This window comes from Spea bombifrons, chromosome 1 (assembly GCF_027358695.1).
Source record: "Spea bombifrons isolate aSpeBom1 chromosome 1, aSpeBom1.2.pri, whole genome shotgun sequence".
Classification (NCBI taxonomy): domain Eukaryota; kingdom Metazoa; phylum Chordata; class Amphibia; order Anura; family Pelobatidae; genus Spea; species Spea bombifrons.
Genome location: NC_071087.1, coordinates 55,737,511 through 55,841,186, shown reverse-complemented (window position 1 = coordinate 55,841,186; position 103,676 = coordinate 55,737,511). Strand labels below are relative to the sequence as shown.

The 103,676-nt window shown below is 38.7% G+C and overlaps 1 protein-coding gene across 1 annotated transcript; it reads right to left on the bottom strand.

Annotated features, from left to right (window-relative positions):
- Nucleotides 1–509: 509 nt before the first annotated feature.
- DNAH6 (dynein axonemal heavy chain 6) lies at nt 510–103,154 on the bottom strand. Its single transcript, XM_053461679.1, has 77 exons — nt 103,106–103,154; nt 95,809–96,051; nt 95,127–95,318; nt 94,581–94,840; nt 93,961–94,228; nt 91,815–91,949; nt 90,877–90,994; nt 90,396–90,537; nt 90,095–90,263; nt 89,616–89,750; nt 87,763–87,963; nt 86,377–86,497; nt 82,297–82,448; nt 81,968–82,120; nt 80,933–81,184; nt 80,188–80,316; nt 79,893–80,006; nt 79,667–79,810; nt 78,596–78,808; nt 74,850–74,942; nt 73,873–73,992; nt 72,776–72,956; nt 72,488–72,584; nt 70,837–71,032; nt 70,555–70,719; nt 67,570–67,683; nt 66,841–66,966; nt 65,893–66,048; nt 65,640–65,801; nt 64,514–64,651; nt 63,664–63,831; nt 61,582–61,730; nt 60,171–60,278; nt 59,219–59,774; nt 58,730–58,852; nt 57,648–57,830; nt 56,369–56,512; nt 55,020–55,241; nt 53,509–53,656; nt 51,537–51,694; nt 49,551–49,682; nt 47,929–48,100; nt 47,271–47,417; nt 46,685–46,758; nt 45,845–45,999; nt 45,335–45,566; nt 43,927–44,079; nt 42,403–42,543; nt 41,733–41,975; nt 39,258–39,425; nt 37,852–38,087; nt 36,773–37,034; nt 35,765–35,888; nt 34,996–35,192; nt 31,140–31,343; nt 30,246–30,371; nt 28,173–28,337; nt 26,949–27,016; nt 25,266–25,446; nt 23,962–24,141; nt 23,056–23,289; nt 22,300–22,435; nt 21,796–21,938; nt 20,857–21,047; nt 19,088–19,248; nt 16,414–16,502; nt 14,388–14,534; nt 13,953–14,091; nt 13,161–13,280; nt 7,654–7,775; nt 7,153–7,282; nt 6,096–6,223; nt 5,403–5,588; nt 4,765–4,837; nt 3,823–3,974; nt 2,326–2,548; nt 510–728 (listed from the first exon to the last, which is right to left on the bottom strand). The coding sequence occupies exons 2-77, from the start codon at nt 96,043–96,045 to the stop codon at nt 625–627; spliced, it is 12,480 nt and encodes a 4,159-aa protein (XP_053317654.1). The 5' UTR covers nt 96,046–96,051; nt 103,106–103,154; the 3' UTR covers nt 510–624.
- Nucleotides 103,155–103,676: the final 522 nt, after the last annotated feature.

Sequence of the window (103,676 nt, the reverse complement as noted above, 5' to 3'; positions counted from 1 at the left end):
TCGGTGGCATCTTCTCATAGCTTCTATGATATAGTCATATAGATTCATCCTCATAGGAAGTTGTTGCACCACCACAGAATACAGCTTAACTGTCACAAGGTTGTGGAGCCCTATATAGATCATATCTGATTTCATATATCATAGATACTTTATCTCTATTGAGTGACATTGTCTATACCTGTTTCCTCTGTGCATTTCTTAGCCTTAGTTTAAATTTTGCCATATGTAACATGAACACACACCCATCATGGTGAGCCCACATGACCATGCTATGAACAGTAGCCTCATATAAAGCTAAAGAGCCAATGTTATTCACCTACACACCCCACATCAATTGTACAATATCGTCTTTTGGGCAGTTCTTGAAGTTAAAATATGTAAATGTAAAGGTAGCGTCATCCCTTTTAACGGACAATTTTGTTCACCCCAGTGTCTACCCTTACAACATGGAAGGTCCAAAGGCAGATCTCCAGTTCTTCCTAGATGGCTTAAAATAATTTACCAAGAAATGACACAAAACAAAATAAGTTATTTAATTAAAATGTATACTTAAAAGTAAAACAAAACATATTTGTATTCACAGCAGATTTTTGGTTGGCCCTGTTGGTACATCATCTGGTGAGCTCATTCATTTAATTGGCAAAGAAGGGCTGACCCCTTGGATATCCAGTAATCGCTGGGTTTTTTTGATGGTAAAAGCACAGTGACGACAAAATTAGTAGAATGTCCTGGAAAGAAAAAAGAATAAAAAGTGAATTTAAAATATATCTTATGCAACGTGGCTCTAATGGAAAATATTCTTAGACGTTTCAGCTTTGACTCTGTATGTATATTATATATATATTATACACACATTGACCTAACATTTCCTATACATACTGACACAGCAGAACAGTGCACAGTAATGCACAAAAAATGCTAGTGCCCCCTGCAAGACATACGGTTGGGACCCCCAACCTCCTCCTACACACACAGTAAAACACACTAACATACTTACACACACAGTAAAAGTACTTAAACAATCATATTTACACACAAACTAACATATGACTAGATTGCAAACTCGCAAGAGCAGTGCCCTCTTTTCCTTTTGTGCCAGTTTGTGATTTAAAAGTATTCTACTGACTCTGCTGTTACATCGCTACGGAATCTGCTGGCGCTATATAAATATATGTAATATGTACATACATACTAACATACTAACACACACATACAGTAACATACACACACATGCTAAAGCACACATGAACTAACCTAATTACCAAAAATTTACATACTGACATACACAAACACATATGAACTGACATACTTACACACACATACTAACATACACATGCAGTAACATATACACACAAACAAAAAGTATCATACGTACATACACACACATACACACACACAGCTCTTATGCTCCTTCAAGGTCCTCGCACACTATGTCTGAGTGCCGGGAAATGATGGCCTGCAGCAGTGACCTAGCCCTATGACCGGGGGTTTGAGGATGCTGGTATTAGTGGCTTCCCTTCCAAGCAGGGTGGCCCGGCCTCTCTGCTCTCTTAGATGAGAGCGCACGTGCCAGGCCCCCCTGCACGACCAGGCCAGGTACAATAAGATAATTGGATAATTAAACATGTACTAATATTTGGAAAAGGCCACCGAATTGTCCTGGCATTAAAAAGTGGCTTAAAACCAAAATACAGAGACGTCTAAGCCCAGTATACTGTACTTTGGCCCAATTGTGACAGAGCTCAGAAGATAATTGGTTTGTCTGCCTGAATTCAGCAGCAAATTACTTTCTTAGTTCCTGGAGCTGTTCAGGGATTTATCAAACCTGTCATTCAGTAGTGAAATACTATCCAAAGACTAATCAAAGCTGTTATAGTATCAACCAGTATTTGACTTCAATTATTGAGCCTCGATATATGGAAGCTGACAGTAGATAAGAACCATTTGGTCCATCTAGTCTACAAAAACCTCAAATCCCATCTAGTTCTTGGTCTTGTCATATGTTCAAAACAAACATATACCCATCCCAAACATTTCTAAATCCCGTCACTTTATTAACCTCTACCACTTCTGGTTTACTTTACTGAGTAACAAAGTTGAATTTAACTCTTAATGTTCATACATTTTCTATTTACATATTACCAAATGCAGATTTGTATGCATCAAATAATCTTGTCCCAGTGGGACAATGCACGTATGTTCTACTTGGTTTTAAATGCATCTTGCATTCTCATCTTTTGATTCCACATAACATATAACTATTGAGGTTGCTATGTTCACTTCTACAAACAAAGTAGTAGTTATGGTGTATTTATTTTTTAATACCTGTTGTGGACAAAGTGCCAGCCCTAGCACCAGTCTTGTAGAGCGGTGCTTGATATAATGCGGGACTCGGGTGATAGTTCTGCCGTGGCTCAAAGTGCACAACTGGGAACATTGGATTCATTTGCCTCGGTAAAGCATCTTCTATAACCATCTCCTCATTGTCCCAGCGACTAGCGTCCATGTACATCCCATGCACCAGCACACCATCTTCCGGTGATGGTAACTGCAGAATCAGAAGTTACATTTATAAATACCTACCAGTTCCATATAAAACAGTAAAGCAAATAAACAAAGTCAAAGTCATAAACTTGGCAGTTACTGAAAGAGCTCTGGCTAAACTGAAAACACACATTACCAGCTGTATTGATTTTAGTTTTCAATATGGCTCTACTTTGACAATCTTGGTACAACAATTAGGCATAATTGCTTCACTTGACAATGGAATAGATGACACCTTAGAGGTAAGCAAAAAACATTTTTCCCCGACACTTTGCACAGTGATTTCCCCTGCCCCCCTTAATGGTACCCAAAGGGTGTCTGGATGGACCTAATCCCTCTACCTGGTGTATATAGAGGTTGAGGCATTTATTTTTATATTTTTAATGTCACTCAACCCAAAGGGCAGGGATGACAGAAGGAGGAGAGGCAGGGGTTAACATACTTGAACTGTAACTCACAAGCAACCTTAAGGGTTAATAAATCCATCAGTTGCTTTCTTTTTTCGACTAACATTTACTGGACTCTTCTGCAGTCAAGCGCGACTTTCTGCAAGCTTAAATGCTAGTTGACAAGAGTGAATTGCCTAGTCCTACTGGTGTGAGTTTTCTGCTGCAAACAGATATTTTCTGACAACTCACGTGTTTAGCTAACAGACCTCCTTGTCTACATCTTAGACCTGTCTAGAGCTTTGTGTGGCTAATATTTTCTTGAAGTTATTGGAAGCCAAACAAATCTGGTCCCACTGCAAAAAAAGTGAGATAAAATGCTTTTTGTACCAGTGAGTAAAAGCTACTTTCTAATTTCCCCGGCACTTGAGCTCCTACATTAAATTAGAAAATTCTCAGTTAGAAAGAAAAGCACAGCTTCAAACTGTTTTGGTTTTGCACCATGTATTCTTCTAGAGAGGTAAATCAATCTTCAGGTAGCAGGTGTTCTGAAGCTGTTTTATTGAGTGGGTCAATACACAGTTCCAGACATTGCTAGCCAAGAGACATTCACGAGCAGCAGCCCGTAGGTAATCCTCCTCAGTATTCGAGACAGGAAGAATGAAATGATACAGAATGTCATATGGTATTGTCTGTTACAATGACTCTAGAAAATAAGCTGTCTTTGCATCCCAGGTGTTCATTAGGATTGGGCTCCTCAGGCCACAATAAGTTTTGAGCAGCGCTTACATCCCTCCTGATTTAACCTTTACAATACTTTTGATCTATCCATTGGCAGCTAAGAATTTTCCAGCGCGAGGATGTGATTTTTAAAGGCAAAGTTAATTTGTACCTGTGAATCCATTGGTAATTCTTCTCCAAACTTCATAGTCTTCAAAGCTTCTATTACAGCTGCTTGATCTCTGTAGTATGGTAGAACGTTGTAGTGAAAGCTAAGCTCATCTATTGGCAAGTTATATTTCCGAGCATGGTTCTGTAGGGTTCCTAATAGGTATAATTAAGTAAACAGTATTAGCAAATATATATATATATATATAATTATTTTTATTATAATTATTACATAAATTAAGCATGTATCTTTTTAAATTATACTCAGTTATTTGCAAATGAAAAATATGAGGTTGATGGAAATTAGTATCACGATTTTTCTTGTCTATAGCTCTCTGATATATTTCTGGCAGTTTTATTAAAATCAATTAAACACAAAGTTTAAAAATCTATTAAAATTTGTAACTATTTATCAGTGGTAAATTTAACTGCTGCCAAAGTAAGACTATTACTGGCCCATTTCTAACATTAGCAAACAATCATTTAGGACTTTCAATTTCAATTTCACAATAAAATTAATTTAGAAATCAATTCATTCAAAAGTCTGGAGAAGTCAGAAGTAACCTTTATAGTGTAATCTTATTCAGTGTATAAAAAAGCCATTTAATTTAGAGACACAGTTTGTAGAGTTTGTAGAAATCATATGATGCCATTACTATTTTTGCTCTATTGTTGTGTTATGTCGCTTTTTGATTTATAAGACGGAGCAGATCCTTCAGACAGCATATGTTATTATGAATCGATGTAGATGTAATTGAATTTGACTTTGGAAGGGACAGATCTAAAACCGACGGCTCAGTGATGAGCATTGCAAGATGTCTGATTACATGTTTCACGTGTCCCTATCCTATAAAATTAAAAGTGTATCAAAATAATTGCTTTTTAAAAATTGAGATGGACGGGAAACTTTTTAAGAGAGATGGAGAAATCATTTTTAGATGTTTACCTGTCAGAAAACCTTGGGGGAAAAAGAAACCAGAGATCCAAAAAGATTTCGGTTGCCCTATTCGAATCCAAGCCTAAAACAGAGAACATATAAAAATAACCAAAAAAATACATCTAGCATTATAGTAACGCTTCATATTCCCAATCCTATATATATATATATATATATATATATATATATATATATATATATATATATATATATGTATATATATATATATATAAAGTTCACATTTTTTCCTAACACAGAACTATATATTCATGGTACCTGTGATAAACAATTCAATTCAGATTGCTTACATTCTAGATGACAGTAATGGGTCATCTTTCTCACTTCAATTGCACTGTTTTTTTGTTAAAATGTGCATTTATTAAACTGAACCTATGTATTTCTTGATTAAATTATTTCTTGTGCTTTTGATTTTTTAATTAAACTGTGACATTGTCATGCAGGATTTGATCACAATTTATATTTTTTTATGTATTCCTAATACCAAAGTAATTGAAAGTGAACATAAATAGCTTTATATTTTGACAAAAAAATTAAATCTTTGAAATATATACATGATAAAAAAATTCTCATGGGAGATAAAGTTATTATTTTTTGATAAGATAAGGACACACAGAGGAAACACTTACATCTACAAATGCTGTCCTCAGCACAAGATCTTTTACCCAGGATCCCAGGGGTTTCAAAGATGGATATGCAGCGTCAGCCCATAATGAAGGCACTTGATTATTGAGGAAGCTCTTGTAGATTTTCTCCATTTCCTCAGACATTACCACAAAACCCGCTATGGCTTTATTAAGCGTCTCTAGAGAGGTCTAAAGGAGAAAATGAACATGTAATATTTAGCATGTGGTGAGCCTCGCTGCCTGGATTACTCAAGTTCAATGTGGCATAGATAGAAAGATAGATAGCTGTGGAATCATAACTTTATAAATAACAAGTCCGCTTACGATGATTTATATGAACAGGTATAATCTTTACATAAAACATTTCAATATATTTATACAGTATTCTGAAATTCAATACTGGTCAAGGAAATTAAGTCCTGGTAAGAGGCTATTAATCTGAATGGCCAAATCCGACACATATGTGCAGACGCTCCTATTAATTTCAGTCGGTGTTCTGTCCTGCCCTGTGATTGGCATACATGAGAACTGCTTCTCAGGTCAGGCTATTCATAAATCTAATCATATATCAACTGGAAATTGTATGTTATACTATGAGAATCACACTTGTGAGATATTTCTTGGCCATTATTTTCTTTTCTTCCACAATGTTTCCATTGAAAAACAGAATCACACCACCGTGCCATGGTAACTTACTTTAAGAACTTTGAGGAGATTATTAAATCTGTCTACTTCCTGTCCAAGCACAGTGGTTAGAGAGTTAACACGTCCTTTGGAGTCCTTAGTAAACAACAATTCAGACGCAGCTTCCATATCCATCTTATCTATAAAATTAAGATCACAGAGAATGATTATTAACCTGATTGCCTGGATTTGTAATGTGGGAATAAAGGCGGGTGTGCAAAAGTAGAAGAGACCACAAAGTGTAAAGATGCCTCTGATTCATCATCGCTTGCGCAGCACTAGGGTATTACTAATGTGTGACAAAAAGTCACTGAAGCAGAAGCCAATCGCACGTATGCTATCAAACGTGATTGGTTACTGCTACGCCCATTGATTTCAACATGAGTTCTAATGAGCATGTGGAAGAAGCATACCATGGTATGCTTCCTGCTTCCGGGGACAGCAGATGGTGAGATAGAAGTCATAAACTCTAAGTAACTAAACATTCACTGGAGTCCATATTACACGGATCCTGGTATGCATTAAACATGAACATTTCTGGGATATCTGTATACAGAAATACAGGTATTAGTACTTAACTTTTATGCTTCTCCCTGAAACAATTGTTTCATTCATTCTATTGCCCTAGTACTTCCTAGTGCACATGCCCTAAACTTTCTATTTTGCGGCCATTTTGGATCACCCCCATTTCCCCACCCTGCACGTGCTGAGGCAGGGGTAATTTAATCAATCTGGGGTTGTATGGCACCCAAAATATACCTCTCCCTCATCACCATCCCCTGCTGAAAGGGTTGGGGGTTTAAAAATGCGCACAACACAACAGAGCTGATCACCTGACAATCTTCAGCATAGTGACCTGCTGCCCTTGTCCTATGCCTAGTTGGCCTAGGCCAAAATATGACACTGGATGGAATTGTTGTATTACATCACAACATGATAACAGTATAACAAATTAGAGAAATTCCCGTGAATAGTACATCCAATTGGTCAATTTTTCAATTAATATCCAAGTAGATTACATTCATTCGCAATAGACTTCTCATTGACATAACCATATGTGCTGAGTTACCTGGAAGCTTGGAAAGGATTGAGGTTGCCAGTTCGCTCACAATTTCGTCATTACTTTTTCCTGCTCCCCGGGCAGCTGACCTTGGTTGGACATCCAAGATAGTATTGATTAAAGTGCTGGTTTCCTTGCGCTGAAAAACACCACATACTTAGTTGGCACTTGAGTTAAATGCAGCATGGGACATGGAAGAATATTCTGTCATCCCTTTTATAGTGTCTTTAAAGCTAGTTGGAAATGCAGTGGTATTTTCTTGCCAAATGTCTGGAATAATGTAATAAGCTAGTTTGGATATTGCAGGAAACCAAGCAGCAGCAATAACATTCTTGACCTTGTTTTACATAAACAAACAATATCAGCTACTAATTAAGGTAAAAGCTGAAAACGCCACTTCTTGCTTATTATCCATGTTTAACCAACTATAATGATAAAATCATTATTTGGTCCCTGAATTGACGAACTTGATACAATTATAAGAGCGTAAGCATCCAAAAGCTGACAAACCTGGAAAGCTAAATTGGCATTTTCATGCATTCCGAAAATTTCTGGGTCATCAGTCAAGGGCAGATTTTCAATATATTCTTTGTAGTATTGCAGGCTGTCAGCATCTGGACTGAAATATATGCCTATAAAGGATCAAAAAAAAAACCTAGCTTGTTAGTTTGCAGCCTAAATCGTGAGCATAATACTAGTTGAGAGGTAGCCCGATTGAAAGATCATTGAGAGATGATTTTTCTTAAAGAAGAAAAAAACTGGCTCAATCCTGAATTACACGAACAACATAAGTGCACCCAGTATAACACAGGCGTTTATTTAAGATAGGATTGATGATATATCTGATGGTTTAATGACCTATTCTGTTTAAAGCCATTGCATATTTTATTATTTATAGAAAACATGTCTTTGTGTTAGTATTTTGCAGAAAACTATGGAAGCCTTGGATTAAATATATATCCCCAATTTAATTAAAGTGAAAACGTCTTCTTATGGGGGCAAAATCTCATCCAATTTATCAGACTTTGGTAAATGTCTCGTCTTGTGTCACACCAGGTGTCTTGTAGTGTTTCCTTTCATTCAGACAACGTATTAAAAATGGTTACTTTACATTGCAATGTCTTCAATTCACTTTATTGAATGAGATGAGTGAGACCGGGACAGATTGAGGAAATTACACCTCCTCTTGGTGTGTCTAATTCCCGACACATCTTACCTTTTAGTTATAGCTTAATAAATAAGTAGAAACTCATAGTCATTTCTATTAATACCTTAAAAGGGAAAATTGAATCTTTGGTTAAAGACGGGGTTATGAAGGGTCACTGAGTGCTATGAAGGGACAACCGCAGTGAGCTTCTCTTGCAACAGTAGCTGAGCTGACCCTTCATTATGCCTACTTAAATCACAGAGAAATCATAAATGTCACCTACCTACCCCAGGACTGGCCACTTGGCACTTGGTTTATACCCAAACTAGAGGCTAAGAAACATTTGGTTAATGACAGCGAGTGCTTCCAGGTCAGGGGGCCAACAGTGCAGATGTCTATGTGGCCCGACCGGTGGCCGCCTAACGCGAGCCTGCAGCTTACTGCTGTGGCACCCGCGCACTGTGGGAGAAAAACTCTTTTCCCACCCAGGGGGAGCAGGAATCCGTTACATGCGATCCGTTACATTGTTACTCAGGAATTCTTCACAGAAAATACATTTAATATAAAAACCCTGGGGCAATTGTTACATAGAATCTGCCTGCAGATCAGACCCATTTGGACCCGTCTAGTCTGCCTGTCTTTCCTGCTGTAAATACTCAAACCCATGATACCAGCAACTTGTCCAAAGAGTTATACAAGGGGTTAACCAAGAAACTGAACTGATAGCAGACAGAAAGTGTGATTTCTAAAATGTAACTTTTAAACAATAATCGCATGCAGTAGCCGAGAATAACAGGTCCTCCAGAAAGCTTCCCACCCCAGGCTCTGTGTACAAAGAGAATCGGGAAGCAATAACACTGTCTTAAAGCTAAATGCTAAAGCATCTGCTGATCCCTATATGAAGTATATTTGTGCTTTTCGCCAGTATAGGTGCCGGCTTTATCAGGTGCAAATACCTGATGACTCTTCCCCGAAGAATTCAAACTCTTTGTGTTGCCAGCGTCTTTATTAGGTGTCACTCATTCATTGGCACCAAACTGAATGATCTTCTTCATTAACCACTGCTGTGCTACATTGTAACCACTTCCCTGTAACAAGTATCCTGCCCATTCATCACTTGTGTTTATGAATGAAACCATATCATACTATGTATAATTTACATTGATAATATATATATATATATATATATATATATACCGTATTTGCTCGATTATAAGACGACCCTGATTATAAGACGACCCCCCAAAATCTGAATATTAACTTAGGAAAAAAAGAAAAAGCCTGAATATAAGACGACCCTAAAGGAAAAAAGTTTTACCAGTAAATGTTAATTCATGTAAACTATTTTTTTTAATAAAAGCTATGATTGAGAAAAATATTTTTTTTTTGTTTTTATTTCTTGTATTTTCCAACCTGTCCCCCAGTTACGCACATCTGCCCCCAGGCTTGCCACACCAATATGGCACTGTGGCCCATGATATGCCTTTTAACCCTCTATATGCCACTGTGCCCCATGGTATGCCTTTTGACCCCCTATGTGCCACTCTGCCTCCAGAAATGCCTTATACCCCTATATCCCATTCTGGCATTTAGGGGGTTAAAATGCATATTATGGGGCAGAGTGGCATATAGGGAGGTATAAGGCATTCCAGGAGGCAGAGTGGCATTAAGGGAGTTAAAAGGCATTATATAGAGCACTCTGCCTCCAGAAATGCCTTATACCCCTATATGCCACTCTGGCATTTAGGGGGTTAAAAGGCATATTATGGGGCAGAGTGGCATATAGGGAGGTATAAGGCATTTCAGGAGGCAGAGTGCACTATTAAATGCCCCCTTAACGCCACTCTGCCTCCTGAAATGCCTTATACCTCCCTATATGCCACTCTGGCATTTAGGGGGTTAAAAGGCATATTATGGGGCAGAGTGGCATATAGGGAGGTATAAGGCATTTCAGGAGGCAGAGTGCACTATTAAATGCCCCCTTAACGCCACTCTGCCTCCTGAAATGCCTTATACCTCCCTATATGCCACTCTGTCCCATAATATGCCTTTTAACCCCCTAAGTGCCAGAGTGGCATATAGGGGTGTAAGGCATTCCAGAAATGCCCTACACACACACACACACACACACACACATACATACACACACACACACACACATACATACATACATACATACATACATACATACACACACACACACACACACACACACACACACTTACTTACTTACTTACCGGTGCTTCCAATTTCCTGCTGTATTGCCGGGGCAGCGGGTTGACGTCTCATTCCGCGGCAGCCGGAAGGAGGTGGAGTTGGCAGCGGGGGTTTGTATGCGTCCGTCGCAAATACCTTCCCCGGCTGTCAGGGATCAGGAACTCTGGAACTCTGATCTCTGACAGTCGGGGAAGGTATTTGCGACGGACGCATACAAACCCCCGCTGCCAACTTCACCTCCGGAAGCACCAGTAAGTGTGTGTGTGTGTGGGGGGGGGCGACGATAGGAGGATCCAGGTCCCCTGCAGCGGTGCGGGGGATCTGGATCTTAGTCTCCTAATCAGACCTCTATTTGAGGTCTGATTAGAAGACGACCCCGATTATAAGACGAGGGGTATTTTTCAGAGCATTTGCTCTGAAAAAAACCTCGTCTTATAATCGAGCAAATACGGTATATATATATATATATAATGATTACATGTGTATATATTGTATTGTTTAACTAAAAAGTATATATTACTGTAAATGTTGGAAGAATTCTAACTGAAATAATTATATTTACTTATTACTGGCTGTTTGTATTTATTTTTTTTACAAACTAGCAATATATATATGTAAGTGACGGTAATACATCATAGAAAGGATCTATCATTTAATTCTATATTTAACCCTTTTGGCAGGGCTGGATTAAGAGCATCTTGGGCCTGGTGCTGAGGATTTTGGTGGGCTTTTTCATGGAAATAAATAAAATGGACAGAATAGACAGAATCTGAACTCCTCGGCATCCATGTGTACTGGATAAAGAGAACATCAGTGCGAGGCAGATAGTATAGAATTTTATGGGATTGGGATTGATGGGATTTGGAGTACATCAGTACACTAAAAAAAGTCATCATACACGGGATGTCTGAAGCCACAATTTACTGCCACTAATCCTTTTAAATAAAATATGCAGATTGAAATAGGGTAAAAAACACAAAACCTTTACTTTTCCTCTTATTGCTTCCTGGGCCTAGAAAGTTTTGTCATCCTGTCACCCCCGGCCCAGCCTGCCTGTCACTAAGCCTATTTCTCGGAAAAATCAGAGTAGCTCATGTTAATTAATTAATTCATTACATATTGATTATGGCTGGCTGTATTACAAAATTTGTGTCAACTAATTCTAAGTTTCACACCATGTGAGTAAAACTATAAGTTTTACTGCTTGGTTCCATCCTCTAGGGAAAAGTGTAGTGCTACTTTAGCAGATAACAGTCTGGTAAACCTCAAGTTTGCTTCCATAAGTGGTAATAACACACATTAAATTGTATACTGAATTATTAAACTCCTGACGAGTTACAAACTCCAAATGACTTAGTGAGTAAGCCTAAAATGCCTTCTTGAGGCAAATGAACTCAAAATTCTTAGTCATTTATAATCCATTATTTATACTGATCGAGTAAATGCCCTACATTTATACAGCAGAGTTGTGAAATGCAAAACAAGAGATACATGTGGCATGGTAATGGCATTATTTGATCCAGTGGTCCATGTATTGGGAATAAAAAAAAATCGTGTGATGTTGCACACTCCATAGACCATAATAAAACATATTTTACATATGTTATATAGTTGTGATATAAGTAAATCATTTGTTAATGGATCTTAACAGGGAAACGTACATTTAAGTTAACGTATGGTAATTACGGCAAACTCCATATGCTGCGTTCTTTGCATTATTTGGGGAATGGACACATTAGTATTTATACAATGCCATTATGCCAGTATCACTTGAGATATATGATGTATTCAGCGATTTATTCTGGCCTAGGATAAAAACTCCGGGGGGTGCAAACCTGGAGGGCGGAATACACCAGCCAGAGTATTTATACTACGGAAGACTATGCATTATAAGGCACTGCGCCTCTTTAATGCTGCTTTATGTATTCATTTATCTTCCTTCTTCATTCTGTGTTTTAACCTGTTTTGTCTCTCTCTCCCCTTTTCAAACTCCACCTTTATTTACTTTTTAGTTTCTTTCTCCCTTTTTATCTTACCACTTTCTCATTTAACCCCTTCACGACTGATGCCAGTATATGCCTTAGCAGTGATGTGTTTTCACATAGGCCTGCAGGTCCGGGAAGGCCAGCAGTCTCCGCCACAGAAAGATCGCCAGGGGGGCTTGTTTGACAGATTAATGAAACAGGACCCCAATGTACTCCCAATTTGCACTATAGACTGCATTAAAAGGCCCTGCACAGTGAGGACAATGTGCGTTGAAGGGGCAGTTGGCGTTACATCTCAGCAATCTGGACCTTAATTGATATTTCAGCATCAAATATCCATCAGCGTATAGATATAAAAGCCTACGTGGTTATAACAGCAAACCACTATTGGACCTTAAGGTGTTAAAAACCTAGTAAACGCGTTCTGCTCATACAGAATAAATCCTATGGCACAGTAAGTCAAAAATAATTTTTATATAGTGATGTTGATAAAGCCATTAAAACAAAAATGTCTGGTTAATAAACTGGAACAAATCTTTTTCTTTTCTTGCGCAAAGCATATAACCCTATGATTCCCTAATACCTGAATCACAAGGTTTTAGTAGCTCTGCGATTGCTGTCTTTAATAACACAAATGCAGTGTTCTTTTATCGTAGGAATGCCATTACCTGAGCTTGAATAGCGATAATTCTCTTCAAGGGTCTCTGGAGAAAAGAACCTTCGAAGGATCGTTCTCAAACACCTCTGGTCCCAGGCATCCGTTACCCTTCCTCCATATGTTATTTCGCCTGCGAGACATCATTGTACATATGTAACATTTTCTATCACACAGCAGCACAAAGAAACACACTTTTCACTAATACTGAAAGGCTTGCTTTCTGCAGGGACATTAATACTACCTTTCTAGGGTAAGGAAACAACAAATGGTTAAAATCTTACTAACATTTGATGCAAAGCGTGCACATGACATCTGTAATTTTTTATGGTGATTGTTTTGTAGAATGCGGTGACAGTATTTAATATATAAAAATGATCTGACAACGCGTGGGTGTCCATGTTGGTTTAGGAGACATCCAATTCTCATACCAATGGCATGTGTGCTGTGATAAGCCGTCAGAAGAGGACAGGGCGGATAAGATGGGAACGGACAATGTATTAAATGATATGGCTTCATGCTCTGGATTTCTCAAAGCTCTTACAGTGATATCAGTTGCATTTACTAACCTAACACACATGGTTTAATGTTAGGCTTACGTTAAAAACTAAACTTTATTTGGTCCCCACATGGCTTAAAAAGGACCACCTTTATCAATAGCAATTCTCTGGCACAATAAAATGGCTCAGCCACCAACTGTATAATACTGCTGGATGCACCTCTTTTTGCAATTTTGGCCTAAATGTGCCTCTTATAAATATGACATACGTTTGTAAACCTAACCAATACGATATTAATACGATACCTGTAATGTAGGTAAGTGCATCCCATGGTATCTTCCCATCCTGACAATACAAGTTTAAATTGAGCAAGGCACACTCTCTGTCACTGTCACTAAATTCGTAGCAGATGTTCCACCCAAGGGGTCCAAACTTTTTCCTTTCCTAATAAAAAAACAACATAACAACAAGGGGTCAAAACACGTACCAATTAAAATCCTACAGTTTTGAGCAGTCATCAATGCAAAATAAGACTTTATAAGGGAGAACCTAAACAAAATTCTAGGCTACATTGTTTACCACTCAATAATGCAGCCTTACCTTCTGTTTAGGTTTCCATTTGTACAAAATATGTACCGGTAATCCTCTGATTCTTACTTAAATAACATACATCACACACATCTATGTCAGTATGTTAAAATTATATAGAATAAATCTAATGATAAATAAATTATTGTTACCTGAACGATGGCATGGAAAAAGCAAATCCCAAAAATTACTTTTCTCCACGTCCTTCCAAGAAGATGCTCTTCAAAGAATGTTGGAGTAATTTCAGTAAACGCACGTCGGATATTAGCACGGAGACCTTTTGGAGGTTCATTCGTAACCTGCGGTAGAAATTAATTTGTCATGCTGTAACGAAGTCTTTGTCGGACAAAGTTCTTGGCGCTGCAGTGTTCTCTTGTCTTTTCCTATTATGTGTGAAAAATGCCTTTTTTGATCGCCTCTAGGAAAAAATAATAAAATGTCCAATCTGCCTTAATATGTGTGCGTTCCCAACGTAATTGGATAATTGAGATTCAGGTTTCTTTGCACATCTTTAAAAGGTGTAAGGACAAGTTATTATAGGAAGAAATACCGTAGCAGAAAAAGGACTTGGGTTATGAAGAAATATATTTTGTTGAATGGAAACAGAATGCTATAAATCTACTTGGCGAGGAGTTCTTTTGACATGAAGCAGATATATGATGTGTTGAGAAAAGCATCAGTGCGTACTGGAAGTGGATCTCCTCGCAGCGCTCACCTTCAGAGCGTTGAGAGGAGGCCACGTGGGAGCTTTGATCAGTGGAGATCAGCCTATTTCCCCAACTCACCGCTATCCGGGACAGAGTGGCAGCGCCTGAAAACAGTGACTGTCCAGGGAAAAACTGGACTTTACCTGGCTTTAGAAAAACTGTTTTTCTGTTTGCAGCAACTCATTATCCACTGCTGGCCATGACCCTCAATATGTTTAGACTGGCTCACAGTAATTTGACAAGGGTTTGGAATACAAGCCCAATCCATTGGTTTCATAAATTACTAATCTTAAACTACGAACATACTCTATGTCATATACATATACAGTATATATAGAGGCAAAAGGTGATCATTGTTGACCTTATTTGCATGCGCAAATTGTGGCAGAATCATGAGATTTCTGAGGGAAAAACAAGCCTTCTGGCTTGTCTGGTGTCTGTAGATGATTGTTTAATAATGCTTATATATATATATATGTATATATATATATATATATATATATATATAAAACCATACATTTATAAGTGTGAGTTAGAAGTTGAATTCAGACTGGATAAAGGAAGATATGCAGCAGGACCAGGGCTCAGCTGTGATTCAGAAGTTCCATGCATGAAACCCTCTTAGACGTCTCTCTTAGCAACACTCAATGTAATCACACTGTGTGTTATAACAAATGACAAACCTTTAACAACGCCCTTCACAGAGATCACAATACTTTTCTGAAATCAACACACTTAAAAACCCTGAGGCAAAATAGCATGCTTTTAAACAATGTTTTGCTCCTTAGGATTCAGCGAAGTAAACTTAGTGATGCCTGAACAATATGATAGCGTGACATTGATAATAAAATTGAAACCTTTTGTAAAGAATATGCACTTACAAGTTAAAACACCTAAACTATATTTTCAAAAGGCAGCCTGATGTGAAAAACGCATGGCCTACAGGAACGTCCTAAGGGTAATCTAGCCACAACTTTTGTGGACGTACCTGTACGACATCGGGTCTTAAAGGCGCTTTATGTTAAAAAAAAATTGTAAATACAATTATTCTGTACTGATTTCCCACAGCTAAAGCTTTGTGCCAAGTAGAACGTCTGAGCTACAGATGTCTCTGGAATGGGATCTGGATCAACATTTGCAGGAAACACACAGTTATAATATTCCTAATGAAATGGTGATGGTGTAAAGCATTTTAAGCACAGTGGCATTCCAGTGACGATCCAGGGAAGGATACAGTTTACCCTGCTATTAAATAGCTCAAGTCATGTATTTTTAACCCTTTAAAAATTACCAAAATGTTGTTTTTATCTTCTACTGTTGTGAAAAATAGCAAATACATATAATTGCTGATTTTGTATTTTTTCCGGCATTAATGTTTCTATATATGTAGAATGTGTAAGAATGAATAGATTTTTTTTCTTTTCTCTTAATGACCTAATGTCTTTGTCACTACCATCAAGTAAATGCTCACCTTCACAGAGTTCTGAAGAACGGTAACGGGAAAGGTTCTGGATGGCATGGAGCTTAAAAACAGCCTGAAGTTTTCATTGATGGAAACATCTAGAATACAAATGCACATATTAACCTGTGAATTACCCTATGACCATAGAAAGAAAATACGAAGAACTGTTATTACATATAATAGCAATAAACCAGGATTAAAGGGGGGTACACATATGTGGAGAATTCCACCTACATGATGCTGGGGTTCTTAAGCATGTAGGCAATATTTGATTTTGGTGTATGCCATCAACAAAGATGATTTTTTTTAGGTATTTGCCTTAATTTGACATAGGTTCCCCAGCAACCTTGTGCTTCAGAGATCAAGCTTTTTCATCTCTTTGAAACTGAACGCTGTGTTAAAGAATAAGTTCTTAAAATTCCATGGCAAAGTTCTAAATGTGAAACAATCATGGAAACCAATAGAAGGACATTTAAGAACCTGCTTTGTTCTTGATAATAGGCCATATATTTTTGGAAGATAAGGCACAGGTCATTTTACTTCCACAGTCCTGTCTGCCTTCAGAAACTCTGTACTGGTCACTGTTCGTTGTTAAACAAGGGTCTCAAAACCAGTGCATTCAGTTATTTTATTAGTCATATATAAAACTAAAAACCCATCGAACCATGATGAAAGCGAACATTTTGTTTCATATTAATTGGTGTTTTAAAATGTAAATGGAATGGCTGGATCTCCTCTTGCAAGTTTCGGTGAAACTATAATGATAATGGCAGACATTGCCGACATTTCATTAGTTCTGGGGACCTGTGCCAAGGTTTTCTCACAACAAGAGGGAGTTTGAGGGCAAAATTACTTGGACTTTCCAAAATTGATTTTGTTATAAAAGCCAGACCAGGCCTGTGTGATTTCAGTATGCTTTTATGCGGACCTTTGTTCCGCAGGCAGTGATTTAAGTCAAAATCGGGACTTAACTTACAAATAATGACAGCCATACTGACTAAATAAATGTGGCTTTTGGGATCTAGGTTCTTAAGTCTTTGCCTTGTTGGAGTGATATACAGATAAGCAAGAATGGAATTACAACTACAATAAAGTACTTATTTATGCAAGCACGACGCCTGCAAGAGTTGGGTATATAGATATAACAAGTTATAAGTTAAAAAGTATGTCAAATTATCTTGCAAATAACTTGAAAGTATGAAAATGATGGAATCTCTAGTTTATGTAACCAATTCTGACTTTCCTGTTAGATAAAGCTGAGATTCATGATTAACAACAAATGTGGGGCAAATTTATTAACATTTGCATACTTATTCAGCAACAAACCTCACTCAAGTTACTTTTTTTAAAGAGACGCTATATTTTCTTTGTAGCACTACTCGCAATTATCACCATAGCAACTACTCGAATGGTTCTATAAGCAATGAATAAGCAAGAGATTTTGCAATGGTTGATAATATAAGGTAATAAGACCATGTTTTATACATAACCTCCAATGTTCTTGACAACTGCAAATTCTTGGATGGCTATTTATAATGCATATTATCTTTTTTCTCCTTAGTTTGTTAAATAAGAAAACATTTTCTCCACCTGTGACCCCCATAAGCAGATAACACTAGACGCAAGGGCAGTCTACTCCTTAACAAATGTATATAGGGCAGCTAATGCCTACTGTTTACTTTAATAATTAAATAAGAAAAAATGGAATAAATAAAGACATATAACTAAAAGGGGAGTGGTGTGCTTGTATTACAGACTTCCGATCTAGGCCTTGGAGTTATGTAGTTTGTAAATCAAGGCATGTATCTAATATGTGCAATGACCTTTTCTGCTTCACTCGGCCAGTGAGTCATTTTAAGAAATCCAATTTTAGTAACTTTAACTTCTGAGAGCTGATTTGGACATTATTGGAGACTGATGAAAGGTTTCATGTTTATGCTGATCTATGAGGCTACTGGATTGTGTCTGTAAGACAATAGGGTCTAGAACAGGCTCATTTCAGATCAAAGAATACACACACAACATTCTCTTCTGGAGTAGATTCTAACATCTGACGTTGAAGTAATAAATCTAGAAAAGAGCTTTGGATTCTTTACTCTGATTTAAAGAAAAATAATATAAGTATGTATGACTCCAGGGAGGCCACTTAGAGGTCTCCAGAAGGATATTGACACATTGGAGAGAATTCAGAGGATGGCTACTAAAATGGTAAATGGTTTGCAGAATAAAAACGATCAGAAATGACTCCAGGATCTTGATGTATAGCTTGGAGGAAGAAGAGAGAAGGGAGATGTGAGACATTTAAATACTTAAAGGGGTTCAACAAAGCATAGGAGGGACGTTTATTTCAGAGAAGAAATGTTAGAACAAAAGGACACAATCTAAGCCTGGAGGGTCAGGTTTAGACGTAATGCAAGGGGTTTTATTTTACTGAGAGAGTGGTAGATGAATGGTGCATAACAGCCTCCTATCAAAAGTGTTAGAGGCTAATACGGTGAGGGAATTTAAAAATGCATGGGATAAGCATAAAGCTATCTATGACAAGAACAAGGTCTGAATTTTTACATCAGGAAAAATGGGCAGACTAGAGGGGCGGAATCTGCTGTCAAATTCTAGAAGCTACTATTAATTGCCTTTATTTGCAATTATATACACTCTTGATATCGTTAAACTCTTTACATACTTGGTTCAGTAAAACTTTTTATAAGTTCTTCCATAGGTAACATCCATGATACAGCCAAATGGCAGTTCTGAAGGAATACCCAGTTTCCAGTCTTCATGGCTTCCTTTATCATCTTTTCAGCAATCGGTCCTTGTCCTTGTCCTAGTGAAATCGATTGTACCCTTAAAATGGTAAAACAGACACAAATATTAATTCAATATTTAGTCTGATCTGAAATGTAATCTGTAACAAGAGGTTAACTCACTGACATCTACATACTGTATAGTCCCATTACCCATCTTGGACCATGCTTCATTATGGGTGGGTTTACTGAGGCCAGCACACATCTCTTTCATTTATTTTTTCTGTTTCAGATATGGTATATATAATTCTAGTGAGAAGGGAACATGCAGCGAACCTGTGGTTCTGACTGCCCCTTAGGGCATAATGGTAATTTTTATAATTGTTACAATGTTGACTGTTTTTGAGACTGTATACAAACTCTGTTGTTGTGGGCCTATCTAAGCCATATTTTTCCCATTCTCCAGTGGGACATATGGCAAGTGGAAAATGAGAGCATAGACATATATATATAATCCATCTATCTTTCTATCTATCTATCTCACTAAAGATTCAGAGGCATCTATCCCAACTATAGAATAGATTTCCTTGCTTATATGGTATTCCAACCAATGACAGTGTGGCAGAAGAACATGCTATTTTTATAAATGAAGCTGGGCAGATATGCATCTACACTGGCTGGTATGTCTAACTGTCCAAAAATGTAACATTTTAATAATGATGGGACCTGCGGCTATGTTACTAGCTGAAATGTGCCCACCATGTCATTAATATTGTTCAGAAGAATCAGATTCTATGGCAATTTGACAGGTTTATGAAACCTTAAAAAAATTCCAACCTATTACAGCGGTCAGGAAAATGAGGAATAAATGTGGCTGGTAATTTAGTAAAATCACAGATATAATGCTTTTTTCCCCTTGTTTTAGAACACTTAGAGAAGGTTTACACATTATACATGAGTGTTACACGTGTAACTTTATCTTCTATCTTCTCTACTCTCTTCTATCTTCAATCTGCTATCATCGTCCCCATCTCCTCAGACACAACAGGACGGGGAGGATAGGGGGAGGATGTCACTGCAAACGCCACCAAATTGCCCTCAGTTCAAGTGAAGGTAAAATGACGATGCTTGCAGTGACGTCCTCTCCACCAATTGGAGGATCAGGGATGTTATTGCAAGCGTCATCATATTCCCCTCAGTAGGTGCTTTAGATGATGTCCTCTTCCCAGATTGGAGGACCGGGGAAAGGACGTCACTGCAAACTCCGCCATTTTGGCAGAAGTTCCCGTGAGTTTATGTCTGTGGAAATGCGGAAGATAGAAAATAACAGATTGAAGGTAGAGGATAGAAGAGAAGGGAGAAGATAGAAAATGAAGAAGAAGATCCCGAAGAAGATGCGGAAGCAGAAGTGGTCGGCGAAAGTAGTCAGCAGAGAAGGTAGTGAAACATTTGAAGGGTGTGAGAGAGTGAACGAGAAGAGAATGAGAACGTGAGAGAATAAGACTGAGTGAATTTTGTTCCTGAATGAAAAATGCCCCTTATTTTTGGGGGGCCAACAGAATGGGCAGGGACCAAAATTCATTGCAAGAAAATGAATGGACCAAAAACAATACAGACACATTTTTCATTCCATTCGCACATGTGTAACAAATACTCAAAACAAATAGGATAAATTACTGTAGGATATTTTAACATATAGAATGTGCACCTTTCAGAGTATCCTTTTTCTTTTGCAAATCTTTGGAAGGCTCCCATTGGGTCTGATCCAGTGCTCAGAATAAAAACCAGAGGGGTCGAAACCGACATATCTTGGTATAGAGTAGGCAGATCAACTGGAGGGTTCTCAATGAATTCTTTCCCAAGGTTCATAATCACAAACTCTGTCATAGCAAATACAACCTACAATTTAAAATGGAATTGTCAGCACATATAACATTTGACATAAGCCACAACATCACCCTATATTTTATGGACACTTTGCCTTTAAAACAAACCTCTCAAAGTGCCAATATAAATAAAGCAATAGTCCATAACTGGTTAGTTTAAGTGCTTTTCTGAGTTTTAGCAGCCTCAAATCCCAGGGAATTGTGAGCAACTTCAGAAAGCACTGTCGCTCTTACAAGTACAACAAACATACCATTGCTTTAATTTAATTATTGCAAATTGCTTTCTGCAAATAGCATTTTCTTTCTTTAATTTAGAGCAGATTAGCTCTGGAACTAGCAATGCATAATATAAAATACCTTCGAGCAAGTATGTGAAAAAATAATAAAATTAAACAAAACTCTTTATCTGGAAGTAAAGACACATAAAACCCAGGGGACAACTTCAGCTTTGACTTGAATGATAATTACATCCTACATCAAGATAACCCATTATGGTCTTGAACAAATTACATAAAAAGGATTATGTTAAGATTTTGGTAATGTTTCATTTTAGCTAAATCTGCTAGGGGAAAGTAAGTTCTTCACAGCTTACACAACAGTACCTATAAAAGTACATGTTTTCCCATGTAGGATCATCCCATACTACATACTAACACTTAAATGATCCCAGTAACTAAAAAATGCAATATTTAAGAAAAAAGGTGTTTCAATGTATTTTATCATTTTTAAAGATAACATTGGGGTGTAGCATACACACTTACCTTTTCTTCCATTGTGCTTTTAATAAGTATTAACTTTTGGAACAGGTTAAGCGTTTCATCCCAAAGGACACTCATTGCTTCATTTTCTGTGTGTTTCTTATAACCATCACCAGAACTGGGGTTAACTAGAATTTCAAGATTTCCTAAAAAGCAAAAAGCATTTTGAATCGGACTACAAATTCACAATTAAATAGATAATACATAACAATATAAAATATAAAAAAAAATGAATTTACAAAGATATGAACCCTATATAACTATAAAGTGTAAACTAAATCACAGTGTACAACAGTTAGATGCTTCTGGGCTTGGCCATGTATATGTGAGTTCACCTATGACTGCTTCTGAATGCTTCTGATTTCTCTTTTTGGGTAGGTTAGCCATTTTTATGACTTGCCTCCCTGTGATCGCTTGTATTAACAAATCCCTTCATATAAATCATTAAAGAATGCACTGTTTTCTCTCAAGATCGTAAATGAAAAATATGTCTGCATTTAGCCATACCTAGATGAATTACAATAGGTGTAGACAATACATCATTTCTGATGCCCTTGAAAGATGGGAGAATCTCCTCCAGGTCACAGCAGCTATGCCACAGGGCATCAGAGAGCCAGGATACTTCTGGTTTAGGTGGACGTTCCTAATAATAGGTTAAACAGCATATGGAAAGTATGAAGATTACGAATAATACCTTCAAGCAGAAGTGGTAGAATTTAATACAGCGAGGTGAGCATAAAGCCATCCTGAATACAGACCAAGGAACCAATATGGTCGTAAAAATAGGCAGGTGAGAAACATCAAATGTCAAATATCTGTCAACAAATAATATTTTCCCCAAATATGGTATTATGTATTATACTTACAGGGTCCTGAAATCTTGACAATTGTGGCACTTGTACAAAACAAGAAACTTTCCCACAAACGCACAAAACAGTAGTGTAGCACAGATCCTCTCCAACGGTGAAGGAATTGGATGATGCCAATTAAAGAGTATAACATACCCATTCAGCGATAGCCTCTATGTTTACCAAACACAAAGCCCCATGAAACATACTATTCCCATTTCCGTTATGTCAGACCAGTTGCAAACTGTGCTGTCTCACATTAACATGTCTGTGGCTCTTTGTGAGGATAAAGCATTACATTTACAAGGACAGAATTATCCCTTTCGGCTCCAGTTTTGGATACCATTTAGAATGGATTAAGATGTACACCATCTGGATTTATCTGTGTTGAGAGCATTGAGCATCGAAATCCCACCTTATCTAATCCTGCAGCACCTCGAAGGAAGAAGTTCCATTCCGATTCACTGATTTCTCCTTTTTGTCTCATGATCTCTATGCAGAGCATAAAACTATAGATGAGCTTGTGTTGTTCAAAAAGGCCCCGTGAAACATTGGTATAAGATGAAAAAAGAGTCTGCTTAAGAAGTGTTGCCAGACGAGAGTCGAGATCGTTACTTTTCTCGGCAGCCTCAATCGTCACGTTAAACAGCTGAAGAGAACAAAAAGGATATCTATTCAGACGGGCAATTATGGCGACGTTAGGTCAAAACAAACTTAATCAATCACTAGTAATTATTATCTGTTATACATTTGAATTCCAATAAAATAGTAAAGATAAAAAACTTGCATGCTTTTCTTGTAACATAATTTATTGTATGTGGGATTGCATAGACATCCATTATATTAAGGACAGAGATTAAGCCAAATGCTTCTATTAATATGTGCAGCGCTTTCTGGGAGTATAGTATATTCCACTTCATTAAATGCTTGGCAAGGACGCCAACTATACTTTTTATTTTCAAGCCACTGCCTCCTGTATACATACAAATTAAATCAGAACGGTCTTTGTAAAAGGAAAGATATCAGGTGGCCAGATTCTGGGCTGTCGCTCAGCACATCAAGAAAATAACGTTCTGGGGAAAGGACACTGATGTCCTTCAACTGCAGTCCTTGCCAACTTGCTAACAGGAAGCAGTGTGCTATCCTGGCATGAATAGCACCATTTAGTTGGACAAATTTTACCTATTCTTAATAAGATTTTTATTATACGGCTTGGCAGTTTGCATTTATTACCACATTCAGTACACTACATAGGTGATTCTATTTTGTTCAAGTTGGGGTCTTAATGAGACCCAGTGGCACTAAAAATGATTTTACTTACCTGCTTGAAATACTTTAATGAATACTGATACATTGGATCTATTTCTGACAGACTTGCGATGACGAAGTATATAACGGATCCCTGGGTTGCTACAGTTCTATATTTTTCCCTGGCAGCATTTATCTTCTCTTCGGTGGTTTCAGCTTCTTTCAGTCTATTTTTGATGGCACCTGAAGTAATCTGGAAATTGGTGAATAAAACAAATGAATGACAAACTGTCTTTATATTGTATAGCAAGAAAAAAAAAACACTTAATAAAGCTGCTTTTTCATACGAAACATGAATTTCAAGTATTTTGTCTCTGGCTTTTTTGTACAATGATAAGATATACAAATGGGCTTTATGTGAAGAAAAAGGGGCAAAACTGAATTTACAAAGTGGTACATGTTTCCAATTTTGTTGATAAGGTATAATAGTTATCTGCTCCTCACCCTTTGCTTTTCAGTGGTGTGTAGAACTACAAGAGGGGTAGACTTAGAGGTCCATTGCTTGGTCATGAGCCAAGGGCTCGCGGTTATGTGTGAGCACTGCCAAGTGGCAATATTTTTCAATATATATTAAATGTTGGGAGCAGGGCCTAGTGGGGTAGGGTCTAATGGAGGAGCATAACTATGTCTTGAGTCATTGGAGGGCATCAATCTGCCCCTGGTCTTATTGATTATAAACTATGACAGGGGAACTGAACTGGACAGCACCAGCTGTAAGGGGGACAAAGCGGACAGAGTCCTTATATTCTTTAGTTGCACACAGGTAATTTTAAAAGACTGTTGTTAGAAAAATGCTTATGTTATCATAAATATTATTGCTGACAAAGACAGTAGAAAATGTCTAGTCTATGATGTATCACGAGTTGCGCCAACATATCTACTAAGAGGCGTAACCTGCTTAAAAAGTAACCAATCAGAATGATGCATGCAATTAGAAGCAGATAAGAAATATAAGAAGTTATATAAACCATGTAATCCAAATACGTAATTAGACAACGCTTTGACTTTTGTGTGTTGTGTGCCTTGTCTCGATTATGCGCATAATCTATTAAAGGAAATAACTTTTTCTGAGGAGAATTCGACCATTAATTCAACCAACAACTGTGTTTATTTTAAATAAACAATGTTTATTTTACTTCCATAGAGAACGCTCCTTTAATACTTATCGTAAATCCATCAGAGTCTGGAAACAGTGACATCACTTAAAGGAGTATTTATATATATAACAATTTAACTAAGTGTATCTTGCCACAAAAGTGATACTCTAAAGCAAGATCTGCACAAACTACTCAGTGCTGGACTTTCGCTAATGCGTACCTTAGATTCCTGAAGTGTATTGATAAGTTCTTCATTGTCCAGAATATTTCCTTCTGATGTGAACAGCAGCTTTAAAATCCTGTCTTCTATGGCTTTCAGCTGATTTTTGTCTGAGTTAATTCTCGTGATAAGTTGGTTCCTCTGATCTTCTAAATCTGGTCTCTCAATCCTTACTACATCGCTTAAGGTTGTAAAATAATGTTGCACTGTCAATATTTGATAAATGCATACTATGCAAAAGAAATGCAGTCTAACTTTTTGTATTTGTATTCACAATCTATGTTTTTGTCCGTTCTACTCCTTTGTGCATCGTCTCCAGGTTTCTTGTTTCTCCAGGCAGGGGAGCAGTGGTTTGGCATGTCCAATCTCGGACCACTTTTCCCTGACTATTTTCCTAAACTAAAGGCTGTCTGGGGGCTATCTTTCACAAAACCAATCCCCAAGGTAATGAAGAGATCTGGGTAGCCTGCCCTGGGAAGTTCCCAGGTATGTACATTAGAAGTATGTAAACTGCCCTGGTCTGAAAGTACTAGACTGGCCTGAAAGGGAAACCACAAAGTGATATCTGAATTATCTTATGCCTGGGATACCTTTATAGAGATTCTGAAATAACCTTAAGCAAATTGTTAAAAAAAACTCTTTTACTCGTGTCTTGCTCTATTGTATCTATGGTTGCCTTATCAGCCACCTTTTTCATGACACATCTAAATGCTCTTTTATGCATGTCTGCTACTTATTGTTTTTGAGGTCTTGATTATGGAAATGCCACAGTGGAGTCAAGTCCCTCAACATTCAGCTTCTTTGGTGGGGGATGCAGTTGTCTTTTTGGCTCTCAAAAACTTTTCAGTGGGGACTTCAGTGCCCCCCCTCGTTTTTACCCTTCAGGGAGTGTATCCCAGTTTCCTCTGTGGCCCTAAATGAAGGCACTGGCACTGTCATCATCTTGGCATAGTTAAAGCATTACATCTTGAGGTTTTTAACAACGGGATATATAAAACTTACTGCAGGGTAGCAAAATAGGTATTGGTCATCAACATCTAAAAATTAGATGTGTCCTGGAAAAAGTGGCTGATATGACAACCATAGCTGTATCGCACTCTTCCTCCCTGCCATACGTTTTGAATTACAATGGCATTCCCTATCTCTGTTTGACTGTTTTGTGTACTTATACCATCTTTTTCAAGAAGATATGTTAAGGTGAAAATGAAGAAAGATAAATAGTGAGCATAGGGAGCTTCAAAGGGTAATCCCACTAAAAATATATTACTAGCAACATATTAGAATATGGTTTCAAAAGAAAAGAAAATATAATGTTTTCATGTAATCTCTATGTGTCCTGGCTTCTTATCATACTTGTACTAAACAATAGAATGGATCAGTCTCAATCACCCAGTTGAAGATCATCTAGGCACACTCTGCAGATAAAGGTAGTTTAGGTTTTTGAAAATGCTAACCTACATTTCTGCATATAGCACTGTACTGTATTTGCAAGTAAAACAAATAATCCATAAGATTCAACCATTCAAGTAACTTTTTAGCTGCCTGGATGCGCAGGTCAAATAGTGGTAAACCACAGCCACTGTGATCTCAACAAAATACTTGTACTTGAACTCCTTCTTTAAATACAATCTCTAAAAACTGTATTATGTTGTGATAATTATTCATTTTGAGGAGAAATTTTACCTGAGCAGCTGATCCTCCAGGCCAGATCTGGTCACGGTGAAGTTAATTACAGTGACTTTAATGCATACCTAGACAGCAAAGACAGGTAAGGACAACAGGATAAAGCAAGGGCAACATAACTTTAATGCATACGGCAAAATAACAAAGATATGACACAAGACAACTTAAATTAACATAAAATCTATTAAAAATACCTATTTACACAGCAATACTACATACATTGCCTACAATGACATACTTTTGCATGAAATTAGAAATTATGTGGTTAAAAGTATTCAGATGATAGATTCAGAATGCAAATGCTTTTACCCGTTCCCTTGGTGTTATTCTTTCATTTATAACAAACATGAATGACAGGTACACACTTTTTTTCTCACCTCCCCATACAGCCATTGTGTACCTAAGCAAAATTTTGAGCGGGGGCCCATACTGTGGGAAGACATGTCCTGTGTATTAATTACTATGCTTGAAATTCTGCCTGCTACTATTTTAATGAGGTTTAACAAAATATAGTGGTACATTAGCAGAAACATAACGGAATAACAACAATAACATAGAAAGATATTGTAGGCTGACCTTGGTGTATAATTATATGCACCAGAAGAGTCCATTGTATAATTCCATTTAATTCTATTTAAATTTCACTTACTCCAAATGTTTACTTGACAAGTGTTTTTTTACAGATATTCTTACAAAATGCTTATTAAAGCAATTAGTAATACGCCACACTTGACATTTCCCTAATCTGATAACACCTCTACACAGTTTCCTCTATTTCTACTTATCAGAATTCAAATAAAAAAATGTTAACAAAAAGTTATTAAATCAGGCCAATTGGGGTAAATGCTGTGCTCTGCATGTAGTATATAATCTGTCCCTTTAATATCACTTGTCGCTATAATACATAATTATGGTCAAAGTACATTTTCTAGCAAAAGTGCTGAATATGACATTATCACAGGTTACGTTTATATTTAGTATTTTAACCAATTTTAAATAATGTTTACTTAAAGCCATCTATTTATTCGTTTTTGGCCGAGACTCGCCAACAATTAGAAAAACACAAAGGCCGGGGATGTGTCAGAAGTTGAGAGCAGTTCTGGAGAATACTAAATAATAATGACACTTGAAAGTTAACCGCAAGACATATATTAAAAAGTTGGCACTAAAGAGGATTACCTTTTAATATGTCACATTAATACATTTAGCATGGCTGTTTCTTACCTCAGGAAGATAATGTGGATTTGGCATTTTGGTTGTCATATAGAACCTAAAATTCTTGTCATAATCAATGTCAGAGTCTCCGAGGCGAATCAGCGTTCTTCCGCCTGACACAAAGGTCTGCTTCAAAAGAATTGGCTCCAGGGCAGGATCCAGGGTTTCCTTTAACTTTAATTAAAAATAGGGATTCAAACTGATGCTGGTGTTTGCGTTCAAAATATTTGAATATAAATCAATGTGCAATATAAAATATTGATTCAACTCTAGAACATTTTCTTTACTTAAGATATTTTATGCACATGTTGAAGGTGTAGTGTTTGCATGAAAGTTTTGCATAGGTCACTTTTTTCTAGCTGGGTATCTGTTTTTTTTTCACCTATAAGGCGTTTGTGTTCTTATGTATATATATATGTATATGTTAAAATTTGGTGTTAGCACATGTGTGTGTATATCGTATCAGACAGGGCAAGATTAACAGCAGAGCACACAGAACAATTGCCCTAGGATTCAGGCATTCTGACCGGTCCGTGTATATATATATGTTTGTATATATATGTGTATGTGCTTGCATATGTATACACAGTATGTGTGTATGTACTGTACATATGCGTATTATATTAGTGTGTGTATATGTGCCCATGTGTGCGGATATGTATGTAGGGGGCAGGATAAAATTTAGAAAGGGGACGAAAAATATAAAAGGGCATACCAAACAAAAAAGAGAAAGGCGATAGTGAAAAGTAAGGAAAAGTCAGCAAGTGATACTGCAAAAGAAATGACCAAAGAGAGAGGTAATAACACAACAGAGGGCAAAAAAAGACAACAACAGGGAGAAAGTAAAGGAAACAAGCTTGCTAAAGGCAGAAAATTCATAGAATATGTCCCTTCTGTATTATTGCTCCAGAGCCTAGAGCTCCTTCATCTGGCCTTTGTGTGCATGTTATTGTATATTGTTAGCACAAATGAGTGTGTTAGTATTTAGTGTCATCATATGTGGCTTGGTGTTATTGTATTTTGTTAGTGTGTGTCAGCATATGGAGTGTCAGGTGTGCGCCTATGGTTTCTGGTGGTGTGAAGGAGGATTTTTTTTCTTTTTCGTTAGAGCCAGAAGTTCGTGCAAACAGTGCAAAATCCAAGTGAAGAAGGGGATCGGTGATCTAAGTCTTGGGCTCTCTGATGCTATTCCCAGCCCAAAGACCAGAGGACCAAGCTTTCCTATCACAGGTACTGACCTGATCTTAGCCAAAAGGCAGAGAAGCAAGAGAAGAGGGTGTTAGAGTGAGTTTGCATGTTCATATGTGCATGTGTTTTAGTTAAGGGGGGGCGATGAAGAATTGCTGCACCCAGGTGCCACTAACCCTAAGGTCCACCCTGAGCCTCAAGTATTTTTGATCAATGGAAAATATGATTGACTTTGAGTAAGATATTTAAAAGACATGGTTAATTGCAAGGGTTGAACTAGCATAAACTTGACACTCACAAGTGCTCACGTTCAAAACATAAATGTTAATAAATATGCGTGTCCTTTAGAGCTGTAGCATGCAACTGCTTGCGTCTTAAGTCTAGGAACATCGGTTAACTCTTTAACTGAACTGAAAGCTGGACTATTGGTGCTATCATTACGCTCTGTTTTCTTGAGATATTTTTGTAGACAATTAACTGATCTGTGTACACAGGTTTCCAAAAAAAACAGTGAGCATCTCATCAGTAGGACTTGAGGACTGCGAGTCAAGGATTTCATTTTCCTATGTGTGGTAAATGCTGACAAGCACCCTTAAAACTAAGTGAACTGAACTGTATAATCCGCTGGCTTTTAAGAGCTTTAAACCAATTTAAAATTACACACAGATGAAAGAGCTGCATAGTGATGTACTCTGTACATTATAATAATATAGTGTGGTAGATAGTACATATAATGTAGATGGGTGACTGTATAAAAAAGAACACACATACATAGCTTTTACTTTAGCAAAAATAAGCTTTTGCTACTTTCCTGAAGTAAATGTAAATGTTAAACTAAATATTATCATATACTTTGAAACTGGCAGGTACCCCCAGAGAAACACCCAAACAAACCTCTTCTAATAAAACAGGCAAACCAAGCCTTATAGCATTCTCTAGTGTCCGCAGAAACCCAGCATCTGTAAGCTTAATGATCTTCAAGCCATTTTTGGTTTCCTTGTTTCTTATCCAGCGGTTTGCCTATGATGGAAACATGCATTGATCAGTTGAAGAAGACAGCTTTAGAGCACTTGTGAATAGATTATGATTTAAACAACATCTATTGAAGCAATCTGTCCAACTATGTAAGGAGGTAGTGACATTATGAAATGCAGGCCAAGATAAACAAACTTTACTATATAATTTATGATGACACAGACTATGTGGGCCATAAAGTCCATGAGCTCCTTGGCAGGAAACATTGGACCTTAAACATGTATGGTACAGGCATAATACTACCCCGAATTTAAAATAAAATCAATGACCTAATGAAGTTTGAGGTTTTTACACCTGTAAAAAAACAGAACCACTATAATAAATTTTCTTTGGTGGTTCCTACTCAGTGATCATTATGTACATCCAATTTTGGTTCATAATTCATACTGATTGTTTTTGCAGTTTCTTCATACATGTACAAATACAAATGAATGGTTTTATACATTCTTTCTGCTAGTGGTGGCTTTGTAGAAAAGGTAATCTTGGTTCAAAGTGGTCTCATTGTCATAACAACCAATGGAATGGTCAAATAAACAAGTAGATTTCTTCAGTTGATATGGTTAAGAAAAGATGAAGAGTTCACTTTTTACCTATAAGCCTAATGCAGAGGGTAATGTGTATACCATTTATAGTATTTGAAAATAGTCTTTTTATAAAGCCTTCTACATTTGTGTTACATTTTAATTAGGAAATGCAAACTGAATAGTGAGCCTAGCACGACTACTGGGGAATTCTTGAAGCTTAAAATTATACCTGATCTTGTGGATCAATCATGAGTGGCCATCGTCTGCCTCGTGTCACTAAAATACCATTTTCTGTTGAGACATGATCTCGCGGCAAGCCATCTGTATTCCACTGGCGAATTTCATATGCATCACCCAAAATGTTTATCAAGCTGAAGTTAGGACTGATAGGAATCTGTAAATGTTGGCACTTTGTGATCCAACAGTCTATCAGCTGAAGTAATAGAAAAAAGAAAAAATATATGTTAAGTCCAATGAACAAGGAGCACATTTTCATGTAACTGGACAAACACTCATACAGCTGAATTACAGAAACAAAAATAATAATGTTGCAGTAGAGTAGTATAGTTCAATGAAGACCCCAGGTTAATTTGTGCATATAATGTTTTACCACATCCGGTGCATGAGCCATTTATAGACATTTAAAAAACAGAAAAAGTACAGGGTTTTGGGGCCCAAGTAGCTCTAGTTAGCAGTCATACTATTGGTATGTGTAATGGGTTCACTGAGGAGAAAGACTACTAGCTAAAACAACTGTCCCTTTTCCAAGAGGTTCAGCCACTGGGTTCTATTGGACTACCAACACTACCACCTACCAGGTGGTATTGGACTACCACCTGAGGTGAACACTGAAACTAGAAGCAAGGCATAGCTCTTCATCAGTGACAGTCCCTTTTCCCAGAGGTTGAGGCCCTGGACATACTGAAGTGGGCTGAATTTGGGAGCTTGGGAACCATGGGATGAGACGCTAAAACTAGCCATGAGGGTTAGGACATGCAGAGTACATTTGCAGGTCAAAAGTAAGGCAGTGTTTGGTACTCAAGAAATCGTAACATAAAGTGCACCTAGTATATGGAGAACAAGTCTATAGAATCGACAAGGGCACCCATGTTGTCCAGATATATATTTCTGAAGCTCAAGTAAGAAGGAAGAGGATGCTTCTTCATCTCATAATGGAATCACAAACAATATCAAAACACACAGTTACAAGAGAGCATTTATGAAACTAATTATGTTGAGGTGGAGATTGCCTTTTATGCAGATCAGAGTTTTATGCAGATCAGAGATCAGAGTCCTAGCAGGTAAGAACATGACAGTATGCAGCTTCAAGGTCGTTAGATTATCTGTTGGGTGGACTGATACATACATTTGTTATTTCAAACATGAATTACATTTAAAAACCTTAGATAAGATTTGTACTTGGGCAGACTCAACATGGAAACCTAAATAAATATATCAATTCCAATGCCTGGAAGCAGTTATGAACATTCTTTAGAAGAAAAAAAGAAGAAGAAAGCTTAGCTCTTTAGAATTTATTAAAGTCTTACTAGAGTCTTTACATCAGTCAAAATTGGCAGGTTAGATGGGCTGAATGGTTCTTATCATTATGACTTGCACGTTGTGGCTTTGCATTGCAATACACCCAAGCAGTAACAGGTGTCAATATGCGCCATGGAAAAAAAATCTAAGATTAGCTGACCTTGCTGAGCTTTTAGAAAGTTAACACAAAACTTGTTTGTTGGCCAGCTAATGTGTGGATAAAATATTCTTTGATTAAGGAAGCAGCAATGGCCCAATATTTTCACAATAACACAAACTACACACAATACACTGCTATAGTCAACTCAGCAGTGTCTTCAATACAGCTTTAGGGGTTGATATGATACACATCATAAGGCAGCATTAAGGTTTATATTGAAATATGTATATGTACGTTTATTGATGAATAAAATGGCAAAATAGGGACACTAGCTAAGGCTGAACAAATAATTGTATGAACACTTGGTTACCAGTTGGTATTTCCAGTTTGTTAGTGATGGTTCAGCTGCGCCAGATATGTTAAGATATGGAAAGCGATTACTAGTTCATTACCATAAACTGAGTAATAGGCATTTTTAAAGACAAAAGGCCTTTTAAAACTCAGGAATGCATATAAGTACGATAATTTCATTTTTCAAAGAAGGTCACTAACCTTTCTGTCAACCACTGACTTAATCATAAAAAAAAAACACTAGTCCATTACAAACAATGGTGCTCTAGTCCATACGTATTAAAGGCTGCTGATACACAGAGGATCTTTTAAATATTGGTCGCTTTCCACTAAAACCAGTGTTATAAGGCCCGGACTGGCAATCAGGTAAACTAGGCTAATCCACGCAGGTCCGTATACTGCCTCTCATATGGCCTGTCTTGCTCCTAAAGTAAGCTGATTCTAAACTTTTCCATTTCCCAATCCTAATGGCTACCCGACTTTGTCAAGACTTGGATGCAATCTGACGATAGCTCTTTGAATATATAATAATATGACAAATAAACAAACATCATAGCAACTTAGTACATGCTTTATTATCTGGTTGTCTACCAGCAGGTTTGATGGACATGGATGGATGTATAGCAAGGAAGGACTCAGTCAGCCATCACAAATAATGCTTAGATGAACGCATCAGCTTGACAGCAGGGGAGGCTATCTATTCCTGGTGCCATTTCTTACATGTCAGCATGTCTCTTGGAATACACATTAACATATACATTCATCGCAATGTTGTGGTTCTATCTGACTGTGTTGGCTTGTCTTGGTTGTAGATATATTTCATGTTTGCAGGATGATTTCACATAAATTAACATAAAGGTCTAAGCATGACAGAAATATTTATTTTCTGTGTTTATGAATGATAACTCAAAATCTAGGCTACGATAAGCATGGTTTGTTTTCTCTGCTTTGCTTCCTCTCGTGATATTAACGCTTGGCGAATGTAGCCCTAAGAGATGGCGTTGTTCTAGCCTAGGGTGGCTTCGATAATGCTAAGTCCGATTTATCCGCTTAAATAGACTTTTCCGTAAACCAACTGAACGTGCAGAGAACAAGCAGCATTTCTATATACTGCTGAGCAGATATTTTTAATCTAGAAATTGTTAGTGGGTTTTTAAGTATCCTAAAACAAGCCAACTAAAATAAAATATAAATAAATGTTGTGAATAAACTGCTAAAGCAAGTAAGCTGCATGGCATGTCTATGACAGTTTTAAAATGAACAATAATAAAGAAAAAAAATTATGTTTGCACGGATAGTGATGTGTGAGGGGGGTATTAGTGGCTGTGTAGGGGGGGGAAGAGGGCAAAGAATAAAAAAGAGAGATAGAGTTAAATCTATGATCAGATATCAACAACAGATTCATTCATTTATAATTTTGAATAATTATAATTCAAACATAACTTTTATTACTACTTCACAATATAACAAAAACAACCAGAACCTGAAGATATCTAAATAAACCAACATACCACAAAACATAAAACCTCTATAAATCTGTATAAATGATCCTTTTTTCAAAGTGTGGCAATTCAAATGTGATTTTAACCGCTGATTAACCTAGATATCATTGGTTGATCATTTTTTCTAAAAGTTATAGTGAGTTTAAAAAAAGGTCTGCATACGTAGTGAGAATAAGAAGCAAGCTCAATGTCTGTTTCCCTGAAGAAAAGTCAACTTTGTCAGGAATGATTTATACACTTATTCATCTGTCACACAACCTGTCGGAGTTAAAGGCATGTATTCACTAAACCATGAGGTTTTATACTTGTTGAAGTAAGATGAAATGTCATCTCACCAACCCGACTACGCACTGTAAAGAAGAACCAACCTATTTGTTTCTCCTGAGGGAAGAACCCAGTTGTATCCTAGTCTAATCCAGTGGAATCCCTACATCAATTACATTATACATTAGGCAAGGTCAGCTTGGCCCTTCGTGGTGCTGGGCCAAGTTAGTGAGTTGAAATACTTTGTGTTACCTTAACTAACCTGTAAACTCATGTTTTAGTAAATAAACCCCTGAAGTAAAAAATATGTTACAGTAGTGCATGCTTACCTGCTGTCTATAGACCGCTGTAAATGCACCAAAGTAAGCCACACAAGCAGAGGCGATGAACACGTTCCCTATGACATTCGAAATTTCCTCCTCAAAGTTGGCAATGCTCTCCTTCCAGCGGACCTGCTCATCCCCTAGTGCTGAGGTTAGTTTCCCAGCGCGGTTGAGGCGGGCCTGTGTAAGCGCCATAGTTTTAGCTAGAAACAAAAAACACATGTAAAGAAATGACATATTTCCAATGGAAAGTATCACTTTACGTCATTACGTCATGAATTCAGTAGCTTTTTTTCGCTTTTTGTTGGCATTGTACACATTGCGCATATTTTTAAGCAGGATGCTCTGGGTTTGTTTCCAGTAGTCTTGATTTTATTTTTTATTCGAGTATGGGTGTTACATTTTGTTATCTGCAGCACAAAAGTTATTCTTCCAAATTTCCAGGCAGATGTTGGCAGTGGGAAAAGGGTTGGCCATCTTGGATGCTGTGATTTGGCATTGGCAATATGGGCCTTGGGGTTTGTTGATTTCCTTTGTTAATTCAAATTTTAGAAATTGTTTCAGTGTTCCTCTATGAGTCTTGTATGGAACCAACTGAAGGGACTGTTGTTACAGGAAACCTTTACCAGCCTTATAGAATTCAGGTTGAAGGCATCACATGCAACATTCACTGTAAAGTAATTGGTTTGTTGGTTGGCGTGATAACATAGGGCCATTTCTTTTTTCAGATTTGGCAGAAACTGTAAAACATTTAGCAATGCAATTGAAATAATACCAAGGCTCTCTTTTTCTCCAAGGCTTTTGTCATATTGATCCTGCAGCTCTTTAATTTGTTCTTCCACGTCCTTCAGTTTTCTCTGCTTTTGTCGCAGGGTAGCCATTGTAGCATCCAGCTCCATCTGTGGAATAAAAGCAAGCTTTAAATGTCAATTACATTTCATAAAGGCCAGAACATATATTTTTAGCACAAATCAAATAAAGACAATCTTGCAGACCAGATGTACAAAACCCGTACAGTTAATTTATTGAGGAAACATATGTATGCCATTGAGACACAAACTGGCTATGTCTTAGTTCTCTATTTGTGGGGCTTCACATGGTTTGTGTAATATTACATCAAGAACAGTGAGTAAAAATAGGATTATGGGAACTTTAGACTGACAATAAAAGAATAGAGTACAGGCGTCTTAAAAAACCTTAAGGTTATTAAGTGGACATCAGTACTTTAAGTCCATTACACATGCCACTGATCTCTGGCACCACTTAGTTCTAAAGAATGCATAGGTGCATTCCCCCATACACAAATAAGTCAGAATGGGACAGTATTAGTGTACAAATGTCAGTGTTGGTTCCGGTGGACTTTTCATGAGTACCCAACAAAAACAAGATTGGAAAATGAAAAAACAACAATTAGGAAGACTGATAATGGAAGCTCAAGCACCCTATTCCAGATCAAGATTTCTTGCAAAGAGTAAAATGATGATTCAAGACAATTAATTTTGTATCATTAGCCATTTTCTCCTGCTCACCAACCATGGCAAAGCTTTGGCACAATACAAAAAACACAACCTGCTTTTATTGTGTATCTTTAACTCAGGGTTGGCAAGAAAATGATGACCAGCACTGTCAGGTTGTCTCCTATATTAGAGAGCAAGTTCAGAAATCAACAGCGGAACGGGACAATGAAAACAAAGTAACAGATACAAGAGATTCTATACATAATGGGTGCTTAAAAAACCCATATTCAGCCCTGGATACAGTGAAAATACGGAGGGGATCATACCTGCGCAGCAGCAAGCTTTTGTTTCTTTGGTTCCACATCTTTTAATACTCGAGAATACAAATCCATAGCTCTCGCCCACATGCACAAGGAACGACATGCTTTGGACACCTTTTCAACTTTCTCGGGTACAAACTCCGGATTAGTGACATACTTCTGCAGTTTCAACAATATCTGAGGCTTGATGTTTTCTTTGTCGTACTCTAAAAGTTTTTTAAGGAAATTTGAATCTCCAAGTAGCTGTTTTGCTGTTGGCCAATCAGGTCTAAAAAAAAAATTAAGTGCAGCTATTGAAAACAATTAGACTTTATATATCAAGATGAAAACATATTTTGTATGTAGAAATACTCTGCTTATTAAATATATTTTATAACACTATTGTACAATGCTAGTTTGATTAGTACATGTCAGGTCTAAATCCAATTCTTATGCAATCGCACATCACATGGATGGGGGACTTGGAGCTTATAAATAAGCACATTCATTCTGGAGGCGAACTCGGTGTTTACATACGAATGCTTTTTACATACGTCTTGATGTTTCTACAAACTTAGAAGGAGGACTATGGAAGGTGCACTGACTAGAGTTAAAAATAATGGTGCATAACAATTTCCATAAATGTAGCAATATGTGGGGATCATGGATGGAGTCATCTACTAAAAATGTGCTTTGGACTGCCCTGGGTTAGACAAAGTGACAAAAGTCTGGCATGCTGAAAGTGTTGATGCTTTTCCTTGCCCATAATTACATTCAGTGTTGTCATACAAAAAATAGGCATCTGTACCCACAGCTGCCAAATTGTTAGGTTTATGGAGAACTAGACCAAGCATGTTGCTGTGTGTAATTCCAGTTACCATTTTTGGTACCCATGGGAATATAGACTATTTTCGCAGTTGTAGTAATAATTTTGAACATTAAATTTACCCTTTTCAATATTTTAAAGGCACTAGGCTAAGGAACAAGCATTTTTTTCATGGAATAGGTGGGCGTATGCCTTGTAATAAAAAAGAAAATGGTCTGCAACTTTAAAAAAAGTTCTATAACATCTATAAACATATTTTAAAAATCAGTGCGTCTCTCACTTTGCATTGAGTAAGATGCATATTGACTCCATGACTGTCATGACAAGATCTGGAGGCTTAGTAAAAACTCGAATTTCAGATATGTCAGCTTTGTCCAGTGAGTCCAGAGCCTTATTGGCAGCTTCTAGGGCAGGCAAAGCCTCATCAAGGTCCCTCTGAGCATCGTCGGCAATTGCCTGTGTCTCCTCTGCTTTCACTTTGGCAATTGCCTCATCTTCTTTTACAATGCGCCGCACCTGCCCAGGGAGACCATAAATGTTACAGAACTGCTCATCAAATGATACTAAATGATCATTATCCATTGCTGTTCCATTCAAGCAACTTTAAGGAACAGTTTTCTGCATTCCGTCTATAAAAATAAATAAAAGCACTTACCTGAAGTAGAAGCTGCACTTTCCATCCGCCTTGATGATCCTTGCCATTGATTGGCTAGTTGAAGCAGTCAATAAGCTACAGGAAAGCGCTCCCATTGAAATCAATGGGAACGCTTTCTGTGCATGTGCACGAGGGTCTAAGGCTCATTGAAGCTAAGTAAATCACGCACAAGGAGATGTGTTGAGCAGAGTACATCTCCTGCACAGAAAATAGCTGGAGGGCAAAGGCATATAGGGGAATTTGGCTGAATCTTCCCATGCATTTGGGGACAAAACATAAATTGAAATGGCTCTCTCAGCTATCATATGGACTTTGGTGATATGCAGTAGTTAACTCATTACAAGTTAGGGTACCTCTCTTGATCATTAAAGTCTAAGTGCTAAAATATTCAATCCAAGCCGGCCATGACCAGCTCAGAGACTAATGAAACATTTACCATTATTGAAAGTGTACTCCACAGCATACACTGGTGTTTTAAAAATGTCAAGTGGCTACATGGGTGACTGAAGTCCACCCTTGCAAACTGAGTTTCATTTTACCTTCTTCAGAAAAATACAAATTGCAGCCATAAAGTAAGTTTATTGGCAGCACAATTCAAATCTTCAATAAAAAAAATGTCAAAACCATTATGAGGGCTTAAATTTACTTTTCTAGTATTATTACTGTAAATCATAGGAAAGAAAAAAGCAAGTGTCTTGTAGAGTGGAAACCTTACAGGATTCTGCTAAAAGAGATAGTTACACAAATTCTCTAATTTCAGAGATTTTCTGAAAATGATCCTTGGGGTTTCCAGGCAGATGCCATTACTATCTCTTTACTTAAGTCACTGAGATAATTAAAAAGCAGAGAAATACAAAATAAGGACCTACAAAGGCACAAGAAAAAGATACATCCACTGCTGTTGTTAAAGACAGGGCATGTAAAGCAAGAGCCACCCATGTTGGAGTGCATCTAGTTTAAAAATAATCTACAGCCTCCGAAAAGGAGGAACCAATGATGCCAGTTGTGGTACTGTATCTCACAATACATACTTGGTCAGCATTTTCTTGGTCGACGGATAATTTTTCCATTAAGGCATCCACATCGATTGACTTCTGTTTGAGGACTGGCTCTAAAGCTGAGAGCTCTATCTTCATTTTGTCCACGACTACATTTGTCTCAGAGAGTTTGGTAAGCCCATTCTTCACACGGTCACGAGCCTAGAAGGAAGACGAATTCTGGTCAGAATGTTGTCCAATAAAAAATGGAAAAATAGTCCAGTAAAAATAAATAATAGTCCCATATACATTTCACATTATATCTCTTACCAGTTGTACACTAGCCATATATATACTTGGTGCGTATATGGGTTAGTTCTTTTGGCAGGAGAAGCTCAGCGGGTTGACACTTTATAATGTATAGGTAAGATGGTATATGTTTTATCTAGCACAGCTGATAATCCACCTTTTCTTGAACAAACAATGGGGTCTTTTCACTAAACTGAGAGTTGTTTACGAGTTGGCAAAAAAAAGGGTTTGCACCAGCAAAATGACACAAGTTGGCCACTAGTGCTTGCACAAAAAATACCTGCAAAAGAGTCAAGTGGATGTGATTTGCAAAGAGCGAGCAGCAGGCAGGTTCAGTAAGTCATGTTCCAACTAGCTTCCAAACAGCAAATATCTCCTTGCATTTGCATGGGGTTGTAAGGTGACTTGACATGGGCAGGACAGGGAGAAAGAGATCAAATGTTCTGCAGGCAGTCCAGAGAAACCGCCATGTCTTTAACTACGTCCGGGATGCAACTGAGATTTTTCATATATTGACCCTTACTATGGTAAGCAATTGCCTATATACATGTATGAAAAAATCTCAGGCTGTACTTAGAGACATATTTTTTTCACAGTTCTTGTGGCTTGACAAAGATGAGTTCAAACATGGCCACTTGTGTAGCAATAAAGACCTCCTTTCTAAAATATCTGGAGTGGATAATAAAGAATGGTGTCACTCAATATATTATTAATCAGTTTTCCCTTAGCACTTTGACACAGAGACCACTATAATTCGATGGCTCTAGTTCATCATCATTTTTGTGGTTTGGGGTCTAATGCTTGGTTCCACTATTCAGGGGAGTAACCATGCCAAACTAATTTGAATTTTGGAGAAGAGGAAAGGGAGTGAGAGAAGTGGAAAAAAGAAGAGAGCGAGAAGAGGAAGAAGAGACAGATGATAAAGAAAACATAGAAGAAAAGATGAAAAAGAATAAGAGAGGAGGATGGAAGTTGAAGAAGATGGCAAGAAGACAAAGAAGAGAGACAGGAGAGAAGAGGAAGAAGAGAAAAAAGGTTGATTCATTCTGAAATAGTAGTTAGTAGAGTTCTTGGAAATAGAAGACTTTAATAAAGGTCTGGGTCCCTAGACACAAAAGTGTATTTAAAAGGTTTATGTGCCGCACAGGCAAAATGGTGGGGTATCAAGGGCATATGCTGTAACACATACCTACCACACACCAAATACTGACAGTATTCTAACTTGTAGAATCTTCACTTACTATGTTTTCTGTTATTATTTGTATGTCACAGAAAAACATAACTAAATTATATACTGTAAAATCTTGTGCTTTATAAGTAAATATACAGCTATGCAAGCACTTTCCACTGTCTACCATAACTATCCATAGATTCTCGAAGCTTCGATTGAGGACTTCTTTCTCCCAAGTGATCTTCAAAAGCTTAAGAGAATGCCTCGGTGGGATAATTCCCAATAATTACCGTATGTTTCAGTCAGTTTCGAGCTAGCTCAGCCCAGACCTCACAATCTCATCATTTGCAGCACATTTTAGATCAGTGAAATGCCCACTTCAAAAGTTCCAATAGCTGCTCTGCACTACGTACTAAACTGATTTTTTTTCAATAAACACATATCTAGAGTTCTCAGATGGCAATAATGCATCATAAATATGTTGTCTCTAACATCTCCATCTCTATCCTACTTTTGCCATTTGTAGCCCTTTTTGGAATACACATTTTCAGCTGAAGGAACAACAGATGGGAAAGAATTACTCCTGAGTGCAAACAGTTAGTCAAGTGAAAAAATACATTCCGTATGAGAGCCATAAATAAAAGATAGGCAGATAAATAAGTGAAATGAATAACTGAAAATCTTAGAAAAAACATGTACCGTTTTACTATTCAAACTTGATTTGGTAGACCATACCCAGCATGCAAGGGGGATTAACAATAGAATCTATGGGGTAAACTAACCTATTGGCAGTATGGGGGAATTCGGCACTGTCAAATGCTCATTTTAGCATATAAAAAAGGGTCATACAAGAAAAAAAAACATAAAAGCATTCAAGTTACTTTTTAAATTGTAGAATGTGAGTGCATGTGAGCGATCTCAATTTTTAACACATCAACTGACAACTCGATTTTTAGTAAATCAATCCCAATAAGTACAGGTATAAATATCAGTAAACTGTTACAGATAGTTTTATTTTAGAACTTATGTTCTTTCATTTAAGAACTTACCGAAACAAGTTGCTTTCTTTTATCCCCCAGCATGGACAAGTACAGGTTAATTAACTCTAAGTATGAGGTGGGCGTTGTGTAGTATCGCCTTCTTAGCTCTGCGTAATACCGTTCAGCCATTTCAGTGACGCTCATATGTATCTCCACACACATTTCTGAAAATTTCTCCTTCATCTCTTCATTACCAAGGTCGATGTTGGTGAAAAATGTTTGGGATACAGAGAGCAGAGCTTCCCTGGGCCACTGCAAACCAGAAATTCAGATTGATCTCAGATGCTCAGTTCTCAAAGACAATATGTGTATAAAAGCATCTTGATGTACGGTACATGTGTAATCTTCGAAACATCTTTACACAGGATTCCAAACCGCATTTTAAATATAATAATATAGGGCGTATAAGAAGACGTGTAAAGAAAAGTATATTTAAGTGGGAACTAACACCCACAATGATATAAGTTTGTCTGTGTGAGTTATTTTGTAGGTACAGGTATTTGCAACCCCTTATTGATAAAAAGATATGGCAACCATATTTCACATGGTTTGCATGGTTTCAAATAGCGCTGAGAATGGTTAAATTAAATTCGTACCATGAAATGGAAAATCCGTCATATATCAGATAGCATAATTATTAGTGTATGAATACACTCGCAGTATGATGTCCTTCACTTACCTGCACAAACCAGTCAATAGTGCAGCAGTTCACTAATGACGGAAACATGCGGCATCTTGCTCTAAAGGCTTCTCCTACTGGACTCATACACAGTACGATGTGCAACCTCTGGCGCACTTGGCTAATAAAATACTGAAACACCTGGTATACAAAAAACACATGAGAACTGTTAACTCAACTAAAAAGTACATTTGAAGAAGGCAAAAAGTCAACTTATGGCATACTCCTTGGAAGACCACTTGTGAAGTTGCAGCACATACACAATATTTGAGAAAGTGTTGAGTCTGATATGATGTCAGTGATGTCTTATGTGACGCTACTTCCTGTAACCTTGTTGTCACTGGCAGACGAAGCCAAGTCCTAACAAATAAAACACCCCAAAGTGGTGTCATGGAGCCTGTGGGCTCCTACTAGGCACAACAAGACCATCAGCAAAGGAGTATCAAGTATTAGAAATGGAAGCATGCGTATTAGGAAGAATACAATTGTCAGTAAATTATAATATAGACGATAAAAGATAATATATTGTTTTATATGATAACAGTACTGTATTCCCACGTATACTCACATGGCTGTTCAGATATCGACCTCTTAGATAAAGCATCCTTTTGATTTGGTTTTGTCAGGATAGTTATTTTAGATAACTCAAAGGTTGTAAGGCTTCCATGTGTGGAAACACAGCACTATCCCTGAGGTAAATGAACCAATCCACAAAATACAATAAAAATGATGGGTAAAAGGGTTTTGTGCTCATGCAGTTCCAAAAAAAATGCTATTTGCCTTCTGAATTGTTTCTGTGAGATTGGCTACAGGAACTAAAGCATCTGTGTGTTAAGAAATACAAAAGCTCCATCTGGGACTGGGGCCCAAATAATAAAAAGGATGTGTATATATTTTCAATCACTGAAATATTTTTAGACACAGTATATAAGAACAGATGCTGGTGGAATTCAGAGGATAATAGTAGAATATTGGCCAGTGTTAAAGTACAATTAATTTAGCCTATGCACTAGAGATACCTCGACTCCGGTTCGGCTAAATATTGGCTGTGATGCCATACATTTTCTAATCTATTTTATTTTTTACCCAATGCATCATCCTGATTATATTCCAATGTTCCTTACTGTGATCCATCAGCTGACCTACATTTCTTAATACAACAAATACTGTAGGCTCTTTTAAGATGTAATCACTAACATTTATGAACTAACCTGTTGAATTTTGGACACTCATCGGTACAACCTACTTTTTCCCGTCCCACGTATAAAACATGTCTGATGTACAGACTAGTTTTAGTACATTACATCTTTAAAGGAAACACGTTTGATAAGCAGGAAACATTATTATCCACTATAGAACAAAGCATTTATATAAAGTTATATAATGCCGACTCTTTGTCCTCCCCACATTATACTGTGGCTGAAATGGATAAATAAAGATCTTACACAGCAGCGAAAATTATAACGTGTGTAGCTTAGACGCTAGAGTTATTGTACAGCTCTAAGATGTTTCCCAAATGCTTACCTCATCTCTGTTTCCTTCTGGTATCCCAGCCTCTTTGGCTTTTGGCCGTGTTGCTGCCAATACATACTCAAGTTCATCCTTCTCAAACAGGTTAGGTACCTCACCAGAATTTAACATGTTGTTGATGTCTTCCAGAAACTCTTCAACAACAATCTATAGATGAAAAGAACAAATGAGATAGGTAAGACGCTTACGTATTCCACATAGTCTGCATAATTCTGAGGTAGAATGCTAAAATAAAACGCAAAAAGAGTTGTACAAAACATGACAATGATCTTACTACCAGAATGACGTGCTTAAAATGACCAATTCTTAGTATATGCAAATGGAATTTTATTACCTTAAGACCCCAAAACTCGAATAACGGATAAAGGACAAGCTCCAGTGTTACCACAGTTTGCTGATTTGCTTGTTTGGAGAGGGATTAGGAAGAGCCCCACTTCATTGTGGTTTGGAATAGTGGGACAAAACATGACTTGTACTACATATTAACCCCTTAAGAACCGGGCTGTTTGTTTATTTTTTGTACCCTTTGTGACCAAGGCTGTTTTAACACTTTTGCGGTACTCGTGTTTAGCTGTAAATCTCTTCACTACCATTTGATGTACCCACAAAAGTTATATATTGTTTTCTTTTCAGAACAAGAGGGGCTTTCTTCATACCTTTTTTGATCATGTCATGTGATTTACTAAAAAACACAATTGTAATTCAGGTATAAATTTACAGTTCCAGGTATATGTCACTTCAAAACAACACCCCAATATGAGTTCAGCAACATCTCCTGAGTACAGTGATGCCACCCATGCATGAGTTTGTTGGGTTATTTTGAGACTATAAAGCCACATTTGGGACATGCGAAATTCAGGTTTTCAACTGGGAATTTTGACATCTGGTCCTTCTGCCCTCATGTCCTAACTGGGCCATCTTGGAAGCCAATCAATTCAATGCATCCCATCAAAACATATATTTTAGAAAACTAGACACCCCAAGGTATTTCAAATGCTGGCAATTTTAACGCTTTCCATGCACAATTTCTACCATTAGTCTTTGCCAACGTTTGTGGTAGAATGTTTTATTTTTTTCACACAAATTGTACTTCAAGTATGAATTCACAGCTCCTGGTATACTTCACTGTCAAGCAACACCCCAAAATGTGTTAAGCAACATCTTCTGAGTAGAGTGATACTAACCATGCATGAGTTTGTTGGGTTGTTTGTGAGGTAAAAGGCCACATTTTCGCTATTGAGGCATTTCAGCGACATCGTTTAAGCTTAGGAAGCTTAAACTAGTTAAAGGCCCTCATCTTAACAGGTGATCATGCTTGCCCTCACTATTTCTTAAGTAAAACATACATCTGGCAATGCTAGAACGTGGAACATTACAACAGTATGAGTCCTTCAGTTTTTACCTGAGTGTCAGTAAAGAGAAACACCATATCCTTATTTTCCACACCAGCCATTTTGTAGAGTTTTCTTAAATCCTCGTGAAAGGTGTCGTAATTGTAGCCACGACTCAGCTCTATCTGGAAACATTTATAGCCACATATATGGGCTGCTAGCCGAGTCAAGGACTGTTTCCCTGTTCCACCAACACCAACTAGGAGAGCATTTCCTCTCTCCTGACGGATCATTCTGGCAATCCTGCATTAAAAATTAATTTGTGAAATTGTAACGTATTGTTAAAGTACAAAGATCTACCAATGTCAAGAAAGCAGTATGCCAGCAGCCAAAATTTTTTTTAACTGTGACATCCTTTGGATAGCTCGTACTTCAATGTTCTTGTGTATGTGTCCTAGAGCTTACTGGACTTAAATAGATACCAATGACCATTTTTTATAAAGATTAATTTAATGTTTAATAACTATTTAACATTTTTTTAACCATAAATACAAAAATAATTTTTCTTGTCTGCAATGTACCTGGAAACATGTTCCACCGCATCCTGAAAAAACACCAGCTTTACATCTTTGGCGTTGGTCAAATTGTAGTCCTCAAGGTAATCTTGTAAAACTGATCTTAATTTTTCCATATCAGTCAAATCTTCATAGACCCGTTCCGATTTGTCAGTTCCAACCTAAAATTACAATTTAAAAAACATGGACTGATTTTTGCTACCATCAATCATTGAGGTGGCCCTTTAATGATATAAGACTGTAGTATAAATGCCTGTGTCAATAAAATTATGAACCACATTGGCACCATATCATGCATTATGCATGTTCTAGAGGGACATTATACATGCACACCTATAAGTGCTGCAGACAGTATATATATCAATGATTTTCTTTACTGACAGCGCACATGGGATCGCCTAATGGGATCTCCTCCGCAGTACTGAAGACTTGTCATTTCCTTTACAGTTTGCTCTGGTAATGTGGATCTCTCACCTTTAATATTGCACCTACAATATCGTCTTTTTCATGTATTTCTAAACACTGCATCTATTTATTTAACAGTTGTTTTAAAAGTGAGACCATTTCATTTCAGCAATGTGCACTGTTGTACATTTCACTCCATAATTATTCACTCACCCGTTCTCCCATCCCTTAACCATCTTTCTCAAGCTACAAGGTCATTACTGCTGGGAGAATCTCCAGAGTGGGGACTTTGAGAAATATCTTTTAATACTTGTCATTATTATTTCATTAATATGTCACCACATCATTACAGTTCTGTATACTCAAAGAACTACTACTCTGCCAAGGAGTGTATTTTAAGACAATGTGATAGAAATTATTAGATATTATACATTGTTTTACCTTCATGAAATCTCCAAAAATAATTGGTTTAGTAACAAAGTAATCCGGGTCAATCTGTACAGCGAAATGTTTACCTGTAAATCAATATACATTTGGTTAATAAGTCAATAAGTCAATCAGTTATATAAGTACCTCTTGTACCATATTGCATATCAATTAGATAGGACTTCATTCCAATAACAGGTAAAGATTAAAACTCCATACACCTTTGAGGCAACTGTGATGTGTGACATGTACATGTGAAGTATCCAAAAATGATACAGGGTATTATAGGATTTAAAAAGGGGATTAATAGTCAATAGGATTCACCAATTGTACACATTTTTATTGTCTCAGATGAGCAAGAGTTAATCAACCAAGAACCACTCTCACTAACTCCAAAATCTGACCGCTACCTATCATTTAGGTAGTCATTCTATCTAAGTGATAATTACTATTGCATTACACATATAAAAGGTTGTTATATAATAAGAATGTATCACAAAAGAGGTTGATATAAAATGTAATTGTCAGATGTGCATGTTTTTGGTGAAGTTATCCAACTCCTACGATCATATACGGTACTACATAGCAGCAACAGACTTACTGGCCATTTCCGATAACATTGAATGGAAATACTGCTTGTCTTCCCTGTTGATGAGACGGTCATGAAAAACTCTCTGACACTCGTGACAAAAGAGTCTGAAGATCTGTGTTTGATCTCGCACAGATCCTGGATCACACTGGAGGATACCTTTAAAATATTTATGAAGCTTCAGTTAATAGTATTTAGATCTTATTATTTTAGAATGTATTATTTTGTTCATTACAAATATTAAAATATTAAATCAATTTGCCCATGAGAAGATGGAGTCCTTAGTTGGAGTTTATAACTATTTTTGAGCCCATGTAGAAAAAGATGTAAAGTTACATATGCTTTCAGACCTCAGAGGTCTCCCCCCTCTTCCGTTTGAGGAACAGATCTCTGATGTCCCATTAATGTCAACTAAAGACTCCAAGGTACAGACGGAACTGGTATAACTGGCCAGGAAGTGAAAGATATGTTTAATGGAGTCATCCGTATACAGTATATAGTAATGCAAGAACTTTAGCCTTTAAAAATGTGAAAATACTTGAAATCTGACTATTTATATACATATATACACATATATACAAGTCTGTTTATAAAGCTCAGAAAATATTCATGCAATGCACAGAACAGGAATATTCTGCATTCCATTAAAGCAGGCGATTTCTTGTTTTACCTTGAACACACTTTGACAAGTCACGCAAATTAAACACGTAATGGGATTTTGCTGGAGTTGGGAGAAGATCAATGCTCATCCTGTGGTAGATTTCCACCGCAGCTTCCACTATATTGGTGGCGCTTTGTCTCACTGCCGCAGTGAAATCTGTCAGAAATCCATTTAAGATAGCCTACAAGCACAAAACTACTGTTAGCAAACACGTAGACTTACGTGAAGATCAACATGTTTATTCATTTATTTTTGTGAAATTTTCTCAAATAAAAGAGAACATTTTTGGACAAAAAAAATTATATATTCCAAATTATAAAGAAATATATAGACCCTTAAATACTCCACAAAACAAGGTTTTATATATATTTTTGTTCCTAGTCAGTTTATTTTATAATCAGGCTTGCCTATCTGCAATTGACAGTACAGTAAACAAACAATGCTACATGAATCTGCCATTGTGTTCAAGTGCAGCCGGAATACATGTCGAAATATAAGCATGAGCGCTAGAAACTCAAGTTTGTTGTGAGAGCCTGAAATATGATCAGGCATTTAGTATCATAGGTAGGGCGACACATAAATAGATATTGCTGAATTGGTACACAAAAAAATGGATATACCTGGCCTGCCAACAGAAAACACAGTCCAAAGAAGCCTGTGATTCTGTCATTGAACCAGTGCAAGGAACCTCTGTGGTCTCGAATGCTTATGTGAATCTCTAAGTAACTCTGTGAGCTTTGGTCCAAGAAGAAATCCTAATCATCTTTGGTGTATTGGCTCAAATATTGAGGAACGTCTACACTGTATGGGATAGGTAATACATGTGTGTGGAATATGTATAGTATCATTTGGTGGGTTATGTAGTTTTTATGAGAGTAAGTTTGTGCATAACAATAGTTGTTAGCACCCTGCTGAAGCTAGTGCTGACTTGCTCCATTTGGTGACATCTATCAGTCAAGTATGTTCTCTGGAGGCAAATAGCACGTAATTAAATTATGTTATGTATAAATATTCTAAAGCGTGGATTATATAAAGTGAATTTGTTTGATCCTAATAGCAACCAAGCTGCTTCACGTTGGTTATGACATCTGGAATTACATATTCCTTGTTCCATCTGTCTCACAGATAATGATCAGATAAGTACAGACCATGAAGAGCTCAGGAGGGACCATCTGGTTCCAGGTACACAGAGACAGAATAGAAAATGAGGTATTATAGTTTCACCTTTAATGAGCTGTGAAGTTGAAACCAACATTGTGGTACTAATTTTTCTACTTTTTTGATTGCAAAAATTTAACTCCACGACCCAGTGTAAGTAGTTTCATTAAATTATATGTGTTGATACTGTTGGATAAGTATGCTGATGGTATGAGAAAAATTGCATCCATTTTCATTTTCCTTTCTATGTTATCATTTTGCATTCTTCCATTAAGGAAAAAAAAAATCTTAACTTTGAATCATCCATAGCAATTCGCTACCAAACATACTTGAGTTGCTAAAACACAGTCAATGTTCAAACGTTTTCTCCTTTGGGGGGAAAAAAAATCAAATCAAACTGCAGCATCTTAAGAGTACCGGTAATTGATGTAATTTTTTTTATTCTTCCTCTTTGTGATGAAAGAGCCACTGACCTGAAAAATCTGTTTAAGGCTGTGCTCTGAGGGTGTTGGCAGGCACAACATGCTGAAGTGTCTTATAAAGCGAGGAGTTACTGGATTACGGCCCCCACCTGGAGGAGCACATGCAGCTGCAATGGTAACATCCTAAGGGAGAGAAAGAGCCATCATGCACAATTTGTGTCAAATGAAACAGTAAGAGGCAGGAGCACCCTGCCAACAACAGATAATGATACGGGCGTGTAAAGAATGGAACGCAGGATGGGCATTTCAATAGTAATGGATTCCAAAGGCAAACACACATTAAAGAGAATTTACTCTGCAACTTCACTGGACTATGGAACATGATTCATTCAGCTGGCAGTTTGAGATTTGTGCTTATTTTAGATTATTTTAATGGCCATGGATTTAAAAGTGAAATGTCTTCCCCTCCCCAAAAATATGGTTGTTTTACAATTGTTGGGATGGCAATACATCACATAGGTCTTAAATAGACTGCAATGTCACATCCAGTATTGGATGTATGAAGAAGTAGCTGCACGGCCAGGGAAGAGCTTTAAGAGCATCATTCATGTACCTCAACCTGAAACATCTCCTTCACATAAACACATGTTTCTTTTCTATGTCTCTACCTTGTATTTGATATATTGCATTTGAGAACATTTCAACAGCACTCTATATAATAATTACCTTTTTTAATTAAAGGAGATTAATAACCTGTAGTACTTGATGAAAGATATGTACAGCATTGGAGACATTGGTACATTGTTCTAGCTAACTTTAAAAGGGGCTCACAACACAGTTATTCGTTATTAGAAACCTCGTTTAAAGCTACCTTGGAGAATGTTCCATCATGCAATGTTTCAATGAGTCTATACTAAAAGGACTTTTTATGAAAAATTAATGTTACATTGAGGCATTGGCGATGGAGTCTCTTTGGGCTCTTCCACTGCACACGGGGAACTATCCTAAGTAGGATTGCTCCCAGTATTATTAATATTGTATACTCATAGACAAGTACACATCCACTTTCTGAATATACTCAAGGACCTAAAGATACTTCACCCAGTGTTTAATGATTTTAGATTTCTATGCATATAATGAATAGATCTTAATATAGGCTATAAATATATGTCTGTATAACACATTGTACAGGGCTGTTGAATATGTTGGTGCTATAGAAATAAAAATGAACAATAACATTATTCTTTAATAATATTATGACTGATTTAATAGAATATTTAGCATTTTTTATTATTTTATTTATTGTTTCATTCATTGTAGTGTAATTTATGATACAAAAAAAAAAATATCAAGGTTTCAGAAAAAACTGAAACTGAGAATAATGGTATTTTATCCATAAATATATATAATGGATGACTTTTTTTGTTAAAAAAATTGCTACAGTTTTAAAATTACCAAGAGAAATGAATGTTCCCGCTGTTGTCAGGGTCACTGACCAGAATATCTGTTTTCAGAGATAAAATTTGCCTGGGGAAAACAGCCGGTCTCACAAAATGTTGGAATATATATTGTCATGTGTCCATGACAAGCCTTGTAAAGAGCATGCAGATGTGGTACCAAAACCTTAGCTGGCCACTGAGATACGAGGCGTGCAAAGAAAGCTGCTGGGAATTTTTTGGGTAATGGTATTATCTTGTAGAATACCTTATTACTCTATTAACTTTATCTCATCACTTAGGTTCAGACTGTTTGAGCACAGGGGGAGCAGTGTATCTAGAAGAACTAACACAGAATAGAACAGGGATCAGACCTGCCTATATTCTGGGATGCACCACGATTTGTGTCAGTAATAGGCCAAAATGACCACGAAGGAGCGAATACATATTGTAATGACTGAATTTACCATGAAGCTACAGAAATGTTTATATTTATCAACCATACATGGTCCTCATTTGTCTTGTTAACATGTTCATCATAAAAAATATGGTCCCATTAAATATGGTGACAAAATACACCTAATAAGTTGTAATCAATTACCTGTATTTCTTTCCAAAATAGTTTTTCTCTGTCATAAAAGCCTTTGAAATCTTGATACTGGCGGAGTAGTTCAATGGGGGGCTGGGAACCATAACGATCTAATTTTGGCATATTTAGATCGTCAACAAAAATGACAACTCTTTTGTTACCAGGAGCCCCTATGAGACACAAGGTAAGAAGCATGAGAGAGGAACATACATAAATATACAGCAATATATTTTGTAATGACAGTCACACACTTTTGTTGTTGATAGAAGTAGAAATGGGAGATGAGAGACAATATTATAATTTAGAGGGATTCAAAATTTCATACAGCACAGCAGAAGCAGTTTCCACTACATAAATGAGAGATAATAAAAGTGTAATTTCTATCATACTAAAAAAGTATTAAAGCTTTTTTTGTTAAAATAACAGCGTCTGCATCATCATTCACACTTCAAAAGTTCTATTTAAAACTGTTTTTTTTTTTATTTGGAAGCATGTTAGTTAAATGTATAATCTCCGCAGTACAATAATATATTCAATATTAACGTAAAATTATTTTATACTGTAAATAAAGAGTAAACTAGGCAAAAGAAATGTAAACAATGATAAATTTCAGAATACAAAACATATACTTCCCATAAGGTTTCAACATTGATTTCCAAGCTAATTCCATTCTGAATGAATAATCCTGACTGGCTTTATTTTAATAATATGTATATTTAAGTAATCCAAAACAAGTCTATATTTTAGTCTTATCAAGTCTAAATTTAGTGCTCTAGTGCTCCCTAGTGTCTAAATGTAGGTAATAAACCAATTTTTTCACATCTGTGATGTTTCACTTTAAACCCAAACCTAACACGTAATATTATTAATAATATTTATATAACACCAAAAATGTATGCAGCTCTTTCTACAATACATATATACATATGTGTGAGCATGGATGTGTACGTGTATGTCTGAGCATGTGTGTGTGAGCATGGATGTGTAATTGTGTGTGTGTGAGCACGAATATGTAATTGTGTGTGTGCGTGTATGTGAGCATGTATTTGTAATTGTGTGTGTGTGAGAATGGATGTATACTTGCGTGTGAGCATGAATATCTAATTTTGTGTGTGTGCGAGCATGGATGTATAATTGTGTGTGTCTGAGCATGGACGTGTAATTGTGTGTGTGAGCATGGATGTGTAATTGTGTGTGTGATCATGAATGTATAAGTGTGTGTGTGAGCATGGATGTATAATTGTGTGTGTGAGCATGGATGTATAATTGTGTGTGTGAGCATATATGTGTAATTGTGTGTGTAAGCATGGATGTATAATTGTATGTGTGTGTGTGTGATCATGTATGTGTAAGTGGGGTGAGATGCAGTGTGTGCTAGAATAATTGTGTATGTGTGTGTTAGTGAGTATGAGTATGCGTGTGTAAAGTGTGTTTATATATGTGTGCCAAAATGTATGTTGGAAGAGGGGGCAAGGGGCAAAGAAGGTACAGACAAGTAGTTTGGGGGCAATGATGGCACAGACCAGCTGTTGAGGGCCCGGTGCAGTTTTTATACCAGGGCCCTGTGGTTTCTACTTATGCCCCTGGTTTACCTATTAAACCAGCTATTGCACTATGCTCCCAATTTAACATGACTTATTACAGCTGAAATGGACTGTAAACTGTTGCATGTATATGCAGTAAACGCAAATAAAAATGCCGAAACATAGAATTTGACAGCAGATAAGAATAATTTGGCCCACCTAGTCTGCCTGCTTTTCTTGCTGTAAAGACTTAAACCATAATTGGTACTCATCTCAAATTCAGGATAGTTATGTCTACCCCAAGCATGTTTAAATTCCCCCACTGTCTTTGGTTAATATTTACAGCTGAAGAGTAATACCTATCACATGCAAGGATAGTTCATTAAAATATATAATGTTGTTTATGCCAGCCATGATGTCAAGTTATGACCCACTGTATATAACAGATACGAATAGATTACCTAAGATGGTTTTCCTTTTCTTTTCCAACTTAGACTCAATTATTTCTTGCGTCCGTGCAGAGGATGTCTGAGCAGAGAAGTTTATGTAGACAGGAACATAGCCAGCTTCTTCTTGTATTCTATTGAGTAATCCTCGAGCAACTTCAGACTTAGATCAGAGAAACATATTGTAAGTGACTTCACTGACTAAGTTAGGCATAAGCAAAAATGTAGTGCTATAGAAATGTATTATTCTTTCTAATGATATTTATCATTCTGTTCTAGAACAATGAAACTTTCCTGTATATCAAATCAGAGCAATCTAAAGCTTGTATCACCATGAGAATCTTGAGATTGTAGCTAAACCCATTGGCTTTCCAGCTGCACACACAGAATAATATATCTAAAGGTACCGTATTTGCTCGATTATAAGACGAGGTTTTTTCCAGAGCAAATGCTCTGAAAAATACCCCTCGTCTTATAATCGGGGTCGTCTTCTAATCAGACCCCAAAAAAATGCTGGCGCCATGCTGCTTACCGGTCGCGAGCAGCGTCTCTTCTGTTAGAAGCAGGGCAGGAAGCTTGCAGCGTCCTCACAGAACTCTATCTCCCCCCTCCCTCCTCTGAGGGCGGGGCCAGAGAAGTTGCTACAGCCGGTCCCCTGCAGAAGTCTGCGAGTGGGAGATCTGCAGTTCAGGTGAGGGGGTGGGGGAGGGTTTTTGAGTATGTGTGAAGTGTGTGTGATTAAGGGAATGAATGAGTATTTAAATGTTTGTGAATGAGTGTGAGTGTGTGTGTGATAGCATGGATGTGTAAGGGGGGTGGGGGTTGTAGCATGGCATATGGAGGCTGTAATCCCACTGCTATCATCCCCAGGTTCCAGCATGTACTGGCTGCCTTGGCTTGATAGGAGTGTGATTGCTGTTAGCAGTTTGATATATATATATATATATATATCAAACTGCTAACAGCAATCACACTCCTATCAAGCCAAGGCAGCCAGTACATGCTGGGTTAAAAGGCATATCATGGGGCTGAGTGGCATATAGGGGGTTAAAATGCATTTCTGGACCTCCAGAAATGTATTTTAACCCCCTATATGCCACTCAGCCCCATGATATGCCTATATACCTCCAGAAATGCTTTATACCCCCCTATATGCCACTCAGCCGCATGATATGCCTTTTAACCCCCTATATGCCAGAGTGGCATACAGGGGTATAAGGCATATCATGGGGCAGAGTGGCAAATAGGGGGGTATAAAGCATTTCTGGGGGCAGAGTGGCATAACTGGGGGGGGCAGGTTGGCAAATAAAAGGAAATTTAAAAAATATATTTTTCTCAATCATAGCTTTTATTAAACATGAAAATAATTTACATTAATTAATATTTACTGGTAAAACTTTTTCCCTATAGGGTAGTCTTATATTCAGGCTTTTTGTTTTTTTCCTAAATTAATATTTTGATTTTGGGGGGTCGTCTTATAATCGGAGTCGTCTTATAATCGAGCAAATACGGTATAATGCATTTACCTTGCCAACACCTGTGGTTCCAGTAAACAGCACGGAGTGCCTGACAGCCAGCAGTTTTTCCATCAGGTAGCCATAACGCACAGTATCAGTTGTCGGAACAAGCATTTCAAAAAAAGGCACACTGCTGTTGTACTTGAAAGACGGGATGATTCGTTCCCAAGGATCCAAGCGTTTGTTGTCAAAATCCATATACACACTCCATAGGTCTCCAGAGGCCGGAAGCTTAAAGGAAAGTAATGTAACAAGCATATGAAAACATTAAGTAATTGCTACTAATGAAGATTAATCTTTGAGCAATTAACATGGAAACCAATTAAACACCATTGCCCACCACTTTGCACAAATATTGTTACACTATATATATATATATATATATATATATATATAAATATATATATATATGTGTGTGTGTGTGTGTATTAAGGGCAAAGATCCTAATGACACCCAACATGTTATCTATAAGGTCTCTTTTATTTGATTGCCTACCAATGGAATTCAGGATTGAAACCATGCCCCTGCTATAATGTAAGTTCTAGTCACAGAGATGATGGATGTCTATAATGACTGCTATGGGAACAACCAAAACACAATTTTCTCCAAACTCCTGCAGCCCCATTAATTGAAATCAGTGGAAGTCTATGCAGCCTATTGAAGTTAATGGATGATGCAATTTAAGCTTCTAACACTGGGAGCCACTGGTGAACAAGTGTATATAAACAGGCTCCCACAGCCAACAGAATTTTCTTTAATCAACTTAATAAAGATGTGTCTTCATTTTCTTTGTGCTTTTTTTTTTTAACAGCTATAGTTTTTGGATGGTCCCTTTCCTTGGAGACCTGATGGCTTTGCAAATCATGGCTGGATGGGCCCTTAAAAGAGTAAGTGACTTTTTTTATTACACATGGCACCCTTTAGGTGTCAACCTTATGGCTTGGAATTTTTCTAATTAGTATTTAACGCCCCATACCCAATTGACAAAGGATGGGGAAGAAGGGAAACCCCCCGCGGCTAATACTTCTGTTTTTTTTATTATGATTTATGCTGCTTTTTTATGATGTATTGTAGGGGAGTACAACATTTTAAGTTGCATGCCCAGGGCTAAGTGTTAGCATGCAACTGAAAATGAGTCTGGTCAGTGAAGTTGATCCTTGGTGAATAGCCCAAGAGTGTCTGGCTGGCTGACAAAGACTAATGGCAGAACTAGAACTGAAAACACTATATTCTGGAATTACTATATCTTTTAACAAGAAAACAATATTTTTAAAATGTTTCTGTTTTAATCTCCAAAGGTCGTTCTGTACAGAAGATAGCACCATGTGTAGGAATGAGAACCCTCTCCTATTTCTTACCTTGGCATCAGTGTTGTCTTCAAACTGTTGCCTGACAAATGTATCAAAAGCATCCCAGTGGTTTTCGGTCAGATTTCCACCAACTGACCAGACATAACAGAAAACAAATGTCTGACAAATGACGCTGTTCAATCTTGATTGATCCTAAGGACAGTAAGCACATGGCAATTATTTCTTCATCTTTCTGTTAAAGTAAGGCCGGCTATGACCACTCTTCTCTGTGTTTTTACATAGATAAATAAAGTCCATTAGTTCTGCTGCTGAACTGAGATATTGGAGAAGACATAATCAACATTTTAAAAATGATTCCCTTTATTTTGTGCAGAACATTTCCAGTAAATATTATCCTGCGGTATCTTTAATTGATTACTCTTAGTGTAAAGGTTTCACAGTAAAAACCAGAAGACTTCTAGAACACATTCGAGACACATTTAAGACTCGAAGGCTTGGGGTCAAGAAAACGGTCTCCCTTTAGAACCACAGGGCAATTTTGCAATCAGTCTCCGAGTCTATATAGAATCAATCATTTTGTGTGTTTTGCTAATAAATGAAGAGGATGTTGTATTTTATTCTACAATAAATGCAATAGCAAAATGTACATACTGATAAATACTCTGAATCTACAAGAACAAAAGACCACATTTTCTATTAACTAATGGAAATACCAATGGGAACATCCCATGGACAACACTGGATTTGGACTGACTAGCAAGTACAAACCACAAATGCCTGTGGGCCAGTGCTCCTCCTCCCAGCCATCATCATGGCCACTTAATGAATGTAGTTTGCAGCTGCATCTATGAGTTGCTTTACTTAGCATGCCGGGGCCCATCTTACATCCCAATGTGGCCCTGAACATTGCTATTTATTTCTTCAAGATGAGAAGTCTCTTCTCTCCTTAGAACTGTCAGTAATTACTATTTTCTTCCCAACACGCCAAATTGAAAACATGGCACTGATTATTTAATGTGTTTAAGGTTACATTAAAGGTCCTTCTCCACATACTCTGCTGAATTTAACGCTTTTACAATGTAGCATTGGAAACACCACCATGTGCTGTTAAATTCCTAAACCCTCATCAAATGCAATTTGTTAATCAAGTAAATTGTTTAAATATCGCTTAAATATGTTGTCTAAGTGGGACAGTATTTAAAACATATTTCATCACAGAGATTTCTGCTGCAAACAACAAAGCAATGCGTTAAGCCGCCCAAACAAATGCATTTCAGATCATTTATATAATACTAAGGTTTTACTAGCATTAAAAATATCACAATACCATTTTTAAATCAGGTCCTCCTTTTCCGAGCAGCAGTGATTCCAATAAACAGCACAGTGTCGTCACTTTACTGATATCCACCTGGGAGATCGCTTGTGTACACTTTTTCACAACAAACCTAAGTCCGTCTTCAACATAGCGTTCAAACAAATCTAGTATGTATTGCTTGGCTTCAACATTCATCTGGAATTAAAGATATGCAACATAATGTACATGGTTACTATGAAACATAATAAATGAATTTGTCATAGATTGCGGGATTTACCAAAACCTAGGGCGACTATTCTATGAAATAAACCTGTAAGGTACTTTCTAAGAGTTGAATCTTCTTGTAGGCAAAATACCGTTTTTTTTTTTTACTTTTGTTTTTACTATAGAACATTTTGATCTTCTCCCAATAAAGACATCAACATATTCTGGCCCTGGTGTAGGGCAGCAAGTTGAGGAGCAGCAGCCTATCTGTCACAAAACCAGCAAACAATCACTGTACTGGCTCCCTAGTGAGGGGCTGCTCAATGGCCCAGTTAAAAGAGAGATCTTTAATGCTTCCTACCAGACGTTTACTCTTTTGATCCATAGCATGCTGTTCCCAGCACCAGATCTCCTCAAAAGGTTAAGCATTGGGATATGGCCGGAAGATACATGGCTAGGTAAAGGGCTATTTCCATACCTGGGAACATCTAGCTACCCGGAGCCATCCCTTTTCAGGACATGGGCAGGCGGTCCCGCTGACATTGCAGGCAGTCCCACTGACATTGCAGGCAGTCCCACTGAGGTTGAGTGCGGAGCTAGCCCCACAACTAGGTAAAACCTGCCGTGGCTGGAAGGGAAGTGGGTTTCCGGGCGCAAACCCAGAGAGTTCTTCGATATAGATATTTCTAAAGTACTTGTTAGGAGTTTCTTTTAACTACAATTATGCGTCAGACACCATATGGAGATGTATCATATAGAATTAAAATTAAATGCAAACATTTGTTATGCACTTTACTAAATGACATCTTTAAATGCAAATTTACAGTCCCTAAGTCTGCAAAAAACCACAGCACCTTGTGTATACACAGGTATGTATCTCACTAACTTACTTTAGTTGAAAGACCAGCTATCCACGTTTGGACATACGGCATCCATTTCAGTTCCTCAGAATCAATATAAACCATTCCACAACGGCTTACAGTGGCAGGCGATGCTACCTTTAGATCTTGGACCTGAAATGGTAATACATAAATGTAAAATGTTGATGAACGTTTATTAATGAGGTAATATTCAAAATGTTTAAAACATTATTGATCCAGACGCCTTGCCTTGTCTCACATAGATCATTTAATGCAGGGGTCGACAAACCCCAGACGCCAAGTAGCCATGACAACAATCACTTCCTGCCGCCTAGGGCTTTGCAAGACATGGGGAGCACTGGCCAGGGCTGCCATAAGCAGGGAAGCTGGGACCCCTGCTAGGCTGCGGGGGTGGGCTGAGGCGCGTGCCGGCCACCCAGGCACCTGGTAACCAAGGCATGATTCTTAGTGTGGAAGAGTGCACAAAAGTGAAGCACACTTCTTTTTGTTAAGGTTTACCTCAAACACCATGTGGATTTGTGGTGTGAACTTGATCCGCTCGCTGTTTGCCAGACACAGCATCTTATTATCATCCAAGACTGTATTCATATTTTCAATCCAGAGAGCATCCACTGGTCCATCACAGATGATCCATTTATGGTCTTTTGAGGTATCGTTAACAGCTGCCCGGACACTAAGGGCCATCAAGCCATCTTTCCACTCAAATGTTAAACTGTTTACTTCTCCATATAATTCCCCCATTGTAATGGACTTAGGGTTAAGTACGTAGGTTTTAACAGGCTGGTAAAAATGATGGGTTTCCCCTGCTTCAAATAAAGTTCCAAGTGCCTCTGCTAGAATTTGGTAAACTGTTGTCTTTCCACCACCAGTCGGTCCGACCAGCATGACACCGTGTCTCACAATCATTGTTTCAAAAAATTGTATCACTTTATGCACCATACTGGGTACAGGTTGCAAACCTCGTGCCAACATTGTATCAATGATAGTTGACTTCAGGGTTCCATAGTCATGTTCAGGGATTACTACTCCTGGGAAAAGGTCAGATATGATGCCGCTGTAGAACAAACACAAAGATACTTTTGTTGACCACAGTGTCTCAGATATGAACACTCCTGATCTTTGGCTATCGTGTAGCAATGCTGCTTGCCTGACCTTACAAATCCTTATCACTTATAACATATATGTTTACGGCTACTTTGAGCAAATATCCCTCATTTCAAAAATATTCTCTTTGGAAGCCAATATTTAACAATGAAATGTAGTAATGTTCCACAAGCTATATGATCTACTAAACTTCTATATACTGGACTGCCCATGCTAGTCACACCAACAAATGAGATTTTAATGCGTAATGTGCTTTGCTATATTACATTAAATCACTTTTGTCCAGCTTTTTGCTATTCACTCTAGTTGGAAGATAAATGAAGAAAAATATACCCATATATCATACCTAAATAGTTCAGCATCATCTGCTAAGAACTTTGGCAAATTTGAGTCACGTAAGGCACGAATCAGAACCACGTCTTCATTTAAATCAGGATTCTCTCTCTTCAGTGACCTGCAAAAAATAACATAAATGAAATTCCAACTCCACTAACTAGGCACCTTTCTGGCTTGCTGTTGTACAGGTGGGTACCCTATGGGAAGTAAGCCCATTCCACTAATTCCTTAACACTGTGAGCAACATTATACATAAAACAATGATTGTTGTACAAATCTACGCAGCAACCTTGAAATATGCCGTCTGCTTGTGTTGGTTGCAATGGTGACTTTCAAACTTTGTAATAGAATCGTTTTATACATAACCATAATCATTCTTGATGACAGTCAGAGGGCGAGATTGGATTGGTAATCATAATTTTAACAGTTAAAATATATCAGCAACAGAGATCCGTATGCAGGGTTCTCCTCATGACCTCATGAATAAAGCAATGAAGATGATTCATGGTGAATACCCATTGTCCTCTAGTCTTTAGTAAGGATAATTGAGATGTTCTCCTGTAAGATTCTCCCAGCCACACACCGAGTAGCTGTTAGCTCATCTCATTACTTTTATCTGCTTTAAATTTCAAACACACTGGCGTGCTGTGATTGGTACTTGAAAATATACTCTTTTCGCATGTGCCGTATTGCCAATGAACATGAAAGTAGCGACAAGATCTTGAGTTATGATTATGTCGGTTTGTACAGCAGCACATTAAACATATTTTTTGTCTATAACAGAGGTTATTGATAAAAACGGATTCTGGTGCAAAATCTGAAAAGTGGTCTTATTACCAAAGCAAACAATGGAATGTTTCCTGCTAATTGGACTTTTCGATCGGACTTTTACTATGGACAACGTCTGAACCACCAGCCTATCTCAAAGATTGCTAAGAAGCTGGATGTGACCAAAAGCCAGCTATAACCTTACATTGTTAAGGTAATACTTTTACTTAAAGGAGCACTCCAGTCTTTTTCACGTTAAACAAATATATGAATCCATCTATTCTGATCTCCAATGCAATTTACTGCTTGCAAATTTGTGTGACATTCTTTAGTTAATGGAGGCAGTCAGGGATGAGTTAAAAGACACAGAAGTCTAATCTTCTAACACCAGTAAGTGAAGAATATCTGCACCTATTATAGTATCAAGCCTGTAGTTACAGTTATTGTAACAACTAAACAATCCATGTTCCAATTTGCATCAAGTCAAATACATCAGAGTCAAAATGGCCGCCACCTGCCTCTAGCCATGCCCCAATAAAGGTGTCCTTCCTTGAACACTTAAACTTTGGAGGGTATATGCATGTATACATAATGTTTCACTTTTTTTAACCTTAAGTACAACACATTTGCAACAATACTTCTGTCTTTCTTACCCAGCCATGACTAAGACGGATTTCACAGCCCTCATGCCAAAATCATAATGATCCTGTTGTGAAAGCTGCTCGCTGCACAGTTTGTACATCTGTGTCATCTTCCGGGCAAGGACTTTACTTGATTCAAAACCTTCTGAATACAGAATCACCTAAAAAAAAAAGAAGTAATGAATTACTTCAGTGCACTGTGTATGTTCTGCTCCGTCTATATATACCGTATTTGCTCGATTATAAGACGAGGTTTTTTTCAGAGCAAATGCTCTGAAAAATACCCCTCGTCTTCTAATCGGGGTCGTCTTCTAATCAGACCTCAAATAGAGGTCTGATTAGGAGACTAAGATCCAGATCCCCCGCACCGCTGCAGGGGACCTGGATCCTCCTGTCGTTGCCCCCCCCCCAATTTAACGCCCCCCCATACACACACACACACTTACCGGTGCTTCCGGAGGTGAAGTTGGCAGCGGGGGTTTGTATGCGTCCGTCGCAAATACCTTCCCGGTGCGGGGAACTCTGATCTCTGACAGCCGGGGAAGGTATTTGCGACGGACGCATACAAACGTCAACCCGCTGCCCCGGCAATACAGCAGGAAATTGGAAGCACCGGTAAGTAAGTAAGTAAGTGTGTGTGTGTGTGTGTAGGGCATTTCTGGAATGCCTTATACCCCTATATGCCACTCTGGCACTTAGGGGGTTAAAAGGCATATTATGGGGCAGAGTGGCATATAGGGAGGTATAAGGCATTTCAGGAGGCAGAGTGGCGTTAAGGGGGCATTTAATAGTGCACTCTGCCTCCTGAAATGCCTTATACCTCCCTATATGCCACTCTGCCCCATAATATGCCTTTTAACCCCCTATATGGCAGAGTGGCATATAGGGGTATAAGGCATTTCTGGAGGCAGAGTGCTCTATACAATGCCTTTTAACTCCCTTAATGCCACTCTGCCTCCTGGAATGCCTTATACCTCCCTATATGCCACTCTGCCCCATAATATGCATTTTAACCCCCTAAATGCCAGAATGGGATATAGGGGTATAAGGCATTTCTGGAGGCAGAGTGGCACATAGGGGGTCAAAAGGCATACCATGGGGCACAGTGGCATATAGAGGGTTAAAAGGCATATCATGGGCCACAGTGCCATATTGGTGTGGCAAGCCTGGGGGCAGATGTGCGTAACTGGGGGACAGGTTGGAAAATACAAGAAATAAAAACAAAAAAAAAAATATTTTTCTCAATCATAGCTTTTATTAAAAAAATAGTTTACATGAATTAACATTTACTGGTAAAACTTTTTCCTTTAGGGTCGTCTTATATTCAGGCTTTTTCTTTTTTTCCTAAGTTAATATTCAGATTTTGGGGGGTCGTCTTATAATCAGGGTCGTCTTATAATCGAGCAAATACGGTAATATTCATAACCATAAGTACATATTAACACTTTTCAGCACTGCTGAGGCAGCTACTTTATTCGAAACAACTGAGGATTAATCAACAAAGTGTGAATTTGTCAGGACAACCCTTTTACGGGCCGAGTTGCGACTGCATCATTTATAGTTCAATCGGTGAGATGAGTTTGAAGAAATGTAATTGATTGGACTATGTATTATATAGGGCATCCACGTTCTTATTTTAGGACGAGATCAGGGTATTGTATTGTGAGACTTTAAACTAAAGCACCCCTGCACAATTTTGCTTCTGATTACATTCACCTGTTATGCCTCAAAATATTGGCCAGGTAAAAAAAACTGTGCCATACTTACTAGCAAATGTAAAGACTAAATGATGAATTACACAAAGTATGATTTGCAAGTTTAGTTTTGTAATCCAACAGTAATACACATGTTAAAATGTGCGCCCACATAAGATTGAACTATATCACACAGCAAGAAATAAGCAACCATACTGGCTATAATTACATTTGTGCACCTAAGGCTGGATTTCCTAAAGGGAGGATAGGGCACATTACCCCATCCATTTTGGACTGGCTCTACCTAGTTTTTTGTGTATCTTTATTAGCCAACAACCTGTAATATCCCCACAAGTGTTAACATAACATACTACCATTAACTTTAGCACATTACACTTACTTCTGCAATCAGGGCATAGTTTGGCACCATCATTGAAAACGGTCGGAAGAGAGCCTTCAGGTTGTCTGGTAATTCGGTCCTTCCAGCATAACCAGGATTCATGGTGATAAACGCTGCGCAGGTCATGACCAGTTTAATTTCACGGCCTTCAAACATAAACCTTGAAAGCTAATTAGAAATGTATAAAGTACATATATGAACTGCTGCCATTGTGCCCACATAATATGTTGTATGAATTCAGTGAATACACGTATGTAAACGTAAAGTCTCCACTCAGAGATCCTTTCATGGACATATGCTTATTCTATTTCCTTCTATCCGTTCAGGAGAAATACAGGGAAAGCATGCACAGATATGACATTCTGTTTTACATTTCTTGTTTCTATCATGACAATAACCTTTTACACTGTTTGTGATTTAAATTTAAAAGAGCAGAAGTACAAGCTTAGAGATGAGCTGGCTCAAACGGCTCCTCATGTTTGTACGTCCTACAACTTTCTTATTGTGTCTTCTGTCACAGAACCAAAACTTGTGGATCATCTCAGCTTCTACTGGGCAATCAGTCGTTTACCAACCTCTACCATAAAACCATTAGTGAAGCTTACTTCTCTATCAAGGGTTATGTCTTAACCCTAATCTACCGTTACATATGTCTACATGCACATACACACGTACAGTATCTAAACCTAACTATGGATACAAAAACACACACATATATATTTATATACAGTATATGTATATATATAAATCTATATATATATATAACATTACATAACATGCAGCATTTTATTTCTATTCGCCCACTTAGCTGATTCACATGATTTCTCGGATTCATCAATTGAAAAGTTACCTTTGCAGCTTTGGCATTTCTTATGGTAATCAGTTGCTGAGCAATAACTGAGAGAACTTCAATATCAATTCGGTTAAATTCATCAAAACAACACCAGGCACCGGACTGGGCCAAACCACTAAAGAAACGTCCCATCATCTGCAGGAAAAAATCTAAGCATCAGGACAGTGAAGGTATATTCACTAAAGGCCCCATATACATCTGATAACGCTCTCACATCAGATGGTCTTTCAGAAGCCATAAAGCTTTTGTTTTATGTAATATGTATGTATGTATACCTTTATTGATTTACTTTGATTTATTAATCACAGATCTATTTTGCAACTTACATGTTACAGTATATGAAAGGGGAGGTGCAGCCTTCTAACAATTTCAGTAATAGACAGACATTTTGCTCAGGGCACAATAGATCTAGATAGTATAAATGGCAATTAGATGTTAAGACATCCTAGTCCAGAAAGCGATGAAGGCCCTGTTCTTGTTAGTCTTTCAGGAGGTTTCATTGGCTAACTCAGTATGTTGTTAGGGCAGCCGATGAGCCTAAGTAAGGTTGTTGCTAGGGGTGGGCTAAGGGAACTGAAGCCCTAATGTTGGGCTCTGAAGGGAATGGGGACTCTGGGAGTGCCGGCCATTTCCTACTTCAGCCCCTGTCTACGCTCCACAATCCCAACTGTCCTGCAATCAGCAGCTTTGCTGACAAATAATGTGACCCTGCAGTAATAGAGCAGCACCTTGCACAAAAAGTGCAAGTTGTATAAAGACAGGGCTCCGTGTGAGGTAAGTGTAGGTAAGTATGTGTGGATGTTTACGTAGGTGGGAGTGTATGGATTTACAGAGTGGGTGTGTATTAATAAGTGCATGGTGTTAGCATGTGTGTGAATGTATGGTGTTAGAGTCTCAGCAGTGATCCTAGAGTGGGTGATGTGGAGACAGAAAGATTATTTAATTAGTTCTTAGAGAGGGTATGCAACTTTAAAATATGCGAGTTACAGGTGAGGGCATGTGAGTTCAATTGTCTCTATCTCTTCCCCTAACCAATGTACAGAGGGGTAGGGAGTAGTTAAAGTAACCTGACGTTCATCTGTTATTTCTTTTGCATGGTCCATATCTCAGTCATGCTGCATACCTTGTAATCCAGTCCATCTGAGCAATTGAACACTACACACTGGATAGCGAGGGCCTTGGCAAGGTCTTTTGTGGTTTCTGTTTTCCCAGTGCCTGCAGGGCCAGCTGGGGCTCCACCGAGATCTAATTGCAAGGCACCCATGAGGCATAGGTAGCATCGATCCTTCAGCAAAATAAAAAACTCATGTTATTACACTGGCAATTGTAAATTAACTAAAGCTTACTCTACGCAGTTAATCAGTTGGTATCCTTACAGTAAGAGGGGTTATCACCAGCCGAGGACATGCTCCAAGATACTCATATGCGTATGTATACTGAGACAAAGCCATCCGGGCCACACAGTTGTCAAGATCCAGGTCCCAATAATAGCGAAGTTGTCTCTGCCATTCAAAGCTGTCAATGCTGCTAACCTAAATATATAATTTTTAAATGGTATAATTGATATTAAGTAATGTTAAGAACGGATGCAGTGAAATGAGCAATGACCTGAAACATTGTTGATAAGTAGATTCAATTGGCTAGACAATGACATTTGTAGCATAGAATAAATTATTATTTTATATTAATGTGTTTGATGTAATGTGTAGGGATGGAAGAAACATATTTCATAATATCCCATATGGTGGAAAAACATATGAAGCTGGCTCATACACTAATGATCCAAGGCGCATCTCACCAGACTTACTTATTTGACTTTATTCATTAAGCAACGGTTAATTCGACTAACCAAAGTCACCTGCCCTTCCATGCTAATACTTTCAAAGCAACTTGTATATTCATAAATTGAATGGTTATGTAACACATTTCACAAGGTTGTGTTTAAACCTGGAGTGTGATCTTATTATGCGCACACAGATTAGTAGTGCTAAAACCTTCAATGAACACAATATATATCATAATGATTACAGAATGAAATCAACCTGAACTAATCTGAAATTATTGGATCAAGCAAGATTTGAATAAGGTCACTGACAAGTCCGTGCTAAGGAATGGATTTAGAACGACAGGTTGATGAAAAAATTGTAATCTAATTTCATTTATGAATTTGTTTTCCTACTATTGTATACAAACTTCACTCCCGAATTATCACTCTTCACTCTTCGGAGAGTTCTACAATAACTGATTTGTACAAGTGCCTAGTACATGAGAAATATGTAAATCACTAGTGCTTTGAAACCACTGATAGATGGAAGTTGGATTACCTGGTCCTTTACGAGGTCACTGACAATGTCCCTGGCATGGACATCAATTGTTATTAGAGCAGTAATGATGTTTCTGTGCAAGCTAGGAAGCTGTCCACGGACAAGTCCAGCTAATGCATTCAGTCTCTAAAAAACAAACGAAACACAAACATTTAGAAACATTACTTTTGTTCTTTTTGAAACCTTTCATACTTAGATGCTGAATCAATATATGGAATATATTTTTACATATCTATGCACTATGTTAGCACATAGCAAATGATAAATAGTTGGCTATAAATTTTTGGTAGGGGCAATTGCTAGACCAAAGTCTTTAGTCAAGGCTGGCCCAATGTGACTCCTAACACTGAGCCTGTCCATCCTGGTTGGCTACAATCGTGTAGAATCTGCGACTAACACTTAAGATCTATATTCTTTTTAATTATTTAATTATCATTAATTATAATTAATTTTGTGAAGGTCTAATCAGATGAAGGCATACCATAATGTTTAACTGAAAATACATCCTGTTGCAGGGTTTGTTGAGGCGTCTTAACATCTTAGTAACTTATAGAATGTTCCTGATGGCTAGACCATTCTACTGTGTGCTGTGGTGATAACTGTGCACCAGAATCACTCAGTCAACATGTCATGAATATGCGGATAGCAATTTCTTACTGTTCTTAGTCCAAGAGTATTTATTTTTTTCCGTAAAGAGCAAGAAAGGAAAAAAAGCCCGCGGTAGCTCACCTCAAAGTTAACTTTTTCAAACTTTGCCACAGAATTCAAGTTGTCCTCTCTTTCGCCCTCTAGACAATGAGTGAGATCTCTGCACCACATAAGCTGGGAAATCGTCAATACAACCTACAGAGAATGAACAAAAATGCATGAATAAAACTTCTTGTCTCTTCTCATCATTTCCTACAAGGTACGATCAGTTATTACAATAGTGCATTCAGTCGTTTGGATTCATTCATCCGTTTTATTTCCATCCAGCAGCCCCCTATCTCCATGCAATGTGTGATGTATCAACTGATAATTAAAACTGAACAACACTATTCATTATATCTTGTTCAGCTGGGCATATTTGGTTATTTTAGGATGAAGATCATCAGACATGGGCATTTTTATTTTTTTCAATTCTCCGTTTATTGCACGTTTGGTAAAAGGAACACAATACAGAGTATCACACAGTAAATCACAGTGTGCATCCAAGCAGTGTACATATAGCTTCAACAGAACACAATAGCTGAAGAAAATGTTGGTGCACATGGCTACCCCACAAGGAGCAGCGTGACAACAATGTACGATCCATACTAATTCCAAGCGCACAAGGATCCACATAACAGTGTAGTACGGAGCAGGCAAGTCATTGAAAGCATATTACTAACAAACATATATAAAAGTAAAAAAAGAAAATACAAACAACGGCGTCCCAGGGTCCAGAGAAGAACGCCCCCAATTAGGGGCAAACATTAGCCTCAAGTAAGGGAATACAGAACAGAGTAAATGAAGGTGGCCCTCAGCTCCACCCTAGGGGCAGTTAAAGCCTACAAAGATAGTAAAGAAGAACGCTGCGTTCCCAAGTTGGTCACATACTCCCTCCAGTGGAACCATTTGAGCTCGATTTTGTGTCCGGCCCCCCTAGCGGACCATACTAAAACCTCCATCTGATATATAAATTCAACCTGGTTAATCCAGGCTGTAAAAGTGGGGGGGGTGGCCGATTTCCAATGCCTGGGGAGAACAGCGTTCGCCGCATTGATCAGATGGAACGTTAGGGAGCGTTTATAACTGGCGGGTGAAATAGTGGTATGATGGAGTAGGACAGATTCAGGAGAGGCCTGAAAGTCTGGATTGGCAACTGCACGGATAGCCGACACGACGGCGTCCCAGAAGGGTCTGACATCAGGGCAGTGCCACCAAATATGCAGCAATGAGCCTGGGTGGATGCCGCATCTCCAACAGGTAGGTGGAACCTGGGGCGCAAACCTATGGGTGTCCAGAGGGACCCTGTACCATCTCGTGACAATTTTAAAGGTCGTTTCCTGCATCCGGCTAGATATCGAGCCCTTATGTACAATATAAAGAATGTTGGACCATTCTTCTGGGGAGAACGAGCAGTTCAAGTCCCTCTCCCAGAGGCTAAAGTAATACGGTTTGGCCAACGGCTCTGGGGCCAGTAGTAAGACGTATAATTTAGACAGTAAGTGAGAGGGTTCTTTCCGCTCTCGGCAAAATCTCTCCAACTGAGTAAGCGGCCTGTCCGCCTGCGGAAGTGTCGCTAAAGACACAACAAAGTGTCTAAGCTGGTGGTAAAGAAACCGGAGCTGGAAGGTTTGGGAACCCGAGCCCATCAACAAGACATGGGCATTTTTAAAGTTAGCAACCATCTACTTGTCACCAAGGCTTGTTTGTTCCCTAGGACAATTTTTGCATTGCGCAAGAAGTGGAATGTGCATTTAAGTATATCCATGCCTCATTTTGGGGCAGTGTAGCAGCCCCGTAATCAGGTTACTCCCATAAATCCCTAAGATCATTTTGTCCCCCGTATGGATCCATCTCTTCCAGAGGTTGTGGCAAAAAAAAATGTTTTTCTCACATACACAGTGCAACGTAACATTATTAAATGATAGCCGTGAAAGCAATTGTCAATGTACAGGCCGGGTAGAGAGGGACAGCAAAGTTAATGGGCGCTGACACTTTTTTGTAGCAAGCTCTGTAGCACTTTTATGGTTTTCTTTAGCAAGAAATAAGAGGAATCCTGTCTGGGTAATCATGTGATTAAAGTATATGGCAAACTTGTGTTTCATTTTTTTTCTACGCAGAAGGTATGGCTCCAGGCACTGATCAGCTAGATGTACACGCCTGTGGTGGTTGTAATCAATGATGCACTGTGGTTTTTGAATTTGTGCATCTTCTCTCTCTCTAATTGTGGCTGGCATAGTGTTCTTACTGGACATTGTGAACAAAATAAAAACATCTGTTTTGTCACTATATCTGTAGCAAAGGTTCCTCCTGGCGTAAAGCTGGTGTCTGCTTTTGTGTTTGTCTGGGGTGCGTTTTTTTATTATTGTCTTAAAAGCACATGTACCTAAACAAAAGAAAATTTTAGGTATAATAATTGTCAGGGTGGGATTAACATAGGGGCTCATGGAGCTGAAGCTCTCGTTAACAGCTGCCACAGACATAGTTGTAGACTGTGGAGGTCAGGAATCAGGGGGTGCTATTGGAGGGGAGATGGTATGGTAGGCCAGCACTCCATAGTGTCCCTTCTGGCCGCAATCTGGACGGCTTGTGCATACCTATACCATATTTTTGTATAGTTTACTTGTATATTTGTGTATTTACTCATTGGACAGTGGTAGAAAGGAACCACACAATTTTTTTCGGGACTCTGAAACAAACTAAACATCTACAACTTTTCACAATCGAATGGCTAGTTGTGTTCCCATTGGTTTTCAGAGATCTGCACTAAGATAGGGCAGCATGTGGTGTGCATGGAGGTATAAAGTGTTTTAAAAAGGCAATGGTCCTTAAAGGAACACAAACATATATCCTAAACATTATCAGTGTTCCAATACCTTTTATACTATAAAATAAGTTTGCAAGCTTCATGGACCAAGAAACAATGCTAATGAGTACGTACAGGTAACCATGAAACTGAAGGAGTGCTAAACAGAAAAAACACACAGATCATCATGAGAAGAACACTTTAATTACAGTTTTAGTTACCTGGGATGGATGTCCAGCGACAACCCAGTCCACTCTGTTTTTATTTTGATAATCAGCAATAGCAGCCTTGCTTAGGCGTCTCAGAGAACTGAACATTGCTTCTTCTACTTTGCCAAGCCAGTCTTCCACGTTGCCTCTAGCCTTTAGTCCTTTGCCCAAGCTAACCTAAGGAAAGTAGTACACAGAAGACCATATAAACTATGAGCAAAACTACAATATGCATATGAAATTATATACAAATCTAATAATAATAATACTACAGTTTATAACAAAATCATTTACCCTCTCTCCTTCTGGGGACAGCATTGCTAAGATGTCATTGGTATATACCACTTCTTGCTCCCCTGGTGATGGCATTACCGCAAACTCCAGTTTAGAAATGGAGTCAAAGCATTTCCTTAAGTGAGGCTGAACTGCCTGAGGATTGCGCGTCTGGGCCAGAATTTCAAGAAGCTCGTCATTTGAAAGGAAGTAAAATCTGTATAAAAATAATTGTAAGTCACGTAAGCTAAACTTTGTTGCATTAAGAGTTTTTTTAAGAGTTGTTTTGACTAGATTCAGCTTGCAATTTAGCCTCAATACGACGGAATGAAGAGTTGCGCTCGGAAGCAGTCAAGTCCTTCTAACACAGCAAAGTAACGGTTCTGCCAGGTTTTGGCTATGGGTGGGAATATAATAATTGAAACCTTGGGGCAAAATTTCCATTTCGAATGGGATGACAGGGTTAAAAATATAATAAATGAACCCAGTTGGAGGCATGAAGCTCACCTATACCTCCCCCTCTGCCCCCATTCCAAGTCCAGTGGGGAAGCATGGAGACAACCTATGTGCCATCGCCTGCCCAACTATATCGTGGGGTTAAAAACAATGAATCCCACTGGGGAGGCATGTGCCCACTATACCTTCCACCTACCTCTATCATTTATGCTGTGGCAGGGGCATAATTAGAATCCCACAACACCACCCTTGTCCCCATACAACTTGTGAGTGCCATCTTTGCCTCCAAGCAGTATATCAGTGCCATACTAACCCCAAACAGTCTGCCTGTGCCATATTAGCCCCCAGCTTGCCAGCGCCCCAAACAGCGCCCCAAACTTGTCTATACTTTTTTTGCCCTTTTGTCAACACAAATTTACACGCGCTAGCACACATACACATGCTTATCCATACACTAACTCATACTACACACATACACTCATGGTAACACACACTTCCTCTCACACCACTTTTATATAAACATTCATGCTCACACACAAACACAACAAATACACATCTATGCTAACACAAACACACATTTTTGCTGGTACACACTTACACATAGACACTCATGCTCACATACACTTATATATAGACATCCATGTTCGCATACATGTGTACATACACATTCATGCTCACAAACATACATACCCCCTCCCTGCAGAATCCCCCCATGCATCTGTAGGCCAAAAGGGATAACACAGCTCTCATAGGCACTAAAGTGTCTATTTTTAGGACTGAAGTACAGTATAGAACTCTCATAAGTTTGATCTGTTTCCACAAGACTGATCAGAGAATGTAAGTGGTACAGAAATTGACATTATAGACGCTATTCAGTATTATTATTATATTAAAATGTGGTATAACTCCCTCTGACCTCTACTACATCCAACTTGTGAACTTGCTTTATAAGAATGAGATAGGGCTGTAATTATTTTCTGGTTATTATTTGTTTTGGGGGGGGTCTATGTCACCTTTAAGTAAGCACACTATGATTGACACTTTAGACGTAAGTTACATTAATCATAATTATTACTTTTAATTATATTACAAGAGCAGAGGCACATGGTTAACCGTGTTACAGGATAGGTAATAGACTGCTTTAAATAGAACACTAATATCTTACCTGCAATTCATTATTAGGATTGATGAAGAAAATTAAAAGAAACATACTGACCTTGGAAAGACAGCCCTCTTTGATTCTAAGTAAGCCTCCAGGCATTTCTGAATTTGATCAAGGAGCGCATTGTTACTCTGAAATGTCTCCAGAAGACCTGTGTATAGTAATATATATTAGTTACTTAATGCAAATATGAAACGTATGATCAGAGTATTTAAGCCACCACAAAACCGTATTCTTTGGTATTCCCAAAGAATATTGTTCTTGAAGCTCCATCTCTAGGTTCCCTCATGCCACCCATAGCATATTAACACTGTAAACACTGTTAGGAGACAATAAAGATACCTGGCTGAGTTGCAGCTCGAAGAGCGTTAGGTAAACGGTTTACTTTCCTCATGACCTCCTTCCAGGATTTGTCCACTTGTAAAAACATCTTAGCTTCTGCTGGGAGCTGCCTTTGAATATCTGGAGCACTGAAGATGCTTTCTAAATAGAGCCAGTTCCTTTGACAAGTCAGCCACTCATCCTAGAAATATATAAAATATATAAATATTATTATAATAAATATATATATATATATATATATCACACTTATCTGCATCTCGTATAGGCTGAGATCTGAACAGGACAGGAAACAGAAAACAGTAAACTGAGAAGGCTTTCCACTATATGTAGGAGTGTGTCTGTGGGAATTTCAGCTAAAAGAGCATTTGTGAGGTCAGGCACTGATGTTGGAAGAGAAGGTCTGGCAATCAGCATTACAATCCATCTCAATTGTGTTCAATGGGGTTGAGGTCAGGGCTCTGTGTGGGCCAGTCCATTTCTTCTGCACCAAACTCTGTAGTGAGTGATGCTATAGAAGAGAGATGACTTTTACGCACTAGCTCTTCACCAGCCCCGCTCTGTGAGTGAGCGTGGTCTCCGGTATCATAGCTGAGCTGTTATGTCATTCAGCACTTAGCAGCTCTGCGAGTGAGCGTGGTCTAACGCTTTATGGCTGAGCTCCTAGATGCTTCAACTTCAAAATAGTAGCACTTACAGTGGACCGGGGAAGATCTAGCAGGGCAGACTGCCTTGTGGCAAAGGTCGCATCCTATGACAGGGCCATGTTTAAAGTCACTGAGCTCTTCAGTATGACCCGTTCTACTGCCAATGTTTGTCTATGGAGATGGCTACCTAAGTGCTTTTTATACACCTGTCTGCAATGGGTGTGACTAAGACACCTAAATGAAATAATTAGGAGGGATATCCACATACTTTCGGTCAGATGCATGTTATAAAAAGTAGAAACTGAAAGATTAGAAAGAGAAAAATAAAACCAAAGGTGAGAAAATACAATGACAACACGCAGAGGGAGTAAGTGAGAAAATGAAAGGCACAACAACCTTCAAATATAAAAAAAAATACATTAAAAAGACATTAAAGAAACAAGGTATACTTACTAGAGTCTGATTAAACAAAGACAGTTGTCTTTGCCATTCGTCAACACGAGGTTTGATGGGCCCAACGTAACGAGATGATGCTATGGTCGATATATTTATGGTACTGTCATCAAGTAGAACCTGGAAAAATGTTTTTGACTTAATAAAGTTCCAAGAATTATTTCAACATTTTATACAGTACTATAATTCTAGAGTGGGATAAGACATTTTCAAGCCCATCCTATCACTGTCCAACATGCTAATCTCACAAAATGCTCTTTATGTTAAAATTTAGAACAAAGCAACTGGCTCTTGCAAAAATAGCAGGAGTTTTAAGGTGACTTTACAGAAGAGATACCGCTTCTATTCACTATGAATATTTAAATCAGTGAGATTTGTTTAGTCCCCTCACTGATTGAACTATGAATTTTCCAGCTAAACACTTCTTGTAAGAGAAACTAGCCAGGATGAATCCTTTCTTTATGCATAGCAAAATCAGCGAGTGAAAAATTACAAACTCAAACCTTAGTGAATAAAACCCTCCGCTGCTGCTGGCCGGTACTTCACCCGGGGCTTCTATGACTGAGAGCCCACATCACATGACCTTCCAGTGCTCCACCATAGCCCCGGCGGAAGGTTGTTTGTGCGCATCCCACAAATGTTCACCGGCTGCGGGATGTGCACAGACAACCTCCTCTGCTGCCGGCACCTCTGCCGGGGCTTCTATGGTTGAGCACCGGAAGGTCATGTGATGCCGGAGCTCCCCAGAGGAAATGCCGGCAGCAGCAGAGGCTGCCAGAGAGGAGGATCCGGGTCCCCTGCAGCACTGCAGCACTATTTGAGGTCTGAGTAGAAGACAACCTCGAATTTAAGATGAGGGATATTTTTCAGAGCATTTTCTCTGAAAAAACCTTGTCTTATAATCAAGCAAATAAGGTATTATTTCTGCAGCATTAAAACCAAAGCTAGTGTACTCGTTATTACAGCCAACAACTTACCTGAATATCATCTGTTCCTCCAAGAATAAACACATCCTTAGAATCACGATGAGGAATAGTAACAAATTCAGTGGTTTTCCAAGAATCCTCTACCTAAATAAAAATGGTAATTATTTTTTTCTAAGCCTTTTGTCTGGGAGAAAAAATTATATGTGTAACTAATATACAATAAAAACAACTTCTTCATATTGTCTTAGCCTTTCTAGTCTATTAGGTATTTTTAAAACATTCATAATATAGTATTTCCATTTAACCCTACTGTGTCTTATGCTAAGAAGAGAAGACAAGATATGTCTCAGTCCTTGACCCCATTCACAGAGGACCGCACTTTTCTTATAATTTTACCCATTCAATATAAAGCTGGATTGATTACCACATTCTGTCAGACTCACCACCAGGCCCGGACTGGCCATCGGGCACACTGGGCATTTGCCCGGTGGGCCGGGCCACGGCAGGGCCGCATTGATTTAGAGGCTGATGGAGCTGCAGCTCCAGGCCCCTACCCTACCTACCGGGTCCGCCACTCTAAGGGGCCGGGAAGTCCCCACCAAGGCCGGCCTTACGGGTCTGCGGCCGCACAGGGTATAAATTAAAACATCGGGGTTTTTTTTACTTTATTTAACATCCTCCATGTTAAATAAAGTTTTTTTTAACTTTATTTAACATGGAGGATGTTAAATAAAGTTGAAAAAAAACCCCCGATGTTTTAATTTAAACCCTGTGCGGCCGCACACCCCTAAGGCCGGCCCTGGTGGGGGCTTCCCGGCCCCTTAGAGCAGGACCGGCCTTTGGGGTGTGCGACCGCACAGGGCGTCACACTCTAGGGGGCGGGGGGCGGCCCGCACCGGGTGCCGCTCATCAGGGGGTGCCAACTTGCGGCACCCGGCACCCCTCCAGAGACGGACAGTAATGTCCGCCGCTGGAGGAGCAGGTTCGCAAGGGAGCGGTATCGGAGGTCTTTAACAGACCTCCGGTTCCCTTGAGTGATTTTAAGCCGGGTTGAACCCGGCTTAAAATCACTCAAGGGAGCCGGAGGTCTGTTAAAGACCTCCGATACCGCTCCCTTGTGATCTGCACGGCAACAGCTGCTGTGCGCCGGGATCTGACAACAAACCCCGGCGCACAGCAGCTGTTGCCCTCTGAACCGGAAGAAGACAGAGAAGACAGAAGAACTGAAGAAGAGGAGCGAAGAGGAGGAAAAGGAGCTGTAAGGAGAAAAGAGGAAAGGTAGGAAAATATTCAGTGAGAGTGGATTAGTATATATGTGTGGATTGGTATGTATGTGTGGATTGGTATATATGTGTGGATTGGTATATATGTGTGGATTGGTGTATGTGTGGATTGGTATATATGTGGGGATTGGTATATATGTGTGGATTGGTATATATGTGTGAATTGGCATACGTGTGGATTGGCATACGTATGGATTGGCATACGTGTGGATTGGCATACGTGTGGATTGGTATACGTGTGGATTGGCATATGTGTGGATTGGCATACGTGTGGATTGGCATACGTGTGGATTGGCATACGTGTGGATTGGCATACGTGTGGATTGGTATACGTGTGGATTGGTATGTGTGTGGATTGGTATGTGTGTGGATTGGTATATGTGTGTGGATTGGTATATGTGTGTGGATTGGTATACGTGTGGATTGGTATATATGTGTGGATTGGTAAAGGTGTGGATTGGTATACGTGTGGATTGGTATATATGTGTGGATTGGTAAGTGTGTGAGAGTGATGGGTGTTATGCTGTACCATTTCCAATGTCTTTTTCATGATCTAATTATGCTCTAAAAGTACATCATAACTCCCATCACTCTATACTGTTCCATACAGTGGCAGAGCTGGGAGGCAGAGGCCTTGCACCCCCACCGCAGGACTCCTGAAAGGTAAGTGAACTTCAAAGAGGGAGAGGGTAGATAGTTAGGAGGGGGTAGATAGGCAAAAGAGCGTGAGACGTGGGAAAGAGGGTAGATAGGGAGAAGGGAGTGAGAAGGGGTAGATAGGGGAGAAGGGAGTGAGAAGGGGTAGATGGGGCAGAAGGGAGTGAGAAGGGGTAGATAGGGCAATCATACTCCTATCATGCCAAGTCTGCGAGTACATCCTGGAATCTGGGTATGCCTGGGCATGATAGGAATGTGATTGCTGTTAACAATCATATATATATACATATAATATTGTTTTTTTAATTGTTTTGTCCTATTTTGGTGTGTTACTTACTTTAAATAAAAGTGTTAGATTTTTTTATGGTGTGGGGAGGTCATATTCGGTTTCGGACAGGTAAATGCTGCATTTTCGGTTTCAGTCCAGAATTCGTTTCGGTGCATCCCTACTACTAAGCCAGACAATGAAGTGGTAGGCCTACACCACATCAATGTTTGGCGTAGTATATAGTGATTGGTGTTATGCTGCACTATTGTCAATGTCTGGCTCAATGTATAGTGATAGGGATTACGCTGTACGACTGTCAATGTGTGCCTCAGTATATAGTGATAGGTGTTATGCTGTACCACCGTCATTGTCTGCCTCAGTATATAGTGGTAGGTGTTATGCTGTACCACCGTCAATTTCTGCCTCAGTATATAGTGATAAGTATTATGCTGTACCACCGTCAATGTCTGCCTCAGTATATAATGATAACAGTGAGAAGAGGCAGAGGTGGTAGATAGTGATACAGGGGGATAGATAGTGAGAAAGGGGAGTTTTGTTATGTTTGAAATGGTACAGCATAACACCCATCACTCTCACACACTTTTTTAAGTTTTTATTCCTTTCTTTTTTTGGGATGGGGGGGCACCAGAGGAGTAGTCCGCACAGGGCGCCAGAACACCTAAGGCCGGCTCTGCCTTAGAGTGGCGAACCCGGTTGCAGTTACGGCGGGCTTAAGGGGCTCTGCCTTAATACGGCCATATTTTAAGGTACTAGCCTGGAGCTGCAGCTCCATCAGCCCCTAAATCAATCCTGCCCTGCCACAGGCGCGGTCGCAGTTGCTGCTTGCTCTGGCAACAAGGTAAGTAGGGTGAGGGAGGGGGCTGCAGTGAGAAGGGGCAGAGGGGGGTTAGGTAGTGAGAAAGGGGGAGAGGGGATAGATAGAGGCGGTACATATTGATAAGTGGGGAAGGGGTTACATAGTGAAAAGGGGGAACATAGTGAGAAGGGGCAGATAAGATGATGAGAGGGGGTAGTGTGAATGCGTATGAGAATGAATGAATAAATGTGTGGATGAATTGTGTGAATGCGTATGACAATTAATGAATTCATGTGTGGATGAATTGCTTGAATGATTTGTGAGACTGCATTAATGAATGTGTTAATGATTTGTGTGAATGATTAAATGCAAAGATGGTACATGAAGGGTGGGCTTTAACAATAAATAAATATGGGCTGCTCAGGCTTAAATGCCCGGGCCTATTTTATGTCCCAGTCCGGGCCTGCTCACCACCACTTATTCTAACTTTCAGAGAGACAAATAATCTGTCTCCAAAAAAACATAACCTGCATTCTGTAAGAAAAGGAGCTTTCACCACCTTCAAGATCTCCAGGCCGCTGACTTCTTCCCATGACTCCAACTCCAAATCATCCTCACACCTCTAATGCTTCGGTTGTAAGATCTCGGGAACATGGCCGCTTTCTCTTTCTGTGTAACTTGTCTTAATGTTTCACTGTCTCCCTATTGTAATAGCATCTTGGAGTCTGTTGGCACTCCAAACATAAATGTGATATAAATGAAAACACTGTACCTTTTTCAGTATTGTCTCTAATGAAGCTTCTCCAGAGGCCTGTCCTGATATATCCTGTATATCTTGGGCATAGTCAAATGCACAGATTTCAATAAGCTTTTCCAGAGAAAGGGGTTCTCCAGGGTCTGTCAGGGATGTATTTATAATCTGTTCCAAAGAAGCCCAATGCCTTGGTTTCAAAAATGGATTTCTTAGATCTGTGATCACTGGAACCTGCAGGAGAAAATTATACACATTTTTTGGGGGTATACAAAACGATTTGCCTCCAAATTGCTATACAGTAGATGTTCCATATTGTAATAAAGATGTAAATGCTAATTTTTCTTGACTTTAGTCAATCGTATACAAGAGTGGATCAGGTAGGTAGAAAGGTCCATGTATATCTATACTCAGAGGCAGCATTATCACATGAAAGAGAAGATCTGTTTCAGAAAGGCTGGTGCTTATGCAGTGGATGGAAGCATTATACAAAGTAACTGTGTAATCATGGAGCAAATGTGAAGAGGTAAAATGGCATTTACATATGAATCCGAAATCATTTCCTTACATTCAATATCCTTTTTAAAATACAAAGATCTCAATCATTAAAATGATTATTTCTTTTATATAGCTAAATTATCTTGTGTAAATCCTTAGAAATCAGCAATATATTATGCTCAGCCAGCACTGTTGACATAAGATGTCCCTTTCAATGTATTTCTATATTATCCCAGTATATGATCTTTGATTGTAACCATGCGCCTTGCCATGCTTTACTTCATCTAACTCATCTGTGCACTGCATTATGCAACTGTATAGCAATGAGGACTGACGACTAAACCGTTTAGCTATTATGTTACAAACCTTTTAGGAGCTGTAATCCATTGCAATTCCAAGGCACAGAACATTCAAATGACTTAATAATTAAATAATAACATTACTAGAAGTAATAGCCATGTGGTTATTCTCAATATGCTTGAAGATCATCATCCTTAACAAATTGGCCATTAGCTTAACATCAATTGTTGTCATGAACACAGAGTATCCTTTTTGAATGATGCAAAAATAATATTTTTTGGATCCGAAGCATACCTTTTCTTTCATCTTTTCCACCTTTTCTTTGAGTTGTGGCACTACATTGTTTGGCGGCAGTCCTTTCTCCAACTGACTTACAAACTTAGCATATTTAAGGACTAATGAATTGAGCTGTTCTGGGTCCAGATCTTCAAACTTGAACTAAAAAGATAAAGTAGTTTGTGGTTACAGTTAACCCATATACCCAAAAATACTTAAGTAGAGACAGATCTGAGCGTCTTACCTTCATCCATCCGGTCTGGAGAACATCCCATTCTGAAAGTGAATCCCAGAGAAGATGCTTCAGTTTTATTTCTGCACTGATTTCTTCCAAAGCATCAAATTTTGTCACTTCGACCTAAAAATCCAAACCAGTATTATTTAGAGACAAGCTTGGCCAATTGAGTTTAAAAATAAAAATTGTAACAAAAATAATTAACTAGAACCATGATTCCAGTATGAAATAAATCAAGACTTTCATAAGGTTGAACTCTAAAAATCATATCACAATTTACAGTTAGCATACACGCTCTCTTCACCTTGAAATTCTTTTGGTACGTTTTGTACTGAAACGCCCGTTTCTGTAACTCTTCAAGAATAGCCTGCAAATCTGCTAATATCTGCTTTACTTTCGTTTGATCAGCTGTAATATCCAGTATCTGCGGATCCTGTTAAAAAAACAGTACTGATTCAATATCAACTTGAGTTAAACAACCATGTTTGTCCGTTCAAATGTCCTTTTGTTTTGTTTTTTTAAAATAATTTTATACACCATTGTGTCCCCCTGAAGAGACTGTCCCCTAGCCATCCTACAGATTTGTAGTCAGCACATCACAGCTCTCCCTATGGTTTAATAACACATCGGGAATAAGTAAAGCAGAGGACATATCATTTTTATTATAGGAAATAATTGTGGTATTATAAAGCTCCTTTCCTAAGTTTAACATTCTTAAAATGAAACTATATGATGCATAAATGTAACATTTAACAGGGTGCAGTTGAATCATGTGGAACCCATATATAAATCCATGCGTGCTCAGCATGTACTGAACTTTACATCAGTGAGCAAGCGTTGAATCTAAGCCTACATTACAATGTGTCATTGTCCAAAATCAAGTCACCTACCACCTTGGGTTTCACAATGTTGGCTACAGTGGTGGTGAGACAGAACTGTGTAATTAACATTTTTAACCCAATGATAAGGTAGATTCTTCTATTGCTTCTTCAGTTTGGCTTGTTACTGGAATGTTTAATTGTGCATTTTCGACCATTTGGGAGACATACCTGAGATTGCTGCTTCACTTCCTTTACTTCTCTATTTAGCTCTGCTATATCTTTATCTAGAGAACGGCAGAATTTTTCTATGCTGCCATCTCGCTCGCCTACAGACTTGTCGATGGCATTGTGAACAGCTATGATTGATGGCTTGAGGGTGGCAAATACAGCAAAATCTTCGGGAGGCGTAGGTATTTGGTACTTTTCAATGAGCTGGTACATTTGGGATACAACATTGGATTCTTCTTCAAGAGTATTAATCTGAAAACCAAGCAATTACATTATATACATGTTATGTGTGTGTGTGTATATATAGTTATAGTCTTTTGTCTCATGTAACCTTTCAGGTGTCCAAACGAACAATGGGATTATAAAATTGTGACCTGCAAATGTGGCTTCAGATCATAAGAAGCCTAATGCCTAATGCCTAATAATTACTTCATACTGTTCCATTATTAGATTTATATCATATATTCCCATTTTTCAACTTGAATCTGAGATTATATACCATAGTTCAGAGAATATCTGAATATGACTGATGCTGAAATCTCCATCTGGAAATTTTAAGACTATGGAAACTTTACTTGATTTCAGACCTCAGAGGTCCCTTCTTCACAAGATGTCTGAACGGGACTCCAACGGTTCTCAACGTTAGCCTGACTCTACATTTCAGTCTATCATACTCTAGGAACACATCATGGTCCGCTAAAAGGCATCACTATGCAAATCATTTCCAGCCTTTGTTGTCTTTGGTACAATCACCTCAAAGGTGATTGAGAATAGAGTGCATGACCCATGACCCAACAATGTTCCTAGGCAAACGAAGTACAAACACATTTATTATCACATTTTCCCATGGTGTATAAATAACGCACTAAAACTAAATGTATTTTTGAAATACACAAAAAAAAAACATTCAGGTAGACCTAGGTACATTACACCTTCTGTAGACCTAGTCTAGGCAAGGTTTGTTTCTATACAACCATTTTGAAAACTCAAAAATGCAAACGTTAAAAAATACTGTGAGATGGCATGTTTACTTACTCTTTCTTGTATTTCGTCCAGAAATATTAACGTGTTTACATAATCTAATGTAGTAGTAGGATAAAACTCGAGTCTGAATTGTGCATCCTGGGCCTCTGCTATAATAGCATCCATTTTCTTCTTGGCAAGACCGGGAAGTATATCGTGTATAGCCTAAACCAAAGGAAGCAAAAAATAAAAAATAATGGGAAAACCATAGTAATCAGATCCATCTACAGTATACTGTACATGGTCACCATGTTCCTGTGCAAAAGCTTCTGTGTTATCTTCTTTTATATTGATAGCAGGGTAATACAGATGTGTATTCCTGTGTTCTTTTTTTTTTTTACCTCTAAGCATCGTTTTGGTGATGGGATTAATGTTTCCTTTAGTTTCTTGGCATCAATAAGTAATAATCCCAAATTTCTTTTCTGTGTTATAGCCAGAGCATCCTTGTGTTCTTTATAGTATTTATCTAGGCGTTCCGAAAAAAAATCAACTCCTGTTTGAAAACAATAGGAAGCGTTTAGTATTTTGTACATTGGTTGGTTTAATAGACGTCTGCCTTGTGTGCTTTCTGTTTGTAACCAAATTTCATTTAACTAATTCATTGGATGAATTACAGAGCTTTTCAAATTATTTTTATTTATTTTTTATTATTTTTTTAATTTATAAAATCACATTTGAAAGTGATTGAAAATATATATAATAAAATGTTTTTCTGGAATAAAAATGTAGAATAGAAAATGATCGTAAAGAGGAAGAACAGAGTGTACTACTTAAAAGGTAAAAAATTGACCTAAATGTTATAAATGAAAATCTGACCTAAATGTTATAAATAAAAATCTAGCGAACAACACAACTACATAGACAGAATGCATTTACAACAAGCACCAGAACAGGAGCACTTCACGGGCTTCCTCCCTCCTACACAAGGAATTTGGAGCTGGAAGCTTAGGTAGGAAACATCTTAATTGTATATTTATGTATATATTTTTTTAATTTAACGTAAACACTGCATTCATAGGACAGAGGACAAAACAGGGAGGATAGGTACAGGTGGGCAATATCCCTCTCCAAAGAATGAATTTATTTTTAACTCACCATCCCAATGGGAAGGGGGCATGCATGGGCTCTATGTTCCCCAAGGCAAGGGTATATTTCACCTTCTATCCCCTCCTTGGTGGGGTGTATGGGGAGAGGCACAGTATGTGTTCAGCCCCTCCCATAACGTATATTTGGATGTTATATTTTTATGACACCCCTACATTAATTGTTGTTTGTTTATTGGTGGGAAGTGCTGTCTGGCATTTCACCTTGCACACCCCACAGTTCTAATTTGCATTTGCAATTCACAAGCAAACACGTCTTGTTTTTACCACTTGCATCAACTCGACGCTCCCCTAGTCAAGTTAATGCAAGTAACGTGTTCATTTATGTGAGTGCAAATGTAATGAATATACAAGCTGGCCTTTAGTTAGCGAGCTTTTTGGCAAGCCACATACAGAACCCTCAGCCACAGCTAAAGAATGTATGAGACAAGAACACGTAGTTCATAAAGAAATAAAGGAAGCAAAAAGATACAATAGATACGTATTACATTTAAATATATGTTAACTCTTTAATAATATAATATGAGAAGTATTAAGTAAGAATAACCATGTAAGAAGCTGACGAATCAGTGTCACAAGATACACAGAGATTGCAACAACTTAAAAATACATTTCCAGGCCTGACTTGTAGTGATGTCCGGATCATGAACGAATCGTTCATTTGATCCGGTTCTTTTTAGTGATCCGGATGAGTCGGTTCACTAGACTGAACGATTCGTTTGTAGCGGTTCAGTCTGTGAATCATCATGCAGCTGTAACCTGATCCTAGAGCTGTGAGTCATCTGCAGAGCACTCTGGGGTCAGGTTACAGCTCATTAATTCTCACAGGAACGATGACTCATAGAGTCAGAGAGTCGTTCAAAGAGTCGAATGATCCGAAGAGTCGAATGAACCGAAGAGTCGAATGAACCGGAGAGTCGAATGAACCGAAGAGTCGAATGAACCGAAGAGTCGAATGATTCGAATCTAACAGGGATCCGGATCTTACAAGGATCCGAATCTTACAGAGATTCGAATCATTCAGAGAATATCACTGATACCATACTTTTATAAATAAATACATTAATAATGTTCACACTGCCCCCAGGATTTAGATTCCCCTGAGTTTGCCCCCCTTTACCTATAACTGCACCTACAGTTAACTTTATTAAATTAATTAAATTAACCCTCAGTCATCAGCATAAAATTAACCCTTATACCCCATCAACCATAACTGCCCCTGAAATTAACCGTAAAGATCCCATTAACCATAACGGCCCCTGAAATTAACCCTAAAGACCCCATTAACCATAACGCCCCCTGAAATTAACCCTAAATACTCCATTAACCATAACCGCCCCTAAATTAATTGCATGTACTCCAGATAAATTACCTAATAAATTGGTATGGTTGATGGGGTCTTTAGTGTTAATTTGGGGGCAGTTATGCTTAATGGGGTGTTTAAGGATAATTTAGGGGCAGTTATGCTTAATGGGGTCGTTAGTGTTAATTTAGGGCAGTTATGCTTAATGAGGTGTTTAGGGTTAATTTGGGGGCAGTTATGCTTAATGGGGTCTTTAGTGTTAATTTAGGGGCATTTATGCTTAATGAGGTGTTTAGGGTTAATTTGGGGGCAGTTATGCTTAATGGGGTGTTTAGGGTTAATTTGGGGGCAGTTATGCTTAATGGGGTCTTTAGTGTTAATTTGGGGGCAGTTATGCTTAATGGGGTCTTTAGTGTTAATTTGGGGGCAGTTATGCTTAATGGGGTCTTTAGTGTTAATTTGGGGGCAGTTATGCTTAATGGGGTGTTTAGGGTTAATTTGGGGGCAGTTATGCTTAATGGGGTGTTTAGGGTTAATTTGGGGGCAGTTATGCTTAACGGGGTGTTTAGGGTTAATTTAGGGGCAGTTATGCTTAATGGGGTGTTTAGGGTTAATTTGGGGGCAGTTATGGTTAATGGGGTGTTAAGGGTTAATTTTAGGGCAGTCATGGTTGATGGGGTGTTTAGGGTTAATTTAATGGTGAGGGTTAATTTAATTAATTTAATAAAGTTAGCTTAAGGTGCAGTTGCAGGTAAAGGGGAATGTAAATCCTGGGGGCAGTGATTATTAATGTATTTATTTATAACAGTATGGTGACATTCTCTTAATGATTAGAATGCCAATGAAGGCAGAGAGTCGTTCAAAGATCCGGATCTTACAATGATCCGGATCTTACAATGATCCGGATCTTACAGTGATCCGGATCACTGTAAGATTCGGATCCCTGTAAGATCCGAATCTTTGAACGACTCTCTGCCTTCATTGACATCACTGGAGGCAGGGGGGAGGATTCATAATGAAAGGGGCGGGGCCAATCGTTAGTGTGCCTGCACAGAGTTACTGGAAAACAGTAACTCCGTGCAGACACACTGAGTGATCCGAAGATCCGGATCATGAATCGGATCATTTCAGTGAACGAATCGAAATGATCCGATTCACTTTAATGATCCGAACTTCCCATCACTAGGCCTGAGAGGAAGCATAAAAATACATGGAAAACATTTGAAGAAGGAACTAACATTTTGCAGAATGAATATTTACAGAATAAGTTCCCAACAGAGCTATAGCATATTATAATGAAGATTTATCCACTGCCATACTAAAGTAATCCGAAACTTTTTGGAAAGTACAGAAATACGTACAAGAAGAAATTGAGGACAATAGTGAAGATCTAGAAGCAGAACCACAGAAAATTCTGGAGAATTAAACAAAGAGTGGGTAGTATTTATATGATTATTGGATGCTTTATTTCCTTTGTAGTCGTTTCATGTGGATGTATAGGCATTCTCTTTTGGTAGATATGAGTACGTTGTACAGGGTTAGATAATACGTGTTGACTGTGTTTAAAAATTAATTTTGGATTGCAGAATTCAATTGCTATTTACAAATTACAGTAAATCTGCAGTAATGCGGGGGAATTTTAACTAAAAGGAGAGAGAAACCAATGAGATAGAAAGAAGGAAAATTGAAGAAGCTGCTGAGGCTGGATTGGTGTGGTATGATTCCAAAGAAATTCTAGACAGAGTGTTTTTCCATGTGCTGTCAGCGGTAGACTACATAGGATGTCACCCTCACAATACGTGATGGGCTTAGCAACTTTTCAAAGTGTATCTCATGGAAAAACCAAGAGATTCAGGACTCCCACAGGCAAAGTTAATTATATACTGTCCCTTTAGCAAATTTGAATAAACTTGTAATGAAAGTGACCTTCATTCAGTTTCATTTATTCTGAACCATACTAATACGATTCAGCATGCTTTCAATTACATGTATAATTACCAACCACAGGGACATACCATATTCTTCTTGCTTCAGTGCATCCAAATCTAGGCTTTCATTCTCTTTGAAAAATGTACAAAACCTCTCAAATGTGTCTCCATATACATTAGCTGCATCAAATGCGGATTGTATAGTTTCCTGTAATAGAGGAACAAGCACATAAGACACTCTAAACAAAGGTCTTCAGTAAGAGCACACGTTCCATGACCCCCCAATGCTTTACGCAGCTGTACTACTGAATTTCAACATACATATATTTAAATAGAGTAAATTCATGTCACGTACGAAACCTAATGGTCAACACAATTATAAAATGTAATTAAACATGCAAATATATATTATGTTAGTCTAGTCCTTAGCTAAGATGGCGACTGTGAAATCTTTGCATGCAATGCTTCAGAAAAAATTTGCTGTCACATTTGTCCAATTCACTCAATGATGGAAGGGGATTTGTATAGCTGAACACGTTACACTCAAGATATAGCAGGGCAGGAAATAATATATTATTTTACTTTAAAAAAGCTTCCCTAGAGCCTAAATCCCCATAACAACCACCCTGTCTACCCCTGGACTCCACATACTAGGTCACTTAACCTACAACAATCGACTCCAGTTTTTTGCTGTACCTATTCCATGGAATACATTACCTTGTTCTGTAAGACTGGCTCCTATGTTTTCTAACTTTAATCGCTCACCAAAATTCTCCTAATACCAACTGTCTGAATTCTCAAATGACACCATCAGTCCTTCCTACCTTAAAGATCTCCAGGCTACTGTCTTCTACACATGACCCTCACTACAATCAAATAACCCTTGCCCAAGTAGTCCCTCACCTTCTCTCTCATGCCCCCTCAACCACCTCAATACATTGTAGGCTTGGGAGTGCAGCAAGGTGGCGGCATACAATAAAGGATAAACTGGGTGCCCATGTCAATTTTCCCATTAGCTAGCTTATCCCTGCCCCAAGGGTGGAAATAATTTGCATCGTTTGCATCTTTGGTGGCTTTTGTGTTAATTCCTCAGTTTATTGGTTAATTTGTTCTAAATCCCTATTTAAGCTGTTAACCATTGTTTAGTTGTTTTCCTGATGTTTCAGTGTGTAGAAAAGACCTGGTTTTGATGCTAACAAATGAGTGCTTGTTTGGTACTAGTAGTCAATTACTTTATTGGGTGGGAAAGCTGATAACAAGAACCTACAAAAAGCTAGATTTCTTTCAACTTCTGAAGACCGAGGCCTGTGAGCTTAATAGGACCATTCCTGGAGGACCTGAGATGGACATGATGCCAGCTAAAGACCCTTGGCTCCTGTGACAGCATATTAATAAGTAAAAAATAGTCACAAAAACACAATAAATACAATCTTTTTCCCCCATAACAATAAAAATGTGTCTATGTATATTTACCTTTATTTGAAAAACGATCGATTGTAAGTGCTTGTCGTCTTCAAACATTGTGCTTAGGCTTGGGCCATCTCCACAAGTCTTTTCCTCCAGCTTATTATTGATAGTAGGTCGTGTAAAAGCATCAAAGTATGAATCTGGCACTAAGTTAGCCAATGACAACACCGTCCCCTGAAACTGACTAACCACCTCTGCAACAGAATCCTATAGTAAGAGAATCATATTTTAGATAATAAATCTTCCAAGAACACTCTCAAATATTCACATTTATTTACCTTAAAAAAGTATAAACAGTTGCTGCATTAGTACAGGAAAAGATGTACTGAATCACAACTGAATTGTGATTAACATATATGTGTTGGGTTCACTATAAAAATATTTTATTTTTCCTACTTTTACATTTGCTAGCCAGACCTAAATAAGAATAAACACAGTGAAGTTAGTCAATATGGTCTTAGAAACTACACACACAAGTTAAAACACTTTAGCGCGCCTCAAACACTGAAGTCTACATGGATGTTGTATAGTAATTACCACCTTAAAGTTTAATTGTCTTAAACATTCCTCTCAAGTTAGCACAACAGCCATTTAAAAGTCATGCACAAAATGGCCGCCGCCAATAAGCAAAATGGCTGCCACTATTCATTGTGATGCCCGGGCCTTCTGACATGGACTGGGCACAGGGTAACAGGAACGCAGCTGGCTCACATTACGTTTCATTACGTGACCCATGGTGAAACCGAGGCTGCAAGCACAGTGTGCGAGCATTGGACCTAAAGCTGCAGAAGGGGTAATGGGGTGCAGGCACAAGAGGTAAGTGGGTGTGGGAGGGAGGGGATATGTATGGTTGTATGTATGTGAGCATTAATGTATATGTGAGCATTAATGTCTATGTATGAGTGTATGTGAGGATGAATGTCTAAGTGTATGTTAACATGAATTTGTATGTGGAATCGTTTGTATGTACGAATGTTCGTTTGTGTGTTAGAATACATGTATGTGAGCATAAATATGTATGTGCAAGTGTTTGTGTGTGAGCATTTATGTGTACGTGGTATAAGATGGAGTGTGTTGTGAGTGAGAGTGTAAGTGTCTGTGTGTATATGCATGGATGTGTATGGGTTGTGTTTGCATGTGAACATGAATGTTTATATATAAGTGGTGTAAGAGGGAGTGAGTGTGTATGTGTAAGCATGTGTAAGTGTGTTCACATATGTGTGCCAGAGTATGTTGCAAGGTGCAAAGAAGGCACAGACAAGCTGTCTGGGGGCAATGATGGCACAAACAAGCTGTATGAGGGCAACGATAGCACAGACCAGCTGTTTGGAACAATGATGACAAAGACCAGCTGTTTGGGGGCAAAGATGGCACTTACAAGTTGATTTGGGGAAAAGGTGGAACTGTGGGACTTGTTGATTGGTGATGTTGGCCAAGTGGTTTCTAGTTACGCCCCTGATCCTTTCATTAAAGTTTTCCTCCAATTATGCTGTTGTTAATGTTTAATGCATTTAAAGAAAGACCTTTTTTCTCACTACCATTGTCCTTTAACAATCTGCTTTGAGCAGGTAAACTATATTCCAGACACACATTATTCTGTTCTATTCTTTAATTCATCCTCCCTGTGCTAAAATCTGCTAATTTGACTCACGACGATTATTTTTTTTAAATGTGGTTATTTAGTCGCATTTACTTAGGACCATTATTGCCGTACTATGTTTAGTCGGATGCTAGCTCTTTTTTTTTTTTTTTTTTTGCGTGATTTCCTCTGAAATTATTGAGTTTCAAAATAAACTTGGAATAAATAAGCTTGGAAGTGTCACCCAGTGGGTAACTGGAAGGACAATGTGAAAACAAACCTGAAAATCATCCACGCATGGCTCAAACCAAAGTGACTGTGTATCAATTGCGATTTCCGAGAGAAACATTGGCGTCTGTTCTTCTTCAGTAGGCCCGCTTGATATAGGAGCAGGCAGTGGGGATTCTACTGCTGCCTATAAAATCAGAAGAACATCCATAAGCTAGGCAATCAATAATACTATTCATTTTAGTTTGTATACAGCTGCTAGTAGCATATTATAAACTTTGGTAGACATCTAATGGGCTCTTGTTTATACAAAGGCTAAATAGCAGATAGCCACTAATATATGTGTACATATTTTACCTCCTATTGTAAATCATTCAGCCCAAATCGGTGTTAAAGTGGGACTGGTAGGGACTTGCTGCAAACAACTACCCATTAGGTTTCTCCAGATAGAAACTCAAGCTACACACTGAACTCACAAACAAGGATACGTTTTAGGATGTTGGGCAGCTCTAGCCTTTGAAATTACTTTACCTTTTGGCCTGTTGCGTCGTGTTTTTGTTCAGCATTCCAAGTGTGTATAACCGCAACAGATGGGGTGCATTTCACTTTATCCACCAAACAGGCTAATAAAGTGGCGATGGAATTCACTGTGAGGATGTGCATGGTGTTGACTATAAGGTAGTCAGCTAAACGAATAAAGCTTAACAGAAAAAAGAAAGAAACCGATCAAAACTTGCATCAAGCATATATCCCATCAATTATCTGTTCTAATTTATAGAAAAACAAAAAAAACTCTTATAAACAAACGGCTTTTTTAATTGGAAATACCCACCACGTGAGCCTCGTGCAGTGAGATCTCTTGTTGGCCTGTTCCGTGTAAGTCATTTTGTCGGATGATTCTCCAAAAAGATCTCCATCAAAATGAGGAAGACCAAGTGTATCAGGACCCGATTGACCAGTTGTTGTGCTTATACCTAGGTGAGACAATGCATATGTCATATATCAGCGGAAAAACAACAAATACATGTGAATTTGGGGGAAAATTTTAATGATTTAGTCTGTTGTACTTCAAGGGGAAAATTGCCATTCTATATTAGACATTGAACAGTTTTAGCCAATAGCCTACTGTATATAACTTAACAATAATTTGTATTGTATTTTTTTCTATAAAGGTCAAAGGCTGGTGGAGAATTGTAATGATGTAGTTGGAAACTTAAGTCATATAGTATAGATGAAGCTAATAATCAATGGCCTGGTTCCACAGACAGACCATGGAACTTTTAACCAAAAGTTAAACAAAACTTTAGTTATACCTTCCGAATCATACGAGTAGTCATCAGGTGTGAATCCTGCTTCTAGTAAAGCTGTTCGACAGGCACTTCTAACAACTTCTTTAGCCAGATCTCTGAACTCTGACAAGCGGTTTGCTACCTGAAAGGTAACACATATTCATGTTTTCTATTACCCGTAACACAGTAGGGCAGAGCCCGCTTCTCCTTCTGTAAACATATGTCTTATTGCATGTTAATGGTATAGTATATTTTGTATAGTGTCAATTTTAATGTTATTGTAATTGTTGCTATGGCGCTACAGCATCAGTTGGAGCTCTCTAAATAAAATGTAATGTCACTGATTCTTGAGTCAATGGAAAATGTTACCTTCTTTTCACCAGTGGTCCATAGATGTAGTGATTATAACAATGTATTTAGGCAGCATTTACATACTGAATGCATTCCTTCTGCGCACCTTTTATGCAATGTGATTCGGCAAATATTTATTGGCCTGGACGGGAGTGAGGTCCTCCAGAAAAAAACAACATTTTCTCTGACCATAAGGTACAATGCTGTATACAGTAATGCAGGTTAGCATTGACAATAATTCTTCCAATAAGCTTCTTTTATCTGCTGGCCAGGAGGCAGACATTGTGGTCAGTCATGTGATGCTTTGGGTAACTCCCCCTGATCAAACACCACATTGAGGTGATTCCTTATGGCAATGCTAAGGAAGTCTTTTGCTCCATGGATTTTACATAGGGAGAGTTCCAGTTTGTAGCTGTTCACAGGTTTTCACAAATCTACTTTTAAGTCCACCATGACATGATGGAGTTACAAAAGCATAAATGTTGCATATAATGTAATTTGCCACCAATGCCTGAAATATCATTTAGTTTGTAACTATAGTAATAAACTGAGCATCAAAGTCTGCCATTAAGTGCCCAAGAAAAACTAACTATTTCAGTGATTTAACATACCTCTTCCATTTGCTTTATCTGTTTGTCTATGAATTCACTCAAAGTATATGTGTATCCTTTTTCAATGCGGCAAAGGCTCATGTCACTGATGCGGTAACACATTTCCTGAATGTTAAGGATGGCAGGACGTAAAAACTTAAAGAGAAAGAAAAAAAGTTAAGTGCATTGTCTACCATCTTGTATTATTACGTTATATTAACTCCATTTTATCTTACTATGACGTACATCATTAACACATACATTTACCTAGGTTTAACAATCATTGTTAAAATAGCTTAACCTGTTCATTATAAATATGAATATGGGAGGTGTATTTTTCATTTTTTTTCTGGCTTAGATTCTTAGTTTAAAAATAATATTGTAACTAAAGAAAAGCAAAAAGTAACATTGACTCTATTTCAGAATAATGCAATAAATACTGTACATGCTAACTACACTATAATGTACCAAACTACGCTACACTATATTATACTATACTACACCTTAGCATGCTATATCATACTATTCTACAATATATGGTACGCTACACTATACTATCCAACTGTACTACACTATATTCTATTATCCTTTATTCTACTTTCCCATTTTATGCTTTAATGCACTGTACTATACAATACTACACCAAAACTGTACAGCACTATAGCATATGCTAAAACACAGTATACTACGCTATACTATAAAAATGAGAAAAAAATATATACAACAAACGCATATATAGGTATATCGTTTTTATATTTTTTTTTTTACATATTTATATATATTTTAATTATTTGTCTAATATTGCCCCCATAGGACTGCCAGTCTGCCGCTGGAACACATAACAGGCAAACAATTTCTTATCTTAATTTTTATAATAAACTAAAGTTGTTTTTTTCTGTAAATAAGCACAATTAATGGCACTTCCTTTCTTGTTAAACATTCATTTAATCCAGCTATTGTGTTTGCCAATAGCTTCCTCATACACATTCCAGCAAAAGTAGCATGCACCTTAACAGTTTTAAAGTTCACTCGTATGATTTACAACCAAACAAATCCATTAAGTTTTCCAATAACTCACTGGTGTCAAATACTGAGATATATCCCTTCTAGATAATTGCCTGCAGTGACCTATTTTGGAGGTACTTACATCTATTATAAAACACATAAGAATTAATTACCTACGTTCAAACTAAATATTCATCAGTTTTAGTGAAGCTTAATCTCAACAGAGAATGAGATGGAAAGTGGACTTATGCCAGCTTCCTATTTGAAAGAATCTATATATACGTACACACGTATATACATACTTAACGACAGTGGTCATCTCCGTGCTGCGTAGCAGCTAATGGTTATACCCTTTGAACTAGAAAATATAGAAATGTTTCTAGCCTCAAACATCCAAATAAACGGCAGCACAAAATTAAAGCTATAAAAATCCCATAAAAACATCACCCAAATAATTTTTTCAACGCAGTATGGTGGTGGCATCATATAGAATGTCAACTATAGATGCCACCATACTAGGCAATGGTTCAAGTGATGGTAAATTCTCAAGTGTCAGCATTATTGTATTATACAGTCTGTGCAGAATAAGCCTTGATAGCTGGATCTAGGCCAGGTAAAATGCCTCATCCTGTTCCAATGTTGTATTGCTCAGTGGGCCTGGTCCGATATAGGGGTAATGGGAGAAAAAGGTAAAGCAATACCATTATTTGATATTTGGAGCACACCACTGCCTCATATATATATATATATATATATATATATATATATATAATTTGTTAATTCAGGGTGTATACTGATTTTCATACACTCAACATGGGAACATGACTGTCTTTACTGTGAAGGTAATTGAGCCCTTAATCCTCAAGGCTAAACATCATCTCCATTCCCACAAACCATGGCAAAACCAAAATATTCTCATATATGGCACATTTTAAACAACTATTACTTTATACTAAGGGTTATGTTCATACATGTTCATAGAGCACTAAGTGTTTTTTTTCCATGAATCTTAAAAGAGAAAACAATATAAGCCAAATAAACTAGTAAACAGTATTTAGGTATGTTTGTAAGCCAACTGTGTGTACATTTTCCAACAAAACACAACTTTAGCATGTAGTTTAGCTGCAGTCTGTAAAATCCCTTTATTTTGCGAAATACTTACAGAATTAACAATAAACAGATTCTCCTGCAGAGCTTTGCGACATTCGCTGATTCTCTTGGCGCGGACATTCTTTCTCCATACGTTAAAGGCCTTCCACTTACGGAATAGCGCAAAAGTAGGTATTTGTTTTAATGCCTTGTGGTAAAGATACTCCTGCTTCCAGCGCTCCATGTCCAGGAATAAGACTTCTCCATCACACATGTGGGTGACTCCCCTTTCACTTATAGTGTAGTAGTCATTTTTGTTGATATTTTTATGGTTCACAATTCTAAAAAAAAAAGTTAACAAAAACTATTACCTCTACATACATTTTTATGTGTTAAATGCAGGTATGAAATCCAAACCTGATATGATATTTGCTTTGAAAACTAACTGGAGGTTTCAGCTGAACTCTGGTTGGAACCAAACCTTTTATTCAGAAGTGAAAAGCTCCTACTAAGCTAATATGAACGAACTAGTCCTAAAAATCTTAAAAGTTAAACCTCTGGAATCTACAGAGGTCTATATTTAGATCTGATATATCATTGCAGACCTGTGATCAATATAAAAACTTAATTTTTACCCCACTGTAGGTGCCATTTGCTCTGACCACCATTGCAACTCCTCATATTATTGCATACCTCAGATTATATGGATCATATTGAATTGATGATTTCTGGACAGCAGGGGTCATGTAAAGAAATCCAACTTTCTTATTCTGCTGTAGTATTTTGATGATATGCAAGGGATCTTTGATGTTAGCCTTAATTACATCTTCTGCTGTGTCAACTGTTAGCGACGGTGGGGAGGAAAGCTTCTGGCGTGAGCTTGTTCTTGTTACAGTTGTCCGTGGCTGTTTAGGAGGAGTAGGGGATATGGTTCTACTGTAATCCAGTTGCAACTAGAATATAATAAAACAGTTTGGAGTGAAACAATGTGTTTAGATCTGAACAAATACAAGCAGGAGTTGGAAAACTTTGAAAGTTTTCCATATATTACATATTACTTGTGCTAATTTCATAGAAACACCAACTTTTTCGGATTGGGACATAATTTGCATTGTTAAGACACCAGCCAGAACCTTGGTCACCTACCCCACCATATCCCCAATATATCAAGGCTGCATATATCGGTATATATGTAACAAATCCCAAACAAAAATGTTTAATGTACAGAACAAACAGTACCTGTTTCTCTTTTAAGTCATCTGGAAGAGAAGGTAACCTCGAAGGGAATGCGACAGGTTCCACGGACCCAGCTCTCTGATCTTTCTCCACTGAAGTGGAACGAAGAAGCACACCTCGACTTATTAAATCCTCACGGTTCTTCTGGTACATGTATTCAGGTTGGTGCTGATCCTGATATGCTTTTAATACAGGCTTTACAAAAAGATTGAGTTCTGTGATTACTACAAACACTGAGAAATACACATTTTCTTCTTTGAGAGGAGCCTTATCTTAACAAGTAACCCAAAGGGATCATATACACAAACTTGGAGTTAAAATTCACAAGCACTTTCTTGGATATTGTATATTCTCTGCAAAGCAAGATTAACACTTTCTGATAATGTTCCAGTTTCTATGGTTAACAGTGTCCACATTGAGTTTAGTTGAAACTAAAACCAGGGAAGAGTCACAGAAGGAGAAGGAGATTCAATAAGACTCTCCGGAGTCTGAGGTGTCATGTTTAGTACACCAACAGGGCTAGCCCAGCAAGGTTAGTAAATATCCGGAGATTAAAATTATCTAGAAGTGGGCTTATCTGAGGCATTAGTAAATACATGTTACTTGGTAGAGAAGATGGGGAAAGAGAGATAAATAAAAAGCATTTCTAGCAATGGATTCAATGGTTTTGTTTCCTACAACTTACCAAAGGTTCCAACTTAACAGACTGCTGTCGCTTTCTTGTTTTCTGTTGCGCCTTTGTATTATGGGTAAACACAAGTGCTTGAGGGTTTGGCATCATCTGCATGGGAGCCACTGAAATTAATCTCTCTTTTAACTTGCTGAGGTCAGGTGTCCACTCCATGGGTTCCCTGCTTACTGCACCATTTAATCGGGAGGGCTGAGATAATGGTGAAGACCCTTGTGAAGTGTTGATAGACATTGCCACCTGTAGGCAGTCAAAACAATGCATTACTTGGTGTAATTAATTTATTCCATCTACTGTAAAATACGAAAATTCAATAAACATGGTTCTTCTTTATCATCTGTTACATAACATTAATGTTTTGCTTCTTTTGTTCATTGGTTGCTAGGACTCTTCCCAAACTTAATGGTAATTGTTCTTTTGAACAAGTCCAATTACTTGCAATTTTCTTGCAAATATTATTGACTTACAAATAAAACTGTTTGTAGTGGGTCATCTTTAAGACAGGACAAAAAGGCTTAGCGGTGCCTGGCCCAGGCTTACCTTAGGGCCCACAGCAGATGTTCATTGAGACCTCCATAGTTGTGTGCAGAGAAGGGAGGATTAATGTGGGTCACAGCCTTATGTGTTGCTGGCAGCAGGTAATATTTTTCAGAAAGAGAATTCCCTAAGTCTAAGTTATCGTTAAAGACAGCCATGTCTGTAGTGTCCTCTGTCCCCTTTAGTTTTACACCATGTTATACCGGTACCTCCAGAACACATATAATTCTCCAACCATGTCAGCTATAAACTACCAATCATTATGTTGTTCACAGGTGGTAAAGTAGTTCCAAAGCACTTTATTGCCTTGTCCCGAAGTCTCTTGTTGCCCCTGAATTTCCTGACATAAAAGATCATAGAGAGGCACAGTGCATGGTAGAATGGTACAATTCCTTATTAAGGCTGTATCTCTATGGTGCTTTCTATCATAGGCAGGTGGGTAGCTTAACTACTGCAATGAGAATTATCAAAAACTGAAAGGTGCACCACAGCCTGCTTTAAAACAAATAAACACTGTCATGTTACTAAAACACTTGCATAAATTTCAGGGAAAGGTCAATGTTTAAGAGCTCTTCATGTAAATATTTAGTGGATCTATATTTAACAGACATAATGGATTTAATTAAAAAAAAAGAAACTAAGGAATTCAATTTACAAGTTCAGTTGCAGCTTTGTATTTTGAGACCCATTAATGGGTAGTAGAAGTATTATTAAACACTCATCTACAGACACCAGACAAGCCAGAATGCTTGTTTTTCCCTCAGAAATTATTTGCATGCACCTACCCAGAATCCATTGTGGTTATGGCAGCACCATGAGATTTCTGAGGGAAAAACAAGTGTGACGGATCGTCCTGTGCCCCAGAGTGGACACATCCGCCTGTCAGCTCCTTCCCTCTCCCAGTAAGCGGACACGCTGTGGCTGTCCGAAGAAAGCAGTCACAGACCAGCACTTCCCTCAATCATGAGACAGAACTTCATGCTTTGAGGTTAAAAACAGAACTCTCTTTATTACAAACACACAGAACTTATATACAATCTCCATTCACTGTGCACCGAACCCAACCCCCAATCCTATCAGCCACATCCCATCACAAATCCCATCAGCCACATCCCCTCACAAATCCCATCAGCCACATCCCCTCACAAATCCCATCAGTATACAGGGGATGTATCAGGTGAGGGGATTAAGGGATACAATGGGTTCCCCCACCTGTGTTATCCCCCCTGTAGTGCGGGTGCCGTCTGGGCAGACAGGACTGTGCTGGCTGATTAAGAGCCCCAGCCAGATTATAGGATCGTCTCTTTGAAGGCTGGAGCTGCAGCCACATTCAAACCGGGTACACATAAATATAATAATAATAATAACAGTGAAGATCAGACAGGGTTCGTCACATTACTCCCCTCTTGTGCAAACGTCCGGCAGACACAGCCAGATCCCTAACGGATCGGCTTGGGGATGACCGGGCCTCTACTGTCTCTAGTCCTGCGGGGTAGGGAGAGCGGGAGTGCGGCCTCCGGGGCACCCTGGCAGCCCCATGTCAGTCACCCAGGCTCCTAGGCCTGGCCCGTAGTCAAAGGGTAAGAGGCCAGCCCAGAAGCCTCTCCAGTGGGCAGCCCTCTTTAGTCTCCTCTGCAGGCATGGGAGACTTTTCTCCAGGGCTTCCTTTCCTCTCTGGGCCCTCAGCCCAGACTCGGCTCCCTCCCAACCTGATGGAACCCTCCCATGGTTACCCTGACTACGGGCTTGTCCCGAGTCAGCTCCACATTCCCCCACCCAAACAACAAGAGCCCACTCCAAAGCAGCAGCAGTTTCACTTACCCCTACCTGGCTCTCCGAGCTGGGGCTCGTTTTGCCCACTGGACCATGCCGCTGGGGAGGAGTGCCGGTTGCCCTTCCTCCCATAATTGGTGACAGCCGCTGGGGAGGGTCGCCGCCTGCGCCCCCTCCCGGATGCTCGTGCTGGAGAGAGCCAGATAATGGGGGTGAAAGCAGTGCAGGGCAGAGGTCAGCGACTCTCTGCCCCGTTGCCAGTGCTTCTGCTGGTGCAGGGAATGGTGCTGGGCAGAGAACAGCGTCACTCTGCCTTGTGGCCAGCTCTTCCGCTGGTGGTTCCCTGCTAGCAGGTGGGGACCCTTCGCTGTGGGGCGGGCAGAGGCCAGCAGCACTCTGCCCTGTTGCTGGCGTTTCAGCCAGAGCGAGGATTGCTGGTGCAGGACAGAGGTCAGCGACTCTCTCTCCGGGTGCCAGCACTTCTGGTTGGTCCTCGTTAGCCGGCGGGAACACTGTGCTGGGGGATGAGCAGAGGCCAGCAGCACTCTGCCCCGTGGCCGGCTCTTCTGCCGGTCTGGCATTTTGCGGTGCTGGGCAGAGGATCACGTCGCTCTGCCCTGGTGGGTCCCTGCTAGCAGGCAGGGACCTTTCACTGTGGGTCGAGCAGAGGCCAGCGGCACTCTGCCCCGGTGCCGGCGCTTCAGCCGGAGTAGGAGGGGCGCATGGTCCTGGGCAGAGAACAGCGTCCCTCTGCCCTGTTGCCGGCGTTTCAGCCAGAGCGAGGATTGCTGGTGCAGGACAGAAGTCAGCGACTCTCTCTCCGGGTGCCAGCACTTCTGGTTGGTCCTCGTTAGCCGGCGGGAACACTGTGCTGGGGGATGAGCAGAGGCCAGCAGCACTCTGCCCCGTGGCCGGCTCTTCTGCCGGTCTGGCATTTTGCTGTGCTGGGCAGAGGATTGCGTCGCACTGCCCTGGTGGGTCCCTGCTAGCAGACAGGGACCTTTCACTGTGGGGCGGGCAGAGGCCAGCGGCACTCTGCCCCGGTGCCGGCGCTTCAGCCGGAGTAGGAGGGGCGCATGGTGCTGGGCAGAGAACAGCGTCTCTCTGCCCTGTTGTTGGCGCTTCTGCCGCCTCTAGTGGGAACCCATAGACCGCTGCCTCAAATTCCGGCGACTGCATGCGGTCCATAATCGCCCGGAAGACTTCCTCCCAAAAGTGATTGCCCACTTTCACCTCTTCGGGCTCTGGCTGCAATACCAGGGGCAGAGTGGCTGAACCTTCAAGTCCGGAGGCTTGCCAATTACAGTGAGCGGTCTCCGGAGCTCGCTCGGTGACATCTGTCGGCTCACACTGCAGGGCGTAGCTCCCCTCGAACAGCGCCAAGTATTCTGCCTCGAGGCACCATTCTCTGTCTACTAGTCTCTCAAGGTCTTGGCTGAGTTCACTTGTTGCAGTGGGCGGCAGGGCTCTCCGGCGCTTGTCACTAATGTCCCACCATCGGTCCATGTTGCCATTGCCAAAGACACCCCTTTCCTCGAATGCCTCCCACAACAGGCCAGGCCCGCCAACATCCATCCCTTCCGGAGAATGGGGCTTTCTGGATTTTCGCTGCGGGCCTCGGGCTTCCCAGTATATGGCTCGGTACTCCTCTTCGAGCCCAATCTCCTGTCGGACCAGCCTCTCTAGCTCTGCAACCTCACCTGGAGACGCAGGTCCCCCGAACAAGTAGAGCCTCCCATTCACCTGGTCCCTGATTCGTTGTTCTAGGGTGGGCAGATGTGTACCTTGGTGGGCGCTCCACTTTTCTAGGGCCGCTCTCCATCTCATGAGCCGGGCTCGGGTCCGTCTCTCAAACTCCCATACTGGAGTCTCCGATTCGAGGGTCTCGACTCCCCTCCAAGTCACCCCGCATCCCGGTGACTGTTCAGTCCACTCCATCTGTGGATCCGTTTGGCTCTTCCTCGCCAGGGTATAACTTTGTTCTGCGGCTAGTTGTTTTGGTCCGCTCTGGTCTGGAAGGAGTAGATCCCACCGCTGCCACCAATGTGACGGATCGTCCTGTGCCCCAGAGTGGACACATCCGCCTGTCAGCTCCTTCCCTCTCCCAGTAAGCGGACACGCTGTGGCTGTCCGAAGAAAGCAGTCACAGACCAGCACTTCCCTCAATCATGAGACAGAACTTCATGCTTTGAGGTTAAAAACAGAACTCTCTTTATTACAAACACACAGAACTTATATACAATCTCCATTCACTGTGCACCGAACCCAACCCCCAATCCTATCAGCCACATCCCATCACAAATCCCATCAGCCACATCCCCTCACAAATCCCATCAGCCACATCCCCTCACAAATCCCATCAGCCACATCCCCTCACAAATCCCATCAGTATACAGGGGATGTATCAGGTGAGGGGATTAAGGGATACAATGGGTTCCCCCACCTGTGTTATCCCCCCTGTAGTGCGGGTGCCGTCTGGGCAGACAGGACTGTGCTGGCTGATTAAGAGCCCCAGCCAGATTATAGGATCGTCTCTTTGAAGGCTGGAGCTGCAGCCACATTCAAACCGGGTACACATAAATATAATAATAATAATAACAGTGAAGATCAGACAGGGTTCGTCACAACAAGCCTTCTGGCTTGTCTGGTGTCTGCAGATGAGTGTTTCATAATGCTTCTACTACCCGCTTAATTTAAGTGGAAGGGTTTTCATCACCTTTACCCACCATAACTTATGTAATAGTATTTCTTGGCTACCCCAAGCCTCAACTAATAAGCCTGTATCTCAACCTCATGCTGATGAGTCTCATTAAGGATGAAACAGTTGTCCGTGAGTATTGCACCTCTTACCCGAGGCTGTCTTATACAGTGGGTGATTACCTTCAAGGGATCCTTATATTCAGTGGATAAAGAGGCAAAGGTGATAATTGTTAGCCTTTTTTGCATGCACCTACCCAGAATCCCTTATGGTTGTGGCAGCACCATGAGATTTCTGAGGGAAAAACAAGCCATCTGGTGTCTGTAGATGAGTGTTTAATAATACTTCTACTACCCCTTAAATGTAACCTTAACCCACCATAACCTATGTAATGAGACCCATTAATAAAATAGTATGGTCATTTTTTTTGGTCTATCAACCCTCTGATAAGGGCAGAATATGACACTTATCTGATGGTGCCAAACCAACCAAGTTATTTAGATGAAAAAGACATCACAATCTTTTTACTGTACAAATATATTGTGACAGAATGACCTGTCATACAAGGCCCCAAGGTACTCAGAGCTGGCTCCAGCCTGGCTGCCATACAAAGATAGCACAGGTAGGAACTCCATTGTGTAACCAATCCAATCAATAGGATTGCTGCCAGGGGAATTAAAGGTTGGGTTTAATACATGTATCTGTTAATTTATGTTAATGCGGTTCTGTGGATATATGAGTCTATGTTTTACAACAATAAACTGTTCATTCCTGCTGTACTCAATTCAAGGCAGTTGTGTCTACTTATTGGGTACACATAGCAGGGTTCCAAGGTGCGCATGCTGGCTGGTGCTGGAAGTTATTCCGGGGACAACAGGAGGATACATCTGGGTGATCTCTGGGAGTTACTACAGCTCTCTTGGTGAACCCGTTACATATAACCAGATTTAACCAGTGAAGATTGACAAACAAGCTCTCAATTTGCGATATAAAGGCAGAAAATAAAATAAATGTAAAAAAAAGTTTTTTACATTTGTTTAATATTAGTTAAATTTAGGATAACCCTACATAAATTACAAAATATGAAACCAGATAAAGATGATGATAATGTGTTTTTACATTATGTGTATAAGTAATGTTGTGTTTGTATCGCTTTCAGTTCTTTTCAAGGGAATCTGGACCACCTAATTATTTATTCACCTTGATCTGAATTGCCTGATCAGAGGTTTGCTTTGATGTGATCAGAAAAGTTGTGATTGTTAGCTGAAAATAGCTTTCATAAAACATCTGTATAAGGAAAATTGCTGTTCCAAATTTTCTTACATGACTTGTGTGCTGACTGCAGGGTATATGTATTGTACACCCCAAACGTACTTAGTAAAACTTTAAAAATTGTGAAGAACTCCTGAGTTACATTCATTAAACACGTACACAACGTAACTCAATTGTTACTTGAGTTGAATCGCTGACTAGCAACAAGCGAGTGCTTATTTTTTCTTTTATTTTTAGACTCAGTGCAAATGAAAATGTTATTTCCTAAAATAAATTGAATTGGAAAACCACGCTTCTATAATTTCTGTTCTTTGGAAAACCTATTTTACGATATTTGATTTTTTTTTCAAATCTATCTACGGTACTAATTTTTGAAAGGCTGTCTCTACTGGTTCAATGCAGGTTGGTTTAGGAAATGTGCTTGCTTTTGATTTAACAATAAAAAAATTGTTATAAAGAAATATAAATTATTAGTTTGATAAGAAATAAAGAAATAAACTTATACATGGGATAGTAAAGTATAATGGGGCAACATAATCCCTCCTAATTGGTAGCTTTTACAATAGATAGGTGTCTGAGTAACACTAGCAAAACAGGTAACTGGCAAATACAAGCTGTAAAACAAATCACATATATATATATTGCAACAAACATGTAAACCCACCAACACAACAGAAACCCTGCATTCGTGCTACTCACATACAGGGTAAAATTGTATTTCATGTATATATATATATATATATATATATATATATATATATATATACATACATAATTTATATATATATATATTATATACATATAAACATTGTATGTATGTGTGTATATATATATATATATATATATATATATATATATATATATATATATATACATACATACATACAATGTAATAAATAAAAATAAACAATAACAAAACTGTGTTTATAGGTCTACAGACATAATCGTATTCATTGAAAAGAATAATTACGTTTTAATGTTATAATATCTGAAAAATCTAAAATCTCAACTCACCCAGCATGAAAGTTGCACACAAACTTTTGCAGCTCTCTTCGTGTTTACGGTCGCCTAGCAACCGCTTGTCGTCGGACCGTACTCTCACGACACGCAGCAGGCCGCGCGCCTCGGTCGGTTAGGCTGGCAGAGAGCAGGCCGCCGGGGGCTGCTGTTGGGCTGGGTACGGGCTACTTTATTTTGGTTCGCGCGTTTCTATACGTGGAGAGGGAGGAAATAAGGCTGCTCTGTAAATAAATATTGTGACGTGGGGTATAGTGAATAATGCGTATTGAAGTGGGTATAATTAGTGCAAGAAGGAGGCGGAGTACCTCAGAAAACATTTTGGACTCGGCTTTCTTTTATTTATTAAAACGAAAATGACTTTTTTAAAATAAAGGGACATTAAACAATGTGCCTGATCATAGAAATGTCTGCAATTAGGCTCTGACTGAGATTCTGAGGAAATGCCAAGTGTTTTGTGTAGAATTACAATGGCTTTAGGCAGCATTTGCATCCTGACCGTATCATTTAGTTGATCCTTTTATCCTTTCTATTTTGGCAAATGTATATAGGAGAGGACTAGATTGTG

What these genes read in the sequence shown, in the direction of transcription:
- DNAH6 (XM_053461679.1), bottom strand. Translation starts at nt 96,045, where the DNA reads ATGTCTATCAACACTTCACAAGGGTCTTCACCATTATCTCAGCCCTCC. An exon ending in ATCTGTTTATTGTTAATTCT is followed by an intron (nt 91,950 to 93,960) that starts GTAAGTATTTCG and finishes TTTCTCTTTAAG; the next exon opens with TTTTTACGTCCTGCCATCCT. An exon ending in ACTATGCCCTGATTGCAGAA is followed by an intron (nt 61,731 to 63,663) that starts GTAAGTGTAATG and finishes TTTTTTTTTTAG; the next exon opens with GTGATTCTGTATTCAGAAGG.